Source organism: Rhopalosiphum maidis, chromosome 2 (assembly GCF_003676215.2).
Source record: "Rhopalosiphum maidis isolate BTI-1 chromosome 2, ASM367621v3, whole genome shotgun sequence".
Lineage (NCBI taxonomy): Eukaryota > Metazoa > Arthropoda > Insecta > Hemiptera > Aphididae > Rhopalosiphum > Rhopalosiphum maidis.
The window spans coordinates 44,286,341-44,430,519 of NC_040878.1; the positions used below are offsets into that span (position 1 = coordinate 44,286,341).

Genomic DNA, 144,179 nt, shown 5'->3' on the forward strand with positions numbered 1-144,179 from the left:
ATTTTTATTAGTGTTACTGGGATTAGTATAAATTATTCATCCATCCATCAACTCTAGAGATCTAATAAGGTGAATAAATTACTATTATTTGATATTATATACCTATAGATTGTATTATTCAACATTTTACACATTTAATCTCTTTTGAGTTGCATGGTAAATGTTTTCAAGAGTTTTGGTTTTTAAAAAAGAAAGCTATGAAAAATTGAGTTTTTACTGTTAAACATTATCGTTAAGACGAAACGGGTACAGTTTATTGACCAAATACAGCTGTTAGAAAATTTGGCTAAATCTATGAGTTATCCAATCCTTTAATAACGAATTGTACTGAGTAAAATCACTAAAATCCAATTGAAAAACTAAAAAAAACATGTGTGGCATATGCATGGAATTTAATTCGAAATTGTCTTTTGTATTGTAATTTATTGTATAACAAAGTAATTAGATAATATAATATAATTTTAAAACCTAAGTATAATATTATATAATATTGTAAAATTAAATTTATCAATAAAAATATAAATAACCAAGACAAATTTTAGAATTAAAACAAATGTAGTTCCTTGCCATAAACTATATAATTTACATTGTAACAAAATGATGCTGTTAAAAAATACTTATACAATTTTTTATCTGTTAAAACAAAGTATTCCAAACTTATACACACCGGTCTACAAGTTTATAGATAAAACTAGAATAGTAGATAGAAACTAAAAAAAAAAGTTTCTGATCTGTGTTATTTCTATTTTAGGATAATATGTTGATTGTTATAATATTATATGCCTGCTTATATTATGAAAAATGAAAAAATAAAATAAAAAAGATTCAAATGGGTATTCTATATTAACCCTACGTTATTTATAAATTTCGATTGTCGGATGAATAAAATAAAAACACCGTATCGATGGGTTATATACAGTAAAGAATATAATGGATATTATTTAATTATTATTTTGCAATGATTTTCAAGTAATGAATAAGTGTATTTGTCTCCATAGGCGTGCGCAGACTTGAATTTCAGGGGGTGCCTAAAATTTTTTCGGGCCATTTTCTTAATTTGGGCCCTCTCTTAACAAGACATGTACATATTTTAATAAATTATAATACCTGAATAAACATTACTTAAATTATATCACATATTAATCAGTAGTATTACTAGTATCAAGTTATATAATATTTCATTAGTTGCATCTAAAATCTATTTTCAAGATAATTGCAATATATTTTATTTATTATTTTTACTTTTGTAGTCAATAACATCTAGCTGTTATAATCATAATAAGTTTTACCACGCAAATTAAAACATTAGTTAAAATACTGACCCATATAAATGCTATAGGACTTAAATTATAGGCCCCCAATTACATGTCGGGGGGTGCCCAGGCACACCTGGAACCCCCCCTTGCACACGCTTATGTTTGTCTCCCAAACACTTCGTGGGTTCACTATGGAACCGCTCATTTAAATTTTATACAGAACACATCACGAATAAGTAATATTTATTCAGTATCCTAGACACACTATTATATTATGTATGTTTTAGGTAGGTACGACAGCAAAAAGTCTTAATCACGTTCGTGTAACATTAATTATTATAATAAACGTGCGGCCATCGTGTATATTATACTTAATAGTTATTATGTTTGTTAACAGTTTAATTACAATTTACAGTTGACTCCCGGAAGCGCCGACGACGCCTATATCGTAGACACCTTAAAGAAATAGTACTTAAGCGAATTACTTGTCTTTTTTTATAGGCTCTGTGGCGGCAGCCGCAAACGCGAAGCGGACGACCGCACAAGACGATCGAGCGTTACCTGCCTAAATACGTATTCGTTTATAATTATACATTAAATTAATATAAAATTAAACTATAAGGAAACATTTAGTACATTTTATACGATCTACATCGTGGTTTACAAGAGTTTTTTTGTTGTTATTATTATTATTAGAAATAAAGGCCTCAATTTATAAGTCATTAGTCCATATTTACATTACAAATAATATTTTAACTTAACTGACTAGGGCTAATGATATTACTTTAAATTGGGTATATATTACCCAATTATTATACTTTATTATTATACTTTGCTATCTATCAAGTATCGATACCAATGTTAAAAAAATAACTGGTCCCCCAAGTGTTTTCTAACGTGAAGAATTTTGGGCAATATAGAACAATATGCTGTTCTATACGAACTACATTTGATGCAGTTGAATTTTCTTTTGTGCTTAATTAGTTAGATGCAAGTAAGTTTGGTTTGTTCAGTTCTTGTTTTAGTGGCAGCATTACTCGTCGAGATACATTGGTAGGGATATACCATTTTTTTTTATACACATTTTTAATTTCTTTGAGTTTGTTTATGATTGGTAGTCATTCCTAAGTATAGCTTGCCATATCTCAACAGTTTCTCACGTATTTTTAAAGTGTATATTTTATGGTACGTTTACATTAATTTAGAATATTTTTTGTCATTTTTTAACTCATTAATATCCGAGCCCTTTTTTTAAATTACATCCTAACGAATAAAATTAATATACCCAATTGTATTAATATTCTATCAACGCGTACCTAATTGTGTGAACAAAACACATAGATCTTATGATATGAACATTTGTGGTTTTACAAAATCGACGTGATTTATAAACTTGTATAATATATTTAAATCGTGTTAAGGTCATGTGGTTTTATTTTATCGTTGTCCACGGGGTTACAACAATGAATAGGCAAGTACTCGAACTCGAGTAAATTACAATTGCGCGTGTTCAGAGTTCAAACTATTTTGAATGTTTATTTTTATTATTAGATCGCGCGTAGTTACCACGGGTAAGACATTTTACACAACTAAAAACAAAAATTTAATCGTTAGAAGGATTGGGGGAAATAGTATATTATATTATCAGCTAATTTACCAATAATCATCATAAACTTATTTTAAAAGTAATATAATAAGTAACAATATCATAAAATTTGTAAATTATTAGAAAAAAGTACAGACACTATATAAAATACGTATGTTATAACTTATAATATAAAAAACCGACATTGGTTAACAGGCACTGAGAGGAATCGGTTATAGTGGCTTAATGTTAGGGAGAGAAACGAAAGGCTGTTTTTGAGGGAGTAGCTAGTATTTTTTTGGAATTGCATTGTTAAATCATAATTTCTATAGCCGTATAAAACATCGAAAGTGATCTTACTTTTACCATCCATTATGATAATAATTTAATAAAATAATTTTTCCAAGAAGAAAATTTAAAATTTTTAAATTTTCAATCTTATTTTAGTACAAAAACAGGTTTTTTTTTAACTAATGTATATTTTTTTATCGCTTCTGGACGGAAAATCACTGAATACGACGACTGCGTTTGTTTACCGAAATAATTTTTGTGGTCTGACAGAAATATTTTCATACACATGTATAAATTATTTGCGCGTAAAAATGGATGAGACGAGCCCATTGTTGTTAAACGGCCGTTATAAGCAGTTTCTACTGTAGTTGTGTGAACCGCGCTTTCATGCATCCGTCGTCGTCGTCGTCGAAACCGTAAGAAAATACTGCGCGGCCTTACTACACACGCTCAGCTAGTCCGTCGGCACAGATCCCGCGCGACGACCGTTTGACGTTGATTGATCGATCGCCGCCTCTGCCGCCGCCTGCTCATCGCTACGCCGCGGCACAGCCGGACGACAGTCCGCGCGTATATACGTTATATCTACTCGGTTATCGAACAATATTGAGCGCGATTGTATACGTTTTAAGTGAACAATTGCGAACACTGCTGCTTCGGATCAAAGAGCTGTGCTCACACTCGGGAGAAAACCCATAAAATAAGTATATTATACGATTTCTACGTCATGGCGTACTATAGTGAGTGTACTATCCCGGTTCGGGTGTATTAAATTTTGGTCCCAGGGCGATGGACATCCGAAATACTCAGTCGTCATGAAGTCCCGACGACGAACTAATTAAACACATATCCATACGTACCCAGTACAGTCAAAGATTTGAACGTTGCAGCAGCGTGACATTTGAATACATAATGATATGACTTTGTAATATTACCATATTTATTCAATACATCCATTGTATTTTATAAACGTATCGTAGATATACGAGTATACGAAAAATCAAAACCAGTGTAAAAATTATTTTAATGTTATCTACAATATTGTGTGTAGGACTGAGTGTATAGGTAAAATCGATACAGGTACGTATACTCGTACCTAACATAGGTTATACCAAACATAATATTATGTAATCAGTTATGTAATTTAAATTTAAAAAATAATAAAAGCTGAAATTAAAATATTTAAATTATGAGAAGTGTTTGAAGTATATATTTTGGTTTCGGTAGGCATTACTTTACAATTATTTGAAAAAATTATAATGATAAAATTATAAAAATACCAATGATTTTTGAGTCAACAAAATACTAAGTTTATGATTTAATTTTAACATCACAATTCACGATATAGAATGCGTCTCTTTGCGCCATCTTGTACGTATTTCAACTTAGATCTTACGGGTTGTATATATTTGTTGTTTAATCTTTAATTGAAACGTATTGTATGGAAAAAAATTATGTAGCAGTAAGTTTAAAGGTGTTTTATTGGCCTTAGAGACACAACACCATTTGAGTTCACTATAAAGTATAATTGGTCCATTATTATTATATAGTGACGACTTTAGAGATATAGAAATAAAAAGCCAAGGTGTGCAATAGGGTGATTGTATTTAAACAATTGAACAATAAAAAAAATTTTCAACTTTGTCAGTATCTTTTAAAAACGGAAATTCAACTTTTATGTTGAGAGTAAATACAAATAAATTCTTTTAGATATTTTAATTTAAATTTAATATTTTAGTTATCGAAGTTCCACTTCCACTGTATATGTTACGTTGATGATTGTTGTAACAAGACTAATGAAATGAAAACATAAAAATAATCAATTTCAATATCAAATTTTATTTTGAAATTTAATTTAAGATAACATAATTATCGCAACTTGACATAAAGAGAAATTATAATATAAATAAATTACGTATTTTCCCCGATATCGATTCTATTGTGGTTATTATTGAAACAGTAAATAATATTTTTGTCAACAATTTTATTTTAATCAAAAATAAAATAAAAATATGTAAATATATATATAAATGTATAATGTATAATATATACATATTAAAAAAAAAATAGTACTAATTAGTATCGAAATAAAACATAAAAACAAAATGCTTACTGAAAGATTTGAAAGAAGTTTGTCAGGACAACAGGGCACAAAGATGGAATTAAGGAGAATCCAGTATACAACAGTACAAGTCACCATTAGGTTAGGGTGAATTATAATATTTATGTATAATATTCTTGAAGATTTTATTTATTTATTCATATTTAGGAGATACCAAATATGTATAATTGGTACTTTATTGATAATATTAATAATAAAAAAATATTACCAATTATGTACCAACCATATATTATATTTTTTATATTCTAAAAATGAATAAATAGATTAATATCTTCATGGATAATACCGCCATGTATAAATATCATTATTTAACCTATATAATCACTTTAATTATTAAAATATTTAATACTTACAATAGAACAATAATTATTTTAATATTAAAATACAAAAATATTATCATGATATTAATAATAAATGGTGTTCGTGATGGATCAAATTATTTCACTTACCGATTATGTTCGAAACTAATTACTATTATAGTCTTATATCAAATTATAAATGTCTTTCACTAAAGTGTCCTATTTCAAGTTTTAGCTAAATGAAAGTTTTGACAAATTTGTTTGCCCGGAAACTGCGTGGAATGACAAACGCCGTGTTTCGTCTTCGACGTAAATATCATATGGCTTAAAATATAAGTACCTATATGCCATACTATTCATAATAACTAGCATAAATGCATGATTACCTAAAGTGGTTATTTCGTGACTCGGAGACCTAACGTGTATACTCGTATTTTTAAAATACATAGGTACAACACGCCAGTTAAATATTTTACTATTAATAATTAAATTTAATATAATATATGACATGCGATTTAAAATCGAACACGTTGTAAATATGATGTATTGATGTATCTAATATCTATATTCTATATAGTATGTGTATGGTTATATTTTATAGTTAGTCCATTATATTAACTCGGTACTATTACTTTAATATCTATACATATAGATATATTATACACATTATGTATTTATAGTATACACTTTGGAAAACAGACAACATAAGACCGCGTGTGGGGGCGAAACATAGGTATACATATGTATTGCCAAGCAAACGCCCAATCACGAAAACGCCATTTGTTGTATTGGTAAAAACCGATTATAGGTACGTGTAATTTTCCCGTCAGCTAACATGAATATATACCATAAACCATATTAATCAGTTTCGTTTTCAAGACTTATATAATATAGACTATAGTTATACACAGTGATTCGCACCAAACACGCTCACCCTTTTTTCTTCTTTAACAATATAGTTGTACAAAATTTGAGTTTAGAAATTATTGAGTAATGTGCTTAGTCTAAAGATCATAAATTATTATCAAATACTTAAAATCTTTTATAATACTATGAACTGTCTTGTAGAGATACGAATTTCCGTTTTTAAAAATAAATGTCATCCCCTTTCTTCTATTATAAACTATTTAGCATTATCTAAGAATGTTAATGTAATATACGTGTCACAACAATTCGAACAAATATTGAGTTATTTAAGTTAGTGTAGTAAGAATAATAGATCCATAGAATGGATTCCATACTAATGGGTAATGATTATTCGAGCAATTTAAGTATTTAACAATTTATATTAATCTATTAATATTTATAAAAACTGTTCTGCAAGTAAAATAAATACTAGATTCGATATGAAATCTTTTTTATAGTTTTGTAAAATAATTTTTAAAGAGAATTTATTATCATTAATGTTATTAGTATTAACATTTTAATGACTGAAAAATGTACTCGTTCAAATTTTGAATTAGATATAGGTAACTACATTTAAAAAAAAATTGGCCACTAAATCATTTTTAATAAAGAATAATCTATTTGATGACCGTAAGTTTATAGCACTAAAGAACATTTCTTAAGTAATACAAAAAAATTTTAAAAATTTAAATAGTACATTTAAAAATTCTAAAAATCAAAACGTTAATAATTTTTATTTTTAAATTAAAAATGTGAACATATTTGGTGAATCACTCTAAATAATGTACAATGCACATACGATGTATATGCCATATGAATAGTATACCTATTATACTTATTGGAGTTATTATTCTCCCATTTATACCAGAAACATATCATTTCCAGCTCAAGTCCCAACCAAGGTCCAAGATTAGCATATAAACTCTTACGACTCACATTATAATAATATGATAAACCTATACATATACGTACAGCTGATATTTTTATTGAATATAAAATATTATAATATTTGAAACTATTTGCAATATACTCACATAGCAGCATAACACACAATAATAAGATAGTGACGGGTCTTCACGAGAGTTTATTTTGTAATACGAAATCCCACTTGAACGGCGGCGCGGCAGTGGTGGTGGCATTATGATTGACAACTTGTCAACCTCAAAATAAACGGAAAAGTTAAACGAATTTATTTTGTGTCAAAACCGATAAAAATATAGTAAATAATATCACGCTCTAATACTGTAGGTATAATACTATATAAATATATAATAATAATAATATTGTACGTACATATACTACAACAGTGTGTACCGCGGCCGACACACTACGTCGCGAAATTATATTATTTTCACTACCGTTGTTTCGTTTGCGGCATAGGCACATTTTTAATGGTAAATTGTACACAGATATGGTTTCGTAGATTCACAACGTTACAAGCTTACAACTAATAATATTAATAACAATAAATTTCATCAAAGCACACATACACACACACACACACCTATATTACATTGCACATATACCAGGACGACAAGACTACTAGTCGAGTACATAATAACAATATATTATTATTATATTATTACAATGAAATATTAAAAATCACCGCCGCCACGGACTTCATTCATGTCGTTGTTATTTCCATTCAACAAAACGTCGACCGGCGCGGCGCGCACGCATTCTTTGCTTTTTCTCATCACCGTCGTATAATATTATTATCGTCACTCCTTCACGGCACCGCCACGCCACAACAGTAGTCCTCGGAATCTTCTTGTATGGTCCGACATAACTACGACAGGACGATTCGTATTACGAGCATGGTATACTACACAGAGCCATGGGTGGTCAGATTTGGGGCGAGGGGTGGGGATGAATGGATTACGATACAATAATAATATTATACCTACCCTCGTTGGCTTATTTTAAATTGATTAATGCGACTTAACACGTTAGATGAATCTTTATTATAAGTCATTGACTGAACTACGCGTGTTATAATTTATAGGTGAAACTCTTTTAATAATCTCACAATTTATTTAAATTAGCTATATATAGCTATCGATGTAGTGCGGATGCTCTTGTTATTGTCTGATATGCGTTTTAATAATTTCCAGTTTTTTCAATACAACTAATAATTTATTTATTTACTTTTACACATCATACTTCTAAAATGTAAAAGTTGACATTAAATACAATTATTGTTTTTGTATAGTATGTTTGTTTTTGATCTAATAGCTTGATTTATGCAATATTTATAGTTTGTCTATAATACAATAACACGTACACTATTCATATTGAATTCAATTCGTAGCTAACAGAATTAATGATGTATTTTTGTTTATTTAATAATATTTCTAAGTACCTCTTCATTTTACGAAAATCCTAACAAAGCCTTTAAAAGTTCAAATAACGCCAAAAATATCCTATAGGGATTATTATGTATTTGCGTTCCTACAACGAAAAACAAAATTTTTTGCGATGTTTGAGCGAACTTCCATCTTGCGAAGGATTAAAAGGACCAATAACAAGTTCCACGTTATACGCCAATGTTATGTCATCGTAGAATATTGTTGTATACCGTGTACCCGCGCATAACAATTTAAAAAATGTCGTATATTACGATAAATAAACGTTTCTGGCTCTCCCCTCTCCATCCCACGACGAGAAAGTAACAATTCGTGGTACAAATATATAGGTGTGCTCGAAAAACGAATTTAATAATAGTACAATATCAACGACGAAATACGAGATTATAATATGTGTGTATGTAATATTATAATTTATAATATAATACCTATATATATATATATTTATATTATAATATATTGTGCTGATGAGCTGGTTCGTAGTACGATTCGGTCGCTGTGCTCACTTGACCGGTTAATACTTTTGGGCGTTTTTTAAATACATTTTTTTTCCGTTTCACACAAATCTCACACCTCGGCGCGTCGGCGTCCGCTCCCGCGGCTCTTCGCATCCATTAAAATCATTATCGTCGCGTCGCGGGCATTATTTTTTTTTTATTATTATTATTATTATTATTATTGTTATTGTTACTATTATACTCGAGTACCTATACACATAATATTATACGCGTTCCGTCCGCCGTGTAATCTTAAACATTTTCATGTACCTAAACGCGCGTTCTCTATAACCTACGACCGTCGCTTCGCGGGTTTTCTTTTCCGCCGCGCCGCCGCTCGGATGAATAATTGAGAAATACACGGCACGAATACTACACACACACATATATATATTATTATATACGCGTACCTACATATCGACGTAGCTGCGAGCTCCGTGTACACGATGTGCAGTGTAGGTGTACCCATGTTACTTGTAAGTACATATGTGTGTGTGTGTGTGTGTGTGTGCACGTCTATACACGCCGGACAAATTGAATTATTATTGACCCGTGGAGGTGCTCACTCCGTGTGTGTGTGTGTGTGTGTGTGAAACAATGAGCCCATTAGCAGTCCGTCGTAACCGCGTGCATGTATATACGTGTATATTATTATACCTGCGTATGTAATAACTTACATTATATAGGTATATCGTATCGTTATAATAATATAAGTGTCTAATACATATATGTATATATATACAGTGCGCTCTCGTTGCTTCCATGCCCGTCGGTACCGCCGACCACTTCACCCGGCGACGTGCCCGTCTGTATAATATTATTATATATATTTTATAATATACCTCGCTGCACTCTTTGAACCGAACCGCCTCGCGCGACCGTTCCCCGTACATATTATTACATTTTCGTACACCTTCATACGTGTATAACATGTTCGTATGTATAGGAGGCACCTATGCCGCGTACGCATAGGTACGACTGGGCGCTGTTTTCGTGGTCGTCGTCGGGTTTTTTTTTTTCTTTTTTTAGTAGCCGCGTGAGATTTCTGGTTTTCGACTCGACTGTTCCATTACACGCGTATAGGTACATACGGCACCTGTATAATAATATTATTATACTGCGCGCACCACTCTTCCACCGCGCGCACGGTGCACTTACACACAGCATTATTGTATTACACGTATACGTGTATTTTTTATCGTATAACATTGCACTATGTACGTACCTATAAGCGCGCGTGCAGTGTACGCCATAGCAGTACGATATTACGGATATACATACATACACAGTGTATAATATTATAGTGTAGGGTGGAGCCCTGAAAAATGATAGCCCGTGTCCACGTCCCGTTTCACAACGACGACGGTAATAACAATAATTATTATTGCGCGTACGCACGCACACCACGAGACTACTTGCAATGGTGTGCGATGCGTTTTCTGTTTTCGTGTAGTCTACGTGTGCCGCGGCGTACACAGGTAGGTACCTCTATATATAACAGTGGCTGGGTCGTGTGACGCCATTTTAGATATCTCGTTTCCTCTTGGCCGCCCACACGTGCACACGCAACACACATGTACACAATATTATGTATGTACATACATATATATATACATAATATATATGCATAATATATAGGCACCTGCGGTAATGGTATATAACTACATCGTATATGCGCGTATATATATATATATATATATTATAATACGTTCAGCACGATGGCATGCTAATATTATGACGTGTATGCGCATGATAATATATAGTATACCGTACAGCATATTAATATGTACACATAATATTATATTACACACGAGTACGACCCAGTGTCAACGACGAATTAATTGTAAAAAGACTCGGTCGAATTCGTGTATATTCTATGACGGCCGTACTGTGTTATGCGATTGCGTTAGCCGCATTATATTATGCATTTCACCCATCACCTATACGCGTATCTGAGCGTATTGTAATAGATAGGACAACTCGCCACTTAGAAATACGCGTGTACAAGTTTGCAGAGGTTGTAAAGGATCTGCAGCAGAAATCCTTCAGAACCACCCATCACCCGGTGATACTGTAACCATCACGTGCAGTGGCGCTGCACTTCTAAACGTGGACTCGACTCGGGCCAAATGAAAATACACATTATTTACAAAAGCTCACATGCGTTCTACATTTATACCTCGTATAGAAGAACAATCTGTAAATGTTTAATTTGTTGATAGTTCCGAAGGAAATATCGATACCACGGTACAATTAATTAATATGACGTATTACGTGTCGTTATATACATACTACCCTAAAGGTCTATAAGCTATACAAATAAGGATTCATATATTCCTTATTTTCATTATGTTATCGTACATATTTTGTTATACATTTCTAATCATAGCCGTTCGGGCTCGTCGACATATTACTTCTCATTAAAAACATATAAAGGTCAATATTCAATACCAGTCAAACTGCAGCGTGTAATGTTTTCAGCGGAACGCAGCTTATTACGTCGTATTATTTCGAATGTCATCGAACGCGCGTGTATTTATATATATATATATATATATATATATTATACATAATATTATATTATAATATATATTATTTTGCCGTGGAAAATCAGACTGGCGCGTACATATTTTAACATTATATTTACATTTGGCACTGACTACACATGAATAAACCAATAAGACCGAGAATAAATATATGACGGTTGTTATTATCCTAAAACCGTGAAAGTTTTCGCCTGTGCACAACTTTGACGGTATGTTCAAAAGTTTTGTAAGAGGTTTCAAAGCATCCCAGCGTGCCGTGCAATATGCGAATATACCCCCATAATACGTATATATATATATATATATATATATATATATAAGCATATTAAGCACGCGGTCAATATATTATACTTGGTGTACAAGACACGCTCCACTATCACATACACTTACGCGTATAAAATAATGATATATTTTAAATTCTATCAGCTATCGCGGTGTTGTGTAACACTAACTAAAACAGATATGTGTAAATTATTTAAGTGCAATTGACAAGTGTAATTATGTAATACATGTAACGCAATGTATACTTCATAGTTCATAGCCAAAAATCATAAATCGTTTATATAAATAAATTGACGATGAGATAAAAACCTTTTTTGTCTATGTGTCTGTGTTCATACAACTAAATAATATTGTCTTACTTATTTTGTTTTTTATTTATTTTTTTACATTGTACACTTACAACACTTTGTTTTTTCTTTCTTTTGACTATTATAGGTATAAAGGTAGGCATTATACAGGTACCGTAACTCATTAGAGTTTATCTAATATAATCCAAGTCTACATTATTTTCAGAAAGTTATTTTATTAGGTACATCTACCTATATGTACATCAAAATACGTCGAGAACATTTGTTAATTTTATTGCAAAATATTTTTTCGTCAACAATATTGTAAGAGTTATGTTTAGAAATTATGGCGCGTACGTAATGTTCTTTGCACTCACAAGGCCTTCTTGACCACGTTTCACTTAGATGTATTGCCCGAAAACTGTAAAAATAATATTACACAACGACAACGCTATATTCGATAGTAGGTAGAGTTTGGTATGCGCGTGTACACACTTGTTATATATAAGTATGTAATAAATGGGTCACAACTTTGGTGTACGTGGTAGCACAAATGACTTTTAAAAGTATCATATTTGCAACCCTGACATATATAATATATATAGTAGGTATGTACACACGGGATAAAAGTTTTGTTATTCAGTATTTATTAAAAATAATTATTTTTTTTAAACTCGAATTAAATGTGTATCACTAAGCTATCCATTATTATTATTATTATTTGAAAATTTAAGATTTTATATCAAGACTGCTTAATCAAAAAACTTGGAAAATTAAATAAATTTAGTAAAATCTATAGTTATTTTTATTTTTTATTTTTAATAACAACAAATTACATTGTTAAAAATTTAAAATCAATCAATCGTTATCATTTATTTTATATAATAAAACAATATTTTACAAGAAAATCTATAAATTCGAAAAAAATAATTAAAATAATATATAAAATAATTTAAACCGTACCGTGCAGCGTCCACGGGCCTATAGTAATGCTGAAACGTAGAAAGAATATTCTACCGCACTAACGTTTTATACCGTCAATTACGGTGCATTTGACATAGTATAATATTATAATAATAATAATAATGATATTAAACGTGTATTTTAGTGTGTACATTTAACCGGAAAAAAAATCACATATACACACATGTGGTGTCATGGGGTCGTGAGTAGAAGGCATTCGATACGACAACTTACTGTACGCAGGATATATATACACGAGAACAACGTGCACGTAAAATGACGTAGCATTTTAGGAAAAACGTGTGACGAAAACGGTTGTCGGTGTGGGGCGGCGGTGTCGTATATTATATAATATATTCTATGGTCCCACGCATATAATGGAAGAATAAGACGTGAAAAGTGTGTTTTAATGCTTTTATCGCGCGCGCGATCTGCGCGACCTTTTAACGCGCGCTTTACGCAATGTATCAATGTATGTATGTGTATACATACGATAAAAACCAACGATAGTGTAAAAATATAAAATAAATAGATACGTAGTGTTCCAAGCCAGCAGCGTAATCGAAGCAAGTACGTATTACGAATCGATGGAAAAAGGGGTTGTCTGAGGTTATTGTATTAAAGTATAGGCATATCAGTCTTGTCTGTGGTGTAACTATAGTGTGAGATATATTAAGTATTACATTTATCCGTTTGTCTAAGCGACTTTTAATCTAAACTAAATAGCAACTGTTATACGTAGTTAATTGAAGTAATAAATAAAATACTCAGCTTTGGGCTAAAGAGAATAAAACTGGAACAAATACCAAAACAATTTTTAATATTTTTAATTGGTCAATTCATACGTGCAGGGTCTTTGTTTATGTAGAAATCCTCTGGGTAGGAAATAAATGAGGATTATTAAATTAATATTACGCACTATCTTTTATACACACCTTTCATTTAAAGATGTTCATAAACATCTGAAGTTCAATCATTAAACAAACTAAATATTTAAATGAAAAATAACTATTTTAATTATTTTTTTATAATTCAAAAATTACAAGACTTGAAATATAAATAGATGCTGACTCAGCGTCGTAGTCCAAAACTGTATTTTTAAATACATTGAATACATTTATTATTCAATGATTACAATAAAGTGTCATTAGCACCATCATAACTTATACTTTATACACCTATTACATCATATATACATAAATATAGATAAAAAAAAAATAATGATAAACCTAAGTTTATTAAATTAATTAATTAAAAAAATGAAAATGAGTTGTATCTCATTCATTAGGAATAATAGGAATAGATTTTTAAGTTAAAAATTAAAACACTAAACACAACTAACTGACCGAAAAACAAATAAATAAACAAATAGCCTTATTAGGTAATTAGGTACATAAATTTAGACACGCAAATATGTGCAAAATATATATATTAGTGACTAGTGTATATCATTTTATTATGAAAGCAATTTCCCACGGGCTATGTTGGTTAATAAATTAGAGATAACGAGTGAGCGTGTGTATTTGTTTGCATTGTTTTATATTAAATTTTCAAAACCAACTAATAAAATATCATTATAATATTAAGCTTATGGTGTTTTAAAAGTATTTATTATGGTTTGTTAAAATAAAACATACAACATTTAATATAAAAAATAAAGTTTATAGTAGTTTATATATTCAATTAATTGATGTAGATTTTATGGTTCATATAATAATCCATCTAACTACCAATATCTTATTTGATGTGAACAATTATTTTGATATTTTATCTTTATTTATTAACCATCGTTATTAACAGCGATGACATGTAGTGGTATAATAGTATTGCTGCATTAAAATCAATCGAGAAGTAACTAAAAAACGATGTGCAAATGTATACGAGGACATTCTTCAGAGGACTTGGATAATATTTGTTATTGAATTAACTACAATTTTCTATGCATACTGTTTATATAATAATATGTACCTTAAATTTACTATTGTACAATATACAAATAGTTAAGGTGCTAAACACACGACCATCAAAATCAGCTATCACCACTCATTTATTCATACTATCTTTATAAAACACCACATAAATCCTACATACCAGCTGCTTAAACATATACTATAGCTTATTTATAGTCTATAGATTACAAAACTTTATTAATAGTCAGATGACATCAACTATGTAGGTATCAAGGCTTCGTGTTAGCCACCTCATTTACATAATATTATTATGATACGTACTTATGTATGTTTACCACTAGTTAGTATTGCGAAATCGGTATAATTTAGTTCGAAGAAAATTTGTAAAAACTATTAAATACCTATATAATATTTAATCTATCATACCTATTGGTGACTGTACATTATATTATACTATCGCATCGTTATTTTACGCACGCATAGGCCTGGGTATGAAGACATTTACTTAGATTATGATACTGAGCTGTGTGTATACCTATATATTATGTTTATAATATACTTCAGTAATACGCGTCAATATGCGCTTTTGGGCGCTGGTTGTTTGGGTAAAACGATTCTCCGCTTTTCCTAAGACAACGCCTTGACAAGAGGGGGTCGGGTGGCGATGGACAGTGAGCTAGCACGAGTGTGCGTGTGTTTGTAGACTTGACGTGCACTAGTGGAGAGAGGAGAGGAGATATGTCTCGGTATCTCGATGTTCGAAACGGAGTGGCGATGGCAATGTGTCGATGACGGAGGGAGAAGGGTTGTAGGGAGAAGAATAAAAAAAAAAACGTATACTATAGTTTCAACTGAAGATATATATATACAAGTATAGCTAGTACACTCCTCTCTACGCGCGTGGCGATTATATAAAGCGAGGGAAACGGAAAAAGAAATTAGAACTGTAATCCTGCTGCGACTATATATGTAGTATATACATTGTAGCGGATATAGTAGTAGTGTAAAGGTATATGATATATATCCGTAGGTATGTATATACACAGCAGTGCGTTTCTAAAAGTCTTCCGTTCGGAAAGAACCGTCGATCGAACGCTACTATATATATATATATATGTACAGTCGATGGATAGGGACGACTACGTAGATTGCGACGCACGCGGGTGACCGTTTTTTTCTTTTTTTTTTTCGTTTCCTTTTTTTCCGATTTCAACCCCCTCCCCACTCTCACCATGACGCCACCGCCCACCATATCGAATCTACTCGACGACGCATCCACGTTGTTCTCCTCGTCCGTCCCGGCTGCAGGGCAGAAAGTCGCGGTGACGAGCAGGAAGCGAAGAAGAGAGCTGGAAGACATTGTTTTCCACTCTTACAGATTTCCCCTCAGACTTGATTGACAACCGAGATACCGTTTACATATTATAACGTATATACGTACACAGTATTATATATAGTGCACATTGTATACACGTATATGCTATGTGTACACGTTATAATATATATACATATATATTGTGTGTATACCACGTTTACCGTGTTAACCATAGTACTCGTATAAGTACTATGCTATATTGCTATACAGGCCGTATGCCCGTATAAGTATACCGAATACATAATATTACACTCTAGATATGTACATAGTCCCTAAAAATATTTACATCACAGATTCGATGAAGTGTATAATATTGCTTATATAATTTTTACCATGTTATTAGTCTATAGTCTTAGTTATTTCTTACTATTTGTATTGATAGTTGGTATAGGTACCCAGCTAGCAAACATTAAAAAATAGTGAAAGGTACCTAGCTAGAAGTCGTTAAATATAGAGCAAACGGCCTGTCGCATCGAAAAAAAGTTCCAAAAATAAAACATTTACTTTACGGACTTATCGTACACACGTTCATCCCATTTCCGACTGCCGTCACTGAAATAATCATAAAAAAGCAATTCATTATTAAGTGTATCCATCGTACAGTTGTATTTTTATACGTAACTTTAGAGACTCTTAGACAGCCAATTGGAACGGTTGTGTAATGTAAATAATGAATATATATACATAGATATCAAAGCGTTATCGTATTTCTACAGTACGGTGAATAATATGAATATTTATATTATCGCCATATACCTATGCAAAGAACAAGCGATCGGAAAAATAACGAAATAAACATCGTTTAAAAAAACCCTTAAAAGTTATATTTAAGTGGCAGAAGTAATGTGTGGTGGTGGAGCGACGACGGCGACGAAACGCTGTGAAACGGGATAAAATTACTTTTTGTCCGTTTTGAACGGACGCCAAGGAAGTCGGAAACTTTTCTTTTTTTTCATACTTCAACGGTTTGCAGTTTATTCGTTTTTAACTGATCCGTATTGTACACGTTATTATTGTCGTGGCTTAAGATTACACGATGTAAAAATTCGATTTAGATAACATAAATTATTTATAACATAACATAATATACAGATAAATCAAATATTAAAAAATTAGCTACAACACATGTAGTTACTAGCTGTATACTTCTTATTGATAGATCAATAGATGTATATAAGTTATACAATGATTTTTTTTTTTAAATCAAACACTTTTTAATTGAATTTCAAGTCATTACTCATAACAAAACAACATTTATAAAAAAAGTGTATTTTTATTATTATAATCTTTTATGTTTTTTTGCCAGTATATTTAGTTTAATTTTATATTCTAAAGCATGATATTTTTCTAACAATTACAGTAAAATAAAAATAAAATCATATTTTGAATAAGTAGTTAATTTGTTAAGTCTTTTAAGTTTTGATGAGCGTAGTAATGCCAGTAGTGGATCATTTTCCGTGGTACCCCTGTGCTACTCCACTACACTTATATGAACTTTAATAACTCATAAAGTTATAACTAATTATAACTATTCGTTTAAATTAATTATACGTTGAAAAATAATAATTACAGACTGAAAGAAGCTATCAGTTTTTTTTTATCAATACATAATAAACAAGCTCTAGTTATCACTTCTCCGACAACATACACTGCTCATTTTTCAATTAAAAATATACCCAATTACTATTTTTCCAAAAACGTACCATACATAGTTCTTATATTAAAAAAATATCAAATTACCCAATGTATTTTATTTATTTAATTTTAAATTAATTTATGATGAAATTCCAATTAATTTTCATAATTTATTAAAAGAACCTATTTTTAATTTTGTTCTAACTAAACAAAAATCATGTAGTTTAAGTATAGCTCGTATAATTCTTATAGAAATCATTTTTATTAAATATTTATTAATATATAATTAATAATAATATAATAAGTATATCGTTATTGGTTAAATATTTTAAATATAGGTATACGCATATGCTACAAACTGTATAATATACTATCAATGACGAAAAAACCTAAACAATTTAATTTATTATACCTACAGACTAGTATAACTTTTTAGTTTAAGCGATTTGATTTGGTATAACCCTATCGCCATTACTATACTATAATTTCTTGTAACTTATAAGAAAATATAAATTAAATTAAATACAAATACGATGCGAAAAGTACCGAACATATAATATTATTTCCTAATCTATACAGAATCTCTGATGTTTCGGTATACTGATTATTTATGTCTAATGTGGAAACAATACAAGAATCGCTTACTCATAGTCTGTATACATAGTAATATATAAATACGAGTTTGTACAGTATAATGCTATTACTGTGAATTGCTCTTTTCGGGGTTAATAGTTTCCGAAAAACTGGCAGAGAATAAAATTTTATAAATAATTTGGAAATCGTCCATGTTATTACTGTGCATATCATAGACGAATAAAATTATTAAAAATATAATATAATGATTCGTAAGTCGTGTTTTTCTATATAGTTATGTAACATAACTTATGTTTAATGAACTTGACTGAGCTAATCGTGATCTGAATACAAAGTGGATGTTTTTGAAATATACAATTTTTTTAGTGTGTAACAAAATTGTTGTAAACAAGAAACAAAAAAATGGCTATAATGAAATCGAAAAATGTTAAAATAAATGTTCTTGACGTGAACCATCTATATTTCTAATAGTGTAACCACTTGTTTCTACATATTTATATATTGATAAGTTTCTGACGAGGGATGAAATTACTGAAACAGATTTTTTTTTTTTTTTTGGTTAAAAACTGAAAATCTAACCTACAGTTTAACTTTTAGGAAACACTGATTTCTATTTTGATCAAGCAGTGATAAATGTTTGATCATTTTATATATTTTCTAGATAGAAAAAACTTAGATGAGTATTTAATATTACAGTACGGAAAAATGTGGATTTTGTAAAGATAAAAATAAACTAAATTTATTTTAAAAACAATATATTAACAATCATTATTCATCTTATACTTATATTATAGGTACTATGCGTGCGTAATACGTTCGTATATATATGTATATAATTTTCTTGCGATAAATGGATCAACGCCAGTCAGATTTGAGGCTAATGAATTCATTTAATTTTCTTTACATATTATATAGGTATAAACGCATTCTGTGATTGAATAACCTCACGGGAAAGTATTCGATCGGCAATTTTTGCAGTTAAAGCCTATCCTTTCACTTATCACGTCCTGTATGTACATTATTACAATAAACATTGCGTATAAAAATATAAAATAATACACGCACATACACACACACACACACACACACAGTCAATACTCTCTCGTCGATATTATAGGTAGACGTTTAAAAAAGGAAATGTGAATGTGTGTGTGTGTTTTTCAACTGCCTTCGTAGTGTCGACTGTCGAGTCGTCTTCAAACAGCAGAAGACTCACAACTATATCGGATACTTACGACGAAAGTGCGCGTTCGCACGCACTCGCACCGAAGTGTCGGACCGAAATTGACGGCGGAACGATGCGGCGCTCGGTGTGATCCGGAAAAAAGACCCTCTGGCTGGCGGCGGTGCGTACAGAAGACTGCGGAGGGGTTGGAATAGAAAGAGAATGAGCAAGAGAGAGAGAGAGAGGAAAAAAAGTCAAGGGTGAAACGGGGCCGGCCGACGGCCATTAATCAAAATCCCGTGACATATTGCTGTGTGTTACACCACTATTATATACGCGTGCAGTATATATACTATTTGCGCGATACACACGTTCACACACGCACAGCCTCCTGCCACGTCTATATATCCACATGCAATTCACGTGTATGTGTGTGTGTATGCGTGCCAAAACCCATTGACCTAATCTCCGATCTCTGTCAATCGATAGGCATAACAATATAATAATTTATGTCTATCCGAACGGTTAGACGGAGACGTTTCGTCAAATCGAAACACTGTGGAAAAATAACAATATAAAATCTATATTAATGACGGTAAATGTTTGTTTGTGCGTGTAAGCGACCCACCGCAGCAAAGTCTATCGTACTCGTTTTTTTCAAAATTCAGTGCGTAGTAATACTTGATGACGTGCACCTCAAAACCGAATTTTTAAATTTTGTCATTTCAAGGGGATCGCGTAAAACGAATATTTTATTAATAAGGTAGCCCCATTGGTCACAGAAAATAAAACGGTTGTTCTCATAATTGGATACAATTTTAAACTCGTATTTAGTATTCGGTCAAAACCGCCCTAATGTATTTATGAGAAACACGTGTAGCTTGTACGAAAGAGCGTTAATCCATTGGTATTATTTCACCATGCAGGATCAACTATAATTAATAAATACATCTGTTGTATAAGCCAAAGGCCTAAAACGATAGATTTTCATTGTGTGATCGTCAATAGATTCAGCAAGATCCGTAGTAGTGCCACAGCTTATTTTTATTATTTAGGTAATTTTTAATGTTTAACACGTCGATGTTAAATATTTATAGTTGACTTATACTAGTGTTCGTGTATATTATTGTAGTTATAATAATACACTTTTGCCATCTGTCAAACAAATAGTTATTGTGATTGGATATCGTTTTAGAAGTTCGTATTTTGGTTAAAGCAATCCAAATATAATAGTGTTAAAAATCTGTGCGGTTTACGTTAAACGGAGTTTAAGAAAGTACGTAAATCCACAAAATCCATAAAATTCGTCACGGGCAACGTTGTGCAGGATCAGTTATACTAATGTATTACCTGAATCGGGTAAATGCGCATGCACTGCCGTATAATAGGTAGTATGCACATCATGCGTAATATTATCATTACTATGTACACGCGATTTCTCCGTTTCCTCGATTTCGTTTCCGTTACATTACCTATTGTACGGTTCATACCACACAAAATCAGATTGTCATGATATTATTATAAAAATAATACAATATCACGACCGTTTCAGCGCGGTGGCTGCCGTCGCGTATTAACAGTATTTTGTTATTTTCTTTGGCTTCCAAATTTTACGCTATAATATGGCCAATATGGGCTACAATCGTAATATAACGTTGTATTTTATATCAAACACTACGGCGTCGGCTGATGTAGGTACTGATGTCAAGTGGAAAAATGACGACTTTTACCGTTTCTACGTTGAGGTGTGAGAAACACGCGTTTTGGTAAATTGTTGTAGTCTACAACTTGTAAATGAACATTTTACATAAATGTATAATGATCAACAATACGACAAAATATTATTTTGATTTGTCGGGTATTCATTATTATTATTTTTTATTTTTTTGTATAATTTAATCATAAGTTTTAACTACAATTTATTACAATCGTTAGGTAGTAATAATAATAGCAGCAATATATTTAATTACATAATTAATAGAAATAAAAAAAAAAAAATAAAGAAAAATGTATTGCAATCGTGTCCGTTACTTTGAACCATTTGTACAACTTTTCTTATAATTTTTTTTTTTTTTTTGTCCCTTGCAGCGTTACAATAAGACGAATGTTTTCTACTATATAATATAAACATTAAACATTAGGCATTAATTTATTTCCCTTTTCAACGTATTTCTTAGCGATTCAATTGAAACTAAATAATAATAATAATAATAATAATCATAATAATAATAATAATAATAATAATAGTAATAATATCATAAAATAAAACGCGACAATAATAATAATTTTATATAAGACAACAATTTCTAATAATGTATAATATAATAATATAGTAATAATTATTTTTGTACAAGAAATATTTAACACGACCAAAAGGAAACAGTTATTATATTGTTTAGTTACAGTATTTCATCTATAATGTGTATAAGTAATGTACAAGGTTGCAATGCAATGCGTCACACGGTTTCAAGTGCGACATCTACACCGCTGTTATTTTACAACGAACTTTTCTTAATCTAGAAAATTAACGGTAAAATAATAATATACAAAACAACAAAAATAATAAATAATCGTCGAAGATAATAATATTATTTGTTTTTCGTTTAAAATAATATGGTATACAAAATAATGATGAAACGTAACGGTTGAATAAAAAAATATACTTAACATAAAAACAATAATATTTTAATGAGCTTGGACATGATCGAATTTTGTGTACAAAAACGAAAATAAATATTATGTGGCAGACAGTTGTTTTCCGAGTGGACATCCGTTTAGAGCCTGTGTGATAGAATCTATCGGAATTCGGCGAACCACTGAAGGTTTTTTGGATAAAAAAAAACACGCGAAACGTACAAAACACAAATTCAATCGCAGTTAAAAGTTAATATTCATATATGTTAAACGCCACTAATATCGTAATAATATTATAATGTGAGATGTGAGTTTTGGTAAAACATTCTACGAAGGTTTCGACGTGCTCACTCGCATACTTTACGCGTGATGACCCGAAGACAGTCTATCTCGGTGCTAATTTTTATGACTTTTGATCAAACGCTAAATATTTAAATAGGTAAATCGTCCGGCGGTCGACGGCCACAACTCGGACGAGAAGACCAAATCCAAATTAGATGTAAACCGAAAAAATCCGCATGCAGTGATGACAAATATCGACGACTCGCGTCGGCCACGAATACGATTCCGAAAGGCAAAATAATACATACTGTACACGAAAACCGCCGGAACCGCGATGAGTATGCACAACATATGGTGGGGGGGGGGTGCAGATGACAGCAGCAGTACACCTCACGAACGTGCGAGTTATACGTACGGCGGCGACGATGTGAGCTAATAGTAGAGCGAATCTCAGCTGAGCTGATAGTATTCGGGTGCGAACTCGTTGGCCAGGTTGCTGAGGAAGTTGAAATCGGACGAACTGTTGCTGTTGTCGTGCACGCCGCCGTGGTGGTGATGGTGGTGGTGCGGCAGCGGCGGCGGGGGCGGGTGATGCGCCATTGCGGCGGCGGTGGCGGCCGCTGCTGCCGCGGCTGCAGCGCTACCGGTGACCGGAGCGACGACGGCCGCGGCTACGGCGGCGTTTGCCGGCTGGTGATGGTGCTGCTGGTGCAGCGACGGTTGCTGGTGCTGACAGTGCGGTTCGCCGACCACCGGGCCAGCCGACGTGGAGCCGTTGTAGAAGTGATGGAAACTGTTGAAGTGGTCGCCGGACGAATCGGCGGCCGCGGCCGCCCGGACGCTGTTCGGCGGCGTCATGGTCACAGATGAGCCGTGCGCGTGGAATTGGTCGGCGAACGCGGCCTCCAGTTCCGGTACGGCGGCCACGGCGGTCCCGGTACCGCCGCCACCACCTGCCACGGGGTCCACGTAGTACTGGCCAGCCGACACCTGCACGGCGGCAGCCGCGGCCGACTTGTTGTACCGGATCTGCTGCTGTTGCTGCTGCTGCTGCTGCTGTTGTTGGTGGTGTTGTGGCTGGTGATGTTGCTGCTGCTGTTGGAGTTGCTGCTGTTGATGATGTGGTTGATGGTGGTAGTCCATGTTGTACAGTTGCGAGCCCGAGTGATGGTCCTGTTGGTGATGTTGCTGTTGGTGATGAACTCCGACGCCTCCGCCGCTTCCCATGTGATGGTTGCTGGACGCGTATCCTTGGCTAGTGGCTTGGTACGTGCCGGCGTAACTCAAATGGTGGTGGTGATAATCGTCACTGCCGTTACCAGCGCCTCCGACACCGGCGGTGCTGCCGCCGTAACCACTGACGCCGGTCTGCTGCTGTTGGTATGCCTGACGGTGATGGTAACCGACAGCTGACGGTACTGTCGCGGCCTGCTGGTACGAATCACCGCCGCCGCCGCCGCCGCCACCCGACTGATAACCGTTGTTGCTGTAACCGTTACAGTATTGCTGTTGTGGGCCATAACCTGCGCCCTGCAAGTACTGTTGACGACAATGGCCCGGACCGGACTGTTGCTGTACCCTGCCAGGGCTCTGGACGGCCGCGGCCGCTCCGGACTTGGACTTGTAAGACGAAGACGACGACGGGGGAGACGAAGTTTCTGGCGACATGTACCAGCGACTTTGCGTGGTCGGTGGATACTGTGACATATAGCAGTCCTTGCCGGTGCCGCCGAAATTGTTTTGCTTGTTGTATTGCTGTTGCTGCTGTCTGTAAGCGTCGGCGGCCCTCGAGTACGGTGACTTGGCCGCCGGTCCCCCGTTGGACGGCGTCGGTGGTGTAGACACCGAGTGATCGAGTTGCTGTTGTTGCTGTTGCTGGTGTTGCTGCTGTTGTTGCTGCTGTTGTTGGTACATGGCGGCCGCGGTTCCCAGAGGACTTGACAAAGCGGTAGACGGCGTGTCCGGCGTAGATGGCGTCAAACTTCCCACGGACGTGCCGCCTCCCTTTAGCGACTTGCCTACTTCCGGCGATATATCCGGCATTAGCCTCATAGGGTCTTTCGGGCACATCGCCGCCGTCGATTTCTTGTTCGTCTGCGCTTGTTCTGGTTTGCCTGATGGTTCCCGCTTGACGGCCATGTGCATTATGCCCTCGTTGGACCGCGAGTCGTCTTCCATTTTCGTGTCGAACGAACTGACGCTGCCAGCGCTACTCCCGGCCCCACTGCTATTTCGGGTCACGTGATCCATCATTATGCCGGGTGGCAAGTCGCAGTTCTGACAACTTTTCTTGTCGTCCATCTGTTTGTCGCCACCGCCGCCACCTCCTGATGACTTTCCGTGTTTGCCAGTAGTCGTGCCAGAACTTTGTGAGTCCTTGTCGTCGCCGTCTTCGCCCTGCTTGTTGATGGTCTGCCTCTTATGCTTCATCCGTCTGTTTTGGAACCATACTTTGACCTGAAACATGTATATTTGACCAAATTCAATCGCACGTTTTCAATATTTTCCCCTCCAGACGAAATGTAATAAAAAGAAAATCGGAATAGAAGAGATACACGTTCATATTATATTATTGTCATTATTATTATTATTGTTCCTATTGTCGTTATCAACACACGCGGAATTATAATATGTATAGATACAATACAAATATATACATACAATGAGCACACGTACGACCAACTCACCGTGCAGCCCATGGGAGCATGACACGTTTTATTTTTATTTTTTCCGTTTCGTGTCCGTCCAAATTACAATTTAATAGGACCACAAACCACATACATATATATCGTATATATATATGTATATATAGACGGGTACATAGCATAAAATATAATGTTATATTCTTGCTATGAGGCCGCGGCGTTTCACCCGAATACTGTGTACGGCCGTTTCCGTTGAGTTTGCACGACATACACGAGCCGTTTACAACACCGTGTTTCGTTGTCGTTCACGCGACACGGTCAGATGACTTAAAACGTGAAACATTCGAAATTTCGAATCTGCGTCAAAAGCCCGACAACAATCGAGTACGATCTCTCTGCCCCGCCCGCTTTATCTACCCAAATTTAAACTGTACCTTTATGGCTGGTACATGCGTCTAACTGTACTGTTGTTAAATAAAAAACACGACTGCGTTTTTCGATGTCGGACAAACCGCATCGATCGCGTATTGAATGCGCACACACAGCGGTTTAAGTCGCAGCCAAACGTGGATATTGTGCATATAATCATATTATGCATTATAATCGATTAATACAATAATTCCGACTATTCCAATATATAAATAATAAATTGTTTTTCGATACTATTTTTATAATCGTTCTTTTTTGAGACCAAGACAATATAATAGAAACCAGAATATTTTGATTACCGCCCATCCGCTACACACAGCATAAAAATGTTAAAAACATTCAAAAAATAAAGTGTATTTGATTTCTATAATATAATGTTTTAATAACGCTGACAATGAATGTAATATTGTCTTAATGGCATAAATATTTCAAAACCGCCTGAAGTCATATCAGGAATTATTTTCCCTTGAGAACTGCCTACTTATAATGTACTGTACGAAACCATGTCATTTTTTTTTGGAAAATATTGTTATTATCATCTTGTTCAAGGTCCGAGTTCATTGAAATACAGCTGCATTATACATTAAACGCGGTAATCGCTGGGAAACCGATTTTTATAACTCCGAAGAGCATAACATAATAACAACAGTGGCTATTTATGTTCCGGTACGATTTTACAATGCGAACACACTACAGCACCGGCCAAGACCTGTAATTTAATGTCATTTAATTTTTTCTGATGAACACAATCCGAAACTATGTTTTTTTTTTATTACGCTTATAGAATAAAAACTCCGAAAAATTATTAACCAGGTAATAATATTATATTTCTAGTAATTTTTTTAACGTAGTTATTATTATTGCACACTTATATTATTTGATTTACATATTATTATACTGTTTTTTTTTTTATTATCAATTATTTTTTGGAATATTTTGAGTCTCCTACGACTTGACAGATTTATAAGTATGACAAGTAATAAAAATGTGGTGTACTTATAAACAATATAATAATATAAATATATTACCTGTCTCTCGGTGAGATCTAGAGATGCGGCGATTTCTATTCTCCTGGGCCGACACAGATACTTGCTGAAATGGAATTCCTTCTCGAGCTCTAGGAGCTGAGTGTTGGTGTATGCGGTCCTTAGTCTCCTAGGCAAACCGTTTTCTGAAACAAATAAACGAAACAAAAAATATAAACGATTGCCGGGATATGAGATACGGGTTATAGAATAATAAAAATCCGTGTCAACCTCGAAGTTATTAATTATACGAAAACCTATTGGCGGCGTCTTATTTTTTCGCCTTCGCATCTGACAAATGACATTATTAATATTATAAAAATATGAAAACACAAGACGGGAAAAAAAGAAACATATTGGCCTGAACGTCCCTAATGACCGTCGGCGGCGTAAGAGATAAATTTTATCCCAATGACGAGGCATCCGAAGCGAACACGAGGGAAGGCCGACCGCATTTGTTTCCGTCAAACAAACAACGCGCACGTTCTGCGCGGCAAAACGTGTTTGTTTTTCTTTTCAAAAAAAGCGTATCTCGCCGACAACTGGCGTGTACGTTGTCGAAATGCGCATTTCCGTTTCACGATGTGCACATCACAGCGGTCTCAGCGATTTCGTGATGAAATTACATTAAGAAAAACAATAAGTGGTGTCAACTGTCAGAAATATTTTTAACAATATTTTATTGATTATTTCGAAATTTGAAATTAAATTCACTACACGAGTCTGAGACGAATAAGCCGACGAGCGAGCGTTCTAGGTTTGTGAGTTATGACATACAAATGATCATACGCAATTTAAAATGATTCGCATGCACTGTTTTTTTATAAATAGGTAATATTTCTACATTTAAAAGAATACATATAGGTATATATATATATTATAAAAAATACATTTAGTAACATAAAATAATGAAAAATTATTATTGGTTCTACGTCAGTTATAATGCAAATTAAGCTTGAATAACTATATTATATATAAATAACTATACAAATATAAAACTGCTACCTATTTTTAACTTTTCTTTCGTAATCTATCGTAAGACTCTGGATATAAATTAGGTAAAATTTGGTTAAAGCGATTTTAAAATATTTCAAACATGTAACGATAATAAGTACTTTCTTTTTTTATCGGGCAGTAATATAATATAAGCTCTGAGAATAACATTTGAATAGTACACTCCGTATATAGTATACAACTGAGTGAGAATAGGCGATGCTATGTTCCGTCATAAAACCAGTTATAACAATCGTTCATAAAATTTAAATTTTTTTGAGTTGTAAATATTTAAATAAATGTAAGAAAAAAGCTACAATATAAAAACGTTTCATTTGCCATATCGTTTGCGATCATTAAAATGTTTGCGCGATAAATTGCTATTAGGATCAATTATTATTTAAGATATTTTTTTTTACATCAGGTTATTTGTAAATAATTACTGGTATATAAAATACTATGACTTCATATTTTGCATTAGTTTTCATGTAGGTTTTGTGAAGTACGATTTATTAGTGCACAGTATAATACGGATGCTTATATTATTTTGTTTGAAGGAAAACACTCATTGAAAGTGTAAAAACGTTGTATTCGAGGAAATGTTTAACTTTTTTTTTTTTACTGAATCAGGCAAAACCCGAAAAGGCGGCATCTTTTTGAGTGATTTGTAACGCGCCAGAGACGTCATCAACATTCAAACATTCAACGAATAGCGAAAATACTTGCGGCGGGGCCCCGACCGTTTTCGAGTGACGAGAAACCGATCGAACTCGAGGGATATTTTAATAATGAGAACTCGAATGGCGCATACACTCTTCACCGAGATAGAGGTATAAACATGCACGACGCGTGTGTGTGACGTGTGTGTATGTGTGTTTCCTCTAAATATCATATATATATATATATATTTCATAGGTAATAGGTATATACAAATACGGTTCGTTGGGGCGGAATTTGATTTTCGGAAGTCACTTCTCTCATCTCCGCCGTCGTCTCTCTCCCCGTCGACCACCGTATAATGTCATCGGTATACTGCAGTGAGTATTGCGAGACGACGACCATGGTATGACGGAATAAGATAATATATAGAGACGGCCGCGGCGGTGGCGGAATCAAAGGCGCGGGCTGCAAACGAAATATTATATTATATTATATCCGGACGAGACGATATGAGGGTCGTCGAGACGAGAGGAGCTGCGGAGTGCGTGTGCTGCTGCGCTCGTATTCGTTTATATATAATATAACGGTCGGCTGCGACGAGAAATCGACTGGAGGGCGGTGGGCGGCCGTCGTTCATCAGTCATCGTCAAATCTCATATATACGATATGATATGATATGATATGATATGATATATATTATTATATACGCGGCCATGTGTCGCCAGGTAAAATTTAATATCGCCCGAGCGGCAAACGCGAGAGTTTGACTGGATGACAATAAGCGGGCGAGGACCGGCGTCGCTGCTCCGACTTAAACTGCGTACATGTATAAATGTGTGTGTGTATGACATTACCGTCGTCGTCGTTGTCGTCGTTGTTGTTGTTGTTGTTATTATTATTATTATTATTATTATTATGTATATGTATACGGATGCACGAATATCTTTTAGTCGAGCGCAAGAGGGGTTATTGCTGACATCATTTGTTGGGGTTCCGTTTCGGGTTTCGTCCGTCAGTCTCCTGCCGCATATATCGTTCGGTATATATATATATATGTAATATCTATATAGGTACCGCCGACGAGGTTACGACGGCCCGGTTATTGTGGTGGCGAGCGAGGGTGGGGGTCGGTTGAACATTTTTGTTTCTGTCTCGCGAACAAACATTTTTTTCTCTTCTTTTCGCTTTTCCAATATAAAACATCCGAAAGTCATCCCGCACCCCTTTCCGCGCTCGTGTCCCCCCTCCCCTTCAGCCGTCGACCCCCCGACACCACATAAAGTTAAGAAAAGTTACCGTATTCTTTTTTTTGTTTTTTCTATACGAAACGCTCCCCCTTTACCCCGCCGACCCTTTTTACGGGTTGTTTTTTTTTTTTTTACAGACCGGTAAAAGAATTTTTGATTAATGATATTACATTGATTTTTTCGTCGTGCTCATTCTCCCTCTTGCGCAAGGTTTTTACTTACTTATTATTATTATTTTTTTTTTTTTTAAGTTTTTGTTTTGCATATTTCTCTCAGTTTTCCCTATGGGCGCGCGCGCATCATAACCTTAAGAATTTATGCGTTTGACATGACTGCAGTATACATACCTATTTCTCACCCCATATAATTATATATACATATAACCTGAACAAACAAATGACTTTTTTTTTTACTCTCCGTTTTTTAATCGTTCATTATAATATAATGCATACCGGTGTTTAAACTGATCGTATTAAATTATTGTTTACCGATGTTTCTGTTTGTATGGGGTGGATAGGAAAGGAGTGCAGGAAAACGAAATTCATCCATATCCGCCGATTAAATAATCAAAACGTGACACAGAAACCTGCTGAATCTGTATCAAAACGACACTCCGTTCAGATTTACTATTATATCGTACGATACATAGTGATAATGGATAGGGTAAGTCAATACTTAATACATGACATAATATATATATATATATATATGCACGTATACAGGGTGTATCCGATAAATCTGAAATTGTACATTGAAATTACATTAAACTGTATCAGATCTATACATTATACGCGTGGTCCTATATATAGACGTCGTGAGACGTGCAGTATATTATACACACACATATAATGATATTTACGATGAGTGATTCATCAAAATATACACATACGTACATATAGCCTGCACAGACTTCGGTAAACTTTTGACGTTTTCAATGAGAAACCGTTTATGCTTGTCGGAAGTCTCAGCCTCAGTCGATGTAACAGGGGCGGGCTTGCGACTACACCCGCGTACGGCGTACTACATGTATATAGGCCGTAATAATCATACGAGACCCTTTGCGCTGGGTTTATAATAATCTAATTACGATATTCTCAGGTTTTTCTTCGGAAATCCTTAAGCCCTTGAGCAACTTGTCAGGCCGTGTTTATGGATCGGAAAAGGGTGTATGTGTTGTATTTATACGCGATGTATCGCAGCCAGTACCTACATGTGCATGCGCGAAGGCGAGAACTGCAGACGGTTAACCTGGCGGCGGCGGCGGCGTCGGCGCTCCGTATAAAGCAGTTGTATTTGTATACAACGATGGGGGACGGATGCAAAGTAAGTATAAAATATCGTACGGCGAACGGGCAGAGAGGGCGCGCGGCTATGACGACGTTGACAAAAGGCTCCACGACACTAGTGTTAATAATATAATCTCTCTCATTCAACCGAAATCACCGCGAGTTTGTTATGCCGCGTAACACACACCCCGCCCGCTGCTTGGATGCACCTTGTCATTCGGTTATATAGGTAATTTTACACATAATATGATATTATGTATAATGTATGTATACATCATTTGTATATTATGTGTATATATTTTATATGACGTCATTAATCGTGGCAAATATATACATACACTTTGTCGTGTGGTGCGTGTGTGTGTGTGTGTGTGTTCGGTGTCGTTTTGTATATTTGTAAAAACATTTATTATTTCAACTCTTTATTATATACGAAACACATTCAATTAGGTAAATAAACATATATATGCTGAACATTTAATATAATATAACAAGACAGTTTAGTGAATTTCGATTTTAATAATTAAAATGTTGCATATTTTTTTTTTTAATTAAACGCCCACCTAATAATAAAAAAATTATTATAAAAATAATACATTATGACTAAGACAAAGACTTTTAAGTGCTAAAAAACATCAAATATACATTTAAAATTATAAACTAATACATTAGAAAAGTAAAAATATACAGTTAGATATGTCCTAAAAAATATTTTCCCATATTTCACTAAAACATTACATTTTTTTCTTTAAATATTTTTTTTATTATAATTTATTTTATTAAATTTTCTATGTGTAAGGTTAACCTATATGTAAAAAAATAAGAATAATACACATCTAATTTAATGTGCCAACTGACCATTAAGATAAAAATTAGTCTCTATCATCTTTATGACAATTTCACAGTTTAACACAATTGTTAAAGTTAAATCAAAAAAAATATTAACCGAAGTAAAAGTACTTAATTTTCAATAAGCTATCAAAATGTGCACTAAAAACTTTAAGTATTTGATCATAATCATTGTGAAATATATTGTGTACTTACTAAGCATACAATAAAGTTAACCAGAAAAAATATGCAAATGCATGAAAGTCCTTGCTTTAATTATTACGAATCCATAAAATTAACAAATATTAAAAGGATAGGAACTATACTAAGTAAATGTTAAAAAAAAACTTACGATTTCAGACTTAGATTTGTAATAAGAATTAACCGTGGTTCTATAATATACTATAATATACATTTATATTTAAAAAAAACCCAGGATTTATCTTAAGAGTTATTCAGGACTTGAGTACTGACTTTTAAATAATTGGTATGGATCAACTATGATAAATGTTGGAGCTTGTTCAATTTTAAGAATATTATTGTCGGGTACCTCCTAATGTTTACATCTATAAAAATTAAAACTGGCATGCACAAAAATATAAAGCAAAAACAACTAATTAAAACTAATCTGTGGAAGTACGTATTCCCATATACAGACAAGTACCTCATCACAATATTAACATTTGGTATATTCGGTTCCGGAAAGAAGGTAATGGGGATTCTGTATATTATAAATGTGTAAGGGTCAACTAAGGGAGTCCGAAATACACCATCATTATAGATATACCATATATTCACTGAGCTTCATACCTTTTACCAAATTTATTGCAGAACATTAAATTTGTCAATACTTAGGAGTTATACGTAATTTTACACTAATCTGAACCCGTGTTTATTTAAAATATATTATTATTATATTATAATTCTACGTACATTAATATTCACGAGTATAATCTGCTGTTATTATCTTCAGCATAATATAAGATTATTTACGGGATTAGTGTGTACACAGTAAAGATTTTTAACCAGTGAATCCAGAAATGGTGTATCAACCCACCTCTATCAATTTTGATAAAAACAATAGTTGCATCAGATTTACAATGTACCTAATCATTATTTTTGGTACACCATTTGGATTACAGTGTGGAAATTCGAATGACACAATTTATACCTGTGATTCGTTTAATTATTGCCACAAGTTAATATTTGAAAATATTCATTCTCGTCGTGACCTACACAGGTATATGACTATATCGTCTGTATCATTAATACTGCCATGTTAGGGATCATGTATACAAGATTCATAACAATATTGTACACTAGCTGCAGCATGATGATGCGGCACGGAACCGGAAGATCGGATGGCCGAATGGACGTTTCAAAATAATAATATTATGATGCGGCGAGCATATATATATACATATTATTATTATTATTATTATGTCTGCCCGTGTACAAACGATGAAACGAAACACTGTCTCGCGCGCAACACTCTGTATATTATAATAGTAGTACATTATATTATTTACAGTAATATTATGTCACGATATAATATATGTATTATTATGGTCGACGTGACCGAAAAACATGGCAACCGTTTGGCGCTCACGTTCATCAGTATTCGCGTCTTGTCATTGGTTCGTTTCCTGCCCCGGAGTAGCGGTGGAGCTGTCAATCAAACCCACGGGCCCCGTATATAATAATATTATACATGTACGCACCGACCCTCGGCCTGGGCGACGTATAGTCGGTAGCGGTGGCGGCGGGACAAAAACACTGCAGCTTGAGTTGCCTGTCGCAACACATCCACAAAACAAAATACATATATTACGCTTCTGAAATCCGTACGTCTACGGTGTGTACATGTGTAGTGTAGTTAATTTATCTATATTTTTTCGTCTTATACCATACTCGTCGTCGTAAATATCGCGTACCTAACACCGTATAGTAGCGCTCTGCAGAAGATTTTTGAGACTATATAATAATACTAATAGTATGTAATACTATGTACATTCTCGATTACTTCGACTTGAATATCATCACGTATGTTAACTAAAACCATTTATATTTCATTTGATAAACCGTTTCTTGGCTTTACATAAATAGCACTATAGTGTATTGGTTTAATTTGCTAAAGATAATATACTAAACACAATCACATAAATAACACACTGGTACAAAATTATACGAGTTTATTATGGTCTATATTTATACACACTCTCCCTTTACTCATACTTATCGTAAATGTATCTCTGGTGAGTGTCTAAAATTATTTCGCAGATCTGACTAAGAATACATTTTTTTAATCTTTCCTCGTGAAACCACGAGTTTTTCTAAAAAAAAATATCCAAGAGTTAATTTACTACTTTTGAGTTAATTTAAATTCACAGGTCCGGCCACTCTGAAAATGACACTCCTATATTGCGTAGGTATTATTAAAGGTACTATATGTCGTCGTATATTTTATAACATATATTAGGATACGCGAATCTGAATCCAAAAAGTCCCCTCCAAAACGCCGTCGCGTACTACATAACGCACCATCGTGAATATTATCTCTATATCACTTATCACGATTCAAGGATGCGATGACTTGCTGTCGTAACACAACGGTTCAAATCGTCTGCGATCGATTTACCGTTTCCACCGAATTTCGCCGATTATATTCTTCTGGAGAAAATCTCGCGTGTCGACCGTACGTCGTTGCCACCGTAAATCGAATTCTTTCGCATTGTCGTTAGACCGCCGCGTAATTATCGCGGCCAAACACGCGTCTCTCCGTGTGGTTCGTGCGAACAGAGATACCATTATATACATAGTTTAAGCGTCGTCGCTGTCGTTCTCCCCGCGATGTCGCTCTGTTTTATGTGTACCTATATAATATATACACTACACACTACACAGGTATGATATGCAATGTGTTACGGATGAAACTTAGACCGCGCGTAGCAGTGATCTATATATAATATATTATAATATACGCGTGTGCATAGATTATATTATTATATAACACGAACGCACAGTTCGCTCACGTCCCTCTGCTCCCTCTCGCGCGTCATTCCACCGCCGAAACGGTGCGTCTAACTTATTATTAAAATATGCTAATATGACGTCATACTTCGCTCAAGTACCCCCGCACGAGTATATACATATCGTCACGGGGAGCGATAAAGACGCGCGGCGTGGATATACGCGTATAATATGTGTGCGTGTGTAATATATATATATATATATATATATTCGTGCGGGGTGCAACGCGTGTGCAGTGTAGAGTCACGACTTCTGGACGAGGGTTGTCGCGTGCGTGCGTAATTTATATACGTTTCGGCAGACAGTAGTGCGTTTGATCGGGGAGGGGGTTGTCAAAGTTTACCTCCCCACTAGGAAATCGACAGCCGATGACACCATATATGTACGAAGTAAATTGCTATGTGTGTGTGTGGGTATATATAGGTACTTCAATATAATAAACGGGTGGAAATGTGCAATCAGCACATCTTCGCGAAAAACAAATTTTCGCCTATATGACGTCCTTTCGTCGCCGAGGTGGTTGAAACTGTACTGTTTTAATCCGATTGAAAAAGAGTAGCAACAAATAATCCTTGTGTGTAAAATCGGATATATGCATATATTATATTATGTAATATATACACGCCAAACCAAACCACACTTCGTCTGCTCCCTTCTTTATTCGTATAGGTTCCGTTTCATTATCTTGCTCTGTATATGTATTATATCATTACAATAACGGACGGATGATACGAAATAATATATTATATAAAATAAAAGAGAGAGAGAGAGCTCGCGTGTCTGTGTATAGTTTTTGTAGGGGTTGAAAACGCTTAAGAAATAAACGCGTTGAGATAGCATTGACAATATAAATTATATGCATATATATATTTATATATAAGTAAAGGTATTATATTATATACGACCAGATGCAAAATCGTGCAATTGATAGCTGTTTGTGTGCGTTATACGAATATTTTCGATTTGTGCGTTACATTACAACGAGATTACTACGTTTTTGAAAAATAACAATATAATTTAGGTATAGAATACAATAACTTGTCAGTTGTTACATTTATCATTGTGACCTGCAAATTATTAAGTTGTAAAACGTTTTTAAAGCTGTCATTTTCTAATAAGATTACATTTGAATAAGTATCGTGTTATATTAGACGTCACGTATATTCAAAGTTATAATATAGAGGTAAAAATCGAGTAAATAATATTATAATAAACGAAAAACCGTATACACCATAATATTATAATAAAATATGATGCTTTAACGGTGGATAATATATGGACGGTTCAGTAAGCGTAAATTTATAACTTAGTCAGCGGTAATCGTTACAAGTGTCTAAATTTGATACTAAAAACAAGCTCTTATTACTAAAGTTTTGATAATCAATATGGTTTATAAAATTTAGAATTCATAAAATTTGATAAAATAAAACAAAAATCAAACATAGCAATTGTTGATTTCAAAATCATATAAAACTGTACACTTTATTATACTACAATAGTATACTATTATATAGCACTTTAGTATACTAGAGAACTTTTTTTAAAGTTCATACAATGGCAACTACTTAGGTATTCATACAATACTATTATAATTTATAAGGATACTCGTTTGTTACCGCCCCGCCACCAACCAGTATAAAATTTATCGCCCCGCCGAGATCTTAAATCAGCAGTCTTTAATCTAAAATCTAAAATGTTAATATTCATAGTCGATATCTCTGCATATCTATGATCTTACATGTATTCTAGTCTAGTATAACATATATTTAATAATAAAGGGTAAATACCTAGTATAATATTTGAATTTGTACTTTATTATGTAATCGTGTTAGTATGTTTTCGGCTTCTCACTATATTGTATTTAATTCTATTTTAAAATTTATATACCTATCTCACATAATGTACTCGTATTAGCTTATTTCAAAATAGTATGTAAAAATTAGTTTTAATTAGTTATTTCTTGTAATATTTAATACTGGCATTAGTGGCGTTCATTCAATTTTACAACAAAAATTATTATAAGAACAAATAAAATATGTGCTTTTTTTTTACATAATGTTACTATAAAATATTAGTTGTCAACTATGCTATTATTAATTGTAAATAATTTATCATAACTATTTTTCAATGGTGAGATGATAACAAACAAGTTCCATTTATAGTATAATATATATGTACCTCTAAAAATGTATCGTACTTGACGTATAATATGACATACGACAGTGTATATGATTTAATACATTATTATATAATATTATAAAATATCGCTTGCAGTTAAAAAAAAAACTGGTAAAGGAAAAATTTTACCTCGAGTTGATTGACCATGTATAATATTATGATAATGATAGGGTATTGACAGCCTGTTTCCTCGATGATATAAATACGACTGTGAGAGTATTTATACAGACGGGTAAAGATATCTCGCGGAATTCCGAATATTTTTCACGAGGCTCCGTGGTGTATATAATAATATATATATATATATATAAATATAGGTATATATAGTGCTGTTATATAAGGACCCTATCATCGTGTGCCAAAATAACGACACTGCAGCACACTATATTGGAACATTCTCAACAGACACCTCTGTGCGTGTTTATGTCCCTCCCTCCGTCACTTCGATGCGCCGTAGGGCTGTTGCGGTTTATTTTCCTCCTGAGCTCTTTTGAATCCGCCGCAAAGGTTTGTAGTCCCGCAGGAGACGAGCTTTCGGCAAACTCTAAAAGGTTCGTGCGTCAACCGTCGTATTATGTTATATAAATACTGCGTTTATATTATATATTTACACACATTGCACACACTTGCTATATCGTATTATATTATACATTTACGTTAAAAGAAATAAATAAGTACCTATAATTAGTATTTGAGCACGAGTTATACGGTGTATCGACAACATTAAAAAAATCTATTTAAATGAACAAGCTGCAGTACCTCAAGTGTGTTAGTCATCATTTTAGTTTAATACTTTAATGCAAATTTATTGGTTCAATCTTAGTAAAATAAAAACCCATTTTCACATACTATACTCATTTATACCTGTCTTAATTGAACATCGCAAAAAAATATATTTTTCTGAAACTAAAGACCAAACTTCTTCACTCATCTATATTAAAACACATTACGTAAGAGATCACGCTGCTTATAAAATTTACATGTCATCATAATATGATCATTATTATTTTAAGTATATTGACTATTATATTTATATCTATACGGTTGTCATTAAACATGAATATTCACATATCATAATGTAGAAACGATAATTAATAAATGATAATTTGTAAATAATTTTATGGTTACAACAATTTGTACAAAAATTATATTAGTGGTTGCCAATTGGTAATTAATAATTTATCGTGTTAATGCATTTTTTTTTTTTTTTTTTTTTTAATGTTTCCCTAACAATTTGTATATTCTAGTTGTTAACACTGTTCAGTAGCCAGTAGGCAGTAAGTCACATAATATTTTCTAAGACCCACCTCTTCTATTGTAATATATCTGATAGAGTATATAATATTATGTATAGCAAGACGCGCCCGAGCAAGATGCGCTGATTTCTACGCTGCACTCTTTCTTTTTGTTTCGTGGGCGTCGTATTATTATGATTATTGTACAGACACACACAAAGAGTTTGTCGGAAAAGCGACGCGGCGTATAACGAAATATATTATACATAGAACAATATTATATTATACATATATATGTCTACGCGAAATTCGGTGTAGGTATTATTGTTATTATATACGGAGCGCGTATTTGTATATATATATATATAAACATAAATCTATTCAATAATGCCGACAGATGTGTAAAACGTGTTTCGTAAAAAAAAATCCAACCACCTACCTACCCGCAAAAAGGTAGTTTTAGACCTTCACGATATATATTATATATAGTATGTACTAGGGTAGCACTCAACAAAATTTTTTTTAGTTCTCTCATATTTTGAATTCATTCTATAATTCAAAAAAAAAATAATACTGTGAATATAATATGAAGTCATTATATAAACATTAAATGGTAGCTCAATAAACTTAAAAATACCAAATGTATTGTCTTATATGTTATAAAACCTAATAGATACTATTAAGTACTTAAATTTCTGTACTTAGTATATTCAGTTATTTTAGGAAATTGAAATCTTTTATAGTGGTTTATGTTATAAGTATAGGTATAAATACTTCTTACTCTCAATAGAAACAAAGTAAAATATCTAAGTTAATATTTCTGTTCAATAATGTTACAAATATATTATATGATATTATATTACAATAAGTAATAATATTATATTTTATTCATCTGACATAGATGTGTTATTTCAAAATATAAAAATGGCTTGTAAAATGTTAATTGGTGCCAGGGATAATATTTTTCAAAACATTACGTAAAAAATATTTTATAAAAATATATTGAAAAATAAATATATTAAACATTAATTAAAAATATATTTGTCGAGTTTCTCTTGGTTCAAGTTGAAGGTTTTAAAGAAATAATATATATGTATACAAATCCTAAACTGATATTGGTAATATTATTGTTGTAACTATGTATAAAAATCCGGTAGTATAATATAATGTTATAATAAGTTATTTAATTAATTTATGTACTGTATAATAAGACATTATTAGAGCAGAAAAGGCAATATATTATCTGATTAAACTAAGTATTAATGCGATGTATAAATTATTTCAGTTACAGCTAGATTTAATTATTATCATTTCACAGGGAAAACATACTATAATATAAATAATATGAACACCACATTTTAATACCATATTTGTTTTATATATCCAATTGTTTAACCGAAATTCAAAATAATAATATAAAAATATTAATAATAGTTGCATACCCCAAAAAAAAAAACACGATTTCAATCAAATACACATTTGCAAACATACGTGAGATTTAAATTTTTTTAACACACGTGCTAAAACTCCATAATGTTCGTTTGGATGAGTTTAATATAATATTATAATATAATTTTGTATTCTTGAACTTAATAAAATACGGTAGTAAAGATTCCTGTCATGACGGTGTAAACGATTTAGAAGAGTTACCCTTGGGGAGGCGTACAACGGGTGCGTCGGAAGTGAAACGGCGGATTGAAAATTTTATGTATATCGACGCCCGTGCGCATATAAAAAATAGTAATTAATAATCTAATAATAATATATGTATTGTGTATATACAATTGTTCTCTGGTCATAGACAAAATTTGATGGACGTGACTCTGATTCAATTCTAATCCGGTACGTTATTTTAGCATAATACACCCATTGTTCTACTTATATGCATGCATAATATTCACGTGTACGAGAAATAAAGCCAAAAGGTTACGTGTTTGAGCAGAACGGCAATAAAAAATTAAATATTTGTTTACGGTATTTGAATATTATCAGCGATGCAGGATCATCTGAAAAAAAGTAGTTAAAAAACACGCGAAACAAAGGACCGAATGTCGAGTACAATGCATCATCCAATAAAATAATTACAAAATATTATATAATATGTAATTAAAGCGCGAAATCATAAAATCACATTACAATAACACGGTGTTTATACTTTGCATATTGTTATACCATGTATCTATATCGTTAAGTGATTTACGATAATAATAATATAATTTTTTTTTTTTTTTTAATAAATAACCACCGCTTAGTGTTGCGGTGATACCTGCCTAGTAATAATAATAATAAAAATAATAATAACATTATATTAAAATATACGTATTATGTCGCGCAATAACGAATACCGCGGAAAAAAATTAATGGAAAAAATGACAAAAAATCAGGAACGGGTGAAAAAAAAACTACTCCCCATCCCTCTGCAGACGTAAATTGATGCGTATATATGCATGCCACGTGAGTGGTGGATGGGTGTGGGCAATCACGCCGATTGTGTGTGTTTGTCCACACGCACCCATCGCCGTGGTGTTTCCGGCCGGATGACCGGACACTATAATATGTACGCGGGCACACGCTTTATATATAATATAATATTATTTGTACGATATGGTTATGCGACGTCCTCTCCGCCAGGCTCGCGAGGCTATTATAATATATACGTATACACGCCTGCACACGTGATGAAGCAGCGGTATTTGTGGGCATTTTGAGTGTGTGCGGCGGTGGCGGCGGCAACGTGTCGCGCTCGCTATTTAAATTAAAACACTAAGCGGTTTTCAATTTGTTCGCTGCAGCGGCTGTCGCGCGCGACGCCGCCACCGCGTACGTCCCCCTCTGAGCTTATGCAAAACGAGCCGCCGCCCCGCGCTGATCCGCCCGCACCCTCACCCGCCGCAACGGAAAATCCCCCTCCTACTACCCCCTTATTGTGTTCAAACTCGTCGACCGACGGAGGCTGCGTCGTATAATAATAATAATCCGTTCCTCTCGAGTCGTGCAACTGCGAAAAAATATCGAAAAAAAATGTATATAACGATGGTAAAATATATGCTTAAAATTAAATAATATATCAATTCCAACAAACCTAACAAAATCGGTTTCATAATATTATATAGTTTTTAATGATCATATCATGCAATTTAATATTGGCATACACTGCCTATTGTGCCTATATTTTGCAGTCAGTGGGTATCTGGTCCTATAGGTACTCCTCATATCAGTCCAATCTATGTTTACGAGTACGGAGTTTTATAATTTTATCTACACATAAAATAGTCACTGTATAAATCGACAATAAAGAATGTAAATCATAGTCAACGCTAAAGTGATCAGCTAAATACATAATTATCTTTATTAAAATAATGGCAAATAATAAGCAATAGAGTATATTGTTATATATTAATAAGTTACGACTTCGTACGATTAAAATGTCCAAAAAAACTTTAATATGATATTTAATTTTAAGCGAATTATTTATTTATATTTATTATTATAATTAAGTTATCATCAACATAATGATTCTCCATTAACCTCGTGTATAATAATCACCCTTTTTTGAACAAAAACTACTTCCTAGAGATTGTATTATAAATTATAATACATATTGTACGTATTGTTTCTACTATAAAGTACTTCTATAGTATTTTCTTTAAACGTAAAAAATAAATTTAAATGATTCAAAAATTAATAAAAAAATTAAAAAGTCACATAGGTACTATTTTAATTCGTTTTCTGAATCATCTGAATTAAATATTATAGTGTTGCGAAGTAAAATTTCTTAGAAAACGTAAGATAATAATATAAAATGTATACATAAAGTTCTAGTTTATTTATATAATACAACTATAACATTTATAACGGTATATTTAATTGAAAACGTTATCTTTAATTTTGTTTTACTATATAAATTATATGTATAAGTACGACGGTTGTCGACATCATTACAGTTTGCATAGGATGATGGGATATGTATTATCATCCCTGCTCATTTCTCATTCAATTATTTTATTCCCTAATTATTTTTTTTTTTTTAAACACTATCCTTATTAACAAAGAATAGATACATATCTACGCATTTGACTAAATGTAAAGTATATATAGTCTATTTGGATTTATAATATGTCTCAAATAAACAAAATATTTATTTTTTATGATAAACGATTGAATATTATAATAGTATATTAGTATAAACTGTATGACTTTAGACGTAAAAAAAAAAAAATTGAAATTGAAAATGTAAATTAATTTTGATTATTATTTTAATATTTAAATATGATATAGAAACAATATACACATGACATGTATCGAATAACAAGATAATGCACAAATTATTTTTCATTTTTTCGACTGACACCAAAAATCACGCGTCATTGATGTTCTCAAGCACACATCCGTCGAACCCTGAAACACCAGACCCTTAATGGACCCCCTTCACACTCGAATATCGACCCTTTTTGCTTCAAAAAATATATAATTACCGTTTCTTACGGTTGTTTGTATCATGTAAAATAAAATAAATCTTGAAAAAATATTATGCAATATTATATTGGTATTAATATTTATATTATGTAATTATAAATTAATTGCAATGATATTATAGGCAAGGTTGTGAAAAGTGAGCAGTGACAGATGCCGTAATTTATCCCGTTTGTAGTCATCCTCATTTAATTTACCATCGCCACATCTACACACAGTAACAAATCTTATTTTCAGCTTAAACAGTAATATAAAATATTGTTACCTTATTATATGCGAATAGTTCAAACACATAATATGAATATATTTTCACACGCGTGTACTCGCATAGAAAAATAGATTTTAAAAATAACAATGTCGTATTATAATACACCAATATGCGACAATGATGTAGTACATATTATATACATCCTCAAGCAAACACCAATATGCACACACATATAGATCGATCGAATTCGAGTCGACCACCCCTACCACTATTTGTAAGTGCGGTGGGAGTAGGGGTAGAAAAGCGTTGATTGCGCCATTGGTTTATTAGCGGAAAAGACGCGGCTGCGGTCGGGAACGGTTTTTTGCTACGCGCGTTTATCTCGACCGGGGCCCGGCGCAAAAACGGAATGAAATGTATCGGAAGGAAACTCACTCCTCCACTGCAGCCTCCGACTCTTATCTTGGTATTTATATATGTATACTCAAAGGCATACAGTGTATAAACCGCAACGTTCTTTTTCGCGGTGTGTCTGTCGCCGCCGAAGGACCCCACTGAGCTCAACGGGTGGCGTGGTAGTGTGGACTGGGTGTTGCAAGGGTCGTATACATATATACCACAAGAAAAAAAAATAAGGGAAGTGTTCCGCGCGTATCGTCGTCGCCGTCGTTGTCGCCGCCGCCGCCGTCGTCGTCGTTGTTATATTATTATATATTATTATTATTATCGTGTGCGGTGTGTGTATATATAGAGGTTTTTTCTGTAAAAATATTGTTTATCTCGCCACCGTTTTTTACGACCGATGTATATGTGTGTGTGTGTGTGTGTGTGTGTTATATGTATGTTTGTATTTATAGGTTATTTTTTTAACCTCTATACACGCTCCCACCGCCGACTGCAGATCGTGAGATTCCACTGTAGCCTGTAGGTCCTATACATTATATATACCTATCCCAACTATATGTACCTACCGCTGCAAACCTGCTGGCAAAATTAACCTATACAGTTTAAATATATATAAATATAAACACCGTGATAAATATTAGTCACGTATGAATATATTCAAAATATACTTTTTTTTTTCATTTTTACTCGATTCATCATGATCACGTAAGAGGCTCGTCGTACGATATATTATTCATCATATACTATACATATTCTATATATATATATTACTATGAATACTAGTACTCGTGGACGATTTGCCCGATTAAAAATAATGGCTTAAACGAAAACGGCAATTATGATAATCGTCAGTGATTTATATCGTACAGTATAATATATTATGTAGCTATAGATCTATAACGACTATAACTATACATAGAGCTTCGGACGTCGGTGTCGAAATAATAATATTATCATATAGCAGATGTACGCACACGTATAAAATATAACGAATTTTATATGTGTCTCTACGATGCTGCAACGGTTAACTATATATCTATCTAAAACATTAATAAATTATTTATATTACATATATAAATATGATATTTTTACTGTTTTGACTTACGTTTTTCATCGAATAAACACGTAGTTTTACGCACTCCTGGAAAAAACAATATAATATCCTTTTTATTTCAAACGTTTTAAGAGAATAACACCATAATTTTATTGTTCACCATTTGTACACAATATAATTATATTTAATATATGATATTGTTCGCACAATATTTTAACAATACATCAACATTATAAGAGTTTTAAATGTTATATATGTGTATATGTGGTACGTCATTTGTTAATAAAAACTGCACACGAATTGGATTCAGATATTATAATTATATATTCTACAATATATGCTACCACTTTTGTATACACTTAATCTTAAACTATAATAGTATTATATAGTAAACGCGTGTAAAATTATTCGATTTAAACGGCATTGGCAAAAATATACACTTCACTGTTCTTACCCGACTTATAATATTGTATTTCAACATGCAGGATGATATCGCATAAAAAGTTTAATAATTATTCATTTTGACATTTTTATTGCATCCTATGTACTAAAATATAATAATAATAATAAGTGCGTTAATGCAATAATAAACATATATTTATACGCGCGTGGACGTTGCTAATAGTTTTCCAAACTTAATTTCCATTTATATTTATATATATATATATATAAATAATACATTGAATATGTGACGATACTATATAATATATTATTTTATACTATACATACGCACGTACATTATAATATAGAATTATGAAATAAAGCGACAAACTTAAACGTAACATAATTGATTTTATACACAGGATATCCGGTAGAGGATTTTATACTTATATATATATATATATATGCGAAAAACAAAAATTCTTGTAATATTTTATGTAGTGTACGCGTATTATACATTTCCGGCGTAATTATAAAACGTCGTGCGTTCGTTATACATATAAACGCGGGAGAACGAAAAATGTCTGCCACGAGATTATTATTTAAGAAAAAAATGCATATAATAATAATTGGCGTGTAACTGTAATTCATTACTATAAATATTATACCATCGCCGGTCGTACCTGCAACGCATTTTATATAATATATTATATAGTTATTGTTATTAACCGTGGCGACCCGGTGTCGGTGGCGGAGAAGTCATCACGCGTATATCTAAACGTAGGCGCCCGCCGTCGATTGCGCGCGTAAAGAAAAAAACTAAAGTAACTCGGAAAGAAAAAAAAACTAAAAACAAGAATAATAAAAAAAAAAAAAAATGGGAAAGAAAGAAACACGTCAATCGGGACAAATTGCCGTAGGCGTTCCATTTGACTATCCAGTCAGGTGACTTAGACAAATTTCGTGGGCGTATCGTTTGATTTTTAGTTCAACCCGCCCGTCCTCGAGCTGTACTATTAAATAATTTTTCAGGACTTCGGTGGATACAAAATCATACGAACAAAACGTAATTCGTTATAATTAAATTCTATCTCTCTCTCTCTCTCTTTCTACCTCTATCTATTTCCCTCTCTGTGTCCCTGTATCTGTCTTCCGCTCTTCATCTTCACGTGTATTACGTGGCCAACCGCATCTTTATATATATATATACCTACGGTAATAATAATTATTAATCATTATATACCTGGTGGCAGGTACGAAGACAGCCGTGGTGCGACGATTGGAAATAATTCCGAAGCGTTGATGGCATCGTAGGAATAAAAAAATTGTTTTTTACAGTCAAAGCATTAAAAAAATACACAGTCCGAATAACATGTTATGATAAGAATATTCAACATTGTACAATTAATTATTCAAAATGTGTATAAAATTTAATTACGACAATAAAAAAAAAAAATTCCGTTTTTGAACATCGAATAGAAAATTGACAAAATGCTAAGTAAATTTCGACTATATCGTTATAAGAATCGGAAAATTCAATTCTTGGGCTGATTTAACACAGCTACCTACTATGAATATTTACAATTTTTGATAAAATATATATTATGTGTGTTAGTGTATTATTTTACCTATGCACGTTATTGTTCGCGTGGTGACTGGTAAGTGGTTCTATGGAATAGTATAGATATTATAATAGAAAATCGATCAGTTTTTTTAAATATTTTTTTTCCTTCCGTACAACAATCAAAAATTTCTAAGAGTCGTTTGAAAAGCATGCCGAGAAAAAGACAACTTATGGGTGAGACGTTTTTGCTGTAAAAGGTTTATAGGGGTCGGATGGGGGTAAGTTCTTTTCGAGAGATCATAAAATCCGTGCCAAATTATTAAAGGGTGTAGCCGGTTAAAAAAAAATAAATAAAAATAAGTGGCACAAAACCTACGTTCGTAATTCAAAGGAGCTTATTCCCCTCTAAGGTGGTAGGTTTAAACCAAGAAACACAACAGTTTTGAAAGAATGCTTTTTTTTCAAGCAGTTTGAAATTAAAATATATCCTCCGTAAAATATTCATCGGAATAATAATCTGCACCTAACAAACACATGCACTATAAAACGTATTTTTTTTTACTTATTTATGTATAAAAAAAATGTTGTATCGCGGTAGAAGTCAATATTAATATTATTTTAAGTTATATAGGTATTCGATGATATATTATAATTTAAAATATTTAAAAAATCTAATATGAGTTTTGTCCTTGTAATTTGTCAGTACATATTATTATAATAAAATCCTTGTGATCTTAAGGATTTCTCGTCAATTAAATATAAAATTATCATGAAGTATAAACAGTTATAAAACTGTACACATTTTTTCATGTACTTATATAGCTAAAACTACATATGTATATACAGATATACAATACATATACTATATATTAAAAAAAATAATTATTATAATATATATAGGTGGATGTGTTCTCCTTCGCTAAGTTCGTAGTTATTATTGTTGGATTTCAAGAATGTTTGGCTGTATAAATCAAGGTACATATAAATATTATTATATACCTATTATATTATGTTTATATTTTATTTCTCCGAGAAGATAATGAGACACATACATTTGTGTGATGGTAGCTATAACATACGCGCATATATATTATACATAATATATAATTGCAATTCATTTGAAACAATAATTTTCACATCATACTGACATATTATTAAACACAATTAATGAATAGAAACTATTTGTATATTTAAGATATATAATGTATCACATTAAAATATAATGTTTACTTACAATTAATTAATTAAAAAATATTCTCACTGCGGACATTTATCAAATACATACTGCATATATAATATTAATTTTAATTGACGTAATTATTTTCGTTTTATATAATATAAATATAAACTTAATAATATTAGTTTTACGCGTGTAAGACGGATATACTTGCGCTGGTATATTACATAATATTACAAGAATAAGATGAACTCTTAAAACACCTTATTACAGACCAAAATACATTCATATATTTAATGTACATAATATACATTATCTAACTTAATCGCCCAAAAAATAAATTTATATTAAGAGTATCAATGTAAAAAAAACTGCACACAATATGTATTTATTACATTATTCTCCAATGTTTATTTATTTATAAAAAAATATGTTTTATGATTTATATAGGTTTTCCAATATTAACATAATATTTTAATACAATATTATAATATGTTGTAACAATATTCTATATCTGGGTACCTGTAATCGAGTTTCTGCTGAGTATAGTTAGATTTATCGTGTAGTGTTTTTCATTCTCGCGGGCGTGATTTTATTCAAAATTGATTACAATGAAATGCGTCAAAATCGGTCTAGGAATAACGTACGTCACAGTCACTCGTGACTTTAAAAAAAAAGTGTTACGTTACATTTGTGTGTCACGTCTTCTACTGACGACTTCGTAGACGAGTATCTTTTTTTTTTTTTTAATTATAAAACAGCCTCGGTTGTGGTTGATTTATACGCGTACAAGTCGGCCGCGGCGGTGGCTGAGAAAACGTGGAAATTGCGAATAATTTATGTAGGTACGCGTCCGCGAGCACAGACACTCACACATACACGCATAACTGTGGCCCCGGAAAGGAAGGGTTAGACGTTTCTTGGTAGTGGTCATTCTCGTTTTAATATACCCTTTCCGGGGGTGGTTGTGGGTGAGGGATTCGTCCTTTTCGTCGGCAGCGACAGATCCTCCGAATAATATAGTGCAAACGTGAATTATACGTATATTCGGACGCCGTACGCAGACGCAGACGCTTTCATCCACACACACACATTTGCGCGGGCGTCCCGTGTAAATACGGGAATGTTATTTAAATCGGGAGGTATGTGCGCGTGTCCTTATATGTAAATATACGCACACTTTCGGGGTGGCTTTCAGGCGGGGACATGATGATGTGGAGGGAACTACCGGACCGAGCCGGACCTTATTAGCGGACGACGACCGCGTTTCTTGCGCGCTCACAGCACACACAATGTGTGTCCGGCCCGCCACGTATATATGCATTTATACAATTATATACACGTATAGTATATATACATATATAAATATTATATACCGTGGGGTCGAGTGCGGCACACACGCATAATATGTATATTTATATATGTATGTAAGCGTGTACATAATATACGCAGGGACGCGGCGACAAGAAAGAGAAACGCTGTACATAATGTCCACTCGACGTCACGCTTAATAAATTATTCGCGCCGGGTCCTCCTAAATTATCGTATATACATGTATAAATACCATACGAGTATACTGCGGTGGTTACCGTTCTTTTTTTCGACTTCTTTTCATTATTATTATTATTATTATTATTTCCTGCAGGTCAACGACGGGTCCCGAATACCCACGGACGTATATATTGTATAATACACGTTTAATGTTTAAACATAGGCGTATTATATTGTGTGTGTGTGTTTGTGTGTGTGTGTGTGTGTGTGCGTGCGTATATGGTTAAAAAGGAAAAACAAAAAATTACAAGCCGTCTCGTCCACACGGTATATGTACGGGTCGCTGGACATCTGCACCACCGTCGTACGTATATTATATACGCATTACGCATACGGAATACCTCTCTTCGAACAACTGTTTATGTACGATGCTTATAATACTGGGCGTATATTATAACAATATATACACGAGTATAAATTACACTCGACCGCGACTGTGTGCAGTTACTGCCTTCGCTATAATGGTGTACTGTATTATATATAATATTATTGTATACGGACAGACTATATGACAACTTTTCGCCCACGACACGCTGCCCGCTCCTGATCTCGCCCTTCCGTTATCCTTAACCTCCGGCACTCGACGCGTCGCCTGCACGCACGTAGTCCTATCACGGTATCGTAATTCTAATAAACGAACCATCTCGTTTGTACGCGTATTATACGTGTTATTATATATGAGGTTAGGATTTTGCTGTGCTTAAAAGTTGTGCGAGACACTCAAAAAAAATTTGCAAAATTAAAAATACGTTAAAATAGATTTAGTTTACAGATTACGAAAAATAACAACGTGAAAAAGTACAAAATAAAATTACATTTAATTATAAAACATTACATGAAATACACTTTCTGATTATATATGGAGTTACATTTTTAAACGTTACAAATTAATATTAAAATCTATCATAGTACTTCCTACATTATTTATACATAATATATGTTAATGTATATTATATGTTTATTATCGATTAGTATGTAATACATATACATTGTGTCACGTTTACAAATTTTATTGTCAAGGTTATTTTGTTTATTTTCTAATTCTTCATATCATATTCGAGGACTAGTTTTAAAATATATACGAACATTTAAGCCCTGAAATGGATAGACTTAGATAAATATACGACAGTATATCTAACAGTTAATATTTAATTTAATCAGTTAGGTACAAGTACTTGAGAGATAGCAAATGCAATATATTTCTGAGAACATTATTTTGTAATTGTTTTAAAACTGCAGTATTTTTTTATTTATTACACCGCGGGAAATAAATTTCAATCTACAGTTTTCACACGAAAATATTGTCTTGTTATGAATTGATCACAGTAAAAGGGCTGGTTTGCATTTTATTACTTTATTACACTCATAATAATTCAATATTAAATTGACTAACTCGTCATTATTTATATACAATTGATAAATAGTTTAATCGAAAATATGTAGATACAAATTAAAATGTATTCGTTTCAAGTTAATCGCTTCATCCCAAATAAACATTATATAATATAATATATAATATCTTTATACATTTTCCGAACAACTACATTTATGTTATATATCATTGAAGTTTAACAAATTTAATCATCTTTAAAACGTGAGTTTAATCGATGTGAGCTTGGTACTATACACACACGATTTGTTTTACCACCGACAGCAACATCGCGACGCATAGGTATTGTTATTACGCACGCGATTCATTTACGTGGAAATAATAATAATCGATTTTCTGAAATTCCGTCACGTGAAATATTAAATATTTACCGCTGCTCCCGAGTGGGATATGTCTATTATAATAATAATAATATATTATTATAGCAGGCACATAAATCGATTTGCATACCTTACACCCACCCACTATATATTTATAATAATATTTTGAATAAATAAATAATAACAAATTTACTTATAATACTGGATCTATGATAACCCCTCTCATTATATGATGACATAATATATTGATATATACAGTATAGTCTGTATTATAAGAAGAGTAAAGTAATGTGCCAAGTATGTGCACCACCATTTTTCCTTTGATAACCTAACTTTATCTTTGATAATATATTTGCGATATTTGGAATTTTTAAATATACTTTATATAACCTACTTATATGGATCATATTTAAAAATTATTAGAATTTGTATACCATTTAAGGAGTATCCTGTGTTGAAGATACAGATTTTTTTATGGGAATCAAACTTTTTTATTGTAAATTGTTAAACAGGTGGATTATTTAAACATTTTGATGAAATTTAATTAAACTTCAAATAAATAATTTCTAAGTTGTTATAATCTATGTACCTAGCTATTGTACCTATACTAAGGTCTAAGGATAATAGTCCATTATAATAACTGTATATAAAAAATGGTTTTTAAATTATAACATTTTAATACATTAATGTTAATTAGGTACTGTAATTAGTATAATTATCAATATTTTATAGCTTCCGTAATTTATTATATTTTCCAAACCTATTATCATGAGCTTATATTATTCTTAGTATACATATAGAATATACATTGTTAAATAACCTAAAAACTACTTATTAAATTTTCGATTTAGATACCTAGTTTGTTATATTCAATCTCAATTGATAATACAATTTTTGTTACACCACTTTTTAAATGGTACACAATTATCAGAATTTAAAAAAATGTATTATTAGAGCATAAACGATAAAAGGTGATGAACTACAACGATGACTCAATTAGTCAGTATATAATATTATATATATACTTGTAATTATTGTATCGATTGTAATTATAATCTATTGTCAACGTAATTATAACTTATAATTATTATTTTATTGTACAGTCAGTACGCGAGTCATTATTAAAGTAATTTTCAGATTTAAAAAAATCGCGAGTATAACGGGTAATAGAGTTTTCACGTCGTCGTCCGTAAATAAAACAACGTTTCTGGATATTCCCACGCGAAGACGATATGATGTCATCTTGTATCGAAATTATGACGTTGATGCGGCGGCAGTCCCGAAATATAATAATACGACCATGATATTATTATTATGAAGATATATTACAATGAAATGACGTCGACGAAGCGATCCCGGTTTTTACAAATCTATCAGTCCCGGAGGCGATGGTAATTTTTTTTTTTTTTTTTGATTTGACCGCGCGATGAACGAATAATATTTATTATATTTATTAATATAACAAATAGAGTTGTTATGTTTTAAAATCTTATGAAACTACATTTTATAATACCCCTACTAAAATCGAAATCCTATAGTCTACGTTTCCACACCTAACCATATCCTCTCATTCATTGTCGTCTATCTTAAAGTTTACCTTATGATTTGTTTTTGTAAAGTTTTCGTCACATTCTCGTATAATTACGCTACTGCAATAGAATTCTAATATAATTATACATGTATAATATCACCACACTATTACTGCAATTTTCCATAACATATCTACCTATAATAAATATGTACATGGTAACATATATAAATACATGGTCAACATGTACATAGAGCGTTTTTTACCCACACACCGGTCCATTATTATTAGTTATAAATTCAGGGACCTAGGGTTATGAATTCAATGATTGTACACATCGATGAGTTTCATTCTGAATAGATTCATAGTAAGTGAGTTACAAATTTATTCTATTCATTGCCATTCTAAATACAAGGTTTTAGTTTGTATAATTATATATATATATATATTTCAATTTTTGTATATTTTAAAGTTATAAACGTTTAACGTTAGTACATAAGCCATGGAATGGCTGACAGTGCATACATATGTAATGTATATCTGAGGAAAAATCATGGTTTTATACCAATACATAAATATATAACATTTTGAATAAGATAATTAAGTAAAAAACGTTATTGTTTACAATAAATTCTTAGAAAAATCACTTTTTATTTGTAAAATGCATCTATTTTCGTATACAATCATATATTATACAACATATACATTATAGTTTTAAAATTTTAAGCTTGTTTAAATAAAAATATTCTTCAAATAACGAACATATTATTGTAAGTATAATTTATTTATACATAGTCTTTTGCATACTCTGAATTTTTTAGCGCATAATAAGCGTATGTCTGCAGTAGTTTTTAGTGATGAAAATCTATTTTCTACTACATAATGCTGCAGTGCAGACTATATATTATTACGTATTGTTATAGTTTTTAGGTGAATTACATAATGCTTGCACGTGGTGGAAAAAAAATGGACGTTTTCCCGTCAGAACGAACGGACGTCGCCGCCAGCGTTGGCTCCGCTTACAGTCGAATCAAAAAACACAATATATAAACCATATATATATATATATATATATATATAATATATTTTTTTAACGGGGTAAGGCCGGCGGAGCCATTATACATATTACACTATAATACACACACACAAACATTTATACGTATGTATTTATGTGCGTGTGTGTGTGGAATTACACAGACTACCCGAGTACACCGCGCACTGGTCTGTGCCCGCCACAGGTCGCCGACTGTGTTTCCTTTCCCCATAATTACGGGTTTGTGTCGCCACCGCAGCCGAGTCTATTATTGGTGCGCGCGCGTTCGGCCCGGGCGAGTTTCGTGTTCCAATTATTATTATTTTGTTTTCGTCGTTTCTATGTACGCTGTGTTTTTGTTAATATATATATATATATACGTATATTGTATTGTGTACCTATAGTCGGAGTAGCGGTGGGGCACGGGGAAATGTTTCACTCGCGTATACCTATATATACATTGTATATAATATTCTGTATACTGTAAAGCCCTCCTCGGGGACGCCAAGACGGCGGCGGCAGGAGTCTATTAATTTTACACCAGGCGAATAATAAAAAGTAAAAACAACACGATATACATACATAAATATTATACGCGAAATCGCGGGGCATACTATAATATACGAATATAAAATACGAGAAATGTAACAAAAAAGTCGTATTTATATACGTCATAGTGTTTTCCGAGTTTAAAATTTCTTTTATTATTATTATTTCGTTTTAACCCTGGCCCGCCATTCGCCGCCACTACTACTGCAGCACGTATACACGACCACGGTCGGTTAATTTCTCCTCCACCTCCACCGGGGTCGAAGTAAAAAAAAAATATAATAATAATAATAATAATAACCAAAAAAATACCGAGAAGAAGAAGCCACGACGACATAAGGCGGGCTACACGATATGGCTACGGGTTTTTCAAAACTACGTATATAATATACTCGCGCAACACAAACCGATGCGATAATAATTCACCGGGTTTGCAAATCTTTCCCCTTTTTCCTGAGGAAGTGCCCGTTTTGCATTTTGTGTGTACTCACGCCGCGGGGGTGGAATTATTTTTAATTCTAATATTTGTTGGTTTTATCGTCGTCGTTGTCGCCACCGTCGTCGTCGTCGTCGTAGTCGTAGTCGTCTTCCCCGGTAAACCCACCCCCGAAAAAACCCCTCGCGCCGTTACCACTGGTTTGGCCTTTTGAAATTTATGATCCTTTTCCCCTCTCTCACGGTCCCCTTTTAAAAAAATATTATATATATACACACACACTAACAGCACACGTATATAAAATAAGCGACCACGCTATCTCCCGTTCACGTATATATATATATATAACGCGAGCGAGCCCGTTAATGAACTTATATAGTACTATATAACTGCCTTATGTTCGTATTATGCGAGAGGATTGTTTTCGCGTCCTTTTTTTTTCGCAAGTCTTCTGTTTTTTTCCCGCTCGTTTCTTTTACGACGACGGCGCACGTTATTATATTATATTAAGCTCGCGCACAGATTAAACGGCCAATTATTTCCTTAGGTGCACTCCTCGGTTTAAGTGAAAAATAACTCGTGGGCTCCCGAGCACGGTCCCATTACCGAGGTCGTAAACACGGCTTTTGCGGACAGCGGGATAAGCGCTTATTTGCTTTCCAGACCCATATTAAATAGTTTATAATATATTATAAATACCGCTGTACCGAATACAGAATAATATTATCATATACATTTTGTGTATATAAATTATAAATAAATTATATAAATAAACTATATACCTATATTGTATACTATGGTCAATGTTGCAGCGTTTTGTTCACCAGAATATATTATTATAATTATAACAATCCGAGTTATGATTAAAATATAATACATATTTATTTTTATATTTATTATACTGCACTGCAGGTTAATGATACTACAGATGATAAAAGAAAATAATTTTGTTAACTCGATTGTTTATCTACTATGATCTCATATTAACCATGTAGATACCTATAGGTATAATCAAAGGTATCCATCCAAGTTTATTATGAAAAATAATGTGCAATTACTTATGCAAAATACAAATGCAGTGCACACCGTCTATATATTATTATCACTCAATATCAACACACACGTAAAAAATAATATATTTTTATTTGTTGAAGTAAATTGAGTAAGTGTAAATAGACTTAAATTTATTTTTTCGTTGCAGGGTGTAATGGTGTATACTTGCAAAGTACATCATTACATCATTGATGTAATATCAATTAAAATACATCAATAAGCATATAAATGTATTTGTTTCTTTAAAAAATTGTATTACAGATACACGATTGTGATAAAGCTGTCTATTGTTTTCTTAATCATAAAATTATTGAAATGTTTGTGTGATTAATTGATTCAAATGTGTACTTACACGCACAATATATATATAATCTATAAATTATGTACGAACGGGCATGGTATTTCCTTTAAATTAAAATTAAGAAAAAATAATTACTATCGATATCAAAGTATCGGACGCAATTTATTTTATATTATGTCCAAAAAATGTTTTCTTTCGATATTTTCTAACATTATTATTAGTACGTAGCAATATTATCATCATTCAACACCATGGGGTTTACGGTTATAGTATAACATAGACTACTGTAATAATGACACGTGTTATAAATAATAGTTATTGTGAGCCAAAAAAGTCGAACTCGATAATCTATATACATATATTTATTTACGGTCGGACACATGATTTGGAATTTTTGAAGAGGGAAGAGGAGAAGTACAGTGAAATTCCGTCGTCTATATAACGGCGGCGGCTATACCAACTGTTGCCTCGGCGTGCGCGTATCGCAATATGTGCGTCGGGTAGGTACATAAATCGTGATCGAGACCACAGCGTGCTTTTATCGCACGCCCTCAAAAGCGACGTTTCGGGAGAGGAGAAAAAACAACCCCTGCGTGCCTCATACATAAGACGTGCGTGTAAAATGCATAAAATATCGCTTGTAAAATAAAAGTAAAGTATACGGTAAAAATCCGTGATTTGATATTTCAACTGCTTCGACGCTCGTGTGGATGATATATATATATATATATATATTGCATATACGTTGTTGCGGTGGTGCTCGTAAATCAAACGCGCGCCCGCGACTCTTACTTATACACATAATAATGATATGTATATACGCGCATAACAATGTCATACTCGCGCGATCGAGCTTATAAGACGGAGGTAGGGGGTAACTCGCGCTCTGAAAAAAACAAACTAAAGGCAACCTTAACGAAAACGGTGGAAAAAAATTAAATTAAAATATTCGCGCTCGTCGGACATAAATAATATGCGTATATATTAATATATATTTCTCCTCGGAGACCGATCTTAACCTTAAAGCGCCCACCCCGCCATCGTTGCTCCTCACACTCCTGCCTAACGTCATCGAATACCAGTACAAGGCTTCCGACCGCGGTCGACATGGTATAGGTGCCTATATTATATATTACACATAATAAAGTATTTTTATAATCGTTCAGCGGGGGCTCCGTTTATGTTGTTGTATGTGCGTACGTCGCGTAAAAACTTGATGAGCCGTTCTTTTTATTGCCCGGATGACATTTTTGAACTTCCGCGCGACTGGCTGCGGCGCTTGGGCCCGCGTTTGACATTCAACACGTGTAGCGCATACACAGTCGCTTCGACGACGGGATAACATAATATTTTAAAGAGAACTCGAAACGGGTTGAAAATGTAACGTGTATATAATAATATTATTCCTGTATAGTGATACATAACGCGTGTGATGAATTTTTGCAAGCAAGGCGAGTGTTTTTTCGGTGTTTAAAAACCCCTCCATCGTTGTTTTCATTTCAAAAGTAGCTTACTATCGGTATGTAAATATTCCCATCTAAAAATATATTTTACTCGGTAACCTTGTAAATTTATTAAAAATGATAATACAGAAAAAAAGTTGAAAATATGATTTAAAGTACCTATAATGTATACATCTTATTATAATATTTTTAAGAGTTTATTGAATATTTACATTCTTCTAATTTGTTTAATAATAATAAGTATTAGTAAATTAATAACAACAATACTGTGATAATAGGTTAGCTACTTTAAGAAGGCTCTTAGCATAATAGCCTTTATTTTATTGAGCATTAAGCAACTTAAAATTACCATGTCTTAGGTACCTAATTTATTTGAAAATGTTATTAAAGCTTGTACAACAAAACAATTTGTAATTTTGCGCGATTTGAAACGTTTAAAAAAAATGTTAACTTTACCTATATTTATGATATTTTCTTTCGTTTTTTTTTTCTATTTATATGAAAAGTATTTGAAATTTTAAGTTTCTGAATTCCTTAACTAGATAAAAGATCCCATATCATTAAAAATGTTTAAAACCCTTAAAACTTTATTATTCGTATCGTGTTGTCAGTTTTTGGCATAAGATATCTGGTTACCATTTCATGGTTTAGGTATAAGTGAAATTCTGAACATTTCCCGTATTTATTGCAGTGGTACGTGCGATTCATTCAAATAACCGTAACAGTAATAATATACATACACCGTGTAAACCGACGCGCTTGAGTGCTACAGTGAGGTACTGCTAATTGCTCGCGGCTACCGTATTATGAGGATAATCGTGCACTATGTATAGGTATACATTTTAGGTAGGCAGAGCACTTCCGCGATATACACATAGATAACACAACGACGTACGAATAAAACAAACGCGGTATCGTCGTTAATCTACTACGAGGGGTGAGGGGTCATTTTTTCTTTCGCCTCGAAGAAAACGGTCGGCGTCGGCGGCGGATAGGGAAAAAGTAAACGTTTCGAGTTTGCGGCTGAGATATAAAGTTTTTCCTCGCCGCGCGTGACTACTTTATTGTTTTTCATTTCCTCTCCGGCACTCGTCGTCCCCATCCCCGTCGCCTCCCGATCGCCACAACCGAGTTTTATAATATACACACGGCGGTGCACATTCTACAACACGCACACTTTTCTCCCATCGCTGCCACCACGACAGATTCGCGGAATTATCAAGAAATTAGTGCCCGGGAGGAAAAAAAACAAACGAAACGAAAGCAAAAAAAAAAAAAAAACCACAGAGAAACCATACTGCCGCAAACGCGACCGCCTGGTCTCGAGCAACTCGAGCGGAAACGAAATCTTTTTCTAATCTTAATCTGCATACGAAACGGGGGCGCTTCGGTAAAATTCAACAGATAGCTTTTTTTTCCAACCACCGCGAGAGATAGTTTTTAAGCTTAAGTTAGTGTATATAAAATCGCTTCTTTTTCTTTCCCCGTTGCGTTTTCGGATTCTTTACTGCGCGCAGAATAAATCTGAATACATTAAACTGATGACGACGGTACGCCTCCTCCCACCACAACGAAACATGTTGGCGGCAATTCAATCAGCCGCCTTACGCGCTCGTCGTATATTATTTATATATATATATATTGTATTTATGTACATAGATACCTTAACATATTATTATAGATATTCATATAAACGCTCGTGACGTGATATAATATGGGTATATATAAGAAAACGCAAAACGAATACGAGTAGTATATGCAATCATATATATTTGTATACATTATATATTATAATATAGTACTGTTTATCATTTTAAATATATACATGTTAGTATCTTACACCTATAAATACTGACTGCGGGAGTACATTAAAGGGGGAAATCTTAGGGGACAATTGGATTTAGCATTTTTTTTTTGGGGGGGGGGGGGTGAAATATTTTAAAAATAACCGTAATTGATCTATACACCTATTAATTTATAAAATATCAAAATTAAAATCAATTTTTAAATAATTTACCGGGAATTTTACGAGTAAATGTATTAATACATTATTTATATTTTTAGTTATTTGTGTGATCACAATGATAATTTATTATTCATTTTTAATATAATCTTAGGATAACTTGTAAAAATATGCCATTGTGATTGCAATATCCTTATATTAAATATAATTAACTACCTTATCTAACTATTTGCATTTAAAGATTAGCGTTTGTGCTTAATTTATTATACAACTGTGTACGTTAGAATGTAAAAATCATTGTTTTATTAAATAGATGATTTTATATTTATTTTTAATAAATAAAACATTATTCATATGATATAAATTTTCATTAATTGTTAATTCATTAAAAGTATTGTATTCGATGAAAAGAATATATTACGTTTATATTAAATATCAAAGCAGAATTAGATAAAATGCTGATTTTTGAGCATCATAATATTATATTATATACCTACTTATAATCGATTACAATATTTGAATAATGTTAATAAGATAAGCCTACATTGATTAACATCTATAAACATAATATTTATGGAATATGGATTAAAATAATAACCTTAATATAATTTTATGATCCCTCACCCCCTCAAACTAAAAAAAACATACAACCTTGTCTGTGTACCTATACTACAATATGATAGTTGATAAATAACTAAACAGATTATTTATAACATACTATTAAATTATTATATTAATCAGTGTTGTAAATTGACTTAGTGACTGTTTAGTGTTTTTTATGCAGAATTACTAATTATTATATAGGGGACTAAAATTAAAAATCGTATTTAAAATAACTATACATAATATAGGACATAGTTAATAATAGATTCATTGTAAAATGTTTTAAAATCTAAGAATATGTAATTTCATTAGTACCAAAGTGTCGATTATTCTATGAATACCAGTAAAAAGCTTTGCAGCGCAGATTTCGATTTTTATTGTGTTTATTTTATCTACGTAATGATATATAACTTGAAAAGAAAAAATCCTTGGTTTCCAATTCAAATAGGTTTGTAGAAAAATTTTTGAAAAAAATTACCTTAACCAAAACCAACTCAGACAGACGAATAAACAACGAAGACGTGTGGTTTTTACAAGGGTTTCTGATGGTAGTATTGGTTGTATATGTATAGATGCAATCGATTACGAAAACAAATTAATCTTCTCCGATGGCGGCGACGACCGTCTACTATATAAACACACTAACCATGGTTGCGGGGGCAGAGGAAGAGGTTTTTGAACGCGATTAGTTCGATAGGCCCGACGCGTCACTCGGCAAGTGTTTTATTAATGAAAATACGATGTAATGTACGCACACAAATTTAACAGTGTAACATATTATATTAAAACTTAAAAGTTTCCAATAACGATGTGACGGCGGTAGTTTTTTTACCTCTATGATAACACCGATTCATTAATGTGGTGTACACGTGAACTCGTATATTATCGTAGTATACCTATACAAGTAGATGTTAGTATAGACGTACCTACGAACAACAAAGCGAATTTTCTTTATTTTGTTATTATTATATTGCCGAAGAGTATATTTTCTATTCTGCTCGTCTATCCTATTGGAACACCGGTAGCCGCTAAAATGTGTGAACGCGATCTCTCTTAGCGCACACCGTTCTAAATACAATAAACAATACTTTTCGTAGGTGTGTATGGTGTATGCGTCGTTTTTTCCCCTCTGCTCACTCGCATTTGCTATGTCATTGCGCCGCCTTTCACGGAAAAAAAAAAATAAAAAATAATAATAACGAATAAAAATAACCGTTTACAGTGGCCATCGGTAAACATCAAGGCCTCCCTCCTCTCGGACATCTGAAGATAAATACAAAAAATGTATACATATACCTATGTGTATACTGTGTACACTCTATAGTAACATGAAATAACCGACGCGTAGATACTATACAGAAAATAATACTGAAGCATTGGTCGTAGGTACATGTGTCGGCCTAGGAACAGTATAAATCGGTGGCAGTACGTCCGTTGTATCTTATATTATAATATTATTATATATACAAGTATATGAATGTTTGTGTGTGTGTGCGAGCGCGCGCACGCGTATTATTATGTTCACGCCTAAAGAAGTCGACAGCGGATGAAGGTCAAACTCACTGCACCCGTGTACATACGTGCTGACGACTTCTTCATGCTAAAATATCGGAATTTGAAAATGATATATACCCTAGACAAGTGATACTAAACATCAATCGTAAATCGTTGGATTGATTGTAGTTTCAAGAGCCTATAATATACATAATTTTCCATATTATTACAAATATGATTTTTTTTCTTTAATTTTAAACGGCTATCTAGTTAATTATTATAAGCCCTCTTCATTATTACATTCAATATTTATATTAGGTACTTATTATTATTCAATACATTGTACACAAACGTTTTAATAACATTTAACTTAGTTTTAAATTGGATTAATTTTTTTTTTCAAATATTATTCGGTAACTTTAGGTAATTATCACAAACCTATACATATTAGAAACATTTTAATGTTACGATGATTTGTTTTTACTACATTTTCGATCAAGAATATTCAAGAATATCTACTCTAGATTAAAAATATAAACAAATGTTATCGTATTCCACAAAATTAGTTTTTCAACAGCTGTTGAAAAGAAAATTGTGAAATAAACAATCTGAATCTATAGAAATATAAACAAAGCTAAAATGTTTAATAAAAACTTGAAAATAATTCCAGGCAAAATTCACCAAGGCGAAGAATAAAATATATTTTAAAATAAAAACCAAACCTCCCTTACCGAGTATAGTTTGCTCTCTCTTTATCACTCCTTTATAACAATAATAATAATGTGCGACCATATACCGAATCGAGTAATACGCGTGTTTGGTAACGATTTATCAGAGTATTTAATCCCATCGTTTTATAAAGTCGTCGCCTATGCTAATTCGCGTGCTCGATCGACAGACATGTACACAAATACGCGTGTAATATAGTGATCATGTCTGTGAACAGAGAGTATAGAAAGTCGGCAAAAAAATTAAGAAAAAAAAGTACGCGCGCGCACGCGGTATAAATGAACGACGACGACGAGCGTCGGTAGGAGTGATGTGGAAAACCTCCGCAGTCGGCGAGCGAGCTTCGTTTGGTTTTATATTATTTATAATAAATATATATATATATTTAATATGAGGTCGAAGAGAACGGTCAGGGGATATAATACGGCGGCGATGAAGCTGCGTGACAGAGTGAAAGAGAACGAGTACGAGTTCAGTGTGTACGACAGAGAAAGAATGTGTGTGTGTGTGTATGTATTTATACAAAGAGGAGACGAGTTGACTCAGCAAATTCGTTGATTAATGATGGCTGTTTGCGGCGGCGGCGGCGGCGGCTGCCGTTTTGGGGGCCGCCGCCGCAACGTGCACGCACACACACACACGTGTACACGCTCACACGTAGATCCCTATGAATGCGACTTAACACGAGGCAACTTGTTATGTACGTATATAATGTACGTGTACTGCAGTCGCCGACCGGGAAGCCCTTTTCTTTTCCATTTAAAAACCTTTTACGCCGCTTTCATATGTATATAATATATACGAGCCGGCGCGCATACACTGCTAGAGGTGTATAATATACACAGTGTGTTATAATATTTTATAGGCCTATGAACTCGTATGCATATATAGGTATAATATATACACAATATATGCGTCGCATTTAAGATATGTCGCATGACGACGGTATATATATAATATATATTACAAGTGAGGAAATTTCACCTCCATTATAAAATATATATAGGTTGTTTATAATAATATTGTCAACAACGAGTCCCCGGGGACCGCGACGGTGTAAGGGATTTTTATAACTAATTCAATGTATCCTCCCGGGCCACCGTAAACGATTCGTATGAAAACTCATCCGGAAAACACTACTTCGAGACATCACGAGTCGGTTGATATAAATATGTAAAAAAAAAAAACGGTGACAGTGGTCGAGATCTTGTATTTATTTTTTAAAATGAATTTCTACATTGCCGGGCGTACGCCTCATGTCCGAAATAAATAAGATTCAATAACCCACTTTGAACTATATATACAATCTAAATTATGATGCAGTATGGTGCGCCTCGATAAACCAGTTGCGTAGAATAGTAATAGACGTATCATAAAATATTAATATTGTAACTAAAATTCACCGACAAAACATACGTTTTCAACTATGAAAACGTCAGAATTGTCTTAAGTCGATATCATTTATTTGCACCATGTAAAGCGTAAAAATCATAAAAAAAACCTTGTCCTCAAAGTAAATGTTTTACATAAAGGTTTTAAAGATTACTTTTATTCGACGGTTCGTAAAATGTGACCGTGTTTTCTTATCGACCGGAATACGCGCATATACTTATACTAAATTCTGTCCTTGACACAATCTTTACGGTCTCGTTATTATTTTCGCAAAATGCAATTCATGTTTTTTATGATTACTAGGTACCTACTTGGTTTATTTTGCAACCTTCCATTCGGTCGATAAGTGTGTATGAAAACTATTGCCGAAATTCAAATAAAAAAAAAATTACTCGTCAATGTGCAACGAATATTACATTCTTGGGAAAACTATCTTCGTCGTTGAGTTCAAAATATATTATCTTTCGCATTATTTTTTTTTCAAAAATTGTTCTAACGATGTCCCTTGCACTAACTAAGAAATAATGTATTTTATATCATATTTTAATGTATATTAAACATAATTTTTTTGGTTGTTATTGATTTTTACATCATGTACCTAATTATTCACTCATTAACGACACTTACATCCGTAAAATTGTACTGTCATAAGTCCTAATAATAATACAAATATGAATGATGATATGTGATAATAATAATTACAGGTATAATAATGTACACTTGTTGGTGTAGAATCGGGCAAACGTTACTCCTCCCTCCGAATCGTGGGGTGAATCCGCAGTGAGGTATTACCCATTATTATTAGGTGTATATACTATTTATACAAACGTGACGGAAGAGTAGAAAACGACCTAATCGCACGTGATGCGTGTATGATCGCATTGTACTGTATACTGTCGTATAATAATATATCAGTGACGATGGCGTTTAAATGATAACGTCGTTTCGATCTGAGTGTTTCTGGATTTCTTGCGCATCCCGGTGCACCACGCTCTATACTTCCGGTCTTAGCCGATGACTGGTCGGGTTTTCGTCTCAATCGCTGCTGAACCCGACTCCCCTAGTCCTTTTGGCTGTGTCACTCTGTTGCACATCCGTCAACGTCGGACATCGTAGTCCGGTCGTCATCGTTTTATCTCCGGCCTTGGTTACTACGCGTGGCAGCAATTTATACAAAATCGATACTCGAGCCAACGTCCAATTATATCATTATACGTATAGCCATATAGGATATAGTATTATAGTATATAGTTACAATATTCGTAAGCAGAGAGTATTGAATGATCGCAATGTAAAGTAATATTACAGCCCTTTCTAGGTGTAAATGTGTACGTATAAATGTGTTTAATCAAAATATACTTTACTTAAAAAAATTAAAACAATTAATTTTCTGCAAGCAAACCGATATATTATTATTATTATTATTAGGTATACCTATAGCACAAAGACCGTTTTCGGTGTTAATGACTGGTCGTCGTCTGCAGCAAACCGCGTTCCTATAATACGTATACGTTTGTATATGAAGAAAACCGTACAAAGTGATTCGTTTTTTTAACGTTCTCATACGCAGTGAAACGCATCTGTACCCACTGCACTACTCTCAGTATACTCTCGTATTATATGTTGGTAGACTACTTTGATCGTGTAGTGGAAATGTCTGTAAAACTATCCTATCAACGGTTTAATGGACTCGATTTTGCCTCGGTTGCAGAAATTCCCTGGCTAATAACCTCTCTAAATAGTTCACGCCGAAAACGCACAGTGTTGAATTACTGTCTGTCGAAAAAAAACGGTAAAGAGAAAAGCACTAAGCCTAATTTTTACCTTTACTGTAAACAAAATAGGTTTTTAAAACTTACTTCTAAAAAATGTTATATTAATCATAAAGAACCAATAAAGTAACACATTGTTATTATTATTTTTTTTTAATTTAACAATTAATAAGCAATATACCTACCATCAAATAAATATTTTTTGATTGCAGCCCACAATGAAAAACGAAAATAATTTTTCAAAAATCAATAACCATAACTCCATGCGTAACTTGTGCAGAGCATAATAAATGGCCTCCCTTATCCGATAATTTAGATTCCGCCCTACTCCATATTGCACCCTTTGGTTAAAATTCATTTCACGCTAAAATAATGAAATTAAAAGACCCTCGAGATACTTTTAAATATAATAATAGTTTGAAGTTTGAATACAGATAAACCAAAAATTGATTTAATGACTTTTTTAAACAAATACATTTTTATTAAGATTTATACTCACATTGACCATTAGTATCATTTACGAATTAATTCTAATGATTTGAGCTTCTTAAATTTACTATATACATTTTACATCATTTAATTTCAAAATTTAAAATTAACACATAATATTGATTGGAAGATTCAAAAATGCAATATTATTAAATTGTTCTAAATATAATAATCCTCTATACCATATCAATGATATACAATAATATTTAAATTATAGACATTTTTTACTCAACATTTTTCTAAGGTATTTTCACAAAGACAAATGGTAAATAAAAACAAAATGAATAAATATAATCAAACAAATACTTATGATTCATATATTATTATTTATTAAAACACTTATAATATAATTTTTATTTAGGTTCTATTTATTGTATTGAAATATTATGTATATCAAAATTCGTCGGTTGTTAAAAAAAATAAATTCTAAAACATACAGAGCTTTTTTTTAGATATAACTCAATCATTATTTTTCTATTTTATTATTATCTAGTTATGTTTTCCCTAAACCATGTACTTATCATTTTAGCAGGTGAAATAATATATATATATATATATATACTACATACGTAGACATACATCAGACGACATGCCCCTCGCAAAACAATAATAATGATTTCATTTTCACACGTCCGATCGAGCGGTGAGTCTAGGGTAAACTGCTGAGAAAAACAAAAGTTTGCGCACACGGACAAATGAAAAATTGACATCATCAACCAACGGCTATGTGTATATATAGCTGTAGTGTAGAGGATATGCTCGTGTGAGGGTCCGAAAAAATACTTGCACCGGGGCGGCAATGGAGGTGGTGGAGCGATGATGGGGTGGATGTGGCGATAGGGAAGAACAAGAGAAAAAAATAAGTGAGAACTGGAAATGCGCGGAGGGGAGGGCAAAACCCGTGAAAGATGGACAGTTTTTTCTCTTTGACCATTTGTCTTCGCCCATCGTGGTTAAGGTCTTGTTACCGACAAACAATAAACACTGACACACACACACACACACACACACTCTCGAACACACGTGCGCATATATACCTTCCTAAACTTTTACTTCATCACCCGTAGGAAGAGTTCACGCGCTAAGTCCATACCCTGTCTATGCTGTCTATGTATACACTACCGTTGCTGTATATTATAGTGTTTATACTAGCCGCTGTATATAAATGTACTGCGCATTGTGGGCGGCGACGGTTTGGCCGTTTTTTTTGCATCATCCGTGATAGCCGCCTCCGCTACTGTCGGAAACCTGTTGAGCATCTGTCCTACTCACAGGGAAAATTGCGTGGGGTTAAAATAATGTTTGTTTTTACGATTCCGAAAAGAAGATAAACGGCGGGAATAAAAAATTAACAGTTTAATATTGTCATCTGTTTTACCGCGGACTTTTGAATACACAATATAAAGAGACGTACAACGTGTAGGTTGATTTTTATTAATTAAGTACATTACAATTACTATGTAACTAAATTATATTTACTATTTAGACATCTAATGTAACTTAATATGCAATTTCAATAATTGTCACGTAATTATTTATTAAGTGGATTTATAACGAACCGATTTAAAATAATAAACTAAGCATTTGGGTTGTGCGCAGTAAAATTAAATATTATTAACGCATTTATATTTTTAAAGATCAGTTCTTTTCAAAATCCCTGATGATTAACATATTTTTAATTTTCATAAATAACTAAGACGTAGACTAGAGTTTATTTCTAATAAGGCTCTAATCAAATATTATAGTCACAATCACAAAATAGGATAATATATTTGACATTTATATATATTATGTATAGTCAAAATAATAAAATATATTCTATATAATGCTAGTTTGACATTCTTGAATCATGTATATTAAATAATATGTCTATTATAATATAAAATTAGTATATTGTATTCGGTATGACATTTATATGACGCATTGTGTTAAAATTGACTTGTTTAAATTTTAAAATACCGTACTACCGTAGCATAGGTAATATTTAAAATGTTTTACTTGATATTCATATAGGCACATGAAATGACTGGAACATTGACATCGTGCGTAGACCATCTGTCGTCGTGTTTTAACTTTTATATATAGTTATAACGCACGTTGCTGTGAAACGTGCGTATTGTAGGTATTTTGTATAATATTATACTATGTTATAATAATATAGGTACCTATGTAAAATTATTAAAAAAAAAAAATGTTTGTTTTACAACTTCGTGTGGGTGGCGACTGGTGAGTGCATTATTTTACCAGACGCGAGAGAAAAAAATGGATAATAATGATACGGTTGAATAGATGCCAAATCGTATATATGCATGCGTGTAAATAATATACATAGTACCTATACACATATACATATGTATATATATAGATAAAATAACATTTTTAATATTATATATTATTATTATACACTGTTATTATAGGAGGTATATACACCAACGCACACAAAATATACAGCGAATTGTGAACCACAAAATGCCCAGAATGGAGACGGCAGCGAACTACACTGTAATATAGTCTCCGGTGGGGAACTTTGCAGGTGTCGGGGGAAGGGTTCGCATTGTAGAGAGAAAAGAAAATCGAAATTTTTTTCGTTTGTGTGTTTATGTACTCGTCGACTAATGAATGATTCGCGTGTGGCAGCCGTATTACATGTTATGTATAGGTACACATTATATAAATATATGTGTACACAGCGTATACTACCTATTTATACAGGTATAATATTTTCGCTTTCGTGGATAGTGTTTTACTGCGGGGTGTTTACCTGAGTGTTGTGTAAACACAACTATATGTATATTTTAATAATAATACACCAAAGGCTATAATAGTGTTTTTATGGGTTTATTTTATTTTCCTACTTCCATTAGGCGACGAACCGAAAAACTAAAGAATATTTTCGATAAGCAAATTAACGGCGGCCGAAGGGCGTTGGGCGAAATAATATTAATGATAGTATAACAAAACATTTTTTTAGCGAACTCGTACGGGCATACAAATAACACAAGCTCATCAGCAGTCGAATTAATTATCATAATCTACGACCATTTATATTACGAGTACAAAATCGCAACTTTGTTGCAATTAGGTATTCGAAATGTGTCACAATATACCTTTAAACTATATACTTTGTGACTGGTATATTATTTATTATTTATATTTTATAAACAAATGTTATATTATAATGATTTATCTTGCAAAAATACAAGTCTTACATATTATAATAACATATAAAAACTATAAACACAAGGAACATACTTCTACTAAATGGCCCCCTCCCTAATCCCCCAATAAAACCCAGTCAGTAATGTAAGTAAATTGCTAAAATAAATAATGTATTTTTTAAATAAAACAATTTTTATCAGTATAACATTGTAGTTTTTATTTTAAATTATTAACTTAGAGAAAATTTATCTTACAAAATTCTCAAATTTAACATCAATACAAACAAAACAAATTAATTAATTTATCTATACAATATACAATATGTGCATATTATTTTAAATAGTCATAAACTCAAAATAATTATAATCTTATAAAATTTAACTACGATAAAATTATTACCAATTAAACATTTACAACCATACATTTGTACAGAACAAAATTATACATATCAAAGTGTCAATTTGCGGCTCGCATCTTATTTATAAAAACAAAATTTACTCATTATCATTATGAAATTTAAATTTTTTTGTATAAATTTATAAAAAATTATCAAATTTTAAAAAATCCCTTTATAAATATTTTAGCTCTATATATTATAATTGTATCTATCCATATGACTCACGGATATATTTATGTTAGCCACCCCTGATATATATAATGTACATATATACACTATAGATCAGTCTAATCTGCATTTAGTAATAATAATTTGTTCATTCTCAGAGCTTCTCAACAAATTATTTAACTGACACTACAGCAATTCAGCGCTATGAGTAAAGGTGGTAGTTTATAATATTGCGCTGTGTCAATATATTATTATACAGACCGAAATACTTGTATACGATTTATTATAAACCACGTTAAATTTTTAACTCTTCGTTCACACATACATGATACATATAGATTCTATGGTGTATGTGAAAGTGACTGGTGGTCGAAGAACGCATCAGTGCGTTTAGAGGCTTTAAAACCGGTGTGGAGGGGTGGGTGTGACGGAAGGGTTTCCGAGGTACCGGAAATATATATACATAGGTATTACCTAAATATATATAAGGGCCTTCTCCCCCACCCCCACGATAGGTTTTAGCCATCCCCGATACATAATCAATCACTGCCGGAACGCACGTTCCGGGCCGCCGGGTGCCGCCGCCGCCGCCGTTAACTAAGAAACTTCGCTAGTCGTCAAATTCATTCATGCTAACCACCACCGCCGCCTTCTCCTCTCAGCTTCGAATCTCCTTCACCCTATCTATGTTTCTCCCTCTTCCCATGCAGTTTCTCACCGATCTCGTTTCATTTCTCTCTTCCCCACGCGTATAAAACGTGCTCACCCCTCCGCAGGGTGTAGACGATCCAACCTATTTATCCCTTACAAATTAACTCGACCCTACTACCGTCATCGTGCAATTCCGTTAAATTGATTGAACCCGCAACGGCATCGGCTTCGGCGGCGCCAACGACGACGATGGACGAACCCGACGTGCGGCGTATACAGGAATATGACAACAGAGTGGCAACAAAAACGAATTCCATCGTTCATTTTGTCGCACTTAAGACGTGGTTATCTGATATATAATTTATGTCATTAAATCTTCTTATATTTTATTAAAACAAATATGTCAAAAAATAAAAATTGGTTTATTATGTACATAATAATGTATAATGTATAATAGATAAGTAGTATCAAGTAGTATTCAATAAAAAATCAATTTCTTGTACGTTTCGATGATCAAACTCCTCTGCAAGCGTATAGTTATTACCAAATGTAAAAAATAATCAATATTTAAATACTTAAATTTTTGTACCATGCATATATTATATAATTATAAGCACATTCTTTAATATTATCATTTTTGGGTTACGAGTCGTTCGAAAACTGAAATAACTTCTAAAATAAACGCATATTATATTATATCATACCAGTTGTAGCCGGTGTCTAATTATTATTTTACATGATATATTATAATATAATAATATATTATCGTTTCCATTTGCACGTTAAACAGACCCTATTTTATTCAAGGAACGATGTATTTAAAAATATATTAAAGTAGTAGAGACCGAAAAATCTTCCATAGAAAACAGGATTCCATATGTTATTCATGTTCTGTATCACACAGGCGTTTTATTGTAAATAGTTAACGGTTATACTTTTACCTTTTATAGAGATTGTAGATACTTCGTACACAACAAAAATATATCTTTGTAATTTTAAACGTGTATACAATACGATTTACGGCATTCACTACGTCATGTACTTAATGCAAACATGTTATATGTGTAAACAGTGAATCCTGCAGTGTCTATAGGATTTGAATCGGTGCTTGAAAAATGTTTCAATATTTTTTACGTCATGTAATCACTAATAATAATAATAATATATTATGTTTGTACCACTCGAAAATTGAAACGTGCTTATGTGTGCGTGTAAATTATAATATTTTGTGTATTATGTAATGTGCGTGTACTCGACGACAAAATTACAGGATTTAAAACGGCCACCGCCGGCGTCGACAGCGCACCATCAGCGATCGGATTACACGGGGGCTTAGCGCAAATAATATATATAAGGACGATAGTATATACATAAATATATATATGTTAAGGGGGTAGAGTGGAGGGATGGGAAAGGAGGTAGACGAAATATATATAGGTATATAAATTCACGAGGGGGTTCGTCAAACGCTTGGTAGAGAGGAGGGATATATTATGGATGGAGGGGTAAACCGAGGGGGTTTGTTTCTGGTGTGCACCACACGCGCATATAATAGGTATATACATACACCGGGCTGCGGCAGCGGGTTGACTCTGACAAATCGCATATGATTACGGAGGTACTCGCCCGTGTGTTATTATTATGTCATTAGTGGCGCGGCGGCGACTGAAGGGTGCCCAGCCCGGCCTATATATCTGACTACGCGCATACGACTATATAATATATATATATATATGTACAAGCTAAAGTCTGTATGGCTGTATGTATATGTGTGTGTGTGTGCTACGATGTGAAATTATACGTCTCTCGTTTATATTGTTACATACATAGAGCGGTTCTACGTCATGTTCAGAGTATTTTTTTTTATTATTTAAACGGCTACCAATATAGATATATTGCTGTTTGTACTGAGATAACCTCGAGAAAAGTACCTTATACCATGGCTGGGTGAGATAAGGTTAGGTTAGGTTTACTTATATTAAGCATAAGTGCCTACGTTATATTTAACAAGAACTACATAATATAATTTAGACGCATTACACATTTCGTACGTATATATTCTGCTGCACATAGCATACACTATAAGACACTAGGTATATATGATATTATTGTTCTAGTTACTTTAGATCAAATGCCACACGCCGTTTACCGAATGCATTCTTATGCAAGTTAAATATTAAGTAATTTTAATCATTTTTTTCTGTTCACCAAACCACGATAAACGTTCGACGAACGACGTATGTTCGTATGTTGAAAAATCACAGCTTTTTTTTATAAATTGCCATTTATATAGGTACCCGTATAAAAATAACGATTGAACATAAAGTGTGACAGGACTTTTCTTGAAGCGTACAATCAAAATAAACTAAAATTCTAAATTATTACCAACTACGTCCTAAGTGCCATTTCGCGTGTCCCAAACTGTAGCACGCATAATCGAATGGATTAATTGATTTAAATTACAGACGTTTAAACACGCGCGTTGTACGCGTTAAACGAATAGTCTGTTGTCAAAAACTCAAAACAATAATTATTTAGTAATATTAAGCGTATGGTTAGAAAAAAAAAACTATTTATACTTTAAACAACATAAAATGTACTGAACGCATAACAGCAAATTATAGTGTAAGTTTATATATACGCACATATAAATCCGCGAGTTAAAATATTTTATATTACACATTTATTCCAATAGGTGGTACACAACATAACATGCATATCACAAATTACATATAAAAAAAAAAACGATTGATTTATACTCGTTGCTGCTTTTGAAATCGAATCACATTTTTTTGCTAATGAAACGAGTGAAAAAATCTCTCGGGAAATGGTGGCGTGACGCGACATACCTGCCACTCGAACATTTGCACTATGTAAAACTATATTATTTACTCTATTTTTCACTCTCTGCTGACTCTCTGTCCCACGCACAAAACGGTTGTACTCGCGTTATAAAAAAACATACCTATAGATTTATCTGTATGCTTTTCAAAAGACTTTTTTGAGTTGGGAGTATAATATAGGAGTATAATTATATACCTGTATACTAGCCATATTGGTAAAACCTAAACTATATACTTTTATCGATTATCAGTATTCCTTATTTAAAGATTTCAATATTGACCATATATTACATGATCACAACACTTCCAGCATTTTATTTATCTTTATCTTATACATTATACTCTTGCTATTTGTTATTGTTGTTTAAAATGTAATTTGTAACTATTGTTATGACTTTCTTTATAATTTTCGTCATCAATATTACCATCTTGACGCGTACTCCGTAGTCTACAAAATATAAAATAATATATAAAAATGACAACGGCTACGCTGTTCCGAAATTTCGTTGACAACGCGCGTACGATTCGCACGCATCGTGGCGTGTGCTTATTCGTACAGACGTATTTCATTATCTAAAGCAAAAATTTCTACAGTAATGTATGTATGATACTTATCGTCGCCAAACAATCTTTTATACATATTTTATTATTGTTTCCGATCCGTCGCCTGCAGTATGAGAAATAATCAAGTGAATTTCCCGACCATCAGAGGCGAAGCAGTTTGGAGAAAAGAAAAATTTGACATAAAAAAACCACTATAATATGGTTTGTATGGGGGTGACGTGAAGGGACGACGACGACAACAAGAGTGGGCGAAAAAGAGAAAAATTAGAAATTCAGATTTGTGATATGAAAAATATATATACGACGTGTGTATACGTGGCGTATGTACATGTATACAAGTGACGCGAGTGTGTTCCCGGAAGTGGAGAAAAAGAATATGATCGAGTGCGGGTGAGAAGGGGTCGAGTGAGTCGGAAGGGTGCGCGGTGTACGTTTAGAGCTTTTTGTGTCTGAGGCCGCGGCCAATTTATCAAAAAACATGTTCGACCCCTTCTCCCCCGGGGGGTCAACCGCCCGTCAACCTTGTGCTATGGCGGCACCGCTCAAACAGTGAATCGTATCTTCATAATATTACAACGGTGACATTTCCCCGTCATTTTTTCGTTTTACGACCATTTTTCTTCACTCGCTCTTATACGCAGGCTATACTGTTCTGTATATATAATACTACTATCGCCTTACTCTGCAGAAAAAACCCACACCGCTTTTCTTTTCGTTCCCGCCACTCTACGTGCGTACACACACATACACACACAAAAGCCCCTCAGCTTCATTTTTAACTTGCAAAATGACGTGGAAATTGAATCCGCTGTGACCGGCAGCGCGGCACAGTGACTTTTTTCCGTATATACAAAGTCGTTTTTTTATCATCTTTATTGTGCATTTCTGACGTATGACCTTACTGCCACCCCGTTCCCGTTTCCATCTTATTTATTTTCATCGGTATACATACATCGTAGCACACTATCTATTTTTACATAGCTATATAGTAGTATAATATTATACATTTGTAATTTCTATACGCATCGTGTACAGTGCATGCACCGCAGTAGTGACTGCAGCGAACTGTAATATAGCATTATAATATATATATATATAAATAATATAATATATATACATATAGTAATAATAAAAAAGTAAGTCCGTTAATGACACGTCCGACAACGCAATGACGGTAGGTACGTATATATAAAAGTTTATTATTAATATTTTGTGTTTTTTTTTCTATCGCACCCAAAATCCGAATCAACGGAAATTGGTACGTCAATCAATCGGGTTGCTGCAGGAAGCGGCTTCGGGTGAAAAACAAAAACAAAAAAGGTAGGTAGATACGACGACATAACATATGCTCGCATATATATATATATATATAAATTCAAGAGTAGAGGTTATTAATAGTCTCCGCGGACCACGGTATCACCGAGATTAATTATTATTATTGTGTTATACGCTCCCCCTTGACGCCGTCGACGGTTCTCAACAAGTCGTCCTTGGTCACAGACTTGCCCTCCGGTCATTTCTCTCCACTCCGTCCTCCACCACTGCCATCATTCATATATAATATATTTTATACTAAATATAATAATAATATATAGTATGCTGTATACTTTCCTCCCCTCGCGCTTTTCGTCTCAATAAACGCCGCCGCGTCTTTGCTAGGTCTACATAACATTACATTTTAGACAGAGCTTAGGTACTTATATATAATACATAAGTAATATATTAGTACCTACCTTCCTGTACATTTCAGAAACCTTGAAAAAAAATTGTTGAACGTAAAAATAAAAATGAATAGACGCAATGACAACACTGCAGTGTATCTTTATTATTTATTATTCTCAATTCTTTTCAGAATTGCACATAGGTTATAAACTTATAACTTTATGATAAAATATACACAACTATAAAAATGTAAATTTAATAAAAATTACAGTGCTCGACTTGATGAAGACGTAGGAGGACGGAATGGATTATGGATTATTAAAACTATAATACTTACCTTTGTAATATAGTATTGTGAGTTACCAATGTTATCATTATTCACTAATATTTTTTATCAGTCATCATAGATTAAAAGATTATTATTTTTGAATTTTATTGTCATCATTATTATTAATACAATGTACCAGCTATGTAATATTTTGGATAAAATGTAGTAAAAGAAATTAAGAAGAAAATTGTTACCCAAAAAGGATAAATTTGAAAGATAAAAACCACATAATACTATTAATAATTTATGGAAATATTTAAATAAATAGTTTAAAATGGATGTTTTTTATTTATTTACTTTTATTATCTTTTTGATTTAGTTATTATTTATAACTATAACATATGAAATAGGTACAGTAATTACCTATGTGGCTATGTCTTATATTAACTTAAATTTTTTATTAATTATTTATAAACATTATTATATGATTTAAAAAGGTGTATTACGGGCTGTAGAATATAACTCACACAGCCCAATACCGTTTAACAAGTGATGAGGACACTCTTTTTTTTAAAGTAAACAGACTCTCCCTACTTTAATTTTGCCAACTCGAGTACTGAGAAAGTATCTATTTTATTACTAGTTATTATTATTATAATAATATCGTAAACTTTTTATTTCATATTATGCAGTTTTAAGAAAACGTCATGGCTGCGTATTATTATTTAATATTGTAGTCAATAATATATTAATATGATATCCATCTTGCAAACGTATAAACAATGTATTAAATTTGTGTTTAGTTGAACCAATTGTTTGTAGTTAGTTTAAACATGCCAGTGACTTAACTTATAAGTTAAAATATTATCTGTATTTAAACATCGTTCGTTACTTTTTTTTCATTTTTAAGCGAGTTACGAGCAATTGAAATATTTTATCTATTCTTATGAATCGATTAAAAATTGAAATCTATGATAAAAAAAAAACTGCATGCACGTACAAGCAGATATTATAGTATTGTTTTACATTTAAGTTTGTAAAGCGAAAAAGACTAGTTACACGTGTACATTCTTTTACAGTAAGGTTTTCTTAATATTTATTCGATGTTAATTCGTATGCTTCGAATGTTAGATAGTTATATATAATAAAGAAACACGAAAAAATATATATTCTAAAAAATATGTGCTGATATTTTATGTTAATTTAACGAAAACTGTCTATACCTACAATTAATTGTGAATTACACGATTATTAATGTTACTACATATCTATTATCTATATTTAATCACTTTATTCACTTTATTCAAGTAGAATTTTCTAAGTACTTAGACTATAAAATAAATGTATATTTTAACTGTTATTATATAGGAAATAATATACTAGAATACGAAAATATATTAAATTTTATTAAAAATTAGAATGTCTATATTTTATGTAATAAAAGTAGAGTAGTTCTACTAGGTTCATACATGATATTACATAAGTGTAGTTGAATCTGATGAAAGTCGTTTTCGCAAAAAAAAACATTCTTTACTTTTTTATTCTGTTACTCTTATGTGGGTACTTAGAAATTATGATATATTTTATGAATGTAATGAAAATTAAATACTTTAATATAAATAACCTGCAATAAACATTATAATATGTTGAATACATTGATACTTTATCTGTGAATTTTAATTTAATTATTCTGAATATTAACTATACTGTAATCGATAATGTATAATATTATGTTTCATGATTCTAAAAATATAATTCTGCAGTATCCGGAAATGCGAAAAATAAGATGTAATCATGTATATCATACTATTGTAAAGGTTCCTATATTATAATGGTTTTGTTTATCTAAATAGTATATATGTCACAAGGATAAAGTCAAATCAGGCATTATACTAAATACGTAGGTAAATACGTTGTAAAAGAATTTAATTTTTATGTCACTTTACTATCCACCTAAAAAAATTAGTTAAATTCCTATTTTAAGTCAGTAAATAACAAAAATGAAACATTTTGCATTATTTTAAAAATGTATCTATATTTTCTTATTAATTAGTTATTGTTATTATGTATAAAAAAAAAACTATGTATTATTTAAATATATAAATAAATATAGGTTATTACTATAGGTAAACCCGTCGGTGTTTTTGTTTTTAAAAGAAATGTTAAATGTTATAGCAAATGCCATTAAACAATAACTTATGTAACAACAATTAGTAATAACTAAAAATGACAAAAATTTGTAATGTATCTATATGTTTATATTAGGTATTTCTGTTAAAAAATATCTTGAATGATTTTAGAGCTATTGAATCATCATTGATGTTCTCCTTGAAGTTTTAAATATTATATTGTAATTTAAATTTAATTGTATCTTTCAAAATATTTATGAATTGATCATAGAAATAGCATATTATTATAACACAAAGCAAGCATATTCTACCTCCTTTTTTTCATATAGATTTCCAAATATAAAATTTAATTGGACGTAAGCATTAAAGTATAAATACTGGTTATATATGCATTACCCATTAAATATATGTCTTTATTTATTATTACGGATTGTTAGTATAAACTTGGTATTGGGTTAATATTTTTAGCATCGCATGAATACATAATTTAAAATATTCAGTTTATTTTAACCCTAATAAATTAAACAAACGTATATTATTCAAAAATCAATAAAGGTACTAAACTAAAATGTATCATGTTATTTTTATATTAAATAAAACTAATCTAAACCTTTTAATTTTCTATAAATATCAATTTTTATGGTATAGTCCTATGCAATTTCATACTCACTCGTTCAAGTCTCCTTAATAAAATTATTAGTAAGTTATCTTAATCAATATTATATTACTCATTGTTTTTTATCATATTATAAAATGATTAATAATTAATAGATACTAAGGTATCTTCCAGGATTATAAGATATCTTCAATAAGGATTTCTTAGCATTTTAATACATATGGATATAAAAACCAAAATTTAGTTTATTGATTCTAGACTATCAATTTTAAATAATTAATAAATAGTGATTTTCATTGCTCAACAATTTAAGTTTATTACTTTATTATTGTGATATTTTATTATTCACGAAATGAATTATAAAAGAGTTGACCGTCCAATTCTTTAAAGTTTAAAAAATTAAAATAATATAACTAATATTATTCTGTTAATTATTAAAAATATGAACAAACAGAGGTTGACAATGATAATTTTAAATACTTTAGATGAAAGTTTTCGTAAACTTGACAAGTACCACAAAATATATGTAGACAACACAATTATTTAAAGAATAGGTTGTTATATTATTTGTTGATATTTTTAACATTTAATTACGGTTTTTTGTGGAGAAAGTATATACTTATAAAGAAAATATAAATAATACATAATATATAATTATATTGTATTATTACACAATAAATTACTATACATTTATTATAAAGCATATTTCAACAAAACAATTCATATTATATGGTTTAAAAAACTGAAACACCATGTGCTTATTTAAATACTATATAGAGTTACATGTATATCATACATATAAATATATTATACATATATTATTCGAGTTTTAATAGTTAAAATTATAGGCACTTTCTTTCTTGCAAATACTGCAGCATGCACACGATGTGCATGATTAATCACAAAAGAACGCGGCAACTTGTCCTACACCGATAATTGTTTGATCACCGGTTATCATATTGAAAACCTGTTTATAAACTAAAAACCTAATGAATACTCATCATCGCTGCACGATGTCTTGAATCCCGAAACAACATGTACAGGTAAATAAGTGCGCATTATACACCCATTCAAGATATTCTGCAAGTGTATTGAATTAACTAGTCCTCTGTGTAAATATTATCCATACATAGTATTATTATAATACACTATCGTGTTAATTGACAGCTTGTAAAGTACAACGAAAATATATCACACAATATTTTTCCGTCCTATTTAATAACCGGATGATCCTTAAATTACTATATTTTGTTGATACGTTATTCAACATCGAGAATAATTCTATGAACAGTGTATATTTTATATGCAGACAATATAAAGTCATAGTGTATTGTAGTATTCAAATCTGCCGTTATAATAATATATGGGTCTAACCTACTGAGACACGAAATAAGTAAAATAAAGCGTTTTGTGCTATATATGAGTAGGTATAGATTCTAATTGAGGTTGTACACATAATATTGTATTATTATACATCATAAAAAAAAAATTTTTGACGGTGTATAGTTTCGGTAAACCATAATAATTTTTATTGTACACGTCGTACAGCATAATTTAACCTTCATGATAGACAGATTAAAATAATAGTATGCGGACAGTAATTAATGTTTGAACTCCATCGGCGGCGGCGGCAGTGTGGATGAGCTTCCATATTTGACCTGTTCCACCTTTAGGAATCTAACCCTAGCGCGGTTATATAGCAGGTATATTAAAATGTCGTCCTATACTCCTATATAAACTTGTTCAAAGTAATGTTATTTTCGATAATGAATTATCCAATGATTTCCAAAAACACTGAGAACAACCTTTGAAAACAGGATACTGTTTATTTTTTATTTTTCAATAATTCGTATAGAAGCAACACGGTCTTATGTATACAATACTTTATTCATTAATGTTTTCTTACGTGAAAAGAATGACCCTACTTTAACACAACAAATTTTCTCACATCAACAGGCCTATCGATCATATTCAGTCTGACAGTAGTCCACGTTTCACAAACTATACACAATAAGTTCAATTTATTCAAAACGATCCATATAATATTTATATATTATATATTATGAAGTAGTAAACATTTTTTCCTAAAAAGAAGGGGATTCAGGGCTCATTATTTTTTCTTTTAAATATATACTTTTATTAATAAATAATATAACGGATGTCGAGAGAAATCAATAAAATACATTTTAAATATTATTATTTTAAAATACTATATTAGCTTTAAGTATATTAATTAAAACAAATAAAGATATATATTTTAAATTATTTTTAGACTTTCAAAGTATAAAATACACATTTTTTTTATTAAATACACTGCTGTAGCTATAGGTTTTAAGTATAAGTAATAACATGAGAATTTTAGTTAAATTTATAAAAAAAATTATTTATTAACTAATTTAAATGTATATTTAATATATGTACTTAATAAAAATGGTTACTTAAATGAAAATATGAATGAGTACAAAAAATAATAAACTCAATATATTTTGTAGTTATGTATTTAGTACAACTATAGTTCTACATTTTTCTAAATCTTAACCTGATTTTGAATTAACATCGGGTTTAAACTTTGACTAAAATTATAAATTTAATTTTTTAAGGTATGTATGTAATAATTTTAAATTAATTTATAAATGTATAATGTAATAATAATGTAACTTTAGAGTTTTATTAACGTTAGGTTATTTTTGGTACAAGTTACAGTGCACATGCAATCATGCCAATAACACAAATTCTAAATTAAAAAAACCGTAAGACTGTCATTCAACATTCCTCATAACATATTATAAGCAATTAAAATAGCGAATCCATCATTGATTCACATTTAACATCGAAATGATTTACGAATTTACGATTCAATGGATTTTAGGGGTTGTAATAATGATACTTGAGGGTGAGGGTAACTTACAGGATATTCGGTAGTCATAACAGTATTTATTCACGCCACTTATACGGAAATCCCACAAACGTCGGCAAATCGAATCATGTTTTGTTTTTAGCTATCTAATCGTTTCAATTATCCTTTTTTATTAACAACCTTTTTTGTTAATTTAGACCAGTCTTCTGTTTTATAGGTAGGTACCTACGGCGGTCGGCAGAAGCGGCGTCGGCGATGACTATTATAGTATATACGTTCGGTGAGAAACACCGATTTATCTGGCGGTGTGTACACCATAAAAACATGATAATGATAAATCGACACGGTCAAACCCTCAACCGAATGTCAAACACAAATTGATGGGTTATTCGTCTGGGAAAAACAATACCACGCTAATAATTTATACTTACGGGAAGTACATTTCATATGGAACAATTAAAATTGCTTCCCGAAGTCTGTCTGGCGTTTTAAAAAACGTTTAACAAAATTTAAGTCCACGAGAGTTAATTATATTAGCTAGCGAAGGTTTATAACTTGTTTCAATAAATAAAAATTACATAGATAGGTATTAGTTATAGGTACAAGTGATAAACGGTGGCGTTGGCAAGTTAATTACGATTCTCAGTTTTACTATTCTCTTAAATACTGTCATAATAGTAGTTATGTCTTATGTATACACATTTATAGTTGAATATTTCGTTCAGTACATAATTATTGCGCGGTTGTTATAATCCCTTTAAGTTTATTTAGTAATATAATTTTTCATCATATTTTTGTATAAAATATCTTCACGTGTTAAGTTGTAATATTATAAAAATAATAATTTGACAACAGCCATTCTTCGAGGGTACTTACTGAGTTTATGTAAAAAGTTACCATATAGAGTATTAAAGATTTTATTAAAAAAAAAAAACGGTGGTCTTCTCTCCCCTTATGTGATTCAAACACACAATAAACGGGGTGAATTTAAATTCATGAAGTGATAAATGAAGTAACACATGTATGAGTAGTTGAAAACTTTTTATGTGTTCTTACTTCTTAGTAAGTAGGTAGGTATGTGCCGAGTGTAGTAGTTGAAATATTATTGTTTATAAATATAAAATTAAATAAGTACAAAAATAATATTAAATATTATCGTTTGTTAGAAAATAATACAATTTACTTTCAATATTATAGAAGGTTCAGCGAAAATATTTTTATAGCTTAATAATGTATACATGTGTACAAATTATAATTATTGGATATTTCTATCAACTGAACATAAGAATCTATCAATTATTTAATATCATCTTTATTTACAGAGAAAAATAATGTAAGATTGAAAAAATAATTATTATTTACAGAATGTTATGTACCTATATGTTATAGTACCTATACATATTTTGAGACTACTATTTTTTTTTAGGTTTTAAAGTATAAGCAAATAATTTTAGCATTTTTATTTTTATAACTGTTCACTAAAATCCATTTTTGAGAACAAATATAGTATACTTGAGCTGACGACACAATATGAAACTATACCACTGCTGCACCAGTGTCCCTCGTCAAAACAAAGTTTACGGCCTAAAACAATATGTGTACGGAATGCAATTTCAAACTTTCTTAGACATGTTGTGTTGGAATTATATACACTTATATACGTACAATATAGATATAATAATGTAATAGCGCTTCAAAATATTATATATACATAAATAATTTGTATGACGTGTATCGGATTTTGGGAGGTTATACGGTAAAAACAAAAACTCCATCCTAGTATCTCTAATAACTTCTGATATTGTAGAGTTCACATAAAGTATGAATTACGTCAAAGTTTACGATAAATGTAGCTGTTTGCTTACGAACAATATAATCTGTTCACGAAACTTACCTTGATGGTTGTTTTTCCTGGTGGTCTTTTTCTCCTTCATCCAAGGATACTCTTGCTGTCCACCGCCTCCACCGGCACCGATCCCACCGCCACCACCGCCACCGACCTGCTGGTCTGCCTGCATCTGGTACATGGCGGCGGCGGCTGCGGCAGCAGCAGCGACCTGGTGGTGCTGCTGCTGCTGGTGTTGCGGGTCCACCGGCGACACGTTTTCGTTACCACCACCGCCTCCCATCACGTGGTGCATCATGTAGTCAGGCACTGCGGCCGGCTGATAGTCGGCCGCGTGGTGGTCCATCTGCGGCCCGGCCGCGGACACGGCCGCCATCCAAAACCCGTTGCCGTCCTGCAGACCGGCCGCCACCGGCGAGTCCTTCATGGCCATAGCGGTCGCCGCGTACATGTCTCCCTTGCGATCTCCGCCACCGCAATCGTCGTCGTCGTCTTCGTCGTCGGCGGCCGTGGCGGCGTGCAAGGTGTCTGCCAACATCTGCGGACCTCCGAACGCGCCCAACATCAGCTGCTGCTGTTTGCCGGGTCGCAGGTCGGCCTCAGTGTTTTTTAACATCATTCCGGACGCGCGGCGACGATATTTTTCACGCAAAAACCGTTGTGTTATTATTTTCGATATCACCCGCGCACGATACTATTAGATTTTAATCGGAACGAATATCGTTGATATTGATATAACGGCGGCGTATTATAATATATATATATATATATATATAATAGAAATTTATACCATATTATTATAATAGTAGGAGCCTAATAAAGTAACTAGTAGTAATATACAGTAGTAATAGAAGTGGTAGTATATTTAGTATGTGTAACAGTGGTATAGTTTTATATCGGTGGTAGATTATATTATTAAAGTCGTATATTTTATAATGTCGGTACCGAAAAAATATTTTAGAAACGATTTTTACGACGGCAATTTAATACGAAATAAAACTCGCGCATATTCATCGCACCATCAATTCACGCCCGTACGTACAATAATAGTAAAATATATCATACGTATAGCACTGGCTGCTTGACGTTTAGCAGACGTCGTGGTCGAACGTAGTCCGCCGACTGTCGGCCATCGGACGCGTATGTCGATGTCGTCGCAGTCGCCGCAGTCACAGTAGAGTGTACAGTGCCAGTCGCGGCGGATGAGGCGATACGCCGACGATGGCGCGCGACGGACCGATAGTTTTATTATTATTATTATTCCCATTCCCGACACTACCGCACGCCGCGCGCAGTACATGAACCATACATCGTGCGCCTGCGCCGCGATCGGTACGACGGGGCCGCCTTTTCTCCGCCGCCGCCGCCACTGTCAGTCACCACCACCACCGCAGCCGCCGTCGCCGCTGCCACACAGCAGCCGCAGCCGATGATTTTTCCCGCGCACCACCTGTCAATCATTACACACACGCGTGCGCGCACAAACGTTTTATTTTACACTCCCGCGTGTTACCTACAACTTACTATATAATATGTTATTATCAAGCATATGATATTTTTGATATTATATAATACCGTATACCCATAATAATATATACGCAAAATGTGTATATATATTTGGCACCTTACCCGCTCATTATAATATACTAATCATCCATCTAAAATATGCTCCTATCACCACTACTCGAAGATTATTACAATATATGCCTATTAAATTTACACATTTTATTTAATCTACTTTCGGATGAAAACTGTTAGGTTATACGACTGATATATTATGTATCCCGATAGTCTAATTAATCATACTTATTAAATTATATTATATTGTAACTTGTATAAGTTACAACTTAACTAAAATAACTAAAATGCATATATGCATTGTTCACATATGCATACACTATACGTATATAAGAAGAATTCACGCGTTGTAAATATATTTATTATGTATATGTAACTAGGATATACACACTTAACTTTGTTAAAATCGATTGCCCTCCATGGAGGAAAAACATATAACCTTTGATAAAAACCAAAGAACAAATTATGGAAGTGTTAGAAAAAAAATTACTCAAAAGAATGCTGAAAACATATAGAGCATAGATACTTTAATGCTCAGACAAATGAATAGAGGAAACTACATAACGATGAACTGCCACCTTGTTTTTAGCGACCAACACCAAATATACTAAAATAATTTTAAAAATAAGACTACTTTGGGCAGGTCATGCCCGGAGGAAGCATGATTCGCTGATAAAAAGTAATTGAAGAAAACTCAGTAGAAAAGATACCTCTTGAGAGACTACGGTTAATATGGGAAGATAACGTTAAAAAAGATGCAAAAATAGTGGAACCAAATATAGCCATTGGCAGAACTTATAGTATAGAAGATAATATAAAGAAATGATAGATGGCAATATGTTAACTTAGGCTTAGCGGTATACTTGGGTAATATAGAGGCCTATATAATTCTGCAATATATAATGATATAATAAATTGTAAAATGGGAAACTATTTGTTATACTCATATGCAAATATATATTGTCATTTTTAAATAAGTATTTTAGTATTTAAGTATAATAAATTGTTAATATAAAAATATAATAATTAAATTCAACTTTTTAAAACCTCACTATTAACTACACCTAAAACTAATTTATTGATATTTTTCTAATGAATATACCAATAAATGCTAACTGCTCATAGTAAGCTATAGCACCATATTATTAATTTATTATAGGTATATCAACACTTATATACCTGATTGCATTACTTGTTGGGACAAGTCATATCGTATCATGGTCTATATATTATTTAATTTTTTTACACGAATTGTATTACATAAAAATAAAATTAGGTACTCAATTAAGTTTGATATACATAATATGTATAAGATATACTGAGTATATACAATATATACTGAGTACAAATGTATATATTTTTCTTAGAACTTAACTCGTATTACAAAATACAATAAAATGTAAATAAGAAAAAAACTTACTAAAACAATTCTACATCTTTGATAATATTTTCATCTATATTTTCGAAAAAGCTCTTTGAAACTGTAGTACTGTACGCATAACAACTGCTGTAATGGTTAAATCGGTGATAGATATACGTATACAATATAAAAATGTATTTTATTTTACCGATAGCTATAGTATTATTAGTAGGTATGTATACGCACATTGATTACATTTACATTGTTGTGGCATTTAAGTTCGTAGTACATAGTAGGGGGCATGTACCTATAGAGTACAGATATCTACTGCGTATACGGCGTCATCTTCTTCTTCTTTAGTTTTGGTTACTTAAGACCAAATATACTGTATAGGTAAGAGGTAACAATACATTTATATATACGTAATTTAAAATGATAATATAATATTACATTAAAATTAAGATTCTATAAAATAATTTAATTTTTAAATAACATCAATTCGTATGTTGCCAGAGGTTTTTAAATTCTATTCATAGTTTAAACCTGTGAGGCTGTGAATATATAACTAAAAGATAAGACATATATATATTTTTGTTATATTATGATGTATAAATAAACTTTTACCTACATATTTATACCACCTTGTTGCAGGTTTGTGTTAAATATTATACTTAAGAACAAATTGTAAATATTTGATTCGTCGTCTTGTCGACGTTAATATATGTATATTGTATATATCATATTATATTCAATATAATTTATTCATATGACTAATGAAATATCTGTATAGTATATAGCCACACGGATGGTACGTATATTAATAAAAATAAAAATAAATGAAAAATTAATAATATTATAGTATAATCGTCAATGAGTGGCAAAATATATTGGTTGATTTATTGTGCATGTATAATGACGGTTGGTGTGATTTTTTGAAAATTTGACGAATTTCTAATAGCAGCAAATACCTGCAATGAATCATGGATCTATGTATAAATAGATACGATTATAGTGTATTATCGTATAGTGGTTTATTACTATACATTGTAATATAATATAATATCGGAAGTTCGTAACTTGCGGAATATGATAATATAATATCATACCAGCTAGATCGCGACGACGACTGTGTTTCACATGATTCACGGACGCACGATCAGTCGGTAGGTCGTCAATGTTTTGGTAGTGTATTTTTTTCTCTCTCCTAACCGTAGCTCCTTAAAAAATACCCCCCTCCTATCCATCGACGACCGTCACCGCCGGAGACAATGAACACCGCCACGTACAGGTGACGTGCTGTGTATGTGTTTTTGTGTGAGTGCGTGGGCCGTGGCGAGGGCTGCGCGGGGTCGGACCAACCGGCCAATCGGCGACATGCGGTCCGACTGCAAACCACTCCTCCGCCGCGTCGTTCGTCCGTTTCGGTTTCGACTGCGCGCTCGTAACCTGCCGGTAACAACGCCGCACTGTTATTATTATAGTCGTGTTATTCGGTAGTCAACCGCCGACGGTTTCCACGTACCTTGACTCCGACCGAGAAGCACGTAAACAAAACGGAGAACGTATTCATGACAAATGTACGAAACCCTATCGAAGTGCATTGACATTATGCAATATATGCCTAATATAAATAATACAATTTATACCTTATACTTTATAGCCACTATAATATTATAGTATGGTATAGTTGTTTTTAAATATATAGAACAACACGCATATAATATGCTATGATACGAGATTATTATGTGATATTATGATAACGCAATAATAGATATATAGTACTAATGTCTAATATTATTAGTTATTGTATCAAACCTATTTAGCCATACAAATTTTGGTGTATTAAATTGCAGGTTAAATTAATTACTTGACGAAAAATCTATACGAAATGTTTAATAATAATGTATTTTTTATTAACGAAAAACTTCTTTATAGGTACACATAACATGTGTATCAGTAGAAATAATTATTATGTATATAGCTATATAGGGTGCGTATTATAATATAATGCACCCTTCAAGCATTTAATGAATTCTATCGAATAATATGTAGTATGTTATATATAAATATATGTCTTTTATACATAATACCTTTTCAGATTTCATAGATAAATTGCAGCATAATATATTATGATGTTACAGGTATTAGGTAGGTATTTATATGTATGGTGTGTTTACGAAATATGTATAATTTAAAAAATATAGCTTATATATATATCATTACAATGGGATATCTATTCAATTTTTCGGTTAAAATATTTATATTTTGAAAAACTGTCCTACACCTATAATATGTATAATGTATACATATTATATAATCTACAGTATTTAAATTATAACTATATTAGTAGGTTATACAATAATATATGCTTTAAGAACATGATAGTATGGTCAAAAACTTAAAATATATATAGGTATAGCAAAATAAAACAAAGACGGAAGAACAGTATAATATTATAAAAAAATATAGGTATTTAATTATTACTATTTATTATAAGTACCCCAAGAGTAAATTATATATAGTCAGTATTATCTAGTTACATAATTAAAATATAATATCTATATATAAATATAATAATAAAATAATGCCGGAATAGGTAGGTGCATATAACATAAATGATTTTTAATTTGACAAACATTATATTTATTACTCTAACTACCAAACTACCTACTCTCTAGAGTCTGAACTTGAAAATTATTTAATATTTTACAATATTTTGAGACATATAAGTTTTAATGGATAGCTGCAGTTTGAAGGTGCAGTAGAAAAATAACAGTGTCAGTGCGTTATATATTCGTATAGCTATAAGTATAAGTAACTATGTTATTATCTATAGATAGTTGTTACTTCTTCTTATTATTGTAATGTAACAATAATCAGACAATTCGAAAAATAATTTTGAGCAAATTTCTAAAAATTATAATAATGGTAATCTAAAAACAGATGATTTTATTACTTTATACATCTTGTAGTTTTCAAATTATATTTGTATTTATATGGGTAATATAATATTGTATACATGTTTAATATATTAATTACCTACATATAGTTAATAATCAAATTTTCGACATTTTTATTTTAGAAATATAAATTAAAAATTATTTACTAAGTAAAATTTCTTGAAAATGTAGTATAAAATTCCTCATAAGTTTTTAACTTCTCAATTAAAAAATATTGAAAATCAATTGTCACAAAAAACTTTTGTGAGCGATTAAAATTAGAAAATACAAAATTCATAAGAATCTCGAAAATTAGCCAATTATTATGTAGTTATTATAGAAAATCATAAACATTTTTCTTTTATTAACAAAGATTTGAAAATTTAATACAAGATTTGTATATAAGTTTTTCAACCTATTTAAAAAAAAAATACTACAGGAATATGTACACATATATCTGTATAAAAAAAATTAAAAATTGGCACATTTTTTTTTATATGTATTTGAAGTAAGAATTTTAATGAAATTTTTCAAAATCGCAAAAAATTGTCAATTATTTTGTAATAAGAAATTCATAAAAACTTTTCATTTTATAACCACGTTTTTAAATGCCAACCATCCGGATGTCCAATTAACTGAACGAGAAAAAAAGCTTTTTTTTGGTTTAAAACTATGTCACATATTATAATTAAGGCTTATTTTGTTTCAGTTAAATATATATTAAAATTGTTTATGGTTACGAATTTTAAATTATATTTATAATAAATACATACATACAACATATTCATACAATTATATAACTTTTGATACATCATACGTCAATCATCCAGATATTTGCTTATCCGGACCACCCTTGACATTAATTAGTCCGGATAATCGTAGTTCTACTATACTTGCATTAAAAATGTAGGCAGCACGCAAATAATTTAAAAAAATTACATTTGACCCTTTTTAAAATCCTAGTGAGGAATATGTATAAAACTGACTCGTACTCAAATCTCAGTAGATTATTATATATTATACAGCGTGTAACTGAATTCAAGACAGAAAAAAATTAAACATGTAGACATTAATATAAATTTCATATGCATAAATATGCATATATACACATACAAAAATATGGAGTCAAAACGTGCACTGCTGCAACGAGAGATATAGACGCTGTGGATTGGGGTTGTTGAGAAAGTCAAATAACCATTAGCCACTTTAATACGATGATTTATAATCGGCCGTTTTAACCCTTTTTTGTGCTCAAATTGTCTGTTAATCGACTTCGAGATGCAAATAACAAACTCAAAGAACTGCTATATGCTCGCGCGACTATATACATACATGTTATTTTAATATTGTATACATAATGTACTCAAAAAGTAACAGCGCATGATATTGTATTTATGTATATTGCATGTACATAAACACAATATATATACTGTTATTTCGTCTATTGTCGCACGCATACATATAAATGGGCTATATTTCAATTTGGAATCGGGACAAAACTTATACACGTGGTATAAAATATAATGTTCATGGAGAGGGATGTGAAAAAAAATCGGACCCTCTGTCGAGGCTGTCGGCTATTACAAGCCCATAAATCTACTGCGTACGTCTGTACAACCCCTGTATCACGTACACGCACTATCACCCTGTATACATACATGGTTTGGCTGATATATAATATACCTATTATAACTGCAACACATTTATTATACACATCAAAAATATTGCAATGCGATTCTACACAACCACGCCGTCAAGCCTCCCGTATATACATATAAATAACTTGTTGATCGCCGTCACTGAGTACATTATATGTATACGTATTATGTATACATAATATGCTTACCTAATAAGTCCACGTAGACTTAAGACAGATGACAGTTTGTGGAGTAGTCGTCAAAAACGTTAGTAGTAATAATAGTCGTGCCGATTAATTTTTAAATACACAAAAATAGAAGATGTACAGTGTTTAACTTAAACAGTTTAAGTATACAGTCAAATTATCTTTTGAAATAAAATAACAAGCTAATTTCTTAAAAACAATTATAACAATTGCATTTACTGTAACATTTAAAATAAATGATCACATTTCACATTAAAATATTATATTGGCAAGAAAGTAATAAAAACATAATCAAACTTTTCTTGTTATTATATATATTTAATATTTATCATTAGGTACTTGAATGTAAATATTTAAAACAAGTTTAAACTTTAAACACACCCAAACCTAACAGTATATATTTGTATTCATTACGTTTTAGCTTATAATTATGAACATCAAGTTTTGCACTCAATCAAGTTAAACACAATAGTTAAGTAGTAACGATGCCACGATGAATTAATCACTATTGTACGAGGAAAAAAGAGGATGTCAGCGCACTACCTATTTGTTTTGTCTCTCAAGTCCTTGCCACTATAGATGTTTGCGAATTAAATATCTATTTTTGCTTTCATATTAAAGTGAATTGACTTAATATAAAACTTCAAGGTCAGTATCGAGTTTTATAAGCGTTTATTAAGATATTAATTTTAAAGTTATAACTAATAAATTTGTTATATTATACGCGTGGGTCAGAGAGAGAAAATTATTAGTACACTGAGTGCTGACATTTTATCAAATAATAATAAAAAAAAAGTGGCCTATTCGCGGTAATAACATACTTTTAATTAGATATACGTCATTTTATCGTAAATAATTTAACACTATAATAATCAATCGCAAAAATTTTACTGAACGACAATTGACCGCAAATGTTATTATTAAACATAAATCACCATCATGTTCGTATTTTTTCTTATCTGAATTAGACGCTATCAGCCTACCTGTCATTGTTAAATTAATAACTCAACATATAACTATATAACTATATAAGTAAACAAAATTGCAATAAATTATTTATGAGGAAGTGGCGGGCGGAAGACTAATTTAAGTTTGGTATAAGTATAAAGTAATTTTATAAAACCTAAATAAGTTGTATTTTCTATAATTGTGTAATATATCAGTTAAAATCATAATAGTATTATTACATTTTTATAAGTATATACATAACTATATATGTATTGAATCTAGTAGGTAAATATATATTCTTATACATCAAATATGTTAAAATACATTTTATTTGTATGGTATAAATCATAAATTAATTCTGTTTTAAATTTACTTTTTGTACTTAGGTCAAACACTGCACATTTTGTTTATTTGGACCCCAACTATTATAACATTTATAACAAACAATAGTTAATAACATACAATTCTTGAATTCAGCACTAGCTGTTATATAAAGAATAATAGATGAATTCCGACAGCTAAATGATACTTACATTATTAAATTGATGTTTTTATTTTAACCATTACCTATTATTTTAGTTTGTCACGTTCCTTTATAATGCTATAGGGTCTATGATCACAGAATAACTTATCATCAGTCTCATCATACGTGAACTATGGACTTACTGACTATTCTCCACTAAGGCATACCACAATGAAAAAAACATGCCACGTGCAATTCCTCATGTAACATCACATATGACATAAATAAAGTAATTGATAATTGATTGCCATTTAACGTGACCTCGAGTGGCGAAGAAACTTGCAATGCTTAAATATCAACAACATATTGTATCAAATGTTTATGATTTTTATTAAAAAAAATAAGACTTATAAAGCAAAGTAGTTTTGTATAATAAACTATATATTATATATATATATATATATATACTTATAGGCGATTAGGCATTCATTCTTTTTGATTTATGAAATGTAGAAATTGCAATACAATATTAAATTATCGGATATTTACGTGAGTATAAAGCCTGTAAAAGTATCTTAAGCTTGGAGATGTGTGAAATGTGAATAGATCTGTATTGGATAAAATGTGTTCATATATTTATTTAAAAAAAAAAATTAAGAAAAAAACGGAATATTTTGTAATCATGTTATGTATATACTTATTGTACCTAATTATTATAATTGTAATACAGTTGACTCAAATATATAGCACTATTCAAATGTTCCTTTTACTTATTATATATACCATAGCTACTATAAATGTATCATACGAATCATAAGCTAAACATATCAATATAATATTATTTTAGTGACTTATTATTATAATTTTATACAAACCTATGCGAGTATGAGACTATGTAGAAATATATAATATATTCTTGTAACCTAAAGTGCTATTAGGGTTGCATATATGATATCATATTTACTATGACAAATGTGAAATTAATTTTGTAACAAAGGTGACGTGTATCTCATGTAGACATACCTAATGACTAAATCACTCCAAATTAATCGTACCCCCTTTCGATTAATATTCTCATTCAATGAAGTGGCAGTAATAGCCATTTTTAATAGACCACTATCGTATTAATATCTCAAAATACACTACGTCACTTATTAATGTAGGTATGAACAAAAATATTTTTTTTATTTAGAACTTATAGAAAACAAATTTTTGTAGCAATTTATTATCATCAACATCAAGGTATGTAGTATTTTTAAATAGTTTAGATTATTATTCTAATTTTTAAAATGTTTAAAAATAATTGTAAGAGATTAAAGAAAAAAAAGTTTTTATGTGTACATAATAATATTTTAAATAAAATATAGAATTTAGTTAGTTTTTAGTTTAGGTATTTGAATTTTTTCTGAGAAATTAATCTTTTAATGTTTTATATAAGGTTAAACATATTTCCTCATCCACGTGTCAATTGTATAAGTTAGGGGGATTTACGCACTCTGTTTTGTTTTATTATTATTACTATTATTTTTTACTTATAAAAAAATCTGAGGTATTGTCTATATAAGCCGGTGTAGGAGCCGTTTGATGGCCCCCTTTCAGTGGGTGGTCTCGGCACATAAATTTAATTGCACATCATCGTCGGCTGAGGTCATAATAAACGTCACTTCCGGTTTTTTTTGCCTTCTTTATACTTTTCCCCCATACTATGTCTGTAAAAAAAGGGGGCCACGCCTATGCAAAGAGATGGTTCGCATACATTCAAACCTAGGAAGCTCAACTTCCTGTTTCCACATATAATATACCCCACGGTCGGACGATAACTTTAAATACCTATATATCCTTCCTCTTCCTAATAATAATTTAAAATATTTTTGTTTTATACTCTCTAAAATTTTTTTTTTTCGTACAACTAGTAAAAAGTTGTTGTATATACTCTAGAACTTTATGAATGTTTTACGTTAAAATATATGCTAACTCGCTTGATACCATATGCTAATAAAAATAAAAATATTGAATTATTATTGTCGTTTAGCAAACAGAATAATTTAATAAAAGTTATAATTATTTGGACATAGATACAATTTTAAAAGTATTAATATTTACACATTTCTGACACGTGTAAGTTTGAAAACCTATTTGAACTGTAAACTGTTAATACAATTGACTATTTCTTTTTACTCGAAAAGTGGTTATAATTTATATTCTATACTATTTTATAATTTACCTATAGTCTCAATAATATAGTACCACAATCATTTGTGCTGTGGAGTGTAGATAGCTATGCGTGTGTTTCGTTTATACAACCGCATTTAGCTGCGTCGTACGCAGTATATACATTATAATATATAGGTACTATACAACATAAAGTGACAGAGTTAAAAAAATTATTTATTTTGAAAACTATATCTATACATATATCATAATCATATATCGTATTTTAATAACAAGCGGTGGCTACGATTAGCGCGCTCAATGATTCGTTAAAATAATAAATATATACATATATATATATATATATATATATATATTTATATTTATATACGCAATATGTAATGACTCTCTCTCGGCACTCCGAGAGAAATCGATAGCACGCGGCAGACTTATACTGGCAAAGGGGTTAAGTATTAAGTGCAGGCGGCGGACCCGATAAATTTGGTCGCGGACCCCGCGGTCTTCTGACAATTACGCGGCGGCGGCCCGCTGCAAATACGTATACAAAGTGCACGGGATGTACATATAATATAACGCACATACACACACACACACACACACACACACACATGCGTCCGTGACCGCGCTCGCACTGACCGACTTGACTTTGGGACAATAAGGAGCGAGTATAATATACACATATATTTTATATTATAATATATAGCACACCCCACACGTATATATATGTATATACAATATACATGTATATTATACAGGGTGCGACGCATATATCTCGAGAATTGGGTCCGGGACTGGTGCAGTGTGCGAATTCCGCCGAAACGCTGTGGTCAAGCCCCCCATTAAGCTAGCGCGCGCAAACTTTTCCCGTCCGCGACATTTCGCGCTTTTCGGATATTATTTATGCCGGGCAACACATGTTGTTTTGTTCGATATTTTTAATCCTTTTACCGTGACCGCGCTATCCTGTATATTGCATATTTCTATATATATATGTGTGTGTGTGTGTGTATTTAAGTAGTTACCTCTTTTATGTATATATATATACATACTCGGTATAAAAATTTGTACAAAACATATACATATATATATATATATAGTCATTATACTTATAGTATGTATATAGTGGTATTTGCTGCAGCTGCAGAGGGGTCACCGCCAAAATGCTGCTCTGGTAGGTACCTCATATAGTAGCGTAGTAGTATAGTACGCTCCCAAAAATGAAATGTTATGATATTTATTTATACACCATCTATGTAATGTACTAAGCGTATAGTTACGTTTATGTGCGTTGTACGGTAAGAAAAATGAGAATAAAATATGTTTCAATTTCTCCACATTTCTGACGTATACTTAAACGCAATTAAATTGCTCGTCGACTTGAAGTAATACCTACGTACACTACTGTGCTTGTAATCATCAGACATTCGTCACATTGACATCGTATTGTTATACTATCAAGATTTCAATTAATTTAGAATGTTTACTTACCAATATCACCAAATAATTTTCATCATTTTGAAAACTTTCAAATTTCTGGATTCAGTTTTTGGAGACTTCTAAGCTTAAGCAATGAAAACAATAAGAGGATAGAGCTCAAGTAATAGCCCAACATTGTAATTGTAAATAGCTCAAGTAATAGCCCAATATTGTAATTGTAAACATAATAAACTATTTGTAAAATTTTGATTTCTTCAGCGGTTTAATGTAGGTAACTATACACAATATTTTATAGCAAACGGAGACTGGAGTAATTAATTTATTAATTAATATAACTATAGACTATAGTTAATAGTTATACGTCAAATGTCAAGCTCATTACAAATAGTCATACAAGGAAAGTACCTACTGTCCCATTAAATAATTAATATCATTTTATTACATTACAGGTTGTGCAATATAACATAAATTGTTTCCAAAGTGCAACTATTTATAAAGCGACACTGACGTATTAAAAAAGAAAACGCAAGCAATTTTTTTTCTTTCATGTCGCGGTTACCGCTGCTGACTTTATGTTTTTTTTATGTATTGTAATTTAATCAAAACAAATCGTTTAAATATCTTAACTTCTAGTATTTTTCTTTTTAAATATTACTATTAGAATATGTAGAGATATGTTTTTAATGAATTTGTAGATGAATAGAATATGAATAGCTGAATAGGTACTACCTATAGTAACTAGTAAGTAGTACTCATTAATTGTTTAATGTATATGGTATATTATTTAATTTTTACTATTACTCATTAGTCATATTATTATCAGAAAGTATTAACTACATCAAAAAGTATAATGGTCCAAATTCCAAATGATTCAATTCGATCGGAATTAAGGATGTCGTATACTTGTATACGATACGCTGTTCAATACATCGTAAATTGACAATTAGATAGTCGTTTAGACGTATCGTAAAATATATATAGTAACTATAAAAACATCAATATTATTGAAAAACACGTAAAAAATCACTTTTTATGTATTTATTTTGTCCACCACCCAGTTACTAAATAATAGTAATAGTAATAATAACAATATGTTTACATTATAGTCGTCATCTCCGAAAGACATTTGAGTGAAACGGCGTTACTCGTATTCTCGTAAAAAATAACACTGAAGGCATTAAATATAACTAATAAGATTGCAGTGTAATATAATAAAACAAAATAGATAATGTATTGTTCCGAGGTTGTCGAGTGTTATCGTATAGGTATATAATATTAGACAGGTTACACTGAGTGCGTTGTACAATTTATTTTAAAAATACCTAAATCATTACAGTTATGTCATAAACACAGGATTTTTTCGTTTCCCTGATTTAGACGATATATTTCATTTATGTAAATTTGGGATATATTATGTTCAGTGATGGTACGAGGAATAGCTTAATTGGTATTCAGTATATAATATACATTACAACACCAACACCGTACTAACTTCAAATATTTTACATAATTTATTATTATCTACTATATCATTACATATGAATATTACTACATTGTGACTGAATTTAATACTAGGGCTATAATTCTAACCAATTCTCACCATTATAAAAAAAAACTTGATTTAATTTTTTTTTGAAATCACTAATAATACGAAAAAAGTTAGGTAATGTATAGTTTTAAAATCCACTATTATTTTCTATGTTTTTCAGACTTGAAAACTTTTTTCGTATATATAATATCGATAAAATAAAAATATATTGAACTGACAATGTTTTACTTTTTTATGGTGAAACTGTGTTTCTTATTTATTACTGTATAGCCTCCTTGCATCATCGCTTTCACACCTATAGTTAATTCTCTATAAATTTGTATCAATAATACTCAACAACCGTCAACCAATATTAATACTAACATAGAACCACATTTAAATTACGTTAAATTAGTATTTTATTTTTTAAGATTCCATGAATTCTTATTAAAATTGCTTGTATTGAATCCTTTAAAATATGCCGACATCGTATATTATCTTGCATTTATATCGAACAACGCATCAACTTAACTTACCTTAGTTATCGTCTAAATTCACAGTAGTTGGTACTAAAATTTGCAAACACGATACTGCATAATATACGATAAATGATTTTGTTTCCCCTTTTTACGGTGAACACATTTTGTTTTTTCCTTATTTTATACTTGCGTATAAATATAATAATATAATAATATATTATTAGGAAGATAATTCTGCAGAGGGTGCGCGCAGTAAAACCAAACCAATAATAATATTAGAACGAACAAATCCGATATAAAACGCGAAATGATAATGATAACATATTATTAACGGGTAATAAAAAAAAATAAATAAAACTGTATATACTTGCATCGGTGGTGGTGGTTACCGGATGGCCGTGCTGCTGACAGTACCTACATCAACTCATATATATATACATGACAATAATATTGGTGGCGGCTTCAGTTTACGACGCTCTTGTCGCTTGCTTGCGACATATACTCGTAATATACGCACTGCACGTCGTTACATCGCATAAAAGCGTCGCGGACCCCTAGACAAACACAATGTCAGTACATGTGCCCGCGGGGCCGTAAAAAACTCCCGTATAAATTGTATGTGTATATACGATAATATATGTACTTATATGTGATAAGCGACACATGTGAATGAATTTAACATAAAACACTCGTTTTTGTGGTAAATATATTTTTTTGCTCTTATAAATTTGCTCACAATTTTAAAGTGACTTAAGAAACAAAATTCTATAGTTTTACTTTTGGTTCCTTATATATACACGTTAGGTATGGATTTAGAAACTCCAAAATTTAAAAAACATGATTCTAAAAAGAAAAAATTGGTGAGTCACATTAATCTGTTAAGGAAACGCCTAAAATTGAGTTGTATTATATAATGTTTAATTTTGGAATATGCAATAAAAATGTAATAATAAATAAATGTATAGGCTCCATCGCCGATTCAAAGCTGCAGTTTTGTTTATCTTAACAATAATTAACGTTTACAAATAGTGACAAATTGTGAATTTTTATTAAAAATATATTTTAATATTCTCATTTTTGGATATTGGACGTCATAAGTTTGTCCGAAATAGTGCTAAAATTTAAATCTGCGTAGGTCACACATATACTCTATGTTTCCTATAAAGTTACAAAGAGCTTTTTATTTACAATGTAAATAATATAGGCGAGCGCGCCGTAATAAAAATGTACGATGATGAATGGAGATCATTCTAACTTAATGTCGACTTCCATTGTTGCGCTAAAAATCTAACGACGTGACGCGTGTTTTAGATCATTATGTTTGTTCGGCAAGTGGAAGAGACTGCGATAACATCTATCGCGCGCGTCAACCGCCAGTCCGACGAACATCAGCCGGGCGGCTGACTAAAAAATTGGTTGACCGTAAATAATACTTATATATAATATGATAATTCGCTATGCCGTTTTCACCTGAAATTGCCTTAAAACCCCATAAAAAAAATGTTTCACCAGCATGTTAGATGCTAATAATACTGTATTTAGAAAAAAAAATGTTTTACGTTACCTATACAGTTACAATTATTTTATCGCAAATATTTGTAAGTTATTTATATACCCTGACGTGAAGTGCTTAGAGGAAAACCATAATTTTATCAAAATGCCAAATTGTATTATTTATAATTTAATATTTAAATATATGTATTTGGACTGTACCTATGTGATTCATACATAAAGTGTAGACAATTCAAGCAGACTACAACCCTCAGGTAAGTCAGTGATGCACGACAGTTGGGGGTGTCTCCCCCTATCTTTGGCTTTTATTTTGTATATCAATTTTTCATCATTTATAGTTGAAATAAAAATCCAAGTTTTCAATATTATTTTCTGCATGATCTTATATTTTTTTTTTTTAAGTAAATACGATTTTTAACAAAAAATATATGATAAATTAATGAAAGCATATTTATTGCCGTCATCCGCCGTGTTTACCTCTAAACGTTACTATAATAACTAATAATATACATGATATGCAAATTCCCTTTTTTACACGATTAATTATAATTAACTATATAGCACCACCTGCTGTTAAATTCAAGAATATGTATTTTTTTTTTTAAATAAAATAATATGAATAATATAGTCAAAAGTCAAACATTCATTTCTCTGCCTTCCTTTTCAAAAAAGCTGAGCACGCTATTGGGACAATTGGGCAATAACGTCGTCAAATTCATTTTGACTATGGGTTACATATTATATAATATAATAATAAAATATACATGCCTTTATTATACGTCTATTGTATAATGTACATATATATATATATTTAGTTGATGTAATACATCACATGTCATCGTCGTACCCGGACAATGCGCGTGCGAAATGCAAATAAAAGTAATAACAATAATAGGTACCTATGCGTATTATTTTCATTGTCGTGTTACCTACCATACACGAAAACATTGGTCGACGTGTCAGCGAGTCACGCGTGGGTCACTCGCGAGCTGCCACCGTGCGCTGTAGAGACGTGCATTTGTCCGGCCCGTCGTCCGTTGATTGATCGTCTACATACCTTTTCGCTCTTTTTCCTCATAATCGGCTAACAAACCGTAATATTATTTCTCTATCTAATCATCTATATTATTGGTGCTCGTATGACGTGAGAATGATATAATATATTATAAATATATTATACATTATGTGCACCGTCCATTCGTTTGTTCTTTCTGAAAAATGTTTAAGCGCACAAAATAATAAAATTTCTTCTATAATTATTCGATAAACTGTCTCGTCATTATCAAAAATTAAAACTTAATATGACATTAATGGTTTTGTATTCAGGAAAGCGATTTTTTCGAATTTTAGTTTGGTTTTTTTTCTCTCCCCACCGCCGTCTCACAAAAACTCCAATCGACATTAACAATGTAATGTCGCGAAAAGGGTTAACGACGACTGTATCGTATTTTGCTGATCAAACGGCACTAGTTACCTATATAAATGTACCTAATACATCTATATGTGTGAGGGGAAAAAATAGGGGATATTATGTTCACACACGACGATGACGGCTTTTTCAACTTTTGTTTCGCTGTACAGCGGCAGTTAAAAATAGTAGTTAGGTATTTATGTCATATGTGCGTGTGTGTATTAATGCGAATGACGTTCACGGGTGGCGTGTAGTGTGTGTGTATATTATATATATAGATTTACAGTGTATTGCAAAAAGAAAGAATAAATTGGTAGAAAAAAAGCAGCCAAACGGCCACGGTATTTTTGTCCTAGCAGAGCGTAGGACTAATGGTTTATGTGATTTCTTGCGTATATAGTTCTTATTCTTGGAAATTAACTCCACTGGTTAGGTCGTCTACAAACTCAAGGTGTGCGTGGCATATTAGCAGTTCGATCGGCGTTTTTATACTTATATATAGTAGTATCTACGTACATTACCCATATAGAGGAATACAATTAATTATAGAGCACCGTTAATAAAGATTATGATAATCTATTAAATCAAAAATCTCCCTTTATTAACATTAATTGATTCACTTAAATACTTATGAAAATTACAAGGATTAATATCCATAGTTATGATTAAAAATGATTTTAAATATTTTAAAGATATTCACGTAGATTTTAAACCATACTCGGGCACTAACATTCTAAGTTTATCTTTTATACGTATAAAGTACTATTCCTTTTCTCATGTCGGTAGATAAATGCATATGATAGTATTATATAATACAATATGTGGGTATGTGGCATATGCTCTTGCCTGCCACCTATTTTATGAAATATATACAGGAGTTAATGTGACTAAACCGTCTGGGTGAATATTTCAACTTGTATATACTACAATATAACGTTCGTCATATGAATCAAAAAAACGACTAACTGCGCTCCGTCGACTAATAGAAATTTAAATAATATTTTCTGTATTAATTTAAGTATATTTTAAAAATGCACATTATATTATGTATGCGTACTTTTTATTTTTTTTAAAATGTATGAAATAATAAATGCCTATAATATTATACCTATAAACTCTATAGTATAATATTATTATATAACCTTTGTATTAATTTACATTGATGTATTAAGCATAAGTTAGATTTAAGTAAAATATTTTGTAGATACGGACATATGGCTAACACAAAAGAGGTAAAACGTACAAAATTGTTGTTCCAAAAATGCAAATTAACTAACTGACCTGTGTAAAAAAAAGGACATGTACCTATATATATTTATATAAATGAGGATTAAGGTATTTTTACAAAGATTCAATCTCTAGTATAATTAAAAACACATTTTGAAGGGAAATAAAAATTATTCATCTAAAATTTATAGGACCAATGAACATCAGGAGATATTTTATGATATAAATGTTAAAACTAAACGAGCATTATAAAAACGGCACAATATATAATGTGTCGTACGTATGATATAAATATATAATAATATATATATTATGTGTATATATTGTTTAATTCACTATAACTTACTGACGTTATTATTTTTTTGTCTCTTTAGCATTAAGCATTAAGCAATAATCATCTATATTTATCACCTAAATCTAAATCCAAATAGTACATTTATATATTATTAATATGTTGCACCATAAGTTATGTCGAATGCACCAGTAGTGTCTTGTATACGTACTTATAATGATATGTGTAATATATCTAATACTGTGGGGACCGTACCATAATTAATAGACGACAGTGTCAATCATCAGCTGAATGTGCGCTTATGAATCGCATATTTTTAGGAGTATAACTTTACTTACTACACGGACTGTAGACATCATTATTTAACAGTTGTGCGCGAGGGTCGGAAGTCGGCACAAATCGTCCGTTTAAGCAGCGGCCAGGGATTTTGGGGATACCGTCTGTCAGGTCCGGAAAGATGGAACGGTCCCCTGAGAAACGATGCCAGAGATTTTTTTCCCCTTTTTTTCATGCTTCTTCTATATCGGAAGTAAAACAAAAATAGAAGCCCCGCAGAGATATGAAAAACTTATATAGTGATATCAGAAAACGAATTTAAGTTTCTTTTCTTTTCTTGAAAGTGTATATTATAATGTAATATTATTATAAACACGAATATACAATAATAATACATAATTTGCTATTTTGTTTTGGAGAGAAATATATAAGTACCATTCACAAATAATGTTTTAATCTTGCATTGGTAGCTCAAGAGTTTTTATGATAATGGTACCTAACTACTGGTAAATACTTATACATTTATCATACAATTAAGTAGAGATACAGGTACTTATCAAGTCAAGCATCTTATTAGTTACCAAGATTGATCAGTGAAATTGTTATTACATGCAATTGTAAATACTTAAACAATATCTACAAAAGTATTCATTAAGTAATTATCAACTTTTGTAGACCGCTACCTCAAGAATTGTATTTATCGTGACTCCTATTATTTTTTTGTAATTATTTAAAAATTGAAATTAAAAATATATGTACAAAAAAAATACTCTATGAACATACATAATAAACATTTTTTTTATTGTTATAACTTATAAAGTTATAAACATACAAATATGTCAAATTAATCAAAAAGATAATGTTGTAAGGCTTTAATTATATTTTTAACTATACATTATAGAACTATTGTACACCGAAAATTTAACAATAATTTTAATATTCACAAATTTTTAGTATAGATACCAATTTAAATAATTTATTGTGTATATTAACCTATAATTTAATTAATTCTACACAGAAATTATAATTTGTTTCTAACTATATGTTTATTTTATATCGTTAAAAATATTATTTCAAAGTAGGTATACTAAGAAAACGACAAACAATACATTTATTTACATTTATAAAAAACTGTATAATTTTACATGGTTAAATTTCAAAAATGAAAAAATATCATAGTACTATAATAAATAAATTATAATATTGGAATATTGTAATTGTATTAATTTAATTTAATTTTTCTAGAACATGTTTGTAATGTTTGTAATGTTTATAATATAAGTACAAATATCTTTCTTTAGATAAGTTGTTTTAAAGTGTTATAATTTTTTGTAATAAATATTGCTATAAAATTGTAATATTGTTTATATCATACAATTTAATGTTTAAGATTTTTACAAAACAAGGCACAACTGCTTTATTAAAATTATTCATACCTATTTACTACTTTTCGAAGAAAAGAATAACCATAATTTAAAATATACCATTAAGTGTTCTATTATATTATATGCGTATTTCATTGTCTACACATCATTTGTGAAACTTTCAAATCATTACGTAATGTCTTGTACAGTAGAAGAGGGACGACAACCCTGTGCGCATTTTCAGAAGGAGCGATGACAACGAATGGGTGAAGGAGAGGGGGTGATTGGATTCGAGACGACAGTATATATAAGTAATAAATGCGAAAGACTTGACGGCGTGTAAATGGCCGCAGTTGAGAGGTTGGAGGATTATAAGGGGTAGGGGGTAAGTCGAAAAAGTAACGGAAGAAGGGAAACCTTAGTAGTGTGTGTGTATAGTTATTTGAGTGGGCCAAACTTGGGGAACATAAGGCGCGAGAAATTTAATTAAGACGATTCGCTGCCGCCGACTGGCGCGTTGTCCAAAACGCTGTCGGAGAGTTTTTGGGGTCCAAAAGTTTTCGTCTTCATCAAAAACGACCCGGACTCTGGATTGGAGTAGTTCTCTCTCATTCTTCCTCATTCTACCCTCTCTCTCGTCCTTTGTAAGTTCCTATGTCTATCTTTCTTACTCGTTCCGTCCTCTGCGTTCGTATTCGTACCCGTCAAAATGATTATCGGACTATATTAAAAGTTCCCGCTGAATTGAAAAGCTCCAACAACGATGCTTTTAATAGCTAATTTATTTCTCTTCAAACGAGTCTCGTCGATTTAAAGATGAAAAATAAAACGAAATTATAAAAAGTTGAAACATTGTGACAACAGCCATCGACCGTCTTCCGTCCCCTTAATTTATCCATGTGAACGCTTCAATTTAGTATTAGTGCTCAATGAGTTGCATATCTAACGCTTATTTAAGGTAAACACGTTTGCTGTCAAAACTGATCGATTTTTTCAAAAATATTATTTATTGTAGTGCAATACTCATAAATAGTATATCATTAAGTATTTTTTTCAAGTCTCAATTCAACCAATTTTAACCGTTTTATATTATTTAAAATATACGTACTTTTATAGTTATGTATTATATATACCTGATAAATTTAGTAACATTTTGAGATAGAAAAAAATAACTTAAAAAAGCGGCAACCTTTTCATTATTATTAAAACGTATCATTCAATATTTGATTTAAATAACACATAGATATTGATAAATTATACTATATTATTATATATTTTTCATACTAGTTTTTTAAACACAAGTTTTATAATTTTATAGTCAAATTAAATTTTAGTTTTATTATTAAGTAAAATATAATAAAATAGACGTTCAAAGTGTTTACTAAATTGTAAATGTGTTGTAACTTGTGAATTTTTAACATGACAATAATTGATAGTTTAAAAGTAAACTCAATATGCACTGTCCACGTTTTTTCGTGCTATTATTTTTTAAAACCATATGATATTGGCGATATTGCTATAAACACAATCAACTAATATTGATTTCTAACACGTGGGTCTCTTAACCATCATAAATGCTGCATGCATAGTACGATATACGATGCACTTGGATAATGCAAAGGGACAAGTGCATTGTGTCGTGCCTACCAAACAAACCCAACAAGAGTATTTTAAGAATGTATAAAATTGTGAAAAATGTGTAAAAATATTATGTTTATAAATGGGTATGATAAAGTTCACCGAACTCGTCGTATCACGCACAATACTGCAGTCTGCAATGTATGTGTGTTGTGAGTGCGTGTAGACGACGACGACAAGTCTTGATTAGTCGTGTATATACGCGTGATCGGTCGGTGTTGAAGGGGTGTCGTCACGGTGCGGTCTGTGGAGGGTACTGCGTGCCGAATACAAAACGACGTCTGACGTCACATCGTGGCGGCAGCCAGTAGTAGTATAGTAACTCGGTCGCGTGAATGATGGATGGGCGGCTGTCATATTTATCCGGCTACTGGAGGGTGAATGTTTTTTTTTTCCTCTCTCTCGTTCCATCTCTCTCGAACCTACCGTCACTCGTCTACGCTATATTTCTCTTTATATTTAATTTAGCCACTGTTGTGTGTTAAAATAAGAGGTGGAGGGGGAAGTAACACAAAAATATACATACATAATATATATATATATGTATATGAAAAAGGGTTTAAATAAGGGTTGGTAGTGGCGGTAGTGGCGTAAAAATGTAAAAAGAGGGATAAAACATACGCCGACAGCGTCCCAATAAACTATGTCAAGACGGATGATAAGCTTTTTTCGGCTTCGTCATTTTTTTCTCTAATTTTTCGTATACGTTATATTTGTATTTATACCACCGTCTACAAACTATATAAACGAAGCTAAAAACCAGTAACTACATGTCGTTTTAATCAACTCATCACCTTTTATTTTGTGCACCCACAAACATAAACTCTTAAATTATCTCATTTAAAATTAAAATTATATTATATATAGGTATACTATAATACGCGTCCCGTCAACGCACGTTATAGGTCAATCACCTACATTGTGATTTTTATTTTCGTTTCATCTACAACTAAATTAAATATTGTAATTGTTTTGTTCCGCGTTTTGCAATTTCTTTGGTACCTATTTAGTATTTTTAGTGAAAACAAGCTTTATAGAAAGCGTCACCGCATAGCATACATACATGAAGAATATATAGTATTATTCAAACAGAACCTCCCCTGATGTCGGTTAAATAAGGGTAAAAAGCATATATATGCCGTCTAGAAACCACACACGCATGTAAAGGGGGTGATAAATGTCTCCATTTCCTATAAACCTAAGATTTTTACGTATTCATAAATAGAAATAATTATTATGTACTATATTGTTTTGATATTTTTTATTAAAATTGAATAATCTTTTTTCACCACTAGTGTCGTAATTATTCTATAATTATTAAAAAAATGTTTACATTGTCATGTTTATGTAATATAAGTAGTATAATACTATATACAGTCGAAATCGTTGATTAACAAAAATCATATTTGTAAAACTTTGTTTTTTGGTGGGATATCTGTTGCGGTACAGCTATACGTAATATTTGTTTATTGAAATAACTTGCAAGCCGACTGCTTGATTGATTATTTTTATGTAAGTACAATAAGAATACAGGTAACTATTATACTTATATTAAAATATCAGAATCTGAACAATTTATATCAAATATTGTAAGGAATATTATGCATACATATTATGGGGCCGCCCTACGGACTTATATAAAATAACAACCGTGGTTTTCTTAGAGCACAGAATGATGGCTTTTTTCCCTCTCTTTTGGTTTTTTTTCTGGCATCCCGTTTAAAAACGTTTTTTTTTTTTATATAAGATTAATGACCCAGTAACTTCAAGAACATAACCACTGTTTATAGATCCCTTAACCCTTGTTATAAAATTATGTACGTATCGGATATACATGGGCTAACAAAACTAAAGAGAAATATAGTAACAGTGGCATGCGTATCTAACCTACAAGTATATATATATATATATATACTTGTGCAGTATCTTTATCATAAAACGTATAAACATATTTAAATATTTAAATAATATTTAAAATTATACTCAAATAATTTAAGCGTTTGTTGAACGTAAACAATAAAATTAATACAATACAATTATTGTCACTAAATGCTCGTACCTTTATTATTTTGAAAATAAAATTACTATAGATGGACTGCTTAATGATGATATTTAATTTAAATATTAAAAGTGAAAAAGTCGTTTAAACGCTGTACCCTCAGCAACATAACACAATAACCTATACAGTTATACGTAGTAAAATGCATTTCCAAATTTTTTTGGCTTCTTTAAAGACTGTGAAATCATGTGGTTAATTACATTTAACCTATAATAATCATATCTCTGAAAATAATAAAATCTTACCTATTTATTATTATAATATTGGACATCGCATTTATTATATAAGTATTGTATTAATATTTTTTTGTAAAGTAATATAATATTTTTAAATTATGATGCATCAATATCGTGTATATTATTATATAACTACTTTTTAAGTTTTCGATAAAATCATTTTTTATTATGCTTATAACTTTATAAGTGGTATTCCTTTATAGACAGCACCTTTGCCTTTGATCTTAATATTTTTGAGTGATAATTTAAATTTAATATTTTATACAGCATAAAAATAATATATTATACATAGATTGAATTATATTTAATGAGATGCCAAATTTTCGTAGAAAGAAATTCTATCAAATTGTTATTTTAATATTTTATTAATTTACTGTATATTCAGTTAATAAAAGAAATATCCCCCCTTTTTACTTCAATTTTAAAAATAATTATTTTTCTTCTTTTTAGAGTCACTACAATGATTACCAAATTTATAAGTGTTAAAAATTCGTAAAATACTAGAATCTGCAATTTATTTGGATTTAATTATTATTATTATTGAAATGAGTAATGGTTTTTTTCCATTATTTTTTTTATATTATTTCTAAACATTAATATCAAATTTAAAAAAATATTAATCCTATATTGACTAAATTATAATATTTTCCTATTTTATATTACATAGATTTATCAATATTGATAAATGTTGTAATAACTGTATTATTTAAACAATACTCTAAACGATTTATAAGTTAGTTTCAAACCGTTTTGTAACATCCAGCTTAAATTTAAATGGTTTTTACTAATTCTAAATTCCTGAAGAATTCTAAACTTTTTAGATACTTTAAAAATGCGTACCTTAATAAATATGCAACCAAATATTGTTGTATTAGTACAAATTGAAGAAATGCACTATTCAATATAACCATGGTCGACGATCTAATTTTTGAATGTACATATTATATTGGTTCGGGGAATTCTAAACTATTTATTAAAATATTATTATTTATTAATCGATTAGTCACAATACAAAGTACTAATGATAGTCTATTTGATGTAGTTAATATACCAAAAAGTGTATTTCGTACTGGACGCTTGAATGGCATTCGTTTTGTTCTATCAAAATGGATGTATGGATATTGTATCGATTAACTATACCATATTTTGCAAATGATCCTTCAACTGTCAATTTAAATGGGCGTGAGAAAATTGGGTCGATTAAATATCTCATATTTTGCAAACAGGGCGCCAACTGTCAATCAAACTTAAGAATTATTTATTTAGTATTTATTAAGGACTAAATACCAATTATTTAATTTAAATCATCCTATAGAATACTTTCAAATTACAATTTATCTCATTACTTGTATCTACTGGTCTGTATCTTTTGCGAATCATACGTACAGATAGGTATAATGTTATGAGTATAGTAATTATAAACAATAAACGAATGCACACTATTCTTTACTTACAGCCTATTTAAATATTAAATGGCAGCTATTACGAATAAACATAAAATATAAATGTAAATCGTTTTTGAATAAATATAATATATAATATATACTATTATGCCAAATGTACACAATTTTATTCATTTAATTTATTATCAATAATTCTTTTATTAATGTATACAAATATTTGGTTAAATACATTAAAGCTGTTATATTAATTAAAAACTGTAAGCACAGTTTTGTCTTATAAAAGAAATAGAAATAAGAAAAAATCATAAAATTATAATTAAACATTTATACATTATAATTAATACATTTATTTTATTGAAACATAATGATACATTTTGAGCTGCAATGTCTTTCAAAAAATCATTTATGTCGCGATTTTCAAAATCATCACAGTCGCAAATACTTAAATTAAATGAACGCATAGTCCATATTATCATCGGTCATCAAAATTTAAAAATCACCTTTTCGAAAAAATTTGTACCTACAACACTATTCTTATTTTATTTATTTTTTTTTTTTTTTTGTAACTACATTTAGTAAGTTATCAAATTTATAATAAATAATAATTTATAACGCCCATTTCCAATTTAATAATTTAATTCTAATTTTAAACAATGTTGTACCTAATCTAATTTGATTTAAAAAATGAAGATAGGTTACAGTGTGTTGTGAAAATGTTTTGAAGAACACATTGTGCCGTGTTCAATAAAATTTTGAAACCCACTGATATAGATACTACAATAAAATCTAGAATTTATACCTTAAATTTCATCTATTATTATTTATTAGTATATATTTTACATTAATTTTAAATAGGTAGTATTGATATTCACTCCCAATTGTCTTGCACCTAATTATCATTGCGCCTAAAAGTCCCGCACCCAAGTGTATAGACATACCTAATATATCTGTATGTGGTATCAAACCTGTGTTTTATTATCTTTTTAAATGATTTAGTTATTGATAATAACTTCTTATATAATAATGTTTTTGGTTCATCTAAACGTAAATATTCAATTTTAATAAAAATCAAAAATTATTTAAAATGCGTTTAATGAATCTAAGACAGTGGTTCGTTTATGTGTTAAATGAAAAATTACCATATCGATAAACTTTTTAAAGTTATTTATTGTTGAAAATAAAACTAATATTTAGTTAAGCCCTTGTTGGTTCATTCAATTCTTGATTGAATTATTACTATACGTGTGTATTTTTTTATTCTATTTTAAATTTATTCCGTAGTGTCTTAATTACGATCTTAGTATTAAGTACAAGAGGAAAGTAATAACGGTTGTACATGTACTTATATATTATAAGAATTAAGAGTTGAGAATTACAGATTAGAAATGTGTCATTATATTAATATAGTAAGTAGGTATTTAAATATATATATACCTATATTATGATTGCCATTAACTATCTAGCATAATTAATATTATATAACAGATCATAATAATGACTTCTCGGTTATCAGTATTATCAATCATACTTATATTCATACAAATATTGAAATATACAATATATAGACTTTATACATACACCTAATGGACAATGGTCCATATTTTATAAAATTGCACTAGCAAAGTGAATTATAAAATGGTATAATTGATTAAATTTTAAGGTAAATACGATAAAATTAGCTTCAGTCATATGCAATATTGAAGAAGCAGAAAAAATCCATTTTTATTAAAATTTAATTAATAATTTAAATAACGTTATTTGTAAACAAACTATCGAATCCAAAAAATAAATTGTAATTCATACCACACTGTATATGTATTTAAATTCGATAGAAAAATTACTTAATCGTGGTAAAGCATGATTTGATTAATTTTATTTTATAGTAGGTATAGGCTCTTGATAGTGAAACATAGTAAATACAAAGTAAAGAAAATATAGAGCAAATTAAAAACAATTTTTTTTTATAAAATCCGTAATACACAACTTTAAGAATAATTATGCTATACTTTAAAATGTGTTTATGTGTGTGTGTGCGCGCGCGCGCGCGCGTGCGTGTGTGTGTTTTGTGTGTAAATAATACTACTTTCACTATGCTATTTTATTTTTAATCTAATCTAAGTGTAAATATCAATTAAAATTCCAATTTCTAAATATTTTTATTATTATCGATTTTGTTTTTCGTCATAATCCAAATACTTTTATTCAAGTTTTGAATAAACAAGAATCACGTGAGGTACAGACACGGAGACACCATAAATGTACGACAAACATAAATCATAGTAATATAATATTAAAAGTTTATTAATATATCGATTTGATTTAAGACTCTATAATACAAAAAATAACCCATAGTGTCGACACTTTACACTTATTTATGATGTATTGCTATTTTATTTTGTTACATATTTACATTGATATTGGTAGTCGGTATTACCTTGCTATTTAATTATCCAGTGTAGATTCACTGTCCAACAACAGCGGGTATAAATTAAAAACAAAAAAAAATTGACAGGGGGCCGCAGTAATGTAAATCCGATATTATTAAATAAATAGCTTCGTTCAAAATCTACACATGAGATTTGAAAATATATCACAAAGCGATTATACCCATCATTTGGTCGTCAATAAGTTTTTGGGTCATATATTGTTGCTGTAACTGAAATTTCTGTTGTGTCGAATTTAATAATGGCTATCGTCAAAATCTTTACCGTTATGATATACTTACGTGTATACAGTGTATACTATACACCTAGTCGTACTCATACACATTTGTTTCATTTATTATCTAGTGTAGAGAAAGCGAAATCAATTCTATGACCAATGCGTTTTACAGTTATGAGAATCTACCCAGAAATGTGCGCATACAAATTGTTTTTATATACTTTTGTTTCACTGTGAATAAGCTTAAAAGTTTAATAAAAGGTTTCCTTAGAAATTGTTTCAATAATTTAAAAATATCAAAAAAGCATAATCGACATTTTTTTATGCATTTTAACAAAATTCAATACTTAATACACAAACATAAAATAATGATTTTTCTTATTAACAAACTTAGTTATTTTGTTGTAGTAAAACTAAAATGCATTAGGATTAATCGATGAAACTTGAAAAATTTCACTTTAATTTATTTTATTATTTTATTACATTATATACAATGACATTTTCAAAATATTTAAATTCATTTTAAGCTATTTATGTCACAAACTTGTTCGTACCATTTTGCAGTGTTTCCCTATAAGTTATATCTTATATGTATGACTGAATTTGGCAAAAATTAGTTTAACTGATCAAATTATCAAAACCCTAATAATAGTTTAAAAACTCTTTTACAGCTTTGAGCAATTGAATTGACCTGCGTATTAGGTTCATTGTTCATGTATAAATTAAAATAATTAATGTAATCATCACTAACGAGAGGAAACGTTGGTGACTGGTAAGGTGGTATTATATCGTTTGCAATCAAATTTTATTTTATTTTTTTTAACTTCCATATGTATACACTGTACACAATACATAATACATAAATACATAATATTTTAATATGTATGTATATGCATAATATAATTTAATTTCAGATTTTATAGCTAACGTTACAGTTTATTAACACAAATTGGTAAATTTTCTAATTGAATTTTCAAAAAATATAATTCGACGACATCGTTCATTCAGCAAACAACTAAAATGAAAATACCTTTAAATAAAATATTAAATGTTTTGATACTATCTTCAAAATTGTAATTTAAAAGTTCTCAAATTTAAAGATTTAAAACCGTATACGTGCACCAATATCATACATATTGTAAATTATTGTATTATGATCACTATTGAACGTGTCTTGTGTTTCTATAATCGTGTTTTAAAAACGTGTATAATATAATAATATAGAATTGCTTTTTTTTATAATATTAATAATATAGTAATGGAAAAAACATTGTCATTATAATACGAGTATATATTCTTAAAAAATCTGCAGAAAGACCCTTTGATTTTTTCTCGTTCTTTCTTTTCATTTTTTTTTTTTTTTTTTTGTTACCAGAAATAACTATTAATATCTTGTCATACCCGTTTTTTCCCCTTGACGAAAGCCTCGGCGACTTTTTACTGGCTCTTTCAGTTCTCAGTCCGCCGCCGTCAGCGGCTGTTTGCGGTTTTTTTTCCTCACCCTATTCCGCCACGAGCTACTATATACGTATTCCTTCCAGGACATTAGCCGCGGTCCGTGTCGGCCACTTTTGTATTATTATTTTTCTCTCGCCCAAGACATTTTGTCCCAATAACATTACGCGGGCTTAACCCTCCCGCGCATGCCGTCCGCTACACACGCACGACAACGTGCACTGTGGTTTCCATTCTCTCTCTCTCAAAGTAGCCCTCCGCACGTACGTAGGTCCTAAAAATCCTTCGTCGTTGATATGTGTTGTTTTTCATTTTTTTTTTTTTTTTACTTTTACTTTAACTTTTTTCGTTGTTCCTTGGCATAACGTTTTTCCCAGTCACTGGCGAACGATTTATTAAAAGATAATTTCTCGATTGCCCACCGCGCTTCACCGTTTTCTTTCCTTTTGACTTTCCTATTTTTTCCGTGTTTTTCTTCTCTCCCCTTCCCCTTTGCTTACATCCGAGTTTTTGCCAACCGACTGATACGTCCGTTCTCCCTGCGGCGGCGGGTCCTTGTTTTACACCACAATAATAACGCCCCATTAACAAACACTCCTGCTCTCCAGCTCTCTATGCTCTCACTCACTCTTTCTATCTCTCTCTCTTTCTCTCTAACTCTATCTCTTCTTGTGCTATAGCAATGTGCTTGTCCTGTGGGGATTATATCACTATATATATATATATATAGTACAAAGTCGAGAGGACGGCTGGGCAGCGCGACTCTAATGACGGTGTACGGCGTATGTATAATGTATAGTATATATATATATATAATATATAAATTGCAACAGACCACATGCTGTTTGCACGTGTAATATGGAACATTATTATTATTATCATTTTAATTTTTTGTCCGATTAATTGCCACCAATTTTCGGATCGTAGTAATATTATCACTAAAATATATTATCATCGCGAGTATGCACTATTATAGCAAAGTATTATATAGGCCTGAAATACGTCAAATCCACGGCATGTAGATACCTATATAGTAACGATTTCGTTGTAATTTTCTTCGGCAGGCATTCACCTAATTAGATCGGGGACGTCATTAGTTAAATGTTCGCCTGACCAACACAGGAATGTGTAGCATATAAAATACCTTTAAGCTATTGGAATTCGTTTTAGTAAACGATGATTAAACTATTATAGTATGGCAAAAAAATTATATGAAGAAATTATTGAATTCCGCGAGTATTTAAATCAAATAAATAATATATGTTTAATGCGAAATGTAGGTATTTGTGCTAAAATCTCTGATTTTGTTAGGATTATAATATAATAGGTATAATATTTTTTCCAAAATTACTGTATCTATTATTATTTATTACAACTTAATAACATTATAATTTTTGCCTTGTGATTTTAGTTTTCTGATTATATACTTTTACATCAATAACTTTAAATCGTTATGTCCCTATGTAAACATTTTCGTAAACGATGGATAGCCGTTTATTCATCAAACGAATAACAAAAATTAAAGTTAACAACTTAAAACGTTTTATTAATAATATTCATTCTAACATAATATGCAGCTATCTTTTAATCTTTCATAATTAATCTATAATAGGCTCCTTTTTTTAAATAAACGATAGGTGTATTTATTTTTATATTGTTATCAAAAAAAATATTTATATCATAGAACTAATTTCATCTAAAATATTGGTTGATCCTTTCATAAATAAAAAATGAACAATCAAGGATTTTGAATTTTTCGTATTTAATTTTTGTTTTAATTCAAATAAGGTAAAATAATATTTTAACAAATATTATATTACTTGTATTATTTTTACAGATTACCTCAGAACTTACACCAATTTTTTTTTTCTTACATTGAATTGTTTGAGTCTTAATTATACATTTTATGCATTCACATTGTGTATTTATATTATACTGTTGAACTGATACTAAGTATATAATATGTAATTTTATACACGAATTTATAATTTCTATTTCGATTATAAAAGTTATTTTATTTATAACACAATTGATAATATCATTTATATATAATATGACTTTAATATGTGTCTACAGTATAATATTATAATAATTAATAATAATAGCATGCGTTTATAATGCAGAGAATCCGAAAATGATATAATATAGGCGCGGTTTGGAGTGCGAATATAAAACTACGTAAATTGTAAGGATCAACTGCCGCTGGGGAGTGGATTATTAGCATAATCGGAATAATTCGGAGCAGCTGACAGCAGACGATGGAGACGTTATCTCAACTACATTTCTTAGCCCGTTTTTATCACGCATTGTCGTACCCCTCACTGCTACACTGCAGCACCACGCGCGTCCGATCGCTAGTCGAGAAAAAAATTGTCCTCACTCTCCAGGCCCTCCTCTTACTTACTCTTTCCTCCTGTTTTCTCAAAGTCTCTCACACGCTCTCTTATTAACGTCCTCGTTGAATTGTGTGTTTTTAAACGAGCCATGCTCCTTTAGGCATGGGCACGGTTCCAAAATCTTCCTCGACAGTCAAACATCCAAGTGGTGAGACGCGAAAGGGGAAGGAGAAAATACGAAAAAAACAAATTATGTATATATTTATATAAGTATCCTGAATTAAATTCGTTGATGGTAATATAATATTAATATGTACATTATACAGTCAACGAATATTTCACGATTTTTATTCGGAGAAAAATCGTTCTCTATACAGAAGTTCATAATATAAATATTATATTCGTTGATCATGCATTATTTCTTAATATAGAATAACGATCGGCTTAAATAATATCTATTTCCAACGTAGCATCTATCACGTTTCATATGACTATATGTCTATATAAGACAACATTAGAACATACTCTGAATCGTCTTATAGTTATTTTTCAATAATTTTGAGCTAGAGTCATAAACTATACGGTGGTCGGGTCAAAAGGTATATTAATTAAGAAAGCCCATTAGAATAACGGCCAATACTATGTTTGCATTACGAGTATATAATGTATATATATATTATGCACGTGAGTACGTATATATATACTCGTATATTGTTTTAAATTTTAAACGTTTCCAGTTAAATCATGCGTAGTAATTTAATACCATTTATTTATTTTTGTATAATTTTTCGTTTTTATAAACGATTTTGTTACCTATGAAGTATTAAAATGTAATATTTTATATAAGTATATTGTTTTTGTGAATATAAATTTTTATGTTATGTTTTTGCACATAGTTTACCATGTATTATTTATATTATTTACTAATTACAATCAATTTAAGTAGTATATTACTGTATAATTTATTGTTAACAGTTCTTTTTTAAATTATATGTATCAACCAAACCAATATTTTAGAAATGGCTTTTAAAATTCTCCAATAATGTGCACAACTTGACGTCATCTCTTTTCGGGTGGATTGACGTACTAATGGAAAATGTTTAAGTTGCAATTCTTGACGTTTCACAATGAATAGAAACTTTGATGATTCATTTCGACATCTGAAAAGAAATTAAAAACGATGTCAAATTTGAAAACAAAAAGTTTTATTTTATTTAAAAAAAAACGATATTTTACTAAATACCTATATTTTTCAATTTACTAATATTTTAAATGGAATTTTATTATAACCATCGATTGAAAAAAGACACATTGTCATATATTTATATTATATGTATGTATATAATTGCATGTTAGATTTTTAATTAAAGTTTGTGTATTTTACAATTTATCATTATAATATTATATTATATATAATAATAATATATACGAACATATCTGTCCAAAACATACGTTCCGGTTTTGTATATACGCAGTACAAGTTGAATAGAACGGAATCTGTTTAACGCGGAAACGGAAAGCATTTGCCAACCGACCTCGTGTAGTAAATATCATTTGATAAAACGGAATTTCCGATAGCATAACGGACAAGATAAGGAGCGGAGCAAAGGCTTAATATACAACGGAGATACGAGTATTTCGAACGCAACCATATAACCGTGGGAGAAAGCACTGTTAATATACTATACATATTTGATGTAAGATCGATTTCCGAACAGTGTAGTATAGTAAGTATGTCGAAATAATCAATTCTAACATCTTGATATACTTTACATTTCGTGAAATTTATTTTTATTAAACACACAATGTACCTATCTTATATTTTACTTTTTTATACAGTTTACATTTTAAAAATAGCCCATCACTGGTGTGCCTGTGTAATATGTAAGTAAATAAATAAAGATGTTAGATGTATTTGTAAAAAACATTTTAATAGTTATATTGTTTATCAAATTTTTAAAAACGAATTCTTATTTAAATTCCTATTTCAAATTATTTATGGCGTATACATACCCATCACAATTTGTGGATTAAAAATGTCATTATAGGAAATTTAAATCTTTATCTAAAAGTAAAAATGCACGCAGCATAGTTAAAAAAAACTGTTTTGTTTCGATAGTTTTTTATTAAAATATTTAAATACTAGATAAATGTACCTACAGAAATTTATTCTAGTGAACAAATTATATTAAATGAATATAATAATAATGTAATAGAAATTTGGAATTACAGAAACTAAACAATTATGAATATAATATAATACATATTATTATTTGTAGTTACCACACTATACCATAAGTGTAGTGATTTGTGTATGTGTGGCTCAGTATTTCAAACATCCATAAATACCGCTAAACTACTCTTATTAAAATTATTGTTATTAATTTGCATATTTCATATATATTATAATAGTACGCAAGATGTATTGCACGATAATTCAAACGCCATGCTATACATATTATATTTAAATGACTGCATACACATAAACAATATATCTGTTATAATATTAATATGGAATAATCAAATTATTTATTTAATATTACCTATTACCTATTATTACGACTGTTATAAATTAGTATAACATTTCATTTTTGTTTAAAATAATACACAGATATATTATGAATTTATGATTTATATTATATTTTATATTGTAAGTATTGAATTGGAATGTCATTATAGGTAAAATAAAATATACCAGTATAATAGCGGTAAAATGATTTTGTCATGTGGCTAATTTTAATATGTACTTTTTAATCATAAAATATAATTTATGATTATGCACTTATGCCTATATCATTTTTTTAAATTAAGGTAAATTAGTATTCTATTTATAACAAGTGAAAAGTTTGTTGTTATTGAATATTCACAATCATCGAGCGGGGTAATTTCCATATATTTTGTATAAGCAACTAAAAATTAATAATAATAACAGTATTATTCTTAGAATTAGTCTAGAGTCTAGATAATAATAATATGTATACGCTCATAGGCGTTATTTTAAGACAAACATATATCAGTTTAATAAAAAATAAAAATTTTGTGCGTATATAATATTAATATTGTACAAATTAATCTCGATCATTATTATTATACATATTATCAAATTAAACATTTATCATACACATTAAAAATTTAATTTTAATATTTCTTAAAAAATTATAGCAATTTATTTTTGTTAAATTGTATCTCAACTTCATGAATTCAATAGATACTCGCAATTAACATTATCGTAATCAGCGATAATATAATCAGTCGTAATTCGTGTTTTCACGTGTATCTGATATTCCACTCCGTATTGAAGCTATTTCGTAATTTATACATACATATTATGTTACATTTGGATTTAAACTTGGGATTTTCGTCCGTTATGAAATCACCGGGGTAAAATATTAGTGTCCGTGTTCGTAATTCAAAGAATCCGTTATAGACAGGTCGAAATACATTGGAATACGTCATATATTTTTGCCGGTACTAGGTCATTTTATCCATTAAGAGAGGTGTCCATAATATACAGGTGGTCTGTTAAAAGTCGGGTCTCACTGTATTTAGATTATTACGTCTTTGTAACATGTTATCACCATTTTCCACGAAAAATCATTTTCAATAAAATATAAAATAAGTATTATTATAATACTTATTTATAAATTATAAAATAATTTTTTTTCACCTACAATATTCTATCCTGTATTATATTATAAAAATCTTAAAATTATTTTTTATAAATTCTTAACCGAAAACTTGTCTTTACATCAACAAATATGCGTTTATAATAATAATAATAACATTTCAATTGCAATTAAAAAATAAAATAAACAAATACAACATGACACACTGAAATGGATACAATAATGTTCGGCATTCACGTCCACAAATTAGAATATGATTTGATCATAAGTCAATACAGGGTACTGGTTTAATAAAAAACTTTTGAACGTACAAACACTTGCGCACGCGAGTTCAAAAACGTGCTAGAAACACAAGCGATTTTATACTCACTCTCCGTCTCTCTCCTTTCGGATTTCACGCGCACGCAATAAAAAAAAAATAAAAAATATCCAATAATGTATACACACACACACACACACACACACACACACACACACACACACACACATACACACATTTCTCGTATTTTTTTTTCGACTTCACGTGTTCGCTCCCAATTTAATACCGCTCTCGCGTCTATTTCGTTTGCCCTTAATGTCTGTCACGTTTGTTCTCGCGTGCCCTATGGCCGCGGCGCGCATATACGTGACATTTAGGTGAACGGTGATAGGAGGAACAGTGTACAGGAAAAAAAAATGTGTGTCCTCGCAAAACGCCACCTGTTTTTTTCTCCTCCGCACGGTATATACATATTATATATGTGTAGTGCGACAACACAACGTATACGGGATGGGTGGGGAGACGATGGTACCTATACATATATATATATAGGGTAAAAAGGAAACCAAACTTTTTCTAACCCTATACGTGCACGTATATATGTATATTATATATATATACCACGTGCATAATATTAGCGTCCGGGAAAACGTCAGAAAACGATATAAAAATGTTAATGCACTCGTTTTGGGCCCCTGCACCCCTCTGTATATATATATATATATATACAAATACATATACCTACGTCCACACACAGAAATCCGAGGGAATAAAATAATAAAAAAAAGAATCCCAAGGTATAACCCTCGGCGCATGCTATACTTTTTTACTTCTTTTTTTTTGCCTCCCGAGTTTTTACCCATCGCGCGACTGCAGGCAACTATATACACTATATATATATAACGTGCTGCAGTACCTATACCATACAAATACTATTATATTATATACGAATATAGTATACAGACAACATGTGCTAGCTCCGGCCCGGCCTGTCTGCTCGCGGAACAAGTGCGAATACGTGGCCGGAATGTCCAAAACGATCGGGAAGCAGCGGCGGCGGGGAGGGTTTCGGGAACTAACCATAGCGGGAGGGTATATATAGGTATATACCGTGCTGTAGTTACACTCGACTTCTGCTGCTACGGGGCTAAAAGTTTATCAATTGTTTTTTTATTCGTCATGTGCGCACCTCTATGTATGTGATGTTCCTAGAATGTGTGACCCGCGTGCGAATCGTTCGAAGCCCCCGGTAACCCTGCGGCGCTTTTTGCTCCAGTCCACGGTCATTCCGCGCGACAGCACATCGTAGGTGAAGTCGTAACTCGTAGTTATTCAAATAATTCCCCCTTCCGAGACCTTTTTACGTTATGAACACTTTAAATCATACATAATTGTATATTATAATACAATATTATAAAATATTCAACTTTCACAACGGTTGTAACTTATAGATAATAATCTATAATTGTGTCGTTGACAAATAAAATGTAATTTATCTATGATAACTGTTGTCTGGTTATTGCATATTCCGATACTCACATCACTTGTTTTTTAAATGTTGATTGTTTTATGTTTATTATTAACGAATATAACATAACGTAAGTAGGTACCTACATATATTTTTCGAAATAGGTTCAATGAAAAAAAGACCCTAATATAATCGGCATAGTTGCTTGTTTTGTAAAACTAAGTTTTATGATTATTAAATTAATATATTCTTTCTTGTTACAAAAATAAGGACAAAATCTTCTTCAGTCTTCTACCAAAACTTTAAATACTTCAATTCATCTCCCTCGCCGTTCCTAAATGTAGGTTAAGAATCCTTTGAAATAATCGGTAGAATATAAGTTATATAGGGTATTTATATATATTATATTCTAATTCCCGATGCCATACATAATACGATATTATAATATATATATATATATATATATATAAATAGCGGATGTAAGTACTATAGCATACGACGTACTCGACGCCGACAAATCGATTATCAAATTCGCTTTCAGTACATTCGACAACGTTTCGGCTCGCTAATATTATATTATTATTATTATATTTTATACTATACCGACGACACACGGCGGTCGTTAGCGCCGGGATATAATAATATAATATATGTGAATATGTTTATATTGTATATATTTAATAACGCGTGTGTGTGTGAGTTAAACGTATTTCTATATCGTTTAGACGGACGACGTTATATTGGCTGCAAGTATACTTATAATATATAGTGTACTACCTATAATAATATAGATGTATTCCTCGCGAATACAATAGCCGATACCTAACCCCATAAAAGGTTCACTGCCGCGACTGTGTTCGCATTATATTTACCTACGTACATGTTATTATTATATTAAATTGATCTTTTTTTCACTCTATTTTATTTTATTCAATCGCCTATATATTTTAATCGCCAGCTGTACATTTAATATACTATTTATATATTATTATTATGCTGTTTACATTGTTATTAAATGATATTGTTCCGTGTCATCAATTCCGTGCGCCGGACGACAGTATTAACCACACATAATAAACTGATTTATCTACAATATGTAATTTCTTTACTAAATAGGGTGTGTAGACGGATGTGGTGCGTTAAACATTTCGCTCATTTGATCTATACCATTACATGCATCCTTAACGAGTTTATGACCGGTAGTTTCCGTCTCAAATTCGTCTAATTTAGCACAAAAATCTTCAGATTAAGGTCGGGTCTGTACACGGCATATTCCGCCGCGTTTCGAACGCCGTGTAGTAAAACCCCGGCCTAAATAATATATATTTAAAATAAGAAGTTCAGAGCTATATTCCTACATTATAATAATTTTAAGTACTATAAACGTACCTAAATATTCTAGATGCGCCACCGCATGTTTTCCTACGGTTTAGGGTAACACAATTCACCACTACGGTTCACTTCAAAATATATTGCAATCAAATACATAAATATTAATAATTCAAACAAACAAACAATAAGATGAAGAAATCACCATATATTATAAAATAATATATTTTTTTAATATTATTATAATTTACAAAGTTAGTGAAAATGGTTTTCCAGTTCTTATACAACGGTTGTGTTAATCTCCTCCAATACAACACGTCACTGATTATGTAAGCTTAGATCGATAATAGTATACAGCGATGCAAATATGTATTATATTTCCTGTTTACGTGCAGGATGTGTCCGTGCGTGATGTGTGCCAATGCGGTGGTGCAAGGCAGGGGTTGAAGTAACGCGGAATATAGTGGGTAAAAAAATAAAAGATTTAACAATAAAAAGTTCACGGGACCAGTGTGCTAATGTGTGCGTGTGTATCGAACGGCGGGTGAGAAGAATACGTCGAAATGCCACGTTGGGGATGTGAGGGGCGGTTGCGAAAAAATCTTCCGGCGGGCAACCATTCGTCACCGGGCGTCAAATTGTCATTCGGCAAGATAAACCCGCCGAGATACGGGTGAGTGACAATGAAAAATGAAATATTATAATTTTCTACAGCGGTGGTGGCGGCGGCAGAAGGCGCGGACGACCAAGACCGGCTTGGAATAAAGCTCCCCGCTCTGGCAGCGTCGACACAAGAAACAAAAAGGAAAAAATGAAAAGGAATAATATAAAAAAATACACGAAGCGAATATTTACATATTATACTAAAGGGAAAACGAAAGCCCCCGCAAAACTTGATGGCGCGGAGCGGGGTGGACGGTGAAAGTGGAAGAAATTCAAATGAGGAGATCCGACAGCGACGTTGACGGCGGCGTTCGCGGGGATATATATTATATAAGTATACGAACTCGAATTCGGTCGCTGACGTGCGGAGGGCGGCGAGACGTCACCGCGCGTTCGACGAACTTGTTACACCGAACCCGTCGACGGTGGCGGGCAGTGCCGATAAAAACGTATACTGTTTTTTTAAATTTATTTTTATTTTGTTTTCGCAGACGACTGTTGGAAAAAAATCAAATGGTAGGAGTCTAGCGGGTAGTTGTAAGTCGGGCAGAGGGGGGCGAACAAGAGAAAACGATACGGTGTGACAAGACTGTGCGGTGTACCTATAGTTGCGCTGCAAAAGGGAGATGGGCGAATACGGTGATCTGTCATTTCCCGTCCTTGTATTGTATAATATAATATATTGTCTATAGCCACGGCGACACTCGTTGACGGGGCCGGTTTCGACGACAATAAAAGTTCCGTTTAATTAAAAAATATATTATTATAATAAACATAATAAACAACTTGTGTTACCAAACGACGTCATCTTATTTTTTAGCGTCTGCTTATCGCACACTGTGACGATAATACGTGGAAAGAACCTCCCGTATACGGGATTCAGCATATCGGATATCTCTATACTGATATGGTATAGTATATGACAAGGCAGAAGTGAAAAAAATGAATAACTCCACTTGGCAAGTGCTGCCAGCTAATATTTGATAGATTTGACATTAGATTTAAAATGTATTATGCGGATACGTTTGTGTGTATCAATCTGATTTGTATAGCAAATTTGCCTGGCAGAAAATAGTTATTTTCAAACGTCTCAGCCACCATCAACAATTAAACTTTCGCTAACAGAATATCGTTTAAGATTTCGTTGAATAACAAACTAATATAAATTCCTATAATATTCAGAATGATCCATTTAAACGCCTACACTTATTATTTTAAAAAATTTGATATCATCACAAAACAAAATTTAAAAAAAATATTTTTTACAATGTTCATCGTTATCATTTTTTTAAATGTTCTATTATTTTGAATGGCATATATTTTTAATTTTTAATTTCGAAAAAAACATTATTTGGAGTACTCTGAATTCTGATACACAAAAATTTAATTACGAACGAATAATTAGTACTTAAAGTTTCAAAAAAGTATATGCCTTAAAAACGATGATGCTAAAAATTGAGAAAAATATAATATTCTGCTAAAACTTTTGAAATAATGATAGTAGACACTTCCACGAGTTCAACGGATTACCTTGTATAGTGATATTTTTATAAGCTCTATTTCAAAGTTCTGTAACTACCTACGTGTTTATAGATTTTTAGATGAAATAAAAATATATTTCTAAAACTTAAAATTACTACGTATACATATTATCATTTATATTCTTGTATTGAGCTATATGATATAAAATTAATCATAGACAAAAGACTATTGTCTGAACGCTTATATTAGGTGACATACTGTTTTGTTATATGTGATTAAAACGCGTATGCACTGATGTAGAATAATAAATAATATATTAAAATGCATACCTAATTTTAGCTTTTTAACCGATATATAGTTAGATACATACCTAGTGGAAATCGTTTTTTACGTGTTAGTAATAAATTGTGGAAATGGGCGTGTACTATCAGTGAACGGTGTAACCAACCAGCCAACTGCCATATGCCCATATCTCTGTATTATATTATATGTAAATATTTGTATATGAGTGTTATTATACACATTGTCCGATTAAAAATATTTTAACATTATCATGAATAGCATGTACCACAAAATCATTCTATGTTTTGATTAAAATTACCTTAGCGAAAACTTTGTGTAGGTAGGTTCAACGTGAGTATATGTTGTAATACAAAACCAATGCCGCTATAATGTAGGTACCACGAGAATAGTACATAATATACAATATAATGTAATATTGTAATGTATTGTTATATTGATATCATAATTAAGTGTAATCCACTCAGTGGATTCTACTGTAATAATTAATAACATTATACACATTAATTATATTGTATCGTCTGAACGATACTTTTATACCTGTATAATATAATGTGTAAAGTAAGTATCACACATAGAAATGAGATAGTTTTTTAAACTCCATACTATGGTCTAGAGCAATATAATCGAAGTGAACTGAATTTGTCAGTTAAATTAACTACAATAGAGCGTTGATCTAAATATAATATTTTGACTTTTTGAAGGTACTGAAATAACTCATTAAAATTGTTATTTTAAGAATTCGGGTTATTTCATTTAATATGTTTGTAGGATTAAAATGACTACAAGTTTATAAGTTCTTCTGAATTATTTTTACACTTAGGTCTACACTAAATAAATATCAATGGATATTGTTGTGACTATCCATCTAGTTAATTTGACTGCTATGGTTTGAAGTTATTTTTACTAATTACGTATATCATTAATTATAATATATTAATTTAATACCTATACATATTTTTCAATGAATACCAAAATATTTATTAAGCCCGTCAAAAATTATGTCAAATAGGAATAAGAATTATAATTTAAACAGTTTCACATGTTCGTTTTGTATTCTCTATATCTTAATTATTCATGTTACTAACGATACAATATTTAAGGTACCTATTATAAATTGATAGGCAATTCGTTTTATTTTATCTCAGTAGTCAATTACAAAAAAAAATTTCATAATATCCTAGTTGCATAGGTAAATATTGTAAATATGTATCTATTTAGATAACAGTGATCAGTGTTTCCGTTTACATAATTAAATTAGGTAGTGGCTCAGTACATTTCAAACGTCTACCGGGTTAGGTTATGACTAGTGACTATTATAAATATACGAGTAAGAGATTATACTAGTACAAAGTCTTAACTAAATAACTATCTAAGGATCAGAATTCAATTCATTTAAATATTCTTTTTTTAAATCTCTTGATTTGCGTGCTATTCAAGCTGTTTATTAACTGCCACAATTCTAACAACAAAAGTGCTAACATATTTTTAAAGTATTTTTAAAATTATTTCTAGGAATATAGCAAAATAAAATTATTTTATAGATTCAAGTGTAAAAATTTTTATTTTTATTTTTTAAATACAATGTTGGTTGTACCTACAACCTATACCTACTATATAACTAGTCGTAATCTGGTTTTTAAATAACTCGCATCATAGATTTATCTTAATGAACGGAATTCTATTTAATTAAACCAATATAAATTAAAGCATTTTTTTCTTATCCAAAAATTCTACTGTATTCATAAAAATAAAATAATTTTAAGTGTATTTTTATGTATTTTTGTGGTTTTTGGGTCATACGTGCATTATTTTTAAAGATTTTAAAAAAAAAACTTTTAGGCTATTAAGTTTTAAACATTAAAAAAACTATAATATATAATTTTACATTTTGAATATATAAAAAGTAAAAATAGTATAGATGAATTTCTTCCAACTATATTGGTCAGGTATTAGTATGTTTTTTTATTTTTATAAAGGTTGTCCATGGTGTTTTACCTAACTTGGTCCTTGGATATTATGTTGTGAGATAAATTATGTAATATTAAAATTACGATAAAAAATATGGACGAATTATACGCTGCTGATGGGTTAATACTAAACTACCAAAATTTTTTAAAACCAATCGACGTAGGTAATTAAATTTATTAGATAATACAACTAATAATTTCAAGGATCAGGTAAAAATTAATATTGGTGGAAACGAAACTCAAACCTTTTTTAAAATATGGTGGAAACAATATTATAAAAGACACGCAAACAAATGCTCTTTTTACGGAAATAAATAGAAACTCTATTATATAGTGACTACTTTTAACTTTTTAAGCCACAAACTTTAGCTAGCTCGTCAAAAATAACGTTCCGATGTAATTATTAATATTTTATATTATTTGATACTATTATGTACCTATTGACTACTGCCATATATTTGTTTTTTATTGCGTAATATCATTTAGGTTTGCGATGTTCCGTTGAAATAATTTGCATTGGTCGAGCCTGTTTCATAAAAAATTAGTGTTTACAAATTGTAACTTACAAGTGAGAAATAACATGAGAAAACACTAGACAAGCTCAATTTATATTTTTTTCATAAAATTATATATTATATTATTATACATGCATAATATTATATAAGTAATCATCGACCTTAACTCAACAGCGATGTACAACTTACTAATCATCTACCGATTACCAACGTATACTATAATAAGAGTAAAATACAATTATTGATTAACAACTTTAGTGTTAACTTGATGGCTGTACCATCACAAACTTTCTTCGTGTATATAGTGATGTTTCAATACAGTAGATGAGGTTAAAATCTCTAAAAATAATAATCATCGTTTATGCATTGGTATTGTGGTAAACATTAAGAGTCATGTGATGTTTTCGTTTAAACGTTATATATATATACCTATACTCACGCACTTTGGGACGGTATTTGCGGTTGTTATTATGGTCGAAATAGTTATTTTTCTCACCTTCAAATAACAAAACCGACGGTTCGTAACACCTATATACACATATAATCTATATAGACTAGGTGTATTATATTGTATTATAAAATATAATATGGATACGTTGGACGGTGTTTCGCAGAAACGTGTTAAAATTACGTAATAATAGAATGTTTGAAAAACACTCGAAATCTATTTGTTTTAAATTTCTTACACAGCGTGTAATATTTTCGTCCCGTCGTACAAATCGCCTCGAGTGATTTTAATTTTTCACCCTGTATAATATCATAACACAATGTTATATTATGTACGATACAGCTAAACGCGCGCCGCGTCGTTATCAAACATAATGAGCAGTCAATTATTTGTCGTAAAACCGAAATAATATTTTGAGTGCGGTTTTCGACAAAACCCGGTAACTGCAGGTGCATTATATTTATAATAATGCAGGTCCTTAGAATATATATATTTATTTAAACTATACGATCAATGAGGCATATGTACTTTATAAAAAAAATCTATCACTATTATTGATAAATTGTGTGCATATAAACCAAATATACGATGTTCAGAAACACAACACAATAAAATAAAAGATGATTAAACTAATGGCAACATTAGAGATGTAAATCGATAAAAAATACTGATCTAATTGTATACCTGTATATTGTATTGATGGTATAGTGATTAGTGGAGATAAAACCTTTTTATATTAAAATTATTGACATTCTATTACTTCGATTATTCTTAAACGGTGGACCTTTCTATAATACTAATAACGTTTTTATTTAATAGTTTGCTTACAAATTGTTAGTTGTTACTTAAATGGGTTTCAAAACTGGCATGAGTATTTCTTAGCGATTTAAATACTTATAGGAACATTTTACATTTCAACAAACCGACAATAATGTCAGCATAAAGTATAGTGATTATTAGCAGACTAATAATAAATAATAATAATAGGTATGAATTCAAAATTAGTATTATTAAAACTAGATCTTGAAATAAATTTATATTTTCAAAAATAATTATGTTTATTTCAAAAATAATATTATCATGGTAAGCGTACAACAGCTTTTACTTTTCGGTCATTGTCTATAAATATTATTGTAAAATTTTAATTACATTTTTAAGTAATCGCTTTCGATTTTGTATCACTGCATGTTATAGGCGCATAGACGACTGTATATTTTACTCTCGGTCGCTATATGACCTCGCATATATCGTATTACATGGACATTATGTGTATTATGATCGAATTTTTTGAACAACTTCTATGTTAAATGTTTGCCTTTAAAAATATGTTGTTGAAATATTTCCATTATTCCACAAACAATATTATATATTATAATAGTAAGCTAGGTACGTGAAACAACATCATTAAAACAATATAATAAAAAATATTTATGCATGACTAATTTAAAACATTATTTTATCTAAAAATGTGTGTATAAATATTTTCTTAGGCGGTCGCTATTAATTATAAGACATAATAATATATTGATTACATCTGTAGATATAAAATCCTTATCTATAGATGGCCCCTGCAATATTAAAAGTTATATTTTAGTTACCTAATCAGTTTCATCTTAAATAGTATAATACATTTAATCAATATAATATTATCTAGGATTGTTTATTATGTAATGAGTAATGACTAATACATATTTTCAGAAAACTTTTTTATCGAGAACTATTACGTGAGAAATAACTATCTACTAACAATAATTGTAAAATTTAATAATGTGACATGGTAATCCATCGCTATTGATGTTACGCCGTGAAGTGAGTAAAGCAAGTAAGATTGCTGTCTGATATTTTTATCTAGGTACTAATATTTGGTAATCTCAATTAAAAAATAGTCGCTGTTAAATAAATAACGATTCTACTCTCCTTTAAATAGTATGAGCAAAATTTAAATTATTTTAATTGATAAACTATTCAGTTTGATTGAAAACCAAATAATATTTTACTAAGTAATGATAATAAAATGTGCTGTTATTTGTAGAAGAAATTTGAAATAGTATTCTTATAGTTTTAACATAATATGAAGACTAATCTCATGATGATAATTTTTTATTTACTTATCGATTCAACTATTGTCTAATAAGAATACGTTATACGATGAATCATGTCTAATCTGCCAATATAAATACTAATGATAAAATGTTTAAATCGATGTTAACTTATTCATATCACAATTAAAAATAATATGTTTTGATCTACAGATCGGCTCGGGTTAGTACCTATACATTAAACTACGCGTCAGGGGTAGATCTAGGTCAAGATAACAGGGAGGGGGTGCGATTTTAAAGGTCAAACATGATATCTACGATGTCTTACGAATAATGAACTATGAAGTAATTACGTTAAAAACTTAAATCTGAGACGTGAACCTCCCTGGATCCACTCCTGTTACGTGTAGCTATATCATATGCGAATATTTATACATAAACGAATACGATTTGTTTTCTGATAAACAAAATGCAACGGACAAAAAATAATTACAACAATAACAAGAGGGAAATCGTAAAAATACATAACATAAATTACACAATACAGAGGGACAATATTATATTATGCGGTTTGAACGAGGAGAGTATAGAGGCTTTTCATACGAAGTTTCATGTATAGTAAGAGTATAATAAAAATAGGAATGATGGACCGAGAAGTCGAAATGAAGTGTGATTTCGATTGAGGTATACGTAGTCCAGAGAAGAAAGACACGAAAAAAATGCATTCGAATAGAAAGGGAACATCGACGACACAATAATAATACAATATGGGTGTGTAGGCAATACAGGTACGTCCTGAGCTGTCGAGCATTATTGCACCGAAAGATATTTTGTCGAGTTGTAGAACGGGAGAGGAGTTTATAGTATAGTTCAGATTCGCGAGTATAATGTTATTATTGTACGCCTATAATACAGTGTACGTACGACTGCCTGTCGTATGACATTGTTGTAATACAATTTGATGTGTATACCGACGTTGTATATAAATAAACCGTGTATAATAAAATATACGATAATATATTAAACGGTGTTCGCGCGGAAAACCATTATGTTAATAATAATAATATGTATACTACAGTAGACCGAGCGCCGTGTGATATTAGTATTGTGCTATTGGATACGGCACGATCAGCAGCTATAGGTACCCATCTATAGGTATATTGTGTGCGTTATATATATATAAAGGTTATAGGATATCACTAATTGAATCGTCGTCGTCGTCGTCGTCGTCGTCGTCATGATGTGCCCGTGCTGCAGTTAACGCGGACCTTTCGAAAGGCAAATCGACACAGTCATATTATAATATATATATATGTATAGTATGTTTGGGTATAGTGCGTGCGTGCGTCGGTTGTACTGCGATGGCTACAGCGTATCGGCCGTATCGCATTTGTACATACATATTATAATAAACGCACATGCACGATGATAGGTAGGCGGCCGGGGTGGGGATTTCGCGGAAATCGCGTATACATAATACTGTACATGATTGCACATTACGTATTTACGTGCGCTTATAATATTATTATCTAATACAATGTTTGAGTTAGTGTGTGCGTTTAGGATCGCTTTGAGGACTTAACGAGCGCCGAGCGGCCCGTTCCGCGTATGTACGCGATATCCAACGTAATTATTGTTCGCTACCGTTGCCGGTTAGGTTCACGTATTATAATATATATGTACCTATGTACTTGTATAATATAAATACATATGTGTACGTGTATAATTTATATGTTCGTGTAAATATTTCGTGTTTTCCGAAATTTTTAGTCAATTTTTGGTCGACGAGTTTCCTATGACAACGGTGTACATAATAATATGACGACGTTGCACCATTAATACCCATACTAGTATCTAAAAATATTGTATTAATAATTATTAAGGTATACGCATATCATTATAATATATTATCAAAATCTTATATTTTGCGGATAAATGAAAAAAACATAAATATGTTCATAGCCTTTCCAATATAATATATACATACTAGTGCACTTGTAAATTTGTATTTTATGTGTAAGTTCAACTGTCGGATACAACAACAAAAACAGATAATATGTTATGCAAAATATAGGCAATCCCTACATTTAAGTGTGCAGAACGAGAATGTGAATGTCTTGTATGAATTTAAAAATATGTAGCTTATATAAATGTGTTCAAATTTCCTTAAAAGTGTTTAAAACTTTACTCCTATCGGACTTCCAAATCCATAAGTATGACCAATAAACAAAAACGTATGTACTATAATACCAGAACGTAAACTCTATTGGTTAAAATGGATTCGAAAATAGCAGGTAGTATTTTGTAAACTCCACGCATATATATGTGTTGCATTTAAATAATTATTTATCTATATATATGTTATGTAGGTATATGTATTATAATAGGTGATAAGAACTGTGTTTGACATTACCCCGCAGCGAATAAGGACAACACGACGAGACGATCTTATTATTCTCCAAATGTGTACAGTGTGGGATTCGATTATTATTCTCAAGTTTGGTAATGTCCGGATACACCTTTTATGAAATCATCAATAGTGTTTTTTCGTACCTGTTTCCTTTTAATTGTATTATTATATTATAGTGTAACACATTGATATATATATTATATTCGGTTTGGTATTCAAAGTTCGCTGACAATTACACAGACCCGTGTAGGAGTTTACGTACGATGCATATGACTGTGGGATTCACAATCACCCGCGTATATAATATAAATAGAGGCTGCTGTTTTGCAGGTGCGATTGGCGATGTTTCCAATATAAAATGTTTTACATCTGTGTCTCAAATAAAACACTATTATTGTTTCCGACGATTTGTCTGCAGGAGACGTATTTTGATGGACCATCACGATGCCTCACAGATACTACAAAATGATTACACCCAAAACTGACCTATACATTATTATTAAAAATACACTTGAAACTACACTCTTTATACACGGATAGCATATATATATATATTATATTATACGCATTAATACGTATTGAATAGATACATTAAAATCGTTAAAAAATTATTCATTTCGTTCGTTATGTATATATTTAACATAATATAATAATATAATATTATATGTATAACTATCACAGTATTAATTTATATTCTTAAATTTCTTATGGTTGTTTTAGTTAGAACAAAATAGTTAAAAAATTAGATATATCAATTATTAAAATTTACAGAATTTTTCATTTCATTAGCATTCTACTACTTTTTATAAGTGATAATTTTTTTTTACTAATTGTTTGATTATTATGAGTATAATACTATTAGTATTTGCATTTAAAATGCTCGATTAACATTATCTGTAGGCTGTAGACGTGTAATGATATTGAATAAATAATATTTGCATTATTCAAGTTAAGCGAAGAAAATAAATCTATTATCGTTCAAAATATGAACGTACAAATATATAATTTTCTATATTGTGTGTTTGTAAGACAGAGTTAACGCATATGGTTGTAGGCTCATAAAATTTCAAAACGTTATTCCGTATAAATGTCATGTATTCGAATGTGATGCATAATATTATTATTTAACACTATAAACCGACGTTTTAGATTTACGTTTCTGATTCTCTTAATATGGTTTAAACCTCCATCGTCAGTTAAATTTTTTGAAATATTTTCATTATTTTTGTATAGTAAGTTAACTTTGAAAAGCAAGCAAGCATTAATTCAAAATGCATTAACTTAAGATTAAAATCCTGAAAATTAGAAACTACTATACGACTATATATTATAAAGATGTACAAGGTTCTTAAATAACTATTAGATATCAGTAGTGTGATAAAATCCGCAGGAAGGTCTATAATATAAATTGGTGGAGGAAGGGCGTTTTAGCTGTTTTTACTTAAGCTCTAGCTATAAGCACGAGAAAACACTATGGTGACTCGCCCTACAATATAATATTGACCGGTAGAAGTAGTTGACCTACGGGGTTAAACAAAACCCATCGACCTGACCTGGCCTGTAGTCACTTACTACCACCATGCACCAAGTGTATACACTTATTATAATATTATAATGTTATAAATATCAAAATATGTTTATTATATTAGATTATATATATTAATATATAAAAGCGTTCGTTTTGAACTAAGATGAATATTATATTAATATTATAGCAATATGGTATTATATTGTGGCACGTACTTAATAAATAATACGCGTGGGATGTTATTACATAATCTAGTAACGTCTAAACTCCACATATTTGTCTATATTTATATAGGACATTGGTACTTATTGTTGTTTTATGCATTTTATCAATTACAGAACTGTGAACCGCGCGTACTTGTATGATATCCCGATGATGTAATGATAATATACGCATCCATAATTCATAGACTAAAATATAGTGTTAATAGGTAAGTATATTCAATCACTCATGATTAATATTTTTTTTGGTCGCCTGTCAAGGTCGTATTTCCGTTGTTACGTACCTAATACCCAAACCTATATTTTCAAATTTGTGTATTGTCTTAACAAGACAAATCACAAATGTACTTGTGCTTGTTGTAAAACGCTTTGGACGTTGATATAATAATATTATAGACGATTCAAATCTCACTGCTGTTGCAGAAGTTCCACGTTATAATATTTAATATACGAATATAGCACTAACTCCTACCCTCCGGCCATTAGTAGTTATTCCTGACTCCTACCAAAACTCGAATGATCCTCCCTCGAAAAAAAATTTTCGATGATATAAAATAAATAATATACATTAATAAGTCGAGAAGAACAGAGAGCAAAATTCGAGAACTTGTAAAGATTTTGAAAATCGCCCCGCTACGGCGTCGACGAAAACGGAGAAAACAACTCTTAGCGTTAGATTGTATAGAAAAGGCTCAGTCTTTTACACATATACACAGTAGTATTCTGAGTAAGAGTGTGTATGTGTATATCCCATGACAACGTCATTGTTATGTGTGTGTGTGCGTGCGCGAGTGGCAGTTATTGTTGGCGTATATATACATAGCACATCGTCAATAGAGGTTAGGCCATTGTGCGGCGGCGGCGATTACGTATAGGCTAAATCCTTATGCTTTGCGCACACATTCGGTCCCGTAGTTTTCCCTTTGTGATGTGTCCGAGGGATTTTCCGCCAACGTATTGTACAGCGCGTGTATGGGTCTAAATTATGAAAATTTGCAACTATCCGGAAAATATATATAAGGAAAAAATACATATATACATATTAACACGAGACTTCGAAAGGATATTGTAAGAGGAGGATATGAATGAAATATTACATATATATATATGATAATAATATGTAGTATAGACAGTATAGTCATAGTGTGTGGCTACAAAATATAATACGTATACGCACAGCCATTCTGTGCGGCCAAATCGAACCACCGAGCCGATAAAGTATATAGGATTTTTATAAAATTATACAATGTGACGCCTGTACACTGAATTTTACAAACTTTTCGAATTTAAACTGTTGAGAATCAAATGGAGTCAAATGGACTTGAATAGTAACACTGTTTTAATAATCTTATACATCATGTGTAATATAAACTATTATAGGTATTCAGCATTTATCAAAAATGTTATTATTTATAAGTTTATAACTAATTATTAACTTTTTTTAAGCATAATTTTTTAGTTTCTACACCCAGTAAGAATTTATAACAAAAATGTTCATTAAAAATTTCCAAAAACGCCATTGAATCTATCGACCTACGGTCATATTGAGTATATTAGAGAAAACTAATTACTACTTTTGAGGAATCAAATATTTCAATTAAATTTTAAATAAAATATTCTTTACATATAAATAAATTATTTACTCAGTGTCTATTTTTTTCAGATTTATAATTCATAGTTTATAAAATTAAAATAAATTGGTAGTTATCAATCATAATAATGTGGAATTTGATTAAAAAAAAAAAGAAATATTTCCTACTAAAATTGTTTTTGATATTTTATAAAAAAAATTATAATGAAATGGGGGTAGTGTAAAGTAATGTGTGAAAAGCTTTACCCCTACATCTCTGTATCAAATCATTGTGTCTACATGAAAAAATGTGAAGTATGAATTTTATGAAAAATATGGGCTGGCATATAAATATGCACGTGAATACTGTTGCAGAATGGTGTACACCTACTTACGCCTATCTACTAATATAAGCAATAAGTATTGACAAGCGGATTTGCCGAAATTTCGGTAAAGATAATATAATATATAATATTTTATTATAGCCTTTTCGTTGGTAAATAGCTTATCCTTGTGCCGTCGTTTATCGTCGTATAATATTAAACTGCATCATGCGACCTGGCCGGCTAATTATAATATCGTTTTCGTAAAACAAGCGTAATTGGATAACACGACGTATAATATGCATATTTGTACCCATCATATATATTATATATAACGACTACCGATAATACCTACGCATATAATAATTATAATAATAATAATAACCACGTATACACATGAGGACTGCGTCATTAGGACGTTGTGCAAAGGGGTCAACGGAATTACCTCTAACAAAATCATGATAAGTTAAACGTAGAACAAGGACCTGCATGACCGCCATGAAAATATAGAAGAGATAACAATACATTAATATGGATCTGTGATACATAATGCGCCTATTTCTATATGTGTACATATTTATACGTATAGCTTATATTAATGCATTTATTATAATATACTACTGCAGTGATCGGAATGGGTGTGGAAAGATTAAAGATTGAGATGCGAGCTGTCGCCGTCCCTCAACATTTTTTCATTCACTTGAGTATTTTCATCCTCTTCGTATTATACTATAGATTTTTTCGTAAAATACTATCACTTAATTATACTTGTATATATATATATATATATATATTTATTATATTATAATATTATTAATTCATGTTTGCATTTTATTAGTCGTGTTTAAAAATATACAACTACTGCTACTTCAAATAATAAGTAACGTTTTGATAAAAAAATAAAAATAGTATAATACTATTAAACCATTTAAACTATGGATTTGATTTGAACGAAATTTAATCAGTCTATAGCTATTAATTTTTATTAAATTATAATAATAATTATGAACCATGAACAGCGTTTTTCAATTATATATGATAAACATCGTGTAAAAAATGTAATGTGTTTATACATCGATATGGTTACTTTGCAGATATTTTAAATGTCACACGCAATTAATCAAAACGCGTGTAACCGTAATTGTTGATTACACTCTGAACATATTTAGAAGGTTTCTCTTAAAAATAAAAGTATAAAGTCCAAAGTTATGGAACTATAATATTATTATGACGAAAAAATTATTAGAAATTCTTAGCATTTAGCAACATATCATGAACAAACATTTGAACTATTTCGTGTATAATTTGTTGTTAGTAGTAGTATACATGTTGCTTTCGTGTTGTTTATGTACTATTTGAAATAATGTTGTGTTATCTGAATCCATAGACCATTCGTCAGATAAGACATATTATTATATTCAAAACACTGCAGTAACAATAATAAACAATTTTCGAGTTACCCCATGTATCATTTCGTATTTAATAACTAAAGACAAAAAACGTATTTTGTACGTTTTTGATTGAAAATCAAAACACAGATTTATTATAATATACCGCAATTAGATTAGTAGCTGCTACTATAAATAATATACGTTTTAAACATTTTAGTACATTGTACAACGATAAGTTGTAAATTATACCTATATATAGCAACATAGCGTAAGTACACTTTATCCACAATTCAACATTGCTCGTCGTCGATTCGGTCAATTCGACTAATGTGCAATCAATCAAATAAATTGTATATTTTGGTTTTAATGATGGATATTTTAATTAATTAATATGACGATGTCATACATCGTTTTTCGTCGCATTGTGTTTACGCAATCAAATTAAAAATGACCAGAAAAAAAATGTAATTAGTCGTTTGAGTTTTGTACGATCAATATTCAATGCTATATATGTATACATATAATAAACTATTCACAAATATTATTTTTGTTGTTATTATTTGTGATATAATATAGCGAAGGAAACGAAAAATAATATAAAATGTTTACAAGTCCATCATCGTCGGCCTTGGCTTAGGCTAAAGATATCCATTCCCGGGGTGACATAAGCCATATCGTATCGTTGAGTATTTTTGATACTTTTCGTATATGTACAATTTTTCTCTCATCTCCCTTCCAATACATACATATACATTATACATATTCCTTACCCTCCTCCCAACCCACCTTTCTACCCATCCCCCTGCTATAAAATTATTATGATAGCTCGTTGTCGCACTTGACTCATCGCCTGCCTGCCATCTTCTCTACATAATATAATACAATATACCTGTATAATGCTATATAGTCCGTGCGCTACGCAAGGTCGATGGTTAATGATGTTAGATTATCAATTACACGCACTACCGTGTTACACACACACACACACTCACACCAACACACCGACACGCACACTCAATCCAGACTGGTCTCTGATACGGTTTTCGAAGAATGATGTTTTCAACGAAAACACGAGAGCTAAGCTGACAAAAACAAAACACAATATACGCGATACGAAATTAATATTATAATGTAACAACAAAATTACAAAATAAAATAAAAAACAGGCGTCGTTGTCCGATACTGTGCGGCGGCGGTCGCGTGTCAAAATAATAATATATATTATTATATAGGTATACACCACTACACACGATATGCCTAATATAACCACGTGCATATACATACCGTCGTCATATTAATGTAGAATGTACATACACACTCGAAGAGAGGACGCCAACGCCGGTTTATCGTCATCATCATTGTCGACGCATATATACATACGACGTTTTCGATAGCAACAGAAGAAGTCAGAATGATGACGATATTATAAGTAGTTAAATATATCAATATATCGTCGCGACGCCAGACTAAAATTTATACACGGCGACGGGGTGCGAAACGAAAACGGAAAACTTTAACGGTGGTGCACGACAGTCACCATACGAGTGCACGTCCTATAGCGCGGAAAGATTCGCTACAGGAATAACGTGTCGACCGTTACGTCTTACAACGATAGCGTTTGAAATGTAGTTTAGCACAAATCGATTATTTTTACACGATGACTTAATCAATATTATATATTTTACCTAGCCATAAGTAAGTATATACCTACCTATCAGTCGACAATCGACACACTATAAACTGCGTCCCAGTACTCGTGTTCACTAATTTTCGTTGATGAAGCGACTATCCTTAAAAATGTCCTATGTTACCAACCACTACGTCCATACATGTATATAAGTAATACCTGATACCTATCTAAAAATAAATCTAAATATTATATTTTTATGCGTTTTAAATGATTGAATGCCTGAGTCAGTAGTTTTATTTTTTCGTTTCAATTGCTCATTTACCTATATATATATATAAGGTTAGACGCAAATCAGTTTTAGAAGAAAAAACGGTTAACTTGGTTTATACTTCAATAATTAAACACTTTCAACATAATGTATATTGCTTATTAATACGTATATTTTAGATTCGATAAAAAGTGTAAAAAGTTAAAATTGATTTTCGTTTCATATTTATTTGTGACAGTAATAAGGTTTATTATGGAATGATTTTTGATAATTTTGATTTGACGATTACCTATAGTTTTAAAATTATAGGTATTAGATACGTTGGCGATTATAGAATATTAAATTTACTAAACAAACAATTCTGATGTTGACAACCAAACCGTCAAATATTGTACAGTATGTCTACATCAATGTTTATTCAATATAAGAAATGTAATTATTATAATTAAAAGTGTTGTAAAGGATATAGTAATAGTCTGGTTGGTATCGATAAAGGTCCACTACAACTACCACAAGATTTGATCAAGTTATGAATATATGAGAATAATATGCACATGGAATATATACACTATACAAGTATACGTTTATGAAACAGGACGGACGTGTAGTACTACCAATATTGACGATCGATGCACGACCAATAGAAATGGTCAACGGCGATAGTCCTCCCCCCCAACCAACGCCGCCCGGTGCAGCGTCGCTGCGATCCTCGAGTAGCGCGTGGACACTAGACACCGCGACATCGTCACTCGTCAGTCTACAGGACACTCCGCCGACGCTAAGACATCGTCATCCTAGTTAGACTTCTGAATCTACTTCGATTACTTTTACCATAACGACTTCAACAGCAACAACAATACACTTTTGCCATGGACATGAATTTCGGTACATTGTTGGACTTGGATCGTGTTCAACACGGCGGTAAGCAAATCACAATTTATCGTCCATATAATTTTAGTATTGTATTGATTTGTAAACAATTTTGGAATTTTTTTTTTTCAAAAAATTAAGCTTCTATTACGCGGGTGACGGGTGACGTATTGTGTAGCTAATGTAACTGATCTTATAGTCGACATGCTTGATAATTAAACAATAAGTGTTGTTTTATCATAAATTATTTTATTAAGTGATGGATTTAAGGTCAGACAAAATAGGTGGCCGCTTAGAACATCAAATTATAGAGGGCAGGGATTTTGTATTAATTTTATTTTAAATTATTGAATATTGTACCTATAGATTTTTAGTATTTTTACCTTTTTTGTCGATAATCATTCAATAAATACCTATGGTATTGATAACTTAATTTCGCGATTAAACCTAGAACGTTTTATGTATAATAAAAACCCTATAAGCATTAATAACTATTAATTTTTTATGCATATGCTTGGTAGATAATAAAAAAAAAAACATTCTAAAAAATAAAAACTCGTGGAAAGAAAAACAGTTACCGAGGAGCAGTAATAGAAATATCTGTTTATATTTTTGTTCCATAACATTCTAATATTAACTATTAAGTCACTATTTTTTGACATCGACGCGAGTGTAAAAACCGTCCACGAACACATCGTACTCGTAGGGGTTAACCACGTTAATATTACGAATATGGCCAGGGCCAGATACACATTTCGGAACTGTTTCACTATACTGAGTTATTTTTTTATTTCTTCCTCTTCTTCTCAAAAGTCATAATTAATTTGATAAGAAATACAGAATTAAACAGGCAAAACTAATTCCACAAAGAAATTGTACAATATTACTTATCAACTTATTAATAAAATTTCAATAAATAATTACAATCACTAAATACGAGTAGTAAAAGACAATTGCTAACGATTTGAAAATAACTTCGGATAATGATTAATTTAGGGCCGGAAGTTAATACATTAAAAATTAGTGAAATATGCATACATTTATCATTTATGCACTGTGTGCCATTGCATTTTTTTTTACATTTTTTAAAAACAAAAAAAAACCTTTTGAATATTAAATTTTTATTTCAATTTCGTTTACTTTTACTTAATTAAACGTATTACTTTATCCTACATTTAAAAAATTATAAAATAATATAAATTATTAAACGAATAATTGATTGTATTAATATTATTATTAAAAATACAAAAAACATGAAATTTTAACCAAAGTTAAAAACTAAAAAGAGCCCCCTAGCCCCCTTAAATATACTTCTCTTTTAAAAGTGTTTGTGAGTTGGGGAGGGGGGGGGGTAACGTCACTGTCAGGGTAGGTACCTATATGTGTAGACTCATTCGCGTACCACCTCCTATTACCTACGTAATCGACAAAATCGTCCGTTCCCCCTCTCTGGGAATGCGCGATCAAAGTAGCGATTAAAATATTAATAAGTAGTATCAAAGTAAGTAATATAACAGTAATAATAATCACTATCGTTGTCGTCATGCTTTCGCGAACATTTCTATCGGCAATAATAACAATATAATAATTACGATGATAGGCGATAAATGATAATAATAATAATAATAATAATAATATTATAACGTGAACACGTGAATTTTCAAGATAAGTTTTGCGCTAAATTTAAACGGGATTTCGTGTATTGTGCTTATCCAGACTTGGAGCCCGCCGCCACCGCCGCCGGATCGTCGATCACGGTGATCGTGTCGTCGAGCAACAACAACAGCAGCAACAGCAGCACCAGCAGCAGCCGCAGTACGCCGTCAAGCTTTCCGCCGGTCACTGACTACCGCCATCAGCACCGCCGCCAACAGCAGCAGCACGTCCATCCCGGCGCCGTAGACGTCCACCGTCACCAACGCGACCGCGACGACCGCCACGACGGCGTGGACAACATGCACGCGACCCAATTATCCTCGTCGGCCGTAAACGGATACGACAACATGATGATCGCGGGATACAACAATTACTGCAGCAGCGCCGCCGCCACGTACGATCCGTACAACGGCTACACGCAAACGTTCGCCCCGCTGCCGCCATACGACGGTAAGTGTTTTTGTCGTTTCCACGTGCCGTAGTATGTAGTATTTGATTTTATAGCGCGCGCCGCCGCCTTTTCGGGAATTCGATCGTTACCCGTACGAGTGATTCGCACAAATCGTTCAAAGGCCGCCGGACCGTCGTCGTTAGCGCACATCGTTTTAAAACCACCATTGAATAACGGCCGCGCGTCGTCCGTCGAATTCACCAAAAATATAATCTATATAAACGATATTTTCGTACTTCCGAGAGCCCCCGCAACAACCACTTGCTCAAACCGGCGGCTGTTTTGTTTTAGTTACGTGTCCTTGTAATAATATCTCTACCGTCCAGTTTACAAGAAATCGTAGTATTATTTCTATTATTTCATATTGTATAATATTTTCGAACGCTCTTATAATAATATCATAAATGTGATTTATTTATTTTTTAAACCCACAATTACACGTGTACCTACGTACGGTTCACGGTCAATGACCGGCATTTTTCTACTCGTAAATCGAATGCTTAATACAGGACCGAAATAAAATGTTTATAAATACCTACCTGCGAACGGCATTGAATCGATTCGTATATTTATATATTAAAAATAATAACGAGCGGTGCACCTATTAATTATTATTATTATTGTTCAATATCGTTGTCAACAAGTTGGGCGGCTCGAATTCATTGTACGTACACGAGGCCCGCAGTTCTCGTTTCCTCTCCGTCTATAATAATTTTACACTTCTACTCGGCAATGTTATTTGATTTTTGCATTTTATCGTAAAACATAGTGCAAAAAACGAGCGTTACTCTGTACTTAAAAATGTATTGTTGCTATGCTACTGTACCGGTCCCTCCCGAATTCGAAAACTGCATTATGAATTATGATAAAAGTATAAGCAATATAAAAATATTACATCTTATATTTGTTTTCGTTTCCCTGGTTGTACGTCGCTAGTTATTGTCTAATAACTGGGATATTTGATACATTTTGAAAATTTACAATCCACGTTTTATTGATTTGAAAGATTGATTTTTAAATTTCAAAGTCATAATCATGCCACACACCTAACCTTGTTTTCAAATGACAATTAATATTTTATAATTGAGATTATTTCCATTGAAAATAAATATTGACAATTATCAAAATATTATTATCATATTATTATATATATTATGTTCGTGTATAAAACAATAGAGTATCGTCCAAGTACAACTATTACTTCATGAGATACCTAAAACGTTAATATATAATAATATAATATATTATGATTATGATAACATCACATTACGTTTAATACATAGGTTCCCAAACTGTGAAGCGCCTTAGGGAGTAGTAATCACTATACAATAATAATATAGTACTATGCACTAATGAAAAATTGTTGTTTCAGTAATCTTTTTGATATTAATTTAAATATAAAATAAAAATGTATTCAAAGGAAGCGCAATTATTTTTTTATTTTTGGGAATACGTGAACCAAAAAAATTTGGGAACCGCTGGTTTAGTGTTTAAATGTTCGACTTTTGGTATTTTAATAGTATAATATTTGTAATATTGTAAATAATTTTGTATTAATAATAGTCATATCTTTCGACAGACATTCGTAACTCAGCTCCACTGTTGCCCCTCTTACACCCACAGCAGCACATGCCACAGCAACACGGTCCCGCGTTACTCGGTAGCGACGAGATGCAGACCGGCACGGTCAGCGTGCAGCGCAAACGGGAGAAGCAGAAGCGCCAGCGGACCGCTTACTCGAGCGAGCAACTGATGCACTTGGAGGAGTCGTTCACGGCCAACCAGTACTTGAACAGAGCCAGGCGCATCGATTTGGCTCGGACTCTACGGCTTACGGAGAGGCAGATTAAAATTTGGTTTCAAAATAGGCGCATGAAAGAGAAGAAGTCCAAAAGGGATTCCAGTTAGTATTTTGTTATTGTATATAATATATAACCATGAGCGCGTGGGTAGGTTTTCCGGTGGGCAAAACAAACCTGATGACATTAGCGAAGTTCTTTTTTTTCGTTTTCGATTTTAAAACGAACAATATTCTATTCTAAGCGATAGTGTTTAAGTCGTTTCTCAATCAATATGTTTTATTTCTATTGAATTGTTCAACCTACG

General features: G+C 31.4%; 2 protein-coding genes across 3 annotated transcripts in view; one reads left to right on the forward strand and one right to left on the reverse strand.

Moving 5' to 3' along the window:
* Nucleotides 1-22,416: 22,416 nt before the first annotated feature.
* On the reverse strand, nucleotides 22,417-84,146 carry LOC113551157 (homeotic protein proboscipedia-like). 2 transcript variants are annotated; one of them, XM_026953224.1, is made up of 4 exons: nucleotides 83,088-84,146; nucleotides 44,743-44,778; nucleotides 27,098-27,240; nucleotides 22,417-25,452 (listed from the first exon to the last, which is right to left on the reverse strand). In XM_026953224.1, exons 1-4 carry the CDS (start codon nucleotides 83,656-83,658, stop codon nucleotides 23,446-23,448), a joined length of 2,757 nt encoding a protein of 918 aa, XP_026809025.1. In that variant the 5' UTR covers nucleotides 83,659-84,146; the 3' UTR covers nucleotides 22,417-23,445. The 2 variants fall into 2 exon arrangements, with proteins under 2 accessions (XP_026809025.1, XP_026809027.1); XM_026953226.1 differs by lacking the exon at nucleotides 44,743-44,778.
* Nucleotides 84,147-139,878: 55,732 nt separating this feature from the next.
* The window catches only part of LOC113552772 (homeobox protein DLX-2-like), a 6,927-nt gene continuing 2,626 nt past the window's right edge, over nucleotides 139,879-144,179 (forward strand). Inside the window, 3 exon segments of the mRNA XM_026955692.1 lie at nucleotides 139,879-140,017; nucleotides 141,683-142,072; nucleotides 143,653-143,976. Coding sequence (XP_026811493.1) covers nucleotides 139,966-140,017; nucleotides 141,683-142,072; nucleotides 143,653-143,976 — 766 coding nt within the window. The 5' untranslated portion in view covers nucleotides 139,879-139,965.

Coding starts and splice junctions, on each gene's coding strand:
- LOC113551157 (XM_026953224.1), bottom strand. CDS start 83,658: ATGATGTTAAAAAACACTGAGGCCGACCTGCGACCCGGCAAACAGCAG. Junction 44,779..83,087: donor CAGGAAAAACAACCATCAAG/GTAAGTTTCGTG, acceptor TGTTTTTTCCAG/GAGTGCGTAAAACTACGTGT. Junction 27,241..44,742: donor GTGTTTATTCGATGAAAAAC/GTAAGTCAAAAC, acceptor TATTTGTTTCAG/AAAACGGTTTGCCTAGGAGA.